Raw genomic sequence first — 132,690 nt, 5'->3', positions numbered from 1 at the left:
AACACTTACTTACTTACTTAACGAGGAACGCCAAATTGGATTTCCCTTGTGGCTTGGCCCTTAGGGGCTTCCCTGGTGGCTTAGAGGGTAAAGTGTCTGCCTGCAATGCGGGAGACTGGGGTTCGATCCCTGGGTCGGGAAGATCCCCTGGAGAAGGAAATGGCAACCCACTCCAGTACTCTTGCCTAGAAAATCCCATGGATGGAGGAGCCTGGTTGGCTACAGTCCATGGGGTCACAAAGAGTTGGACATGACTGAGCGATGACACACGTGGCTCAGCAGGACTTCCCTGATAGCTCAGTTGGTAAAGAATCCACCTGCAATGCAGGAGACCCCGGTTCAATCCTTGGGTTGGGAAAATCCCCTGGAGAAGGGAATAGCTACTCAGTATTCTGACCTGGAGAACTCCATGGACATATAGTCCATGGGGTTGCAAAGAGTCAGACATGACTGAGCGACTTTCACTTCACTTCACTTCAATTAGGAATATAATCTGGAGAAGAGAATGGCAACCCACTCCAGGATTCTTGCCTAGGAAATCCCGTGGACAGAGGAGCCTGGCAGGCTACAGTCCATGGGGTCACAAAGAGTCAGACGGGACTGAGTGGCTAACACTCAATTAGGAATAAACTGCCAGGGGGCTCTAGTGGTAAAGAACCCACCTGCCAGGTTAGATGTAAGGCACACCAGTTCGATCCCTGGGTCAGAAATATCCCCTGGAGAAGGGAATAGCTATTCACTCCAGTATTCTTGCCTGGAAGATCCCATGGACAGAGGAGCCTGGTGGGCTACAGTCATAGGGTCACACAGAGTCAGACATAACTGAAGCGACTTAGCACACAGCGATTACTAGAGTTTTAGATTTGGAGATGATTTGCTGAAGACCTGTGTCTCCCTACAGATCTACAGGGATAGTATGGCTTGCAGTAGATGGCCAGTGACGAGTCCTTATTTCTATCAAGAGCACTATGTGTGTCCTCCAAAGCTACATGTTTTGTTGGAAAGTATACTTTGTCAAAGGCCTTCCCAGGTGGCTCAGTAGTAAAGAACCTGTCTGCCAATGCAAGAGATGCGAGTTTGATCCCTGGGTCAGGAAGATCTCCTGGAGAAGGAAATGGCAACACACTCCAGTATTCTTGCCTGGAAAATCCCATGGACAGAGGAGCCTGGCAGGCTACAGTCCACAGGGTCACAAAAGAGTCGGACACAACTGAGCACAACACTCGTGCATACTTTGTCAAAATAAAAAGAGCCATTCTTCCCTGGAGAATCCCATGTAGACTCCCAGAATTGAGATCCAAATATATTTGTTATAATACCTGCCATATTTGTAATACTCCCTTAATATATAAAAATTTTCAGGGCTTCCCTGGAGGTCCAGTGGTTAAGAATCCGTGCTTCCAATGAACTGGGTGAGAGTTCAATCCATGGTCAGGGAACTAAGACCTCACATAGCACACAGCCAAAAATTTTTTTAAATGATAATTAAAATTTTTTAAAATAGCATATATATACATATATAAATTTTAAAATCCTCAAATGAAATGAATCTCTGCTATAGAAAGTAGACATTATGGCGTCATTAGATCCTGTGCTCCTCTGTATGGAAACCCTTTGAACACATCAAGAGAATGGTGAATCTAGTCATAGTAAGGTAGGATGAAAACACCTTCTACTAACTGATTTCAGTCAAGAAGAAATCACACTTGGGTAAATGCAGAGAGTATAAGGCTAAGAACAAGTTAAGGTTGTGACAAACATTTTAAATAGGGAAGGCTTTTAATGGATGGGTGATAATAAGCATGCTAGTTAATCATGTGAGATATCTGGAGTTGGAAAATTTGAGTGGAATTCCTTCCTTCAACTCTTTCCAGCTATGTGAACTTAAGCATTAAGTTAGTTAACCTAAGTCTCAATTTTCTCACTTATAAACTCATTAGATTTTTCCTCTTGAATACTCCAGTGGCATCTTGCACTGCTTTCATCTTAGAATTGATCACACTGTGTTTTAATTACCTAGTGACTTGTTTGCATTCCTCACTTTTACACAGTGGCATCCCCTGTCTATAATCTAGAGATTATATGTACACTCCTCCAATTCTAATCACTGAGTCTTAAGGAGTGCTAACCTCTAGAGGTGTAATTGCTGAGTCTTAGGGAATGCTTATCAGGAGTTTCTGAATGACTCTCTAAAGTAGTTGAACCAATTTACACTCCCACAGAAGTGTGTGAGTTCCTACTTCCCAACATTGTCAACACACTTGATGTTATCAGACTTTGATTTCTTTCAATGATAACTGTAAAATGAGCAATTGTTTTAATATGCATTTACCTGATTGCTAGCAAGGTTGAATAGTTTTATTATGTTTCTTGTCCAGTTGGGTTCTTCTTCTATGAAGTACCAAATTACATCCTTGGATCATTTTTCTATTGGACTGTATGTCATGTTGATTTGTTGCCACTCTTTTTTAAAATTAATTAATTAATTAATTTGGCTGTGCTGGATCTTAGATGCAGCACACAGGATCTTCAATCTTTGTTGTGGCATATGGAACTTTTTTTTTAGTTGTTGCATGCAGGATCTCTAGTCACAGCATGCAAAATCTCTAGTTGTGGCATGTGGGATCTAATTCCTGAAAAAGAGTTGAATCCGGGTCCCTTGCATCGGGAGCTTGAAGTCTTAGCCCCTGGACCACCAGGGAACTCCCCTGTTGTCAACCTTTATATATTCTGTGAATAACCTTATTCTGTGATTTTAGAAACCTTTAATATCTCTGTGTGTGTCTTGCCTTTTAACTTTTTATGATGTCTTTTAAATCATTTACATCAAATGGCATTTATTAAATCAGTATTCTACTTGAACATTGATGCACAAGCATTTGAAACAAATCATAACAGGTTTAAATGACGGTTACAAGGAATTAATTTGGCTTCCCAGGTGGCTCAGTGGTAAAGAATCCACCTGCCAATGCAGGAGATACAGGAGACACGAGTTCGATCCCTGGGTCAAGAAGATCCCTTGGAGGAAGAAATGGCAACCCACTCCAGTATTCTTGCCTGGAAAATTCCATGGACAGAGGAGTCTGGCGGGCTGCAGTCCATGGAATCGCGAAGAGTCGGACGCAACTGAGCGATTGAGCACACACAAGGAATTAATTAAAGGTTAGTAGCACTAGGAGAATTCTTATCTTTACCTCCTTGGGTGTTGGGAGACTGAGAATAACTTCAAAGCAAAAATTCAATTATCCTGAGGAATTTCCTTGACCTTCAAAATCTAGTGAGCAAATGCTTATTTTAAAAAATTAAAAAGACAATACCAAATGCTTGCAAGTATATGAAACAACAATAACTCTCATTTATTGCTGCTAGGAATGCAAAGTGGTACAGCCACTTTGGAAGACAGTTTGGTGGTTTCTTACAAAACTAAACATACTCTTACCATATGATCCAGTAATCATGTTTTTGGTATTTACCCAAATGAGTTGAAAACTTACGTCCACACGAGAACCTACACATGGATATTTATATCAGCTTTATTCATAATTGCCAAAATTATGAAGCAACCATGAGGCATTTCAATAAAAGAATGGATAAACAAATTCCATATATGGAAAATTATTCAGTGATAAAAACAAATGAGCTATCAAGTTGTTAAAAATATGGAGGAATCTTAAACAGATATTTCTGAGTTTAAAAGGCCAGTCTGTAAATTTACATGCTGTGTAATTACAAGTACATGACTTTTTGAAAAAAGACAAACTATAAAGACAGTAAAAAGAACAATGGTTGTCTGGAATTCATAGGGAATGAGGAGAAATTAATAAATGGAGTACAAGGACTTTTAGGACTGTAAATCTATTCTGTGTGATACTGTAATTGTGGATAATGACGTTAGGCTTTTGCCAAAACCAACAGAGATTTACAATGTGAAGAGTCAACCTGAATGGATGCAAATTTTAAAAATCACTTATAGGGATTTCCCTGGTGGTCCAGTGGTTAGGACTGTGCACTTCCAATGCAGGGTGCATTCAATCCCTGTTCAGAGAATGAGATCCTGCATCCTGCAACTAAGACCTGTCACAGCCAAATAAATAAAAATAAAAATCACTTATAAATTCCGTAAATGCCCCAAAGAATGAAGACTGTGACAAGAGAATCTAACTCTATTACAAGTGTATGAAATAACTTCTCTGTGGGGGAGGGGGTGGGAGAAGAGGTGCTAACCTAAATAACTTTGAAACTTAATGGTGTCTGTAAGACTGTTACCGCCAAAATCTTAACTTTGCCTGCTCACTGAAGCCGAATAAAAAAATACAGAGACAGTGTTTGGAGGAAATAGAAAGATGGCTTTAAACTTCAGCTGGCTGATGCGAGAACACAGCAGGATAGTGGCTCAAGAACTGTGCCCCTCTTCATAGGGGAACCAAGAGACTTCATATGGCCTGGATATTGAGGTCTTAGGGTAAATGATAAGGCTGAAAGTAATGAAGGTCTTGCATTCTTCTTCTTGCTTTGTTTCGAAACAGTCATAGCTGGCATCACATAGCCCAGTAATTGAGTCCATTTGTCTCTGTTTTTTGTACTGTGGCCTTCTTTCTGAAATACAAAGTATATGAAGGGTGGTCTGCAAAGGGAGCACAGTGAAGGTACAGGATGTAATTATCATAGAGTTAAAGGGTAACAGGTGCAGGATGTAACTCATGCAGTTAGAGGGCGATAGATGCAGGATGTAATTTACATAGTGTTAGAGGGTGATAGGTTGCCTTCTAGTTATAGACACTACAGATTAGTAACAGTTAAAGTAAAACTAGGAGCTATCAGGCCTGTTAAATGTTTTCTTCTTCTTCTTTGTTCTCAGGAAAGGGAAAGAAAAGAAAGAAAAACTCATTCCTTAAAGAAAAACTCATTCCTCTTTTTTTCCTTTCACTTGCAACAAGATTAAAGGCAAAATGGACTGCACATATGTTCTGCACTGTAGAAAATAAGTTTTTTCCTATCAAGAATGGGTTAACAATTCTGAAAGTGATATACATGTATCTGAAAATGAACAGTTAAGTGAATAGATGGCAAATGGTGGGAACCAGATTTCTCACTATTGGAGTGAAAATTTACAGATAATCAGGTGGAGTATTTTAGAATGACCTATGTCATATGATAATGGAATTAGAGCTGGCAACATCAATAATAATTTCTGTTTAATATAAATACAGATGGTTACATATAAATGTATTTATAGATATTGTATGTGCTATTATAAAGCCTTGTCATGTAAGAATCATCAGTGGATGCTAAATTTAGGGGTGGGTACTTTTCAAGACAAACAAGACATATGCATGGTCTTTTTTTTTTTTAGTTCTACCACTTTATTGCTACCAACCCATCTCCCTCCACCCTCATGCACACATGCTCAGTCATGTAACCCCATGGACTGCAGCCCGCCAGGCTCCTCTGTCCATGGACTTTTCCAGGCAAAGAATACTGGAGTGGGTTGCCATTTCCTTCTCCCATATGCATGGTCTTAAAGGATTTCTCTGCAGAATGTTTATCAGTTGCAAGGGAAGAACCACTTGTGTGGAAATCAGACAGCAGTTAAACCAGTTGATCATAATTAACATCACCACTGAGTGTCAGATGAACATTGTGTTCCTCTAGATGCAATACTCTGAACACATGTAGTATTCACTTATGTAGTATTTCAGCAAAGTATGCATAACTTGAACTCAATTAGGAGAAAATATCTGATAAACCCCAAATAAAGAATGTTTTATTTCTAAAAAGTGAGGAGGGAGAGATCATATTCCAAAACAATTCAATGTCACACAAAAAAAGAAAGAAAAATGAGAATGTTCCAGGCTGAAAGAGTCTAGAGACATGACAAAGAAATACACCACCTGATCCTAGACTAGATATTGTATGGGAGGGAAATTATGGTTACAAAGATAAAAAAACATCATTGTGTTAATTTACAGAATTGAAATTCAGATGGTAGATTAGATGTTGCATTGATATTAATTTTTTTAAAGTTGATAACTGTACTGTGATTATGTCAGATAATATTCCTGTTTTGGGGAAATACACTCTGAAGTATTTGAATGTAAAGAGTCATGATGAATGCAATTTTCATATAATTGAGAGGAGAAAGTCATATATGCCTTATTTTCTGGCAAAAAATATTTCACACTCATCTTGTATATGGCCTGCTCAAACCCTGAAATCAGCCATTTTCCCAAAGATCCCTGGTTACCTGTAATGGGAAAATTTATTGGAGACAAAGATGAGGCTGTTAGGTCTGCTCTTTGCAACTGGTGTGCCTTTGCTTCTAAATTCTTTCAGTGTTTAGTAGTAGGAAATATTAATATGCATATACACAGATACATATATATGCACATATGCATAGATGTGCATTTTTTTCTTCTTTCTTGGCTGTACCAAGAGACAGGTGGGATCTTAGTTCCCTGACCAGGGACTGAATCCTCACCCCTGCATTGGAAGTGTAGAGTCTTAACCACTGAACCTCTGGGGAAGTCCCGTAGATCTATTTTAGAAATCATGACTACATGCTAACACCTTCAATTCCACTACATCCCCACAGGGTTCTTTTTTCTTGCCTAACTCATTCCACATTTGTAATGTCCCTTCTTTCTCAGTGAGAAACCTGGCTCCATATAACATCAACAATATTATAATTAGAGCAGAAATCAGTGAAATTGCAAACAGGAAATCCAAAGAGAAAGTCAATGAAACTAACAACTGGTCCTTTGAAAAGATCAATAAAATCAATAAGCCTCAAGCAAACCTAAATAAGAAAAAAAGAAAGAGGACGCCCTTGTAGGAGAAGAACAAGTTACTAAGCATGACAGTCCCTCATGGACATTAAAAGGATAATAAAGGAATACTAAGAATAACCCTATGCTCAAAATTGGATAATCTAGATGAAATGAACCAATTCCTTGAAAACCACAATTTGCCAAAATTCACATAAGAAGGAATAGATGATCTGAATAAGCCTATAGCTTATAAAGAAATTGAATCAATAATTAATAAGTTTCCAAAACAGCACCAGGCCCAGATAGTTCACTGGTGAATTCTGCCAAACATTTAGGGAAGAAACTATACCAGTTTTGAACAATCTCTTTCAGAGGATAGAAGCAAAGGGACTACTTTGTAACTCATTGTATGAGGCCAGCATTACTTTAATATCAAAACCAGGCAAAGATATTATAAGAAAAGGATATTATAGACCAATATCTCTCATGAACATAGATGCAAAAATCCTCAAGAAAATATTAGCAAATCAAATCCAACAATATATAAAAAGAATTATATACCACAACCAAGTGGCATTTATTCCAGGTATGCAAGGCTGGCTCAAAATCAATTAATATAAATCCATCACTTTAATAGGCTAAAAAACCATTTGATCATATCAATAGATGCAGGAAAAGCATCTGACAACATCCATTATCCATCCTCTTTTAAAAATTTATTTATTTGACTGTGCCAGGTCTTAATTGCAGCACTCGAGATCTTCAATCTTTGTTGCAGCATGTGGGATCTTTAGTTGTGGCATGTGAACTCTTAGTTGCAGCATGTGGGACCTAGTTCCCTGACCAGGGATCAAACCTGGGCCCCCTGCACTGGGAGCATGAAGTCTTAGCCGTTGGACCACCAGAAAAGTCTCCTGTTACCCATTCTTGATAAAAAAACTCTTAGTAAATTCAGAATAAGGGGAACTTCCTCAACTTGATAAAGAATGTCTTGTGGACACAGCTATTATCATACTTAATGGAGAGAAATTTGAACCTTTGCCACTAAGATCAAATAAAAGGCAAAGGTGAGATGTCCCATCTCACCACTCCTTTTCAACATTGTACTGGGGGTTCTAGCTAATGCAATAAAACAAGAGAAGAAAATAAAAGGTAAACAGATTGGGGAAGGAAATAAACTGTCTTTTTTTCATAGATGACATGATCATGTATGTAGAAAATTCCAAAGAATCGGCCACCACCACAATAACAAAACACACAAAGAAACCCCACAGACCTCTGAAACTAATAAGCAATTATAGCAAAGTTGCAGAATATGAGATTGATGTACAAAAGTCAAATGCTTTCCTATATAACAGCAATGAACAAGATGAATTTGAAAGTGAAAAACAATACCATTTACATCGTTGTTTGGCAACCCACTCCAATATTCTTGCCTGAAGAATCCCATGGACAGAGGAGTCTGGAGGGTCACAGAGAGTAAGACACAACTGAGCAGGTGATTCTGATTCTGTTGTTGTTTCGTGGTAAGTCATGTCTGACTCTTTGTGACCCCATGGACTACAGCCCACAAGGCTCCTCTGTCCATGGGATTTCCCAGGCAAGAATACTGGAGTGGACTGCCATTTCCTTCTCCAGGGGATCTTCCTGATTCAAGGATTGAACCTATGTCTCCTGCCTCTTCTGCACTGCAGGCAGACTCTTGACCACTGAGACACCAGGGAAGCCCCACCATTTACATTGTTGTTGTTCAGTCACTAAGTCGTGTCTGACTCTTTGCAACCCTATGGACTGCAGCACACCAGGTTTCCCTGTCCTTCACTATCTCCCTGAGTTTGTTCAAATTCATGTCCATTGAGTTGGTGATGCTATCTAACCATCTCTCATCCTCTGCTGCCCTCTTCTCCTTTTGCCTTCAATCTTTCCCAGCATCAGGGTCTTTTCCAGTGAGTCGGCTCTTTGCATCAGGTGGCCAAAGTATTGGAGCTTCAGTTTTAGCATCAGTCCTTTCAGTGAATATTCAGGGTTGATTTCCTTTAGGATTGATTAGTTTGATCTACTTGCAGTCCAAGGCTTCCTTGGTAGCTCAGCTGGTAAAGAATCCGCCTGCAATGCAGGAGACCCTGGTTCGATTCCTGGGTTGGGAAGTTCCCCTGGAGAAGGGATAGGCTACCCACTCCAGTATTCTTGGGCTTCCCTGGTGGCTCAGATGGCAAAGAATCCACCTGCAATGCAGGAGACCTGGGTTCCATCCCTGGGTTGGAAAGATCCCCTGGAGAAGGGCATGACAACCCACTCTAGTATTCTTGCCTGGAGAATTCCATGGACAGAGGAGCCTGGCAGGCTACAGTCCATGGGGTCGCAAAGAGTCGGACATGACTGAGCGACTAAGCACAGTACAACACTTCCAGTCCAAGGGGCTCTTTGTGACCCCATGGACTGTGGTCCACCAGGCTCCTCTGTTCATGGAATTCTCCAGGCAAGAATACTGGAGTGGGTTGCCATTCCCTTCTCCAGGGGATCTTTCTGACCCAGGGATTGAACCCAAGTCTCCTGCATTGCAGGCAGATTTTTACTGCCTGAGCCACCAGAGAAGATCGCCATTTACATTAGCATCCCTTAAAGAGAAATACTTAGTCTTACCAGTCTAACAAAATATGTATAAGATCTATATGAAGAAAGCTACAAAACTCTGATGAATGAATCAAAGAAGCACAAAATAAATGAAGAGATATGCCATGATCAGTCTTTCAAGATTCAATATTGTCAAGATGTCAGTTCTTTCCAACTTGATTTGTAGATTCAATGCAATATCAATCAAAACTGCAATGTTATATTGTGGATATCAACAAATTGATTCTAAAGTTCATATTCAGAGACAAAAGACCCAGACTATTTGAAAGTATATTGAAGGAGAACAAAATAGGAGGACTAACACTACCTGACTTCTAGACTTAGTATTAAAGGTACAGTATGGAGAAGGGCATGGCAACCCACTCAAGTACCCTTGCTTGGAAAATCCCATGGATGGAAGAGCCTGGTGGGCTGCAGTCCATGGGGTCTCTAAGAGTCAGACATGACTGAGCGACTTCCCTTTCACTTTCACTTTCATGCATTGGAGAAGGAAATGGTAACCCACTCCAGTGTTCTTGCCTGGAGAATCTCAGGGACGGGGGAGCCTGGTGGGCTGCCATCTATGGGGTCACACAGAGTCGGACACAACTTTCTTAAGTGACTTAGCAGCAGCAGCAGCAATCTAGAAACTGTGGTATTTGTGAGAGAACAGAAAAATATATAACTGGAAAAAAACAGAGAACCCAGAAATAGACCTACATAACTATAGTCAACTGATCTTTGAGAAAAGAGCAAAAGTAATACAATGGAGCAAAAACAGTTTTTTCAACAAAAAGTGCTGAAACAACTGGACATCAATACGCAAAGAAAATGAAAATCTTACATCCTTCACAAAAATTGACACAAAATACATCATAGACTTACATGCAAAACAAATGATAAGACATCTGTAAGATAACATAGGAGAATACCTATATAACCTTGGGTATTGAAGTAAAATTTTAGATATAACACCAAAGGCATGACCCATGAAAGAAAAAAGTTAAACTGAATTAAAATTAAAGTTAAAAAACAAACAAAAAAAAGAAACAAAGGGAGAAGAACCAAATCAACAAAATTAGAAATGAAAATGGAGAGATCACAACAGACAACACTGAAATACAAAGGATCATAAGAGATTACTACCAGCAGCTCTATGCCAATAAAATGGACAACTTGGAAGAAGTGGACAAATTCTTAGAAAAGTATAACTTTCCAAAACTGAACCAGGAAGAAATAGAAGATCTTAACAGACCCATCACAAGCACAGAAGTCGAAACTGTAATCAGAAATCTTCCAGACAAAAGCCCAGGACCAGAAGGCTTCACAGCTGAATTCTACCAAAAATTTAGCAAAGAGCTAACACCTATCTTACTCAAACTCTTCCAGAAAATTGCAGAAGGTAAACTTCCAAACTCATTCTATGAGGCCACCATCACCCTAATACCAAAACCAGACAAAGATGCCACAAAAAAAGAAAACTACAGGTCAATATCACTGATGAACATAGATGCAAAAATCCTTAACAAAATTCTAGCAAACAGAATCCAAAAACATATTAAAAAGATCATACATCATGACCAAGTGGGCTTTATCCCAGGAATGCAAGGATTCTTTAATATCCACAAATCAATCAATGTAATATACCACATTAACAAATTGAAAGATAAAAACCATATGATTATTTCAAAAAGTTTTTTTAAATAAATAAATAAAAGGAATTCTCTTATGAGTTCAGTTGAATACATCTTAGTATGTTTAAGTGACATTTTCATCTCTTTTTAGAAATGTCTTTTGTAACAATTTTTATAGAATTTCTGGTCTTCTATTTCTATATTTAAAAATTCTTCATATATTTGGAATATTAACCCTTTATCTGATATACATTTTGTATCAATCTTCTCCAAGATTGTCTTTTTTTAAGTTTTAGAACCTTTTCTCATTATAGAAGCAGTACATATGCATTGCAGTAAAATTAGAAAATATAAAAAAACAAAAATTTAAAAATTAAATTGCATTTTCTCATCATCTAGAGATTACCACAGTTAATGTGAGTAGATTCCTTGATTATCTCAAATTTCTTGTGTAAGTCCTTCTGGGTCATGATGTAATGGTTCTGAATACATTCCTGGATTCATTTCATTAATCTTTTATTTATGATATATCTATTATCATTGGTAAAAATGCTCTATTGCCAAGGTTCTTTTTTTTCAGGTGCAGGATTGAATTTATTATTGTATTTACATAGTTTTGAGAAAATACTGATTCACACAGAAAAATATCTATAAAATTAAGGTGATTTAAAAATATGTGTGAAAATTATTTCACATTTTTACCATTTGAGAGGCAGGGTCTATATATATCCCCATTCCCCTTTCCTTAAAGCTGTGTTTAGTGACCCACTAATGTAAAACAGCTTATTCTGAAATAGGCTTAAACTCTTCATTTAAACTGATAGGAAAGGAAGCTTTATTCAAAGATCTTTCCAAAAATGAGCTAACCTGGCAGCAGAATTTAATAAAAATCAGAGTCTCTAACACTTTTGGCATTTGATACATATAACTTTATCTGGAACTTTTATTAAGCTTTTAAAATAAACTTTGTAAAAGTTAAGTTAAATAAAATGTTATGAACTGATGCACCTCCACTACAGTGGAGGTGCTCAGGTTGCCATAACAAAATACCACAGACCTGGTGGCTTAAACAGACATTTATTTTCTCACAGTTCTGGAGGCTAGAAGTCCAAGATCAAGGTGCTATCGGGATTGGTTTCTGGTGAGAACTCTCTACCTCATCTGTAGATGACCCCATTCTCACTATGTACTCACATGGCCTTTCATCTGTGTACATTCTTGGAGGGAAGGAAGGAGAGAAGGAGAGGGAGAGAAAGAGAGAGAGACCTAGTATCTCTTCTTATATGGATACCACTTCTGTTGAATTAAGGCCCCACCTTTATTACTTCATTCAACCTTTATAGGCACTATCACCAAATACAGTCACATGGAGGATTAGGACTTCAACAAATAGATTTGGCAAGGGGACACAATTTAGTCCACAATGATACCCTAGAGTTCCCTGAAATATGTTGGAGGGAAAAAACTAATCTAACCCATTCAGGCTGCTTTCTTTACCTATGAGGAAGTAGGCCCAGAAAAGTATTATGGCATTTCGGAGTTCATATGGCTGGACCATAACTCATGTCTCTCAACTATTTAGAGGTTCTTTCTGCTACAACAAAAGGATGTTTTTCTTCCCTTTGTTCTTATCCATTTGGGTCTAAAAGCTTCCTCTCATTTCCCATAGGACTCATTGCCTAGGGACCATTTTTAACTGAACTGTTTGAAAACATCTATTTCTCCCAAGCAGTTGGCAGAGAACCAAGGTCCAAATCCTAGCTCAGTCTGGACTCAGCTAAACCCTGGCACTCTTCACTCCATAACACACAGCTAACTCTGGCAACTTACTGTGTTCTGGGCCTCAACCCCACTGGTAAAGTTGACTATACTTTATCTACCAAATGGCTGGGCTGGTCCAGTGAAGCCACAAGAGCCTACAGCTCTAGGATTCACAGAGAACTGGCTAGAATCTACAGTTCTGACAGGATATACTTCCCCTTTCCTTAGTGACACCTTTACCTTTTATCACAAGTAATGATTGTGGTGGTGGTGCTCAGTCACGTCTGACTCTTTGAGACCCCATGGACAGTTAGCGCACCAGGCTCCTCTGTCCATGGAATTCTCCAGGCAAGAATACTGGAGTGGGTTGCCATTTCCTACTCTAGGCAATCTTCCCGACTCAGGGATCGAACTGATGTCTCTTGTGTCTCCTGCTTGGCAGGCAGATTCTTTCCCACTGCATCACCTGGGAAGGTTAAGTAATGATTAATAGAAATACTTTTTAGAAGTTATTGGTTCTTCCCTGAGCCAGAATCTTTTTCCAATCTTGGGATGGCGAAGTAGTAGTGGAGGAAATTAGCATTATGGTGGCAAAGTCAGTCACAAGAAGGTCCTGGTATCTGAAGTTGTATTTTTACTTAGGGCATTCCAAGAAATCCTGCTCTTCTTGAGGGTTCTGCCCATGTAATCATTATTATTATTATTTTGTTGATTGAGATATAATTTACATACCATCACTACAATTTTAGAACATTTTCTTTAACCCCCAAAGAAACCCCATGCCAATTAGCATTTCCCTCCCCATTCCCTTTTCCATGTCCCAGCTCTAAACAACCACTAACCTGCTTTCTGTCTCTATATATTTTCCTATTATGAACATTTTATATAAGTGGAATCATAAAATATGTGGTCTTTTGTTTTAGCTTCTTTCACTTAGTGTATTATTTTCAAGGTTTATCGTTGTTATCACATATATCAGAACTTCATTTCTTTTTAATAGCTGGAAAATATTCCATTGTATAACTGTAATATATTTTGTTTATTCACTTATTAGTGGATGGACATTTAGGTTGTTTCCACTTTGGGCTCTTATGAATAATACTGTTATGAACATTCAAGCACAAGTTTTTGTATGGACAAAATGTTTTATTTCTCTTGGGTATATATATACCTATGATTGGAATTGCTGGATGATATGGTATACTTGATGTAACATTTTTTAAATTTAACTTTCTTTTATTTCTTTAACCATAGTTTCCTTTAGTTACTGAAATACATTTAAACTAAAATCTTTGTCTAGGAAATCCAATGCCTGGACTTTTATTAACTGCTTTTCACTCTATGTATGAGCCATACAGGCTTTCCTGGTGGTTCAGCAATAAAGAATCCACCTGCAATTCAGGAGATGCAGGAGACGTGGGTTCGATCTCTGGGTCAGGAAGATCCCCTGGAGGAGGGCATGGCAACCCACTCCAGTATTCCTGCCTGGAGAATCCCATGGACAGAGGAGCCTAGCAGGCTACAGTCCATGGGGTCACAAAGAGTCAGACATGACTGAAGCAACTGAGCATGCACTCACGCATGAACCATACATTTTTTGTATGCCTCATTTTTTGTGTGTTGAAAACTAGACATATGAAATAATATAATACGGCTACTCTGAAAATCAGATCCTTCCCTCCACAGGACTTGCTTGTTTAGTGACTTTTCTGAGCTAATTTTGTAAAATCTGTATTCTTTGTTGTGTGTGGCCAGTGAAGTCCCTGCTCAGTTTAGTGGTCAGTTAGTGATTGGTGAATGATTTCCTTAAATGCTTGGAAACAGTGAGTCTCAGCCTTTGCCATGGAGCTGTGTGCATGTTGGGGCATACTTTTGGCACCCAGCCAGGCAGGGAACAACCAGGTCTTGGGCTTCATTTCCTGCTTATGCAGAGCCTCAGTGTCAGCCAGAGGAGAGAACTTACAGCCTTCTGAGATCTTTCATGGGAAATGCACAGCCCTGGACATGTATAAAGCCCTATACATGTGCATGACTTTTTAGATTTCCAGGAATATGTAGACAGTCTTTAAAGCTCCCTGGTACATCTTTTTCCAACTTTTCTCAATTTTTGAATAGTTTGTTGTGTTGCAACTGCTGTCACTGCCTCAGGCAACTGTGATGTTAAACAATCACTACTGATTGCTTTTGACAAATGCTCCCAGGGAAAAGGCTTTTCATAGTGGATGAGATCAGAATCTGGTCAAGTAAAGAGAAGCCTTTTGATTGCTTATTGCATATGAATACATGCGATACGGGGCAAATAATGACAGTTATCTGGACATGGAGGTTTATAGGAGTTTCGACCTTATTTGCCTCCTCCAGCTGGCCACTAGGCTGTTGAGTTTTCATTGAGATAGTGAGGCCTTCCTTTTCAAGGCTACCATGGTAATGAGGAAAGGGAGCTGGCAGTGGGGCAGGATAACACGAGTCACTGTTCTTAATGAAATTCGTCCATTTTTCATAAATAAATGCTCCCTAGATTATTTCAAGCCTTTGACTAATTTCCAGAGTTATAAGAGTTTTATCTTAAAAAAAGAATTTTATCTTGACCATTTTTTATAGCATTCTCATTGGTTTTATGGAAGAGAGAATTTTCAGAGGTCCTTACTTGCCATTCCCACTCAGGTCACCATTCAGTTACTTTTATAATCACAACTTAGCAGCAAGCCCACAGCTGGTATGGCAGATAGTGCAAGTTGAGCTGCAGCAACTGGTAATTGTTTAAACTCACTATATTTACATTATGTAAGCTGGCAGTTGAAACTATCTGATTATAAAGATTGGTTTACAACTAAAATGTATTATCATTTAAATAATTATTCTTAAAAAAAATAATTATTCTTATAAATTGGTTCATGTAAAACTCATAAAGTATTGTAGAATTATATAGAGCTACTATTTCCATTTAAATTTTCTGAGTAAATTTTAAGAATGTAATTATTTTCTAATACTTTAAAAAATCAACTTTAATATTTTGTGCTGTGATCCTCAATGTGAATATATTTTCTAAATTTTAAAAAAGATTTCAAGACTTAAGATAATAAAATAGAGAGGTAATTATATCTATATCTGTTTAAATAATTATGAAATGTAGGAAATGGTAACCCACTCCAGTATTCTTGCCTGGAAAATCCTGTGGACAGAGGAGCCTGGCAGGCTACACAGTTCATGGGGTCAAAAAGAGTTGGACACAACTGAGCAACTGAGCACAGGATGTGTTACTAAAGATACTTGGTTGAAAAAAAGTTGATTGAAAACTTGGTTTTCAAAAAAAGTTGGTTGAAAAAGTTGAAAGAAAAAGAATGAAAAGCTACCATACGAGTCCTGAGTGAATTCCATGTATTTTGCCTAAATATAAACTACATCAGCTTTTCTAAAGCTCAAAGTGAAACAATAAATAACTGATATATTTACACTCTCTCAATTCTATATTTTAATGACAGTAATGCTTTTAAATTTTATTTTTATACATTAAATAACATTATAATTTAAGTATTGGAGTAACTACATACAGTATATTGTATTGAGGTTAATAAAATAACATTACATATGAAAGAAAAAAACATAGTAAATCAGGAGAAATTGAAAAGATTTCTTAAAAGACTAAGAAAAATAATACTATATTTCCCAATTCTGTTCACTCTTTAATGTCTTTGTTTCTTTCATACCATTTTCTTCTTATGAAATCTTTAGTACCTCCTCCCGCATTCTCACTCCCAGCTAGTGAACTTGCTTTTTATTTCATTAATGAAACAGAAACATTAAGAAGAGAGCTGCTAGTTAAAAGAGCATTTATGAACTTCCCTAGTGGTACAGTGGATAAGAATCTGCCTGCCAATGCAGGGAACATGGGCTTGATCCCTGGTCCAGGAAGATTCCACATGCTACAGGTAACTAAGCCTGTGTGCCTAGAGCCTGTGCTCTGCAAAAAGAGAAGCCACTGCAATGAGAAGCCCATGCACCACAGCTAGAGAGTAGCCCCTGCTTGCCACAACCAGAGAAAGCCCGTGTATACAGCAAGAAAGACCAGGCACAGCCAAAAATAAAATTTTAAAAAAGAGCATTTATGAAGCTAACACTCATTAATGACCACTCTGTACATGAAATAAAGCACCTTGATAACCCTTGATAACCCTGACTCCCTCACTTCTCCTGACTCCAAGGCCCCTCTGATGCCATTCCTCCACCTATCCTAGCGATAACCCCTATTCTATTGTGATCATTATTTCGTTGCTTTTTTATATGTTTATCTTACATATAAGCATTCCTAAACAACACAGTTTTGTTTTGTAGATGTTTGAATTTTATATACTTGCAAGTTGTCTGTATTATTTTGCAACTATCTTTTTTACTCTACATTGTGAGATTCATCCATATTGTTGCAGACAGCTGCAGTTGGTTCACTTTTATTGTTGTATATATCATCATATGACTTTGTCACAATTTGTCCATTCTAATTTGATGGACATTCTGGCTGTTTGTAGTATCTGACTGTCACAAAACAGTGCTACCATGAATATTCTTATACGTGTCTCCTGGTACACTTAAGCACCTGAGTTCTGCCTGATTGATTACAGAACTGGTAAAGCAATAGTTCCCTGGGGCCAATGTAACTGTGGGTTTTAGTTGGTATATAGAAGGTGAGATAGTGAGTTTTCCATCTGACGTTAGGGATGGGTGGGCAGTGAGAACAACATTGGAGAAGGGCGAGATGAAGCTGCTATGACTCTTCCTTTCCCTCTACTCTGACCTACTTTTCACCACAGCACAGTCTTGACATGCTAAGAACCTTCTCAATGAATGGGAAGTAATATGCATACTGGATAAGAGGGTGGACTGGCTGGAATTAGAAAACTTGAATACAGTTTTGTCTTCCAACTTATTCCAGAACTGTGTGTGACTTTGAGCACAACTTAGTTACCTTTAGGTCTCAGTTTTCTCATCTGTAAAATGGGAATAACATTAATCATTTAAAGTGAGTTGCTGTGGGGTTAGATGCATTAGAACCTGTAATGTGCCCAGCACAGCCCTTGATTAATGTGCTATTTTTACCTCTGACTTGGACTAAATGACTTCCCTGATGGCTCAGACAGTAAAGCGTCTGCCTACAATGCAGGAGACCCGGGTTCAATCCCTGGGTCGGGAAGATCTCCTGGAGAAGGAAAATGGCAACCCACTCCAGTATTCTTGCCTGGAAAATCCCATGGACGGAGGAACCTGGTAGGCTACAGTCCACGGGGTCGCAAAGAGTCGGACACGACTGAGCAACTTCACTTTCTTTCACTTTCTGGACTAAACAGAATGTAATGAACTCATCAAAAAGTATTTTCGAGATCTTAACTTTCAAGAACTTGTCTTTGATTACTTTGAACAGCAGAGATTGACTGAAAAGTCATTTTGTTTCATCTCTGGACTAATTGGAAATGATTCCCCCTTTTTTCAAGGCTTGTCTGGCTTGCTGTGATAAAAATGGGTGGACTTGTACCTATAGGCCATAGCTTGTAGGAGTCAGAGTAATGTTCACTTGGTTGAATATGGATTCTTTGCACTATTGTTTCAGTTGTCAATTGGTACATAATAAACAACCTCAAAATGTGTCAGAATGGCCATTTATTTGCTCACCTCGTTGAGGCTCTGAAATTCAGGCAGGGCTCAGAAGGTAGCTGCCCCTACTCCACATGCTGTCAGCTATTGCAGCTCAACTGAGGCTAGAGGATACAAGATGGCCCCTTTCCACATGCCAGGGATCTTGGTTCTGGTTCTTTGGTGGCATGTCTTGGTGTTCTTTCATGTAGCTTCTCTTTCCAGTAGGATAGCTTCCCAAAGGGCAACGATGGAAATTATTAAGGCCTTTCTAGGCCTAATCTCAGAAATTGTAGGCTTCCCAGGTGGCTCAGTGATAAAGAATCTGCCTGCAGTGCAGGAGACATGGGTTCAATTCCTGGGTCTGGAAGATCCCCTGGAGGAGGGAATGGCAACCCACTCCAGTATTCTTGCCTGGAGAATCCCATGGACAGAGGAGCCTGGTGGGCTACAGTCCATGGGTCACAAAGAGTCAGACACAACTGAACAACTAAACCATCACAACTCTCATCAAACACGAGTCTGTTTTCTTTGTGCTTGAATCTAGGCTGGCTCTGTGACTGGATTTGACAGGTAGAATGTGGCAGAAGTGATGCTGTACAATTTCTGAGTGTGTGTGTGTGTGTCAGTCGTGCCTGACACACACACACACCTTGAGGGGCTACCCTTGGACTTGGTGAGAGCACCAGCTAGCCACAGAGATTGTGTAGGTTTGATATTATTTAGACATCATGGAAGATTCTAAATTGCTCTCCTTACCATCAAAGTTCAAGTGATCATTTTAAGGACACCTGGTCCATTTTGCCAGCCCCCGTTTAGTTCCACCACCCTCAGCTGCATGGACCTTTTCACACACAAGAGAATAATCTTCCCTGCTTCTACTTCTGGAAAGGTTACTTGGTCCCAGGTACCTTGCCAAGTTATTTTATATATATATCACCTCATTTTATTCTCACAGTAACCAAATAATTGGAGCCATAAACACCTTGCTCTACTGTTTCACTGCTTAACACAACACAATTGGCCTTCCTGCCTTTTGGTTTGTAAAACACTTTCCTATGCACTACTTTAAGCTGATTTTGAGTCTAGCAATAACAGTGCAAAGTACCAAAGCTTGGCATTGTCATTCCCATTTTGCAGCTGAGACTCATATAGGTTAAGGAACTTTCTGAAGATTGAACAACTAATAAATATAAGCTACATCCTAATCCTCCATCTATATACTCCAGTTCCAGTCACTGTGTCTATTTATACCTTTGTTTATTTAGCATACGTTTATGCTCCCTACCCATTTCCAGAGACTGTACCAGGTACTATGAAAACAAAAACTGAATAAAACGCAGTTTTTTTTTTGGTTTTTTTTGTTTTTTTTTTTTAATTTTTCTTAGTTGGAAGCTAATTACTTTACATCATTACAGTAGTTTTTATTATACATTGAAATGAATTAGCCCTGGATTTACATGGATTCCCCATCCCAGTCCCCCCTCCCACCTCCCTCTCCACCCGATCCCTCTGGGTCTTCCCAGTGCACCAGGCCCGAGCACTTGTCTCATGTACCCAACCTGAGCTGGTTATCCGTAAAACGCAGTTTTGATTTCAAAATAGCTGGCATTCTAGAGGGGAAGAAAAACCAGCAGAGGGATATATCATGATATCAGATGCCAGATCCTGGGATAGATACTTGGACAAACTGGGTAGAATAACTGGTTCTACTCCGGGAGCCAGCATCAAAAGGAGGCCATGTGTCACAGACAACTCAAAGGCCATGCTTTGTCCATGCTTCTGGAATATCTGCTTTGTGTGTTCAGCAGCTGATAGGCTAGTTGGCCTTTGAAAAAGTGTAAAGTCAGTCACATTCATCTTTTTCTAAACCAATGCAATATCAATTCATCAATTATATAGGAACCAATAAGATTCCTGTTTATTACAAATAGCTAAATTATTATAGGTGAGAAACTACATAATCAAATGTGCCCCCTCAAATTGCTTATGTAGTTTTCTAGCTATTTTAGAAAGTGAGTTGAAAAGTGAAAGTGTTAGTCGCTCAGTCGTGTCTGACTCTGCGACCCCATGGACTGTAGCCTCCACCAGGCTCCTCTGTCCATGGAATTTTCCAGGCAAGAATACTGGAGTGGGTTGCCATTTCCTTCTCCAGGGGATCTTCCCGACCCAGGGATTGAACCTGGGTCTCCTCTACTGCAGGCAGATTCTTTACCATCTGAGCCACCAGGGAAACCCAGAAAGTGAGTTACAGATGAGAAAATTCTGAATTAAACAAGATCAAATGTAACCTTTTGCATAGGGGTCTTATGGGTTTTTGTTTTTTACTTTTAATTATTACATGCCTTTTAATATTCTCTATCTCGCTATTTCTCTCTTTGTATCTGTCTTCTGTCTTTTATTATGGAAATTTTCAAACATACCCAGGAATAGAGAGAATAATATAACCCATACCCATCATCTAGTTTCAACAGTTATCAACATTTCACTGATCCTGTTTCATCTATTTTTTTCAAAGAGCCAAACTTCTTTTTCTGGAGTGTTTTAAAGCAACTGTGGTCTTATTTTTGAGAAGGGTTTGAAGAGGTGTGAAATTAGAATGAGAAAATATATGTCCTTCCAAACCTCATGGGTCTTTAGCCCTAATTAAATTGCCAGCGTGATTTTTTTAAAAAACTCTTCCAGTTTTAGTGAAATCTCTTTTATAGCCTTAGCTCAGCTAGCAATGCACAGCTCAAGTGGACAAGGTGTCTTTTGGCCCTCCTCCTTTGGAAGGGTTCTGCCAGAGCAAACACAATGAAACAGCTTTTTTTTTTTGACTGAACACTTCAAATAAGAACAAAGCACAACACAAAAATAGATACATAGGAGTTTGGGCTGGATATAAAGGATACCATTGTTGTCACTGTTAGGGAATTTCAATATATTTGGGTGTTAAGATAACACATTTGTCCTTTCTGTCATTGGAACTATGATTTCATTTATTTCCTTGTTCCCTATTTTCAGGACAGCTGCCTCTTAGCTGATGGCCTTAAGATATCCTGAAAGTCTCTATGATGATTACAAGGTGAAAAGTTCCAAGTACCTTACTGGAGAGTAGCTATTAAGCAACACCTTCATCAGCACTAGAAATGGGCAACAGCTTCAAATTCAGACATGAATAATATTAAAGACATAAGCTTAAATGTTAAATAGCAATGTTGTCAAATGTCAAAAAGGTGAATAGCAAAGTAGATCAGAGTACATCTATATAAATGGAATCTTATGGAAGTATGGTTTGTTGGAAATGCTTATTTTATCACATTACATGATAAAAGCAATATATGAAATTAAATGTTCACAGAAGCAAACCAAAAAAATAATATTAAGAGTTCATAGAAACAAAACTGGAAGGTAATATGCCAAAAGATTAACAGTGGTTGCCTCTGGGTGGTAGGGTTATGAATGATTCTTGTTTCTTTTTATACTTCTCTGTCTTTTTCAAATTTTCTACAGTGAGCATGTAATTACTTGTATAATCAGAAAAACATTTTTCTAAATAAAAGGGACAAGCAAGTCTCAAAAGCTCAGTGCCTAGAAGCAGATCAGCAATCTGTTTTGAAAGTTTCCAAGGCAGTGAACCAGGCAAAAGTAAGGAGGATGATTTCAGAGTCCCTAGGGGAGACTTGTGTAGTTAGTTCCTTGGAAACCAGAAGTTTTTGCCACTCAAAACACATGTAAGTGTTTTTGGTGTGAATCAAAACCTTCCATTAGACATAATTGCAACAGCAGCTGTTACACAACCTGTATAAACTATTTTTGGTGTGAACCAAAATTCTAACAACATAGAAACTCTGTTAACTCATTCATGGTCACCTAGGTGTAAACCTCATCCACTATTGGCCAGGTTTAGCTGCCCTAATAGAGGGGAAATTCCTGATACTGTGATGGAGCATGCAGGAAAGGCTTAGCTAAAAATTAAGACAACTCTTCTGAATACTTCTTTCTTCTTCTTCATATTATTCTCTTAAAAGATAACAAGGCGTGGACTTTCCTGGTGGTCCAGTGGTTAAGAATCTACCTGCCAATGCAGTGACATGGGCTCAATCCCTGCTGGGAAAATTCCACATGCTGCAAGGCAACTAAGCCGGTGCACTGCAACTACTGAGCCTGTGCTCTATAGCCCAGAAGCTGCAACTGCTGAAGCCCACACATTCTAGAGCCCATGCTCCACAACAAGAGAAATCACTGCAATGAGAAGCCTGAGCACAACTACTAGAGAAAACCCACACACAGCAATGAAGACCCAGTGCAGCCAACAATAAATTTAAAAATTGCTAAATAAAATAAAAGGACTGAGTAGAATTTTTTTAGAAAAAGATAACAAGGCAATTTGAAAATGGCTTTAACATTTAGTGGATTTCTTAAACGGTTATAAGTAGCTAATGCCCATTGTAATAAGAATAACAAAAGTATATAAAGAGAGACATAATTTGCTTATTTAGGTTGCATCCACTTGGAAGAACCAACATTATTCTGAAGTATATTCATATACACTTTTCTATATGCTCAAATAGTATGTTGTTGTTGTTGTTTAGTCACTGCATTGCAACTCTTTGCAACTTTATGCCAACTCTTTGCAACCCAATGAACTGTAGCCAGCCAGGCTCCTTTGTCCATGGGATTCTCCAGGCAAGATTACTGGAGCGGGTTGCCATTTCCTTCTCCAGGGGATCTTCCCAACCAGGGATTGAACCCATGTTTCCTGCATTGGCAGACAGATTCTTTATCACTGAACCACCTGGGACACACACACACTTACTTGCCCACTTATTTTCTTTTCTTAGGTTGGTATTTTACATCCAAATGAATCTGCCCATAGACTCACTCTGAGAGTTTGTCTTTAAAGTACAGATTCCTGGGCCCCACTCTAAACTTATTGAATCTGAACTTTCAAAGAAGTTTAATGAGTTTTGTAATCAGAGGATCTGATAAATGCTGCAGCTTGCTTTTATCTCTTGACAGTATACTACGAGCCTTTCAGGTTCATGCCTATACCTCAAAGTCATTATCTCTTGGTTGGAGTATGGACAGATTAACCAATTCAGTTCCAAAACAAAATTAAATTATTTGGTTTGCAAATGACACTGTAAGCAAAGTTAAGAGGCAAAAGACAGACTAGGAGAAAAAAATCTGCAACACATATAACAAAGCATTAATATTCTTAATAGACAAGAAGGCTTACAAATTGAGAAGCTAAAAAAAAGAGCGAGAGAAATAAAGAAGTTTAAAAAGATGGGGGTACTGTTGTGGTAGGAGGTGGACTCTGAGATAGTGTTAGTATACATCATGTTAATTAAGTAACCTTTGGATCAATACCTATGAAAGGGAGTCAAAGGAAACAGGAGTGAGTAGAGGGAGTAGAGCTGTGTTGTAGGCCCAAAGATAGTCTCAACTAGAATGGCCCTTTGCAGTTATCCCTCATCACTTTCTTTCATGGCCATCATGAATGGGGCTGCAATGTGGTTGTCCATTCATTTTCAGTTTACACCCATGTACCATAGCAATCCATCCATGAACCAAGCTCAGGCTTTTTCCTTTTTCATCAATTAGTCTCAAGGAATACTCCCAGATGCCGGCATGTAAGTGTGAATGTAGAAAGTGATGCTCGTGAAATAGTGGTGGATGACATGGGAGTCTGGGCCACCCACTCATATAGCTACTTGACTCCTCTGGCCCTACTTGTACTGGATTTACTACTTCTGTATAAGAGCTTACTATTAGGCCCATTTAACCTTAGAATTTAGTGGGTCAGAAAGAACCCAGTTCATGATGAGAAGCTGTGGCCACATACTCACCCAGTGTCCCATGATTAGCTTGTTCTGTGTCTACTAGGACCCAGCAGCACACTGGGAGTTGCTTTTCAAAGGCATACAATTCTCTGAAGGTAGCATAGCCCTTCTCCAAAAGCTCAGGAGTTTGCACTGTGATTATCCCACGAGATTTGCCATAAATCCTACATAGCAGCTTTTTCCTACCTTTATTTTTTTTCATTTTAAAAGTCTATTGAATTTGGTTTTTTTTTTCATTTATTTTTATTAGTTGGAGGCTAATTACTTTACAGTATTGTAGTGGGTTTTGCCATACATTGACATGAATCAGCCATGGATTTACATGTGCTCCCCATCCTGATCCCCCTCCTGCCTCCCTCCCCATCCCATCCCTCTGGGCCTTCCCAGTGCACCAGCCCTGAGCACTTGTCTCATGCATCCAACCTGGGCTGGTGATCTGTTTCACCCTTGATAGTATACTTGTTTCAATGCTATTCTCTCAGAACATCCCACCCTCGCCTTCTCCCATAGAGTCCAAAAGTCTGTTCTGTACATTTGTGTCTCTTTTTCTGTTTTGCATATAGGGTTATCGTTACCATCTTTAAAAATTCTATATACATGTGTTAGTATACTGTATTGGTGTTTATCTTTCTGGCTTACTTCACTCTGTATAATGGGCTCCAGTTTCATCCATCTCATTAGAACTGATTCAAGTGAATTCTTTTTAATGGCTGAGTAATATTCCATTGTGTATATGTACCATAGCTTTCTTATCCATTTGTCTGCTGATGGGCATCTAGGTTGCTTCCATGTCCTGGCTATTATAAACATTTTTCCTACCTTTAATACCATAGAGTACTCTGGTCACAGGGCTCAAGTAAAGGCAACTTGTACTGTAGTGTAGACTGCTACTGAGCACTTCCTGCTCTGACCTCCACTCAAGTCATCAGTCTTAACATCATCTAACATATGGGTCAGAGCTGTATTCCCAAGTGAGGAATATACTGCCTCTGGAGCCTGAAGAGGCCAACCAGATGGTGCATTTTTCTTCCTTGTGGTGAGAGATGCAAAGTGTCATGATTTGTCCTTTACCTTTGATGGGATTACACAGCACGCCCCTAACCTTAGTAGATACCTAAGAAATGTATTGATGTGCCAAGCCCTTGAATCATCATAGGATTTGTCTCCCATGTTGTCTATCACCAAGGCCATCAATGTACGAGCCACTTTTTGCTCATCCAGACTTATCTGCATAATTTCTCCATGGATCAATGTGATGTTCTGTGGGGTACCCAGATCCCTTGAGACTATATTACAACAAAGGGCAAGAGAGTTAACATAGCATGGTAACAAAATCACAAATGTGTATGGTTGTCTGTCCCACATGAATCTGAACACTTTCTGATCCTCTTTTCTGAAGAGTGTAGAAAAGAACACATTCAGAAAATTAATGGCAGTACACTATGTGCCTGAGGGTATGCTGATCTGCTCTAGCAAATATACTACATCTAGCACAGTGGCAGAGGTTAGGACCACTACTTGGTTGAGCTTACGATAGCCTGTCATTTTCCAAGATCTATCTTTTTCCCTGTGGGTCAGATTGGTGAATCACATATAGATGTGACAGAGTCTAACACCCCTGCATACTTAAGTCTTTAAGAATGACACTAACTTTCACACTCTCATGCCAAATACAGCATTATTTTTCCCACTATTCCATTATGGAAAATATTTCAAACTTATAAAAGTTTAAAGTATGATGCAGTGAACCCTCATGTAGACACCAACTAGATTCTAAACTTGGCATTGTATTATATTTGCTTTGTCATGTATTTATCCGTTCCATTCTTCTATCCATGTATCAAGCCATTTAATTCTTGGATGCATTTCAAAGTAATCTGTAAACACCAGGACATGTCTGTTGAAACAATTTAATATGCATCTCATTAGAGATCAATGTTTGTTTGCAGTTCTTATTTTAGGTAAAATTTTCATAGGGTGAAATGTACAAATTTAAACTGTACCATTTGATGACTTTGACAAATGCCTATAACACTGTGTTTCATACCATTTAAGTACTTCCCATACACAACACATACACATATGTGGGACAAGCCCCACCTGGCTGAGCTAACAAGCTACTTATCTAGTCAAATGCACATAGGTTAGACAAGGGCCTCCCTCCCCCTGAACCCCATGGACCCAGGGACCACATCTCCTTGATTCACAGTTGACTGACGACTGACACAGTGGCCAGCTGGCACCATGAGCTCTCCCGGCAGAGCCAGCTTCAAGTGAGTTAATGGCACACACCTGCCTGGTCTGGAGAGCCCGCCCCCCACCATAGGTGTCCCCTCCCATAGCTGCAGCTACTCTCTCCTTCCCCCTGAGATGCTCTGGGATTCTTGTCAGGTAGGAACCAGGAGGTAGGCACCCAGGTTTGTTATGACGGGAAATCAGAAACCATGATCACAGAACACACGTGCTCTGTGCTGACCAAGGCTCCAGTCTCAGGGTAGGTCCACTCAGGCCTCAGAGAAGACCCTGGGAAGAGAAAAAAGGAGCAAGAGTTCACTTATAAGCCAACCAAGCCTTTCTGCAGGAAGGGCTTATGCCTGGCATGAGCTGGAGGAAAGCGGCCATGTTCCCCACACCTGGGAAAAGGGATGGAGCGACCACAGACCTGATTGGGCAAGGGAGAGGTCTGGGGGCCCTGGGAGGGAGAACAGAAGGCCCATTTGGTGTTCTTTGATTTCTGGCTGAGGCATATGGGATCTTAGTTCCCCGACCAAGGATTGAACCTGTGCCCCCTGCAGTGGAAGTGAGAGTCTTAACCAGGGAAGTTCCTCATTTAGCATTTTGTTCCTGCCATCATCCTCAGACTGGCAGGTACATGGTGGGGAGGGGATAGTGCCGACTCTACTCCCAGCAAGACTTTGTGGAGCCATCACACTGGCTGGAAAGTCCTATTAGTCGCCCATGCCCCTGGCCCGTAGGTCTGAGCCCCTGGCCCTGATTTGCCCTCTAAGCTTCTGCCTCAGAGCCCCCTACTACTCCTCGTCCCTGGTCTCTCCTATCCAGGCCCTCAGCCAGCCCTGCTGTCCTCCAGCCTCTCCTTCCCCGGTGAGGACTCCATAGCTTAATTACACTCCAGCACTGCATTCCCCTATTCCCCTTGCTATAAAACTGCCTGACTAATTTAACTCTCTAGATCTATTTAGATCTCTAATTGACCTGACAATTGGAGGGTATATCTCCCCCACCTCTGCCCTTTTTTTCTTTATTTTCTGAAATCTGTTTGCCTTTCCCTAGTCTTCACAATTGAAATTAGAACTGTAAAGCACACCATGTCAGTGGCTGCAATGAAACTAAATATCTGTTCAAAAATGCTTATTCATATTGTATTCCAAACGTTTTATTTCATGTGTCAAAGCTTTTATCACTAGCAACAAGCCACTGGAGAAATACGTACTAAATGTAAATCAAGTTAGACCAGCCATGGGTCCTCTTGAAGTGACTTGTCAGAACAAAGTCAAAGAGTAAAGTGGAAAGGGAGTTCCTTTTAATTAAGAAACAGGGTTTTATATATCCTCTCAATCAATATATTTTTGTCTTCCTTTTTATCTTCCGTGTAGTAGGGAAGAAAGAAGTAGCCAGAAAATGGGGCGGTTGAAAAAGCAAACAAATTAGTTTGTAAAGTCGAGGCCAATGGTTCTCAAAGTTGAACCTGAATCAAAGTCACCTATGGCTCTGGGGCAGGGCCTGAGAATTTTCATGTTAGCATGTTCCCAGGTGGAACTAATGCTATTGGTCTGGGGACCACACTTCTGAGAACCACTGCTTTAGGGGTTGTGCTGAGTGAGCCTGAAGGTCAGGAGTCTCTGGTCCTGGGAAAACTTGATCAGTGTGTGAACCAGAGGCAGTTCTATCTCAATGAGGCAGGGCCTTGGGCAAAGCTCAGCAACCCACTCCTGGGGCTCCTACAGTGGCCAAAGAGCACAGGTTAGAGCCAGGACCTCCTGTCAAAGGTCTGGTCTCTTCTGGAGTTGTCTAACTCTCGTCCTCATGCCTCCCTCTTTCTGGATGGTAGAGGGACCTGAGACACCAAGAAACCCAAGGAAACGTGGCCTAAGATGAGTTCCCTGCTGCTGAGCAGGAGTGGTTCTTAGACTGAGCATGCATCAGAATCCCCTGGGGCAGGGGTGGTTGGAAAACCCCAGATTTCTGGGCCCACCCCCCACCACCAACCCCAAACTTTGGGATGGTAGGTCTAGGGTGGTGGTGGCTGAGAATGTCAGTTTCCAGCAAGTTCCCAGGTAATGCTGACCAATGCCTCTTGGCCAAGAGAATAAAAAGGCTTCTGTATTCTTATGACTGAGGCAGAGAGGCTGCTGAGAAAGATGTAGGCCAGGAAAGCCTGAGCAGAGACTGGGAATTTACTTGGTACCAGACTAAAAATTCTGACTGACTGGATTTTTGTAGAGTTAAGGATTACTGAGAAAAGCACCAAATTATATACAGTATTTACTCATTCTAAGTATATTTGGAACTAATATATATGGGTGATGTTATTTACATTCAGCTATTTCAACAAAGGGAAGGGGCTTGCAGTAGGGCCTTTACATGTTACTTCATTTGCTTCTCACAACAAACAAATGGAAGAAGACATCCATTTTTCAAAAAGTCTTCATTTTTTTCAGATGAGCCTCAAAGAGCTCATGACCTGCCTAAGGTCACACAGCTGATAAGAGCTGGACCTGAGTTGAGGTCTGGCTCCAAAGCCCTTTCCACTATGCCCTGCTCATGACTGCATCCTTACTCTGAAAGAGCAGAGGAAACAAGGGAGAGTGTTTTCAGGGAAATCATGATAGAAACAAAATATCTGCCATGGAGAGTAAGTAATGAGGAGGGAGGCTGAAGGGATAGGTTGGGACTAGATTGTGAAGGGCCTTGAGAGTCACCCAAGGCATTTTCACTTTATCACAGTCAAGGATCACCACAAACTGTGTGGATCACCACAAATTGTGGAAAATTCTTAGAGGTGGGAATACCAGACCACCTGACCTACCTCATGAGAAATCTGTATGCAGGTCAAGAAGCAACAGTTAGAACTGGACATGGAAATGGAGAAAAGACAATCTCTTTAACAAGTGGTGCTGGAATAAATGCTGGAGAGGGTGTGGAGAAAAGGGAACCCTCTTACACTGTTGGTGGGAATGCAAATTAGTACAGCCACTATGGAAAACAGTGTGGAGATTTCTTAAAAAGCTGGAAATAGAACTGCCATATGACCCAGCAATCCCACTGCTGGGCATACACACCGAGGAAACCAGAATTGAAAGAGACACGTGCACCCCAGTGTTCATTGCAGCACTGTTTATAATAGCCAGGACATGGAAGCAACCTAGATGCCCATCAGCAGACGAATGGATGAGGAAGCTGTGGTACATATACACCATGGAATATTACTCAGCCATTAAAAAGAATTCATTTGAATCAGTTCTAATGAGATGGATGAAACTGGAGCCCATTATACAGACTGAAGTAAGCCAGAAAGATAAAGACCAATACAGTATACTAACACATATATATGGAATTTAGAAAGATGATAATGATAACCCTATATGCAAAACAGAAAAAGAGACACAGATGTATAGAACAGACTTTTGGACTCTGTGGGAGAAGGCGAGGGTGGGATGTTTCAAGAGAACAGCATCAAAACATGTATATTATCTAGGATGAAACAGATCACCAGCCCAGGTTGGGTGCATGAGACAAGTGCTCGGGCCTGGTGCACTGGGAAGACCCAGAGGGATCGGGTGGAGAGGGAGGTGGGGGGGAGGACCGGGATGGGGAATACATGTAAATCCTTGGCTAATTCATTTCAATGTATGACAAAAACCACTGCAATGATGTAAAGTAATTAGCCTCCAACTAATAAAAAAAAAATTAACAACAAAAAAATAAAATAAAATAAAATAAATATATGCATAAAAAAAAAAAAAACAAGTGGTGCTGGGAAAACTGGTCAACCACTTGTAAAAGAATGAAACTAGAACACTTTCTAACACCATACACAAAAATAAACTCAAAATGGATTAAAGATCTAAACATAAGACCAGAAACTATAAAACTCACTCTCTGACATGTATCACAGCAGGGTCCTCTATGACCCACCTCCCAGAGTAATGGAAATAAAAGCAAAAATAAATAAATGGGACCTAATTAAACTTAAAAGCTTTTGCACAACAAAGGAAACTATAAGCAAGGTGACAAAGACAGCCTTCAGAATGGGAGAAAATAATAGCAAATGAAGCAACTGACAAAGAATTAATCTCAAAAATATACAAGCAACTCCTGCAGCTCAATTCCAGAAAAATAAATGACCCAATCAAAAAATGGGCCAAAGAACTAAACAGACATTTCTCCAAAGAAGACATACAGATGGCTAACAAACACATGAAAAGATGCTCAACATCACTCATTATCAGAGAAATGCAAATCAAAACCACAGTGAGGTACCATTTCACACCAGTCAGAATGGCTGCTATCAAAAGTCTACAAACAATGCTGGAGAGGGTGTGGAGAAAAGAGAACCCTCTTACACTATTGGTGGGAATGCAAACTAGTACAGCCACTATGGAGAACAGTGTGGAGATTTCTTAAAAAACTGGAAATAGAACTGCCATATGACCCAGCAATCCCACTCCTGGGCATACACACTGAAGAAACCAGAATTGAAAGAGACACGTGTACCCCAATGTTCATCGCAGCCAGGACATGGAAGCAACCTAGATGTCCATCAGCAGATGAATGGATAAGAAAGCTGTGGTACATATACACAATGGAATATTACTCAGCCATTAAAAAGAACACATTTGAATCAGTTCTAATGAGATGGGTGCCTATTATACAGAGTGAAGTAAGTCAGAAAGAAAAACACCAATACAGTATACTAACACATATATATGGAATTTAGAAAGATGGTAACGATAACCCTATATGCGAGACAGCAAAAGAGACACAGATGTATAAAACAGTCTTTTGGACTCTGTGGGAGAAGGCAAGGGTGGGATGATCTGAGAGAATAGCATTGAAACATGTATATTATCATATGTGAAACAGATTGCCAGTCCAGGTTCAATGCATGAGACAGGGTGCTCAGGGCTGGTGCACTGGGATGACCCAGAGGGATGGGATGGGGAGGGAGGTGGGAGGGGGGATCAGGATGGGGAACACATGTACACCCATGGCTGATTCATGTCAATGTATGGCAAAAACCACTACAATATTGTAAAGCAATTAGCCTCCAATTAAAATAAATTTAAAAAAAAGAACTGGACATGGAACAACAGACTGGTTCCAAATCAGGAAAGGAGTACGTCAAGGCTGTATATTGTCACCCTGCTTATTTAACTTATATGCAGAGTACATCATGAGAAATGCTGGGCTGGATGAAGCACAAGCTGGAATCAAGATTGCTGGGAGAAATATCAATAACCTCAGATACGCAGATGACACCACCCTTATGGCAGAAAGTGAAGAACTAAAGAGCCTCTTGATGAAAGTGAAAGAGAAGAGTGAAAAAGTTGGCTTAAAACTCAACATTCAGAAAACTAAGATCATGGCATCAGGTCCCATCACTTCATGGCAAATAGATGGGGAAACAGTGGAAACAGTGAGAGACTTTATTTTTTGGGGCTCCAAAATCACTGCAGATGGTGATTGCAGCCATGAAATTAAAAGACGCTTACTCCTTGGAAGAAAAGTTATGACCAACCTAGACAGCATATTAAAAAGCAGAGACATAAAAAAAATTAAAATAAAAACAATACTGATTCACAATTAAAATAAGTTGCAAAACTAAAAAAAAAATTAAAATAAAATAAAAAGCAGAGACATTACTTTGCCAGCAAAGGTCTAGTCAAGGCTATGGTTTTTCCAGTAGTCATATGTGGATGTGAGAGTTGGACTATAAAGAAAGCTGAGCACCAAAGAATTGATGCTTTTGAACTGTGGTGTTGGAGAAGACTCTTGAGAGTCCCTTGGACTGCAAGGAGATCCAACCAGTCCATCCTAAAGGAAATCAGTCCTGAATATTCATTGGAAGGACTGATGCTGAAGCTGAAACTCCAATACTTTGGCCACCTGATGGGAAGAACTGACTCATTGGAAAAGACCCTGATGCTGGGAAAGATTGAAGGCAGGAGGAGAAGAGGGATGACAGAGAATGAGATAGTTGGATGGCATCACTAACTCAATGGACGGGTTTCAGTAAACTCTGGGAGTAGGTGATGGACAGGGAGGCCTGGTTTGCTGCAGTCCATGGGGTCGCAAAGAGTTAGACACGATTGAGTGACTGAACTGAACTGAACTGACAGTCAAGGAGGAGGTGCTGCAGACATTGTAGAAGGGTTGGGATGTTAAATTGGGTGTAGCCCAAGAGAAAGGGAGGTGTTAGTAAGAGCAGAGAGGGTGGGTTGATGGAATCACAGAGCCCTGGGGCTGGAATCAGACATTTGTGAAAACTGGGGCCCAGAGAAAGGAAGTAACTTGCTGGAAGGATGCTGTGGGGCATTGCCCAGCTCTGCACCATCCCCTCCCCCTTCAATGCTGGAGCCCTCAGCCTGTTGGTGATTGACAGCACATGGCTGGGCCCCTCTCAGAGAACGACCTTCAGCTGAAAGTAGCCACCATTCCCAAGGCTGTGCACCAGTCCCAGGTGGCAGCCTGCATCTAGTGACTGGTCAATGCGGGGACATAATGCCCTGGCTCCTTTACCACCATTTAGGACAATTCTGAGGGGCCACACTGGCTCCAGAGCTGCCCATGTTATGGCTGCATCACAGTTCAACTTCCTCCTCTGACTGATCCTGCTTTCTTCACTCCTCGCAAGTGTTGATTCTGACAGTGCTCCCCAAGAAACCTCCTGCCCACAAAGCTCTGTGTCACATCGTTTTCCTGAGAATGCAGCCCATGATGTTTCCCTAAGATCACAGGCCAATTCAGTGGAGTCAGGACAGGAACCCATGTCTTCTGACCCTGGACCTTTCTATCACACCTGGCGGACTTCCCACACTGATTGATTCCTCTTAGGCTCTTTCTCTGTAACATCCATCCAGGGATTTGGGACAAGTGACCTTAGAGACTGGGTTAAAGGTTGCTAGGAGAAATGTCCCTCCTGCCCTAGGTGCACCCTGCAGGGCAATGAGTTTGTGCCTGTGGAACAATTAGTGCTGTCACAGGTTCTTCCGCAGGGAGGAAATGGGAGGTGACTTCCTGGCTCCCTAGGGGGCTCCTCCACTTGCTTGGGTTTGTGGCTAAGGAAGTCAACCTGGAGAAGGCTGAAATAAAAAAGATCATGTAGGTGACTCAGGGCTTGGAATCCAAGGCCCTGGACCAGGTAGGGCTAGCCTTGAGAACTAAGTTCTGCCCCAAGACAGAGAGGTGTGCCAGGGGTTTTCAGAGGCACACCACACCCTGCTGAAGTAATTCCCTGCTCCTCATTTTGCAACAAGACCCAGGGGCTCCCAACTGGCACCCATGCTGTGCCCACCTACAGGATCCGCTCACTGTTTGGTGGTGAAGTATATGGAACCTCCTTTACAGCCCTGTGGAGCCACAGTGATAGAATTTGTATGGATTTCTTTGCTGCTTTTGTTTATTGCTGTGCAGAGGCAGTGAGACCCAAAGGAGGCCAAACCTAGACTTTCAGCAGCTCCCCCGGCCTCTCAGGATCAATCTTCTGTTTGGGGGAGCTGGAGAGGGGCTGAGAGGAGGCCTCTGACCCCAGCTGACAATCAGGAAGCCAAGTACTTAGGGAGTCACAAAGCTTTTGTTTAAACAACAAATCCCTCAAGTAGTAAACACACCAATACTTAGTGTAGCATTCACAAAGCCCCACAGCAAGCAAGACGTGTGGACCACACACCTTAGAAGAAGGCAGTAAATGGGCATTTTTAGAAGTTCCAAGATGTGATTCAAATAAGAGTGAGGGCCAAACAAGGCTTTCAAAAGTGTTGTGCTGGGCTGAAAGGAGGAAATGTCTAGTGGTCACCCTGTGGGGAAGATTACGAATGCTCAGTCCAGACAGAAGGGCGCTGGTTAAAACCTCACCAAAATGGATAGTTATTGTCCCTGCTCATTTATCCTTCCCCTAGGATGCCACGTTCTATTTATCATTTACATCACTTCACTTTGGGCTCCTCAGGCTTCCCCATTAACCTTGCACTCATTATGAATTGCACCCACCTATCTTTTGAAGGTTACACTCAGCGTCAGGGTGTCTGTCTTTTCAGAGCCCTACAATGCCCACTGCTTTAGTGAGCCTACTGTAATGGTCTCTCCTCCAGACAGGCCTAACCTACAGAGGAGATCCACCACTGCGTTTCTTAGCAGTGCCAGTAGGTACCACAGCATGTACCTCAGGGCTGTGGTAAATGGTGTATTCTGTGTCTTTCTATTGGAGTTTTCCAGTCTTTTTCAGTATGTTTTAGTCTCTCAGTCATGTCTGACTCTTTGTGACCCCATAGACTGTAGCCTGCCAGGCTCCTCTGTCCATGGGATTCTCCAGGCAAGAATACTGGAGTAGGTTGCCATTTCCTTCTCCAGGGGATCTTCCCAACCCAGGGATCAAACCCAGGTCTCCTGCATTGCAAGCAGATTCTTTATTGTCTGAGCCACAAGGGACACCCCCTTTTTCAGTATATCCACTCCAATATGTCCACTTCTAAATCTTTTGATCCCGTATTCCATTATTGCCATAGAAATGCTGGCATTTTGACCTCATTTAGTGTGGGTCATCATGTTTTGTATACTTCTAGAAGCTGTCTTAGTGAGTCTGCACTAACTCTTGTGATCCTTGCCAGGGTATTAAATCCTATTTTCCAGGGTTGTGTTCTCACATTGATAAACTCTCCTTTTTCCAACCTTATAGTCTAGCTCCCTTGATCAAGCACTCACAGAATCAGTTTCATGTGCACTCTTCCAGCTCATGCCAATCTGTACAAGCTAGGCTGTGCAGCTACTTGGAGCATTGTTAGTTTCCTTCTTTATCAAGCCTACCATGTTCATGCTGTGCCTTAACTGTTGTTATAGGCTTAGTGGCTAGAGGGGAAGTAAATGCATGTTTTGCCTCCTGGGGGAGAAGTTCTGCATTATCTCCAAGTAAGAGGTGTGGGGACTATTAAAGGTAGGAAAATCAGTGCTCACTTCGGCAGCACATATACTAAAATTGGAACGATACAGAGAAGATTAGCATGGCCCCTGCGCAAGGATGACACGCAAATTCGTGAAGCGTTCCATATTTAAAAAAAAAAAAAGGTAGGAAAATCAGGCCAAATTCTACGGGCTCAGAGGGTTCAGGGAAATCTGGGTATTCAAGATTTTGATGGTATCCCTCTAGATATCCCCAAACTGTATGTCAGGGTCCTATTCTTTCCCCAGGAAGCATCCTGATTTTGATGCAGTAAACCTGTCTCCATTAGTAGTTAATCTTTGGAGCTCAGTAACCACTGAAATCTATTGGTCTCATAGCTACTATTTCACCCTATTTCTCAAATACGTGATATAGCACAGCAGATCATATGTTCCCTTCTACCAGTATACCATCGCAATTCACCACCTGGTAAAAGTCTACAATGACAGGAGTGTCACCTCGTGGCGGAGAGGTATCTATTCTCTACCTACCCCTCTGCAGTGTGGACCTCCTTGCCAACTGGCCAGTGAGTATCTAGCTCCCAAATCCCATCAAAGTGCTGGCTTTCGTGAGTTACACTCAGTCTCAAGTGTCATAATTTGTGTTCCCCAGGAAGCCAACTCTAAGACAGAATGTAGCACGCCAGATGCTTATTAAGAGATGTCTTTTGGATTAACACCTGTGAAAGGAGCAGGCCTAAACAGAGAGTGGGGGTGGGGGCTGGAGTTGAGCTGCACTACAGGACCAATAACAGCCTCAGTCAACCCCACAGAGAGATCTAAAGTTAGAATGACCCTTCAGAATTATCCCAACTGAGCTGAGATGGTTAAGCCTTTGTAGTCCTCTTTGGGCTGCCCCTAGAAAGCTCTGTGACCTTGAGTGAGGCAACTCCATATCTGAGGCAATCCCTGAAGGAGCTAACAGCTGGAGGAAGCTTTCCAACAGTGCTCTCAGCGGCTCATCCAAAAAGTCCTTTATTGAAATGGGAGATAGGCTGTCACATCACAGGATGCAACACAGGAACCAACTCTTTACTCTTGTCTGCTTGCTAAGTCGCTTTAGTTGTATCTGACTCTTTGTGACCCCACTGACTGTAGCCAATGTCCATGGGATTCTGTCCGTGGGATTCTCCAGGCAAGAATACTGGAGTGGGTTGCTGTGCCCTCCTCCAGGGGATCTTCCCCACCCAGGGATCAAACCTGCATCTCTTACATCTTCTGCATTGGCAGACGAGTTCTTTACCACTAGAGCCACTTAGGAAGACCACTTTACTCTAAAAATGGACAATTAAAAGTAAAAAATTAAGCATTTGTCCAGTCTTTCCTATATGAATTGTATTTCAGAGCAGCCAAACAGCCAATGGGTGATGAGGATAAATTCTATACAGAGGGATCCAGTTAATAAATTATAAGAAATGATGAGATTAGTTTATTTTTGTTTTTCAACCCTAATAAATATTTTTTTCAGATAATAAACACCAATTAATGAAACTACAAAGTGAAAGATTGATGGGAAACTTTATAGGGGAACATTCAGGCTGCCTCTACTTGAACCCGCTGATTAATCTGAACATCACTGAGTGTTAGACAGTATATACTTTCTGATGTGTTGCAACAGGAAGAATACAGCACCATCTCTGAGCACTTCTGCTTTAAAAACTTTGTACTAGAATCTAATGAAAACTTTAGAGCCAACTTATGGTTTATAGTTATGTTAAATTTATTCCTCTAATGAAAGGAGCAACCTAAGTAACAACAAAAATAAGCAAAGAGACAAATGAGAATGTAGGACTTTCAACAATAAAAGTGACTTGATTTCTTCAACAGCTCAATAGAAGGAAGAAAAAAAAGAGAGACTGTTTTAGATTAAAGACACATAACCAAGTACAATGTGTGCGTCTTGTTTGGATCTAGATTTAAACAAACCAAATGTAAAAAGACATTTTTTTGAGATAATTGAAGAAATCAGACTATGGGCTGGGTATTAGAGAACATCAAAGAACTGTTATGAATTTTGTTTCAGTGAAAGTGGCATTGTGGCTATATCTTTTGGAAAATATCCATATTTTCAGAGAAGAATGAATTACATAGGATAAAATGACATGCTGTTTGAAATTTGTTCTAAAATATACAAATAGAAGAAGAAAAGAATATATAAAGCAGGTATAGAAAGGTTTTAATTTTTAAAAATTTTATTGAAATATAGTTGATTTACAATGTTGTGTTAGCTTCAGGTGTATAGCAAAGTGATTCAATTTTTGAATGTGACTAATTAGTATCTGGGAATTCATATCATTCTATTTTTGTGTATTTAAAAAAATTTTAAGATACCAAAAAAAAAAAAATGCAAAGGACCCAGTAGGGGAAATAATGTTCAAAGGACATAAATATACAATAAACATTTGTGAAGATAGTTTTACTGAAAGGAAAACACAAATTAAAACATTGAGATAGTAATTTTTATTCAAAACATTGGAAAAAGGTTAAAAGGTCAAAACCACTTGGTGCTATGAATGTAACAAAATAGCTAACTTTCTGGGAGGCAAATTGTCCCCATCTTACAGTATTTATTAAGAGTAAACCACACACATGCTTTTAGACACAACAGTATTCTGTAGAAATAATTATACCAGAAATTCATGAGGATGTACAGATCATGGCAAGAAAAAAAATTCAAACAACATGAAATATCACAGAGGAATGGTCAAATAATGGTTCATCTGTATCAGGGATCATTATATTTTAAAAAATAAAAATGTTTTTTCTATAATCAAATGGTGTATGTTTGTTTAACAGTACAAAAAAAGTAAAACTGCAAGTAAGGAAAAACAGAAAAACTCATAATTCCGGACCTGGAGATAACATCTTGAAATATATCATTTCAGGTGTTTCTCATTGTGCAGTGTGTGTGTGTGTGTAACTATATGCATATTTATATATATATGTATGTACTTGTTTTTCCAATAAAAATAGGTATCACATTACACAATATTCGGTGACCTCCTGTTTCCTTAATTCCCTCATAAATATTTTCCACATGAATAAATTTTCATCTGCAAACAGGGTCCTTAAGAACTCCATAGTTTTGTGCATACTGCATACTGCATAAACTAACCCCATCTCCTACTTGCGGTATGTAAGTGCATTCCAATTTCTTCTTTCATAAACAGCCTCCCTGCATGCTTGCAAAGATTTGAAGATGATTTGCCAATTGCCTTCTGGAAAGTTCCGGCTGCTTCTGGAGGCATTTGAGGCAAAATAGTCTGAATGCTTTCCCATCACGCGAGCCTGCCTGCTATCTCCCCAGATAGCAAAACTGTAGTTTTCAGAACTTCTAAGACTTGTCTTATCCTGCCCGTTAGTCATGCCTCCGAACTGGGAACTCTGTTCCAGAAATCCCTACACCCTCTCCCTCCCCTAGCCTCATTCCCGCCCCTCCCCACGCGCCCGCCCCCTCCCCCGCTCTTTCCCGCTCGGCGTCCTGGCCTATGGCAAACGCCAAGAATTAATTAGGGGCGGGGATCAAGGAGCGGCTGTCAGGAGGTCGCCATATTTCAGTACGGCCCCGCTGCCGGCCCGGCAGTCTGCTGGTTGGGAGAGGTGCTGACAGGGCGGGGCCGCTGCGCGGCTCTGCCGGCCTCACCCCCTCCCGCCCCGGACAGGTGGCTGGAGCGCGCCCCGCCCCCGCCAGCTGCGGGTGGGAGCAAGCGAGAGCCAGTCCCGGACGGCCGGGCGAGGAGTCCGGCAGCGGCAAAAGAGTATCGTGGCGGCCAAAAAAATGCTCCTGTACCGAGGGGCCCCTGCGGGCCCTGGCGCGCCGGGTAGCGCGCTGGCCAGGCCGGGCGGCGGCCCGCAGGCCTTTGGGATCCGTTTGAGCACGGTAGGTCGGGGGCCCGAGGGGGCGGACGCACGCGCGCGGGCCCCGGGACTGCGGGGGGCGCGCTGGGAGGGCCCGGCGGGCCGAGGCCTCACGCGGGACGGGACCTTCTCTCGCCCCCAGATGAGCCCTCGCTACCTACAGAGCAACTCCAGCAGCCACACGCGACCCTTCAGTGCCATCGCGGAGCTGCTAGGTGAGTGGCGAGGGCGGGCCTGGCCGTGAAAGCCCGAGGCAGAGGTGCCAACGTGGTGCCGGGGACGCGAGAAGAAAGTGCGGAGCCGCGCGGGGAGGGCCGGGGCAGGGGTGGGAGCGTCGGGACCGGCCTTGGCTCCGCAGACGGCGGAGGGAGTCGGCTCCGTCGCCAGGGACGAAGTTCCGCAGATAAAGCTGAGGAAACAAGATGTGACCCAAGAGTTAGTCCCGTGTGGTTTTTCTCTCTGGCCCGTGACGTTCCAGGCGCTTTAGGGTAGCTTAGTTAGTAATCAAAAGGAGATGCACACAAATTTCGGGCCCCGAGGCAGCTGGGCTCCACGGGGGCCAGCGACAGACGGAGGGCGCCAGGCTAGCAAAGGGGCATGAAGAAAAGTCTGGAAAACGGAGTTTTTTAACTTTTGGGACCAGAGAGTCTGGGAATGATGGGACATCTCTTAAGAGATGACACGAGTGCATTTGGCTCCCTGCGGCTGTGGAGCGCTGGGTCCGCGATCCAAGAGCGCCCTCACACCGCTGGAATGAATAACTGAGCACTTAACCTCTCGCTCCACCGATGTTTGCTTTTAAAGCGTTTTCAGTTGATCCCTTGAAGCCAAGTACACCAGCTTTTGCAGTAGTGTGCTAAATACTGTGTGGAGAGCAAAGAAGAAAAACATTCCTGGACAAAATGCAGCAGCATACCGAGCACATTGCAACTGTTTGAAAAATTAAAGTTATGGAAAGGTATTTCTGGGGCAAGGTAGCACAGAACAGAATATTGAAAATGGTTTCAAAGCTCCCCCAAATGAGCCCCAGACTCCACTTAAGCAATCGCTGTGGCCCTGCAACGTGAATTGTCTTGAGCGAGAAGTCAGTGGGCATCAGGAGAGTTACTTGCAAGGGTGATGGGGAACTAGGGTGATTATTTTCGCCGTAACGCAGAATGCTTACAATATGTATGACTGTTCGTTAGAAGGTGAAGGCGAAAAACTGACATTGACCCGTTTTGAATCCTAGAGAACAGGGACTGTATTTTTCAGATTTTGCACCATGCCTTGAGGGAAATTCACAGTGGAGTGAGATCTAGGTGCATGTGACTTACAAAAGAGAAAAAGAGGGGAAAGCCACCAGTTTACTTAGTGAGAAATGAGAGACAGAATCTTGTTCCCTCACAGTAGCACCGTGCAGAACCATGTGTACCTATGCTATACTGTGTATTGAACTTTATGGATGATTTTTAAAGTGTTTCATTTGTAGTTTTGAATATATATGATTCTTGCCTTAAGCATTAACTTAAAGAACCTAATTCTGGTCTAAGCCGACCCATACGAGTACAAGTATACAGGTGTATTATATACAGACACACACATGCCTGCACACATATATACCAACACAAATCACAACTATCTGTCATATTAATAATAGAGAAAAGGGAGAGCAACGTGTTAACTGGTAATCTGAAGCTTTCAGTTTAGATTTTCCTTCAGTAGTTTTCTTCACTTATGCATTAATTTTCTGGTGAACCATTCATTTGATAAATATTTATTGAGCATTCACTGTGGTGGATACAAAAATGAATACAACATAGGTTCATCTTCGAGTAGGGGAGAGAAAACATGTACAGAAGGTTTATTCTTTGTATAACTGCAAAATAGAAAGTGATATATTGGCGAAGATGGACACATTTTGTACTGTGGGAGTCCAAAGGAAGGAGGGGTGACATTCAGCTTACCAGGAAAAGGAGAGTTAGGAAAGACTTTGGAGAGGAGGTGACATTTGAGCTGAGATTTGAAGGATTGGGACATGTGGGCATGGGTGTGGGTAGGGGAGGGCATTCCAGGCAAAAGGAACAACTGCATTAACCAAGTCATGAAGAATACCGAGTAACTGAGTTTAGTTGGAACATGGATATCATGAAGAGTTAAAACTATACGTCTTTAGAGAGTTTACATGGAGCTTTCACAAATATATTTTTAACTATACTTTTTGGGGTAAACAGCAGCATTATCACCATTGTCATCATTATTCTCATCTTGTAGATAAGGATACATAGGCTCAGAGAATTTAGTTGACTTTTCCACAATTATGTGTTTAGTAAGTGGCAGACCCAGGACTCAAATGCAGGTCTTTTTACCCTAAGTACTAAGTAGGGTATGAGGTTAGAATGGTGAGCTGTGACCAAAATGAGACTGGGAGGCTCGAGTACTTGGACTTTTAATCTGAAGTTTTCTAATGAAGGGAGTATTGTGGTCAGAGCTGTGCTTCAGGAAAGTTAATCTTGCAGCATTGTATAAGATGAATTGGAGCAAAGAGGGACAAGGCTTTGAAGGACTAGGTAGGAGGTTATCACAACAATGCAGATAAGAGGGAATAGACTCTGTAAACTAAGAAAGTGACAATGGAAATAGAAATACGAAGATATAAGAGAGACTAGGGGTGTATAGGGTAAGAAAGAGGGAGGGACAAAAAATGACTTTCGTATTTCAAACTTGTCATTTGAATACTGACACTGTGTGTGTGTGTTTGTGTGTACGAGAGAGGAGAGAGGAAAAATAAGCTTGTGTCAGAAGATGATGACCTTAATTTTAGATGAGAGCAGTTTTAGGTACTTAACTGGATGTCTGGGAGGGCCACAGCTTGGCCCTGACAACCTTGCAGGAATCGTCATAGGCCATTCGCCTGGAACAGGAGGGGATGGGGGGAAGAGCTATAACAAAACCAGCTATCTCCCACTTGCCATCCTGTCTCTCCAGGGATGCTGTCCTGGGACACTTCCTTATTGCCTCCCAGGTTAGAATGAGCTATGAAGGTTCAGTTATGATGTTTTTTTAGACCCCAGGTCACATGGTTAGGGGATAACATAAAGTCCCCGAGACTTGGTTTCTCATGCTGTTAACTAAGTGGTGGCTGAGAGGAGTTAGAGTCCTCCCACTGAGGGTACCATGAGCTAGGTTAAGAGAGATAAGATTACTTAGGTCTGAGAGCACAGGAGACTGTGTGAGCCAAGTGAGGGGATAAGGACTTCCCAGGATTTGGTGGTGAAGCTATCACCTAAGTGGTGGGCCAAGGGAGTTGAATAGGATTTTTCTCTGCCCTGCCTGGTCATAGATTAGGTGGGCTGGGCTATGGGAGAAGATAGATTCTGTAGCATTTGATAGCATGTGCTATGTGTTGAAAACATTTGAAGGGTTAAACAAAAATTGAAACCAGCTGCCAGATTGGTGCCTTTTTTATTGTAAGTTCATTTATTGAGGCCAACCTGTTATTACAACTTTATTTGTTGAGGCCAAGTGGAAGACCACTTAAAACCAAAAGTAAGTGCAAAGCTGTGCTTACTGCTGCTGGTCTGTCTGCTGATCTCTTCCCCTGCTGCCCCAGCTGACCCTGGCCTCTGCTGTGCCCTCTCCCCCCTGTATTCTACCCGCTTCCAGCCAAGGAGGTAAAATTTCTAGCTGCTCCTGGTAGTTACCTTAAAACTCTTTGGTAGGTTTCTGTTTTAAAAAAAGCACCTAGTAAAGTTTTGGCGAAATTGACAATAAAATGGGGGAAAAAATGATTTTTGTGAGAGGCCTGCAAGCTGGTTCATTGACTGTACAGTTATATAAATGTGGAATTGGAATTGATATGCATCATATGTTTGAATTGTCAATGTTCATTAAGTGTTAGGGGAAAAAATCCTTCTATGCCCAAAGTTTTCAAAGTAGAAATGATGTCCTGTTGGTTGACAAGGTAAGGGCATCGGTCTCAATGGCCTTGGCTGCCAGCAGCCATGATTGATAGGTTCTAAAACAATTCAGGGCCTACTTGCCAAGTAGTTTTTTGAAACGCTGTAGGTGCCTTCACAATGCTGAATCCTTCTGTCAGTTAAAAAAATCTGCTGCCTCTTATTACAAAGTAAAATGCTGTCTTTCTGATAAAGGCACTATTGCACGTCAGACTTAACAATTCCTGCCAAAAGTTGGTCCACATAACACAAGGCGTGACCCCACCTTGTCCTTAAAGATTGACTCTATCAGACCTTTTAATCCCCTTCTGGGGCTATCCGTGATGCCTTAATGCTGTTAAGATTTTCTGGGTTACAGTCAGTGACAGTTTTATCAGTAATTCTGGCAACACCATTGTGGCCCTTGAAATTAATCTGTCCTGTTTCATTTGATGGACATTCCACACATTTAAGTGGTTGTAACTGATACTGTTTTTTTTTTTTTTGATACTGTTAATTGTGTTACAAAAACTGGTATTTTGAATATGTGCAACACTTCTCTTGATTTTAAGTGATGTTCCCCACAAAGAACTGCCATTGATAGTGGGATGAGTATACAACCAGAACCCCACCCAAATCTTCCAGCCCAGCCACATGGAATCAATGTAGGATCCCAGGGAAAGGGAAGTGGGTGGGAGGAAAGGCCTTTGTCTTGTTTAAAGAGCCAGTAGACAGGAGTGCTTGAGACACCAATCTAACAGATTGCACAAACTGCCCTCCCACTCCAGCCAGTGAGCCCTAATGAGACTCTTGTATCACGTGTGTCAATGACTGGCAACTATGTCAACTGGCACCTGTGGCAAAAAGATGTGACTGTTCAGCCAATGTCATCCCCTGGGGTTGCAGACATGGCACATATATTAGAATATGGCTATATCTGATGTCTTTGGATTCTTGGATAAATAACTCATTGTGAAGACCTAACCCAGAAAGAATTGTAAAACTTTCTATATATTTTTCCCTACTTTAATTCTATGTTCTCCATTTAATGAGAATTAGACAGTCTCACTTTCAAGACTATTACAGAATACCTAAGCAGAGTCACTCTTCTAAGCATACTTGGTACATTGTTTGGGTCTAGGCAGGCAGTTAGTGTTTTGGTTTTAACCTCTTAACTCTTTCAGTGCCTCTCATGCTATAAATGGGGATGGTGATAATATCTGTGTTCTTTAATGGAGGAGGTGATGTAAAAGAAAAGTAGAAAATAAAATCTTTGCAATAAACTCTAATGTGTGTAGTATGTATCTATTTGTAACAAAGTTGCAGATTCAACTCTTCTCCATAACCACCCTTTACTGTATATGTCTGTGAGCAGTAAAGTGGCTAAAAGATAAGAAGTAATAAGACAAAAATTGAGCAAAATGCCTTGTACGTGGAGGACTTAATTTTCCCATAATCCTTGAAGTTTGAAGAGAAAAAGGGCAGATTGCACATGTCATTATGTGAAATCTAGAAATCAGCTTCAGAAACCCATCTGCTATCATTCCTTTCTTCCCCCTACATTAATGCTCCCTGCTCACCTTCTGGGACATTCGCATGAAGGGAATAAAGGACAGTTTCTATGTCTTAGGGGCACTGAACTAGAGATTTTAATAGAATATTAGAAAAAGAGATCTAATATCACAGATTTCTACCTTTTGCAGATAATGCTGTAGATCCAGATGTATCCGCCAGGACGGTCTTTATAGATGTTGAGGAGGTCAAGAATAAAACTTGTTTGACCTTTACTGATGATGGATGTGGGATGACACCTCATAAACTCCACCGAATGCTCAGGTAAAGATATCTTCATTCTTTTTCTCTTGTCTTGAGCTCATGAACTCTATTTAAGGCTTAATAATTTTCTTTTACCATTTTCCTTCCTCTTTATTCATTCAGCAAATGTTTATTGAGCAGCTGTTATGTACAAGGACACAGGTTATAAAATAGACACTCTTCTTGACCTTGTGGGACTTAAGAGTCTAGCTGGCAATTCAGACAGTCAAGTAGTAATCATAACAAAAAATCATAGGTATGATGATAGAAAAGTATAGGATGCAATGAGATAACTCATCAGGGGAGCCCTATCTGATCCGGAAGGTCAGGCAAAGCCTCTTAGATGAGATGATGTTTAGGCTGAGATCTAAGGGGTGATTAGTAGAATTTAACGAGGTAAAGGTACAAGGGGCAAGGGTGAGAGTCTAGACAAAAAGAACAGCAAGGTTAAAGACCTGGAGGTCTTCACTGATCTGAGACCTTCTCCAACTTATATTAACTTAAATTCACTCTTAGAGCAGAAGTATTGGCTTCTCCAACTTATATTAACTTAAATTCACTCTTAGAGCAGAAGTATTGGCATTTTAACAGTTTATAGATTAGAACCATGAACATTCCCGGGTATAATCAAGCACCACGAAAGATACAGAAGATGTCATACACATAATATTTGAAAGTTTTGCAGGAGAATTACAGTTAGGAAATTCTCTTTTCTAACTGCTGAAGCTGGTAATATAGATTTCTGTTGCCACTGTCAGTTCATTTAATTACTTTAAAAGGTTTGTAATTAAGAATGTAAATTTGTACTTTATTATCTTCACATATCACTCAGTGAAAGATGAGTGCTTCCTCAACTCTTTCCTTCTCTCTTCCTTTTTGAGCAAATGAGATTTATTACTCTCCATGTGGCTTCCTCGGAGAAGGCAACGGCACCCCACTCCAGTACTCTTGCCTGGAAAATCCCATGGATGGAGGAGCCTGGTAGGGCTGCAGTCCACGGGGTCGCTAAGAGTTGGACACGACTGAGCGACTTCACTTTCACACATTGGAGAAGGAAATGGCAACCCACTCCAGTGTTCTTGCCTGGAGAATCCCAGGGACAGGGGAGCCTGGTGGGCTGTCGTCTGTGGGGTCGCACAGAGTCGGACATGACTGAAGCGACTTAGCAGCAGCAGCAAGTGGCTTCCTGCACTAGTGTGTGAAGCATGAGTACCAGTGGAGGAGGGAAGGGCTCTGAGCTATAAAAATGGAAGAGATTTATTTGGTTATAGTTCTCTTTGAAGGTATTCTAATTCTCTAACCCTGTTTCTAGGGAAATCATTTTGAGTCGTCAAAGAAGTGAAATTTGGGCATAACCAATTATAAAGTTGGTTATGTTTTACCAGTCAGCAATCTGGTACCATATGTGTACAGTATGTCTCAGATCCTCATAATTAGAAGAATATCTGGGGAAAGCTTCTAGAAGTGAGATAAGAACATGGCCAGTATGTTGGTGAAGGTATGGAGTGGCCTTGTTTTTGAACGTACAGCCTCACTTTTATCTCCTAAAGTTAATATTTTATATTGTGAAAAATAGGATTTTAGGTGGGGTGGAACCAAAATATTTATGTGTCTAAATTTGTATGCACTAGTTTTTTTCCTAAAATCATATATCTTCTTATTGATTCCTTTCCACCACACGTTATCTCAGTGACATGGGTGTCAAATAGTGGGCTCAACAAATCTTACCACCTTCTATTTGTTTGTGGAGCTAGATATGTGAGAGTTGGTGCTTACAATTATAAGGCAGGAGGAAGGAAGAGGGTGGCTTCAAAATAATTGTAACAGTAATTGCAACAACTTTTGTTCTGGGCTTCCCTGGTAGCTCAGATGGTAAAGAATCTGCCTGTAATGCAGGAGACCTGGGTTCAATCCCTGATTGGGAAGATCCCCTGGAGAAGGAATGGCAACCCACTCCAGTATTCTTGCCTGGAGAATGCCATGGACAGAGGAGCCTGGTGGGCTACAGTCCATGGGATCGCAAAGAGTCAGACATAACTGAGCGACTAACACTGTCTCTTTTGTTCTAGATTCTTTCACCAAATTTTTACTGAACACCTACCTATGTGAGAGTCACTGGAGATAAAGGGGTGAACCAGACAGATATGATTCTTGTTGTCAAGGGTCTGACAGTTTAGTGAAAAAGATACAAAATAATTGACTAGTAGTACAACTACATAGGTTATTCTACTAGTGGTAAGTGCTGTGAAGGAAAAGTAGTTTCTATGAGAGTATATAGCAGAGGGATCTAATCTAGTCTATGGAATCAAAAAAGACGACCATGTAGAAATGACATTTGAGTTCAGGTATAAACGATGAGTATCATTCATTCAAAAGTTTGCTTCCTTCACAAGGAACAAAACAGGCAGAAACTATAGTAACCATAGGATTTTTTTGACATTATCATGCCAAAAATGTTTCCCACTAATTTGAGCTAGGCAGTTGTTCCTCATATTTAAAAATTAATTTTAGAGAATTTTAAAAATTTTTATTGAAGTGTAGTTGATTTATAATGTGTTAATTTCTGCTATACAGCAAAGTGACTCAGTTATACATATATATATTTTTTCATATTCTTTCCCATTATGGTTTATCACAGGATATTGAATATAGTTCCCTGTGCTATACAGTAGGACTTGTCCATCCATTTTATATATATCAGTTTGCATCTGCTGATTCCCAAATCCCAATACCTCCCTCCTCCTCTCCTTGGAAACCACAAGTCTGTTTAATTTTAGAGAATTTAAAAAATGAGTCCTGGATTATGTATAGTTATATGTATTAGACTTTATTCCTAATCGTATCTTGAAACAAACTTGAATCAGTTAGAAGGTCCCATTTATTTAAAAGAGATTATTTAATCCAACTCTTAACTTCTAGCCAGGGATTCCATGTACCACAATTTGTTCTAAAATAGTTGAATTTTAGAGGTAGCATTGAAAACTTTTATCAAGTATACTAATTTTTCTGTTTGGGGTCATATTACTTTTGTATTTGGAAAAAATAACAGATAATCATGCAAAATTATTAAGCCTACAGAAATTCTATTTGACCTATAACATTTGTTATAATCTTATTCACATTTTCCAACTTTTTATGCTACTCTTATATTTTCAGGCTAATAAAATAGTTATGTAAGTAAGCAACAGTTTCTCCCATAAATACAAAATCCCATGAAAATTAAGGTAAAAAGAAAAATTCTATCATTAAATTCCTTTAAGGTTCACAATTAGTTCTGTTTAGCTTATGGGGATAGTATGTGAACCAACTAGTCTATATATTCAGCCGCCTTTGTTGGAAAACCTCTTTTAAAGGTCAAGGATTAAAAGCAGCCACAGATTCATAAATCGAAGGTCTTTGCTCCCTTTGATAAGAAGTGTATTTCCTAGTAGGTCTGTTCTTCTACAACAACAGCCAGAGAATAACAGTATGCTTAGTATCCTTTCCTTATTTTATGCTACATATTATATCACCAGTACATTTAGAGAACAGCAGTACTTTCCCTTTTATGTCCATTAATTTGCTAAGGTTTTTTTTTTAATTGATCAGAGTCCCAGTTTAAATTTACCTCTCTAGATTCTAGAGTTGACTTTTTTAAGGAACTTGGAAAGAAGCTGCTATTTTCCTGGATTCCACTCATAGAACCCCCTTGGTGTGTAAATACTGTTGTCTATTTCATTAAGGAGATAGAATAGGACTTACTTAGTGAAGAGAAACCACCTAAGACAAAATATATATGGAAAATTAAAGAATCTGCTTGTAATACAGGAGACCTAGTTTCAATCCCTGGGTCAGGAAGATCCCCTGAAGAAGAGAATGGCTACCTACTCTAGTAACGTAGCTCAGAGAATTCTATGGACACAGGAGCCTGGTGGGCTATACAGTCCATGAGGTCTCAAAGACTTGGACACTGAGTGACTAACACACATACCAAACTATGTAAGATTCATTCCTACAATTCTGTTATTTAATGTGAATACTTTTATGTTAGGCAGCTATTTGATTCATATCTGGCATGTATTCTGAAATTTTTCAGTTAAATAGAATACCTAATATGGGAATGCAAGTGGCATAAAAGAACACAGAGGAAGAGTTAAGGGTAACATAACAACAAAAACAAACTGAGCATCCAGCTCCTCTCATCGCATTCTCATCCTTTGGCATTTCTGGTTCTTGCCCTGCCCCACTACCTATCTTTTCAGCCTTATGTAGTCTTAGTCGGTAAAGAATATGCCTGCAATGCAGGAGACCCAGGTTCAATCCCTGGGTCGAGAAGATCCCCCTAGAGGATGAAATGGCAACCCACTCCAGTATTTTTGCCTGGGAAATTCCATGGACAGAGGAGCCTGGCAAGCTATGGTCCATGGGGTCAAAGAGTCGGACATGACTTAGCAACTTCACCACTACCACCATATAAGCTATAATACAATGAAAGTTTATAGTTATGAAAGGGAAAAGATAATAGATGGCAGAACAAGCAGAAATGGTAAGGAAATTAAAGAAGCAATATAATCTCCCTATTTTCACGACTTTCCCTTGACCACCTAATTGAAGCTTAGGTAGCATTCAGTTCAGTTGCTCAGTCGTGTCTGACTCTTTGCGACCCCATGGACTGCAGCACACCAGGCTTCCCTGTCCATCACCAACTCCTGGAGCTTGCTCAAACTCATGTCCATCGAGTCAGTGATGCCATCCAACCATCTCATCCTCTGTCATCCCCTTCTCCTCCTGCCTTCAGTCTTTCCCAGCATCAGGGTCTTTTCCAATGAGTCAGTTCTTCACATCAGGTGGCCAAGTATTGGAGTTTCAGCTTCAGCATCAGTCCTTCCAATGAATATTCAGGGCTGATTTCTTTTAGGATTAACTGGTTTGATCTCCTTGCTGTCCAAGGGACTCTCAAGAGTCTTCTCCAACACCACAGTTCAAAAGCATCAGTTCTTCAGCACTTCAGCTTTCTTTATGGTCCAACTCTCACATCCATACATGACTACTGGAAAAACCATAGCTTTGACTAGACGGACCTTTGTCGGCAAAGTGATGTCTGCTTTTTAATATGCTGTCTAGGTTTGTCATAGCTTTTCTTCCAAGGAGCAAGCATCTTTTAATTTCATGGCTGCAGTCACCATCTGATTTTGGAGAAATAAAGCATTATTTTCTTGGTAGCATTAGAGAAGGTTAAAGTCCAAATAACTCTAGATCCATTTCACATGGTAGGTAAGTTTACTGTTGATAGAGTCCTGAGTTTTAGATATGACATTATATCACCACTTTAGAAGTAGAAGTAGAGGATAGCATATGACCATTCTGAATGACTTCTAGAGTTTAGAATTGAAGTTTGAATACTACTTTGTAAGTTGTAATATATTATACACATAGTGTAACATTTAATCCTCAATTCTATCACAGGAGGAAAAGGAATGCTTGAATCTTAACCAACTTCTTTAAGTTTACTTTCTGGATTGCTAAGGCCCATAGACTGCATAAGCTCAATGCTCTTTTGGTATTTTCAAAGGAACTTCTGCCCTAGAAATTACCTTTTTATGTGATTGGATTTATTTGCTGGATACACAAAGGTCTTTTAAAGTGTCTCATCTCGAGGGACACAATGGTATCCTGTAACACTTGAAAATTAAAAGGTGATCCTCCTTCCTTAGCAAGTAAACACAAACCCCCACCTCCAGGAAGTAGAAATCAGGTGTGTGTATGTGTGTGACTCAGTCGTGTCCTACTGTGACCCCATAGACTGTAGCCGTCCAGGCTCCTCTGTCCATGGAGTTTTCCAGGCAAGAATACTGGAGTGGGTGGCCATTCCTTTCTCCAGGGGATCTTCCCAACCCAGGGATCATACTTCAACCCAATTAAAAGAGAGCCAAGGCCAAACTGCTCAGCCATGGCAGGTAGAGCATCTATTTTATCGATGTTGGAAAAACATCTGATCTGTAACATATGAAATCCATCCTTACACTGTAAACCATGAGGGCAAGAATCATGTCTCTTATTATGAACAATTGTGTCTCCACTGCTTGGCATGCTGCACAGCACATAGTAGGTACTCAGTAAATATTTATGGAATGGATGGTAGTGTACAATATTGGAAACTTAGTTCATCTGGAGAGAACTCATCTTTAAAAAATTAGTTTTATTTGTCATGAGAGAAGATATATGAAGGTAATACTTATTTTCTAGCTTTCCATGTCTTTAATTTTTGTTTGGTTTGGTAATTTTGTTGTGTGTTTGAATGGAAATAGAAGCAAGGGGAAGGATCTAGCTCCCAGATTTAAGCTGATCCTAAGGGGCCGCAGAGATTGTTGAGGTGGCTTTGTGAAAGGCCCTTGGTAAAACAAGAGAGACTTTATACTGCAGCTGTTTGCTGATATTCAGAGGCAGAACTACCTATTTTTATCCCTTGGCCACATTCCAATGAACTGTCCCAGCAGATGGAGCAGAGGGTAAGAATTGGAAGTGTTATCCTTTGAGTGAATAATTGAAATTTGCAAGATACATAACCTCTGACTTTCCAATTTCTAGAGAGTGATAATAACCAGGTTAGGGATGCCTACTCTCTGCCTCGTACCTCTGACTAGTGTCAGTATCTGGTACTCTTGTTACCCTCTCTCAGGTGTACTCTGAGATAACTACCCTGTTCGTCTTCCCCTAACTTTACTATTAGCAAACGGAGCTCTTTTATCTAAACAAGAAAGGCAGCTGTGCCATAGCCTTTGTTAGTGAAAAGAGGCTACCTTTACCTTTATAATATGTGACTCTAATGCAGTGAAAGTGTTTATGTACACACAAACCACACAGGAAAATCAGTGCCATTACCCCATGGTTATTTCCTATGTTTTCACTTAATGGTTTAGCCCAGAAATACCAAAAGGAAGAACTTTTTACAAGTGTTCTTCATTTGTAAGCCAAACATTCAGCCTACCTATCTTAGGATGCTCTTTTACCTTTCTGATTTCTTCTGATTTCTTTTTTCTTGTGTAATTGCAGCTTTGGCTTTACAGATAAAGTCATAAAGAAGAGCCAGTGTCCCATTGGAGTCTTTGGTAATGGTTTCAAGTCAGGCTCCATGCGGCTAGGAAAGGATGCTCTTGTCTTCAGCAAGAATGGGGGCACTCTCACTGTTGGACTCCTATCACAGACGTACCTGGAATGTGTCCAGGCCCAAGCAGTTATTATACCAATTGTTCCATTCAACCAGCAAAACAATATCCTTTCTGGAAATGGGAAATATTAGTTAAAAATTAGCCTAACCTGACAATTTTGATAGAAACCTCTTTCTTCAGGTCAAATGCAGCTATCAAAAGTTTCCATATTTAAAGAGGTATTCAGATGTCTTAAATTTAACTAGAATTTCACCCTATTAAATATTATTAAAATAAATAGATCATTGGAAGAAACTGAGAAATGTTTTTGTTATTTTGCAATTTTCATTGTTACATGATTTGATCTATATACTGTCTCCACCCCCTCACCACTCCTACGGTACAGTTCCCTGGGGCCTTCTCTCTTTTTTCCCCATAAAAGTAGTTATATTTGTGTCACCCTCCTAGAAACTTACTGTTCATTAGCTTATCTGACAGCTGAACAGCTCATTTTTCTGTACCTGGGCAAGCTATTATTTCAGTTAGATACCAGGTTGTCTTTACGCAGACAGTATAGCAATAAAGTTTGAACTCATTGCTTCCAATGAGTCTAAAAATTCAGACTTTGATCTGTTTCTTAAGTATAGGACTGTCTTAATTTATGTGGAATGTTTGAAGCAATATTCTGCAAGGGTAACTGATTTTGGTATTTGTCTCTATAATCTTTCTGCATCACCCCCCCCCCCCCCCCCGCTTACCTTTCTTCTGAAGCAGTAATGCCCATGCTTTGTATGTTTATGTCTATATTTTGTCTAAACATGCAACCCAAAAGGCAGATCTTCCTGTGATAGCATCCTCTGAAGATAATTTTTCTTTGACTATACTTGGTTTTACAAAAAATGATTATTACTGAGGATTCTTTGCCCAGCCTAGAAGCCATCTTGAACTATTCAATTTTCAACAGTGAAAATGACCTGCTGTCCCAGTTTGATGCCATCCCAGGCAAAAAAGGCACTCGTGTTCTCATTTGGAACATCCGCAGGTATAGTATCCAAGAGTGATAGATTCTAATAAACAGAAGCAGTACGATGAAGCATATTTTAATAAATCTCTTCTCTAGAGAAGCAGAGTAGATAAATTTTGATACATGTTTGTATCTCATTGCATACTTTTCCTTAACTTTCTTAGAACCACAGCTCTGTTTGAGATAGTGCTTCTTAGTGGTAAAATGTGCAGCTTGATAATGTGGAGACTTGTATACATATCCTGAGGCTGTTACCTTCAAGATAGTTCAATATTATTCTAAAATCTTCCAAATCCATTATAAATATCTATTGTATATTCACAGACACTGTTTAGAGATAGGTCAGTGATAGTTATTTCACCTATATGACAGTGAAAATGAAGTATAAGGAAGAAAATTTAGGGTAACAAAGCACAACACAATCTTAAAATAATAAGGACGTGTATTTGTGCTTTCAGAGTAGTTGGATCAAAAGTAGAAAAATCTTTGAAGCAGATAAATTTGAACTATAATGAAGCTGACTTCAGGTCATATATTTAGAGCTACCTAGAAATAGTTTAGGATATGTCATTTGTCTCATCTTGTCATGTTAAATGAAATAGTGTCCATTGAAACCAAAAAATCTTCAATATAAAATAGAAGTGGAAAAAAAATAGAAGTGGTACTCTTATGTTTAATAGAACACAGTATCAGATACATTCATTCTTCTTTTTCTCCATAGGTCAAGTATTTTGCCTCATTTCTTAGTTGGGTAAAACTTAGTTAAAAAACTGTGGTGGTCTGTATAGAAAGTGCTTTGAATTAAAAAGAAAATAAAAGTAAGGTAATTTACATCCTCTTGTGTCCTACTAGGAAAACCTCAAGTAATATAATTTATATTATAAAGGATCATTTTCATGAGGTATTTCCAGTGATTTAAACACATTCTCAGCAGACTTTTCTCTTTGTGTATTGTTTCTCAGTTTTATGGTACTAGGTATTACATAAATAAGATTCCATGGTCAAATAACTTTGGGAAAAGCTGGCTTAAACAGAGCTTACCACATAACTTTATTATAGCACTTCTGAGAGGCTGTAGTATGCTAAAACATTATTTCAACATACAGTGAAAATATTTAAGAGAGCGATATATTATGCAGTTTGCAAATTTCAAAAACCTGTCTCTCCAGACCTCTTTTCCTTGGACAGTGAATGGTGAGGGCCATGGGGGACAGGAATCTCCTCAGAGTACATTTGTTGGAGTGGGATGGGTAGCAGGAATCAGGATTATCCTGGAAAATATAAAATATACTGTTATAATGACCTGAGCTTTATACAGGGTATGTATGATAGTTGCTCTGGTTCAGCCCTGAAAAAGGAGCTACATTTTCAACACAGCAACTCTGAGCCTCTGAAGCCTCAAGTATGAGGGAGGTGTCCCTAGAGCTAGAGGTGGCTCTGGAAATCAGGAACTGATTTTATTTGATTATACAGACTTTATATCTTTATTTCATATTTAAGAGTATCTTGGGGCACTGTCATTACACAGAACAAATTTGGGGGACCGTTATTCTGATATATGTTTTCTCTCTGTAACCCATCATTTGTTTGGAGTTTTTTCTGGTAACAAAGATGAGTCTTGTCTTTTTTCTCCTGGCAGTTGTGAGTGATGTAGCCCAGGGTCTTGGAATAGACCATATTTAAATGACCTGAAGGGATTATGAGAAGAAATGTCCTTGGGAAAGGAATATGAGTACTATTATATTTAAATGACAATTACATAAATGATCTCCTAGAAGACTAACAAGGATATGTTATTTCTATCACAACCTTTTTTTTTCCTTCTAAGAAATAGAATTGGATCTGGGGAAATCTTATTAGTCCTTATACTATTACTGAAGTTAGAAAGAGTAGATTTTGATTCATCTGTTTATTCAGTTGGGGGAAATTATGTTGAATGACCTGCCTAACAATTCTATATTAAGATCCTGCCTCGAGGATAGCTGATGTATCCATTTGATTTATCAGATTACAGACATCCCCACCTTCCTTTTTTTCTTTCCTTTGCTACTTGGTATCACACCTCTATGAAACATATTAGAATTGTTTAGACTGGAAATACCCTTAAATATTGTGTGACCTTCAAAGCAAATAACACATAGTTCCTTTGAACTGGTAGTCAGGGAAAGAAATAGGTATCTGAGTTTTGGCTCATGTTATTTCTTTTCTCTTGGGTTCCTAGTGCATTTTTGTCCTTTGGAGCCAGTTTTTGTTAGATTGGTACTTGTCTCTTTTACCCAGAAATAAAGATGGAAAGTCTGAGTTGGACTTTGATACAGATCAGTATGATATCCTGGTAACAGACTTTGGCACAGATGAAAAAGAGACTGGTGGCGTTTCCTCTGAGCTGCCAGAAACAGAGTACTCATTACGGGTGAGTAAGAGTGGTTTTTCTTCAACAATGAGAGGTAAGATGTCCTGTAACATGAAAATACTACAGAACAAAATCTCACTTTAGTTATATAAAGATGACAACCTTTTAACCCTATACTCGTATTCCTTTTTACTGTCTGCACTCAGTGTAGCTAATGTAGTCAGCAGTACTTAGTATGGTAGTTGATGTAGAATAACAAAGTATACAAACTGAGCCAAATCTTTGCCCAGATGAGATCTCAGATGCTAGCAGCGTTTTGTGGGGATGTCAGTAGAATTGTCAATATTGTGTAATAACTTTCCCTTCACTGTTCCATAGGCATTTTGTGGCATTCTATACATGAAGCCACGAGTGAAAATTTTTCTGCGTCAAAAGAAGGTGACTACCCAGATGATTGCCAAGAGCCTGGCCAATGTAGGATATGATATATATAAACCTACCTTCACAGTATCCTTTCAACTACATGAAACTGACCTCTTTGTTTCAGGATTAGATTTCCAGGTTGGCACAGAAAAACAGAAATCTTTCCTTTTCCAATTAAAAAATGTGTGTTATAGTACAAGCCCTATTTTACTAAGGAGGTATTTCTGAAACCAACCTATGCACCAGTTTTATCAGAGATCACCTGGAAATTATTAAAATAATACAACATCCTGAGTCTTTAGAGATTCTGGTTCAGTAGATGCTAAAATCTCTTTTTTTAAAAAAAATACATATTTTTTAATTTAAAAATCCTCCACAGATCATAATGAATAACCAAGTTTGAGAATCTCTACTATAAGGAATGATCCACACTGTTAGGTTTGTACAGGAATTTTGTTATGTATTAATTGATTGAAGTAAGCAAAATGTTGACTTAAATTTGTTAATCTTTTGGATAGGCTATGAGTTTTGCTGTAAGAAGTCCAGGCTTATGTTGATAGAAGTTAGGAGATGGGAAACCTAGGGTGAGAGAAATCTTCAACAGATTTTACATGGATTTCTTTGTACTTCTCATAATTGTAGCCATTCAGAGAAGTTAATTACTCACTTTCACGTCTGTCCCCTGATTGCACTGGGAATGGATTTCAAACACTTGAGGAATCTTAAGGCAAACTGTGGAAATTAGGTCCATCTTTGTTTAAGAATTTGGGGGTCAAACAAGTGTTTGAAAGGATGAGAATTCATAAGTACTTTTGAAGAATTGCTCTTGTCATTTACTTTCTAGCAATAAGCTCAGCTCTTGGCCCAAGAAACCTGTTCACACACTGTTTACTTTATCAGAGGCATTATCTAGCTTAATTCTTCCCTTGACCAAAAATTAGAAAATGCTGTTCCCTTTTAAAATAGCCATATTGTTGTTACTCATAAGCAGATTGATTTTCTCCTTTTGGAGAACACAATCCTTGTCTAGTATGAAAGTTAAAAAAAAAAAAAAACCCTAAATACACCCAGCTTAGCAAAGCCAAAGCTAACATCATTAGCATCTGTAGGTAAATTAGTTGTAATATCACTGTATGGAGCTGGGATCTTAGTGCCTTAAGTTTAACAGAGCCAGTCTAAAGAAGTGCTTTTCAACTACTGTGTCAGGATATACCATATTTCTGCCTTCAGCTTCTTTCTCTTATGGGTTTCTATCAGGATACCTTCTAAGTGTTCAGCCTCCCTTCCCATTAAACTAGTTACCTTCCCCTGTTAGAATTTGGGCTAAATGAATTCACTATAGGTATGAGTAAAATGTAATTTCTAATAAAATTTCTCCAAAGGTCACTGAGGGAAAAGATACTGATGCTAGCTTATTTATTCCTCAGTTATCAAAGGCTTCTCCCCTCTTGTCCTTTCCCCTCTTAATAATTTGGGAACCTCCTACTCCAGTGTACTCCCACATCATAATTTAGAGTTTAAAAGTGTACAACAGAAACAGTTTGACAGTCTTTAATCTTTAAAGTGTTAATTCTGTGGTGTAGAATTTTGGTTTTTTGTTTTGGGCAGTTTTACCCTATTTTGTTTTTGCATTGGAATGGGGTCTTACTTGTGGTTTGATTTGGGCTTCTGGAGACCAGAACATAAGATGTTGTGAGCCAAATATTACTGTGTTATGCATCACTTATGTCATGTCTTCATATCATACCTGGTCCATTTGTCACATGGATTTGATGCAAGTAGCTTGTTACTTAGAGATGATAATGGAGATCAGTTTTTGAAAAAGTAAGAAAAGTAAATTTTAACTCATTTAGACATGAAGATTTCTTTTTTTCTTTAATTTAATTTAATTTTATTTAAAAAAATTTTTTTTCCATTTATTTTTATTAGTTGGAGGCTAATTACTTTACATCATTACAGTAGTTTTTGTCATACATTGAAATGAATTAGCCATGGATTTACATGTATTCCCCATCCTGGTCCCCCCTCCCACCTCCCTCTCCACCCGATCCCTCTGGGTCTTCCCAGTGCACCAGGCCCGAGCACTTGTCTCATGCACCCAACGTGGGCTGGTGATCTGTTTCACCCTAGATAATATACATGTTTCAATGCTGTTCTCTTGAAACATCCCACCCTCGCCTTCTCCCAGAGTCCACAAGTCTGTTCTATACATCTGAGTCTCTTTTTCTGTTTTGCATATAGGGTTATTGTTACCATCTTTCTAAATTCCATATATATGTGTTAGTATACTGTAATGGTCTTTATCTTTCTGGCTTACTTCGCTCTGTATAATGGGCTCCAGTTTCATCCATCTCATTAGAACTGATTCAACTGAATTCTTTTTAATGGCTGAGTAATATTCCATGGTGTATATGTACCACAGCTTCCTCATCCATTCTTCTGCTGATGGGCATCTAGGTTGCTTCCATGTCCTGGCTATTATAAACAGTGCTGCGATGAACATTGGGGTGCACGTGTCTCTTTCAGATCTGGTTTCCTTGGTGTGTATGCCCAGAAGTGGGATTGCTGGGTCATATGGCAGTTCTATTTCCAGCTTTTTAAGAAATCTCCACACTGTTTTCCATAGTGGCTGTACTAATTTGCATTCCTACCAACAGTGTAAGAGGGTTCCCTTTTCTCCACACCCTCTCCAGCATTTATTGCTTGTAGACTTTTGGATAGCAGCCATCCTGACTGGCATATGACGGTACCTCATTGTGGTTTTGATTTGCATTTCTCTGATAATGAGTGATGTTGAGCATCTTTTCATGTGTTTGTTAGCCATCTGTATGTCTTCCTTGGAGAAATGTCTGTTGAGTTCTTTTGGCCCATTTTTTGATTGGGTCCTTTATTTTTCTGGAGTTGAGCTGGAGGAGTTGCTTGTATATTTTTGAGATTAATCCTTTGTCTGTTGCTTCGTTTGCTATTATTTTCTCCCAATCTGAGGGCTGTCTTTTCACCTTGCTTATAGTTTCCTTTGTTGTGCAAAAGCTTTTAAGTTTCATTAGGTCCCATTTGTTTTATTTTTGCTTTTATTTCTAAAATTCTGGGATGTGGGTCATAGAGGATCCTGCTGTGATTTATGTCAGAGAGTGTTTTGCCTATGTTCTCCTCTAGGGGTTTTATAGTTTCTGGTCTTACATTTAGGTCTTTAATCCATTTTGAGTTTATTTTTGTGTATGGTGTTAGAAAGTGTTCTAGTTTCATTCTTTTACAGGTGGTTGACCAGTTTTCCCAGCACCACTTGTTAAAGAGGTTATCTTTTTTCCATTGTATATCCTTGCCTCCTTTGTCGAAGATAAGGTGACCATAGGTTCGTGGATTTATCTCTGGGCTTTCTATTCTGTTCCATTGATCTATATTTCTGTCTTTGTGCCAGTACCATACTGTCTTGATGACTGTGGCTTTGTAGTAGAGTCTGAAGTCAGGCAGATTGATTCCTCCAGTTCCATTCTTCTTTCTCAGGATTACTTTGGCTATTCGAGGTTTTTTGTATTTCCATACAAATTGTGAAATTATTTGTTCTAGTTCTGTGAAAAATACTGTTGGTAGTTTGATAGGGATTACGTTGAATCTATAGATTGCTTTGGGTAGTATAGCCATTTTGACAATATTGATTCTTCCAATCCATGAACACGGTATATTTCTCCATCTGTTTGTGTCCCCTTTGATTTCTTTCATCAGTGTTTTATAGTTTTCTGTGTATAGGTCTTTTGTTTCTTTAGGTAGATATACTCCTAAGTATTTTATTCTTTTTGTTGCAATGGTGAATGGTATTGTTTCCTTAATTTCTCTTTCTGTTTTCTCATTGTTAGTGTATAAGAATGCAAGAGATTTCTGTGTGTTAATTTTATATCCTGCAACTTGACTGTATTCATTGATTAGCTCTAGTAATTTTCTGGTAGAGTCTTTAGGGTTTTCTATGTAGAGGATCATGTCATCTGCAAACAGAGAGAGTTTCACTTCTTCTTTTCCTATCTGGATTCCTTTTACTTCTTTTTCTGCCCTGATTGCTGTGGCCAACACTTCCAAAACTATGTTGAATAGTAGTGGTGAGAGTGGGCACCCTTGTCTTGTTCCTGATTTCAGGGGAAATGCTTTCAATTTTTCACCATTGAGGGTGATGCTTGCTGTGGGTTTGTCATATATAGCTTTTATTATGTTGAGGTATGTTCCTTCTATTCCTGCTTTCTGGAGAGTTTTAATCATAAATGGATGTTGAATTTTGTCAAAGGCTTTTTCTGCATCTATTGAGATAATCATAAGGTTTTTATCTTTCAGTTTGTTAATGTGGTGTATTACATTGATTGACTTGCGGATATTAAAGAATCCTTGCATTCCTGGGATAAAGCCCACTTGGTCATGATGTATGATTTTTTTAATATGTTGTTGGATTCTGTTTGCTAGAACCTTACATTGATTTTTAAATCAAATAGGACTTGCTAAAAATTCATAATTATTCATGTTCATGTATAATTAGTTCTCTTTGTTTCATTTATTCAAGCTTGTTAACTTCTTCCCATGAAATAGATTACAACAGGATTAGTGTGCATTGGTATAGTGGTGAGCATAGCTGCCTTCCAGCAGAATTATTGTCCTTTATTTTTGAAAGTGATTTTGTTCCTTGTGCTTTTGCTTTCATTGTGTTTTGTATGATTAGTTGGACATACCTTATTGCTTATAACTGTGTTGTGCCATGTATTTATCTAGTAGTAAATTAGGCAAGTTAGCAAAGGTTAGGTAATGTTTTGTGTTTTATGAATTTTTAGATCACTGATGATACTTTGATATGTTTTCTTATAGTCTTTATGCATATATTTATAGTATGTATTTTTCAGTGATACTTATTATTATATTCTGAACATTTCCTAATATTCCCAAATATTTTTCAAGGGCATAATTTTCTTTGTGGCAGAGTAATGTCTTTGCCTTTTATTTTTATTTATTTATTTATTTTTTAATTATTTTTTTCCATTTTTATTAGTTGGAGGCTAATTACTTTACAATATTGTAGTGGTTTTTAGCCATACATTGACATGAATCAGCCATGGATTTACATGTATTCCCCATCCCAATCCCCCCTCCCACCTCCCTCTCCACCCGATCCCTCTGGGTCTTCCCAGTGCACCAGCCCCAAGCACTTGTCTCATGCATCCAGCCTGGGCTGGTGATCTGTTTCACCCTTGATAATATACATGTTTCGATGTTGTTCTCTCGAAACATCCCACCCTCGCCTTCTCCCATAGAGTCCAAAAGTCTGTTCTGTACATCTGTGTCTCTTTTTCTGTTTTGTATATAAGGTTATTGTTACCATCTTTCTAAATTCCATATTCAAGGGCATAATTTTAAGAACTGTGTAACAGACCATGTGGCTACACTAACATTTAGTCATTCCCTTATTGTCAAACATAAATTATTTGCTTTATAAGCCATTATAAATCATTGATAAATCTCTGTAACTCATAAACCATTATGGTCTTCTCTCACTATTTCTGTAGTATAAATTCCTTAAATAGAATTACTTGGTCAAAGGTTAAGAATATTTTTAAAGTTGTTGATACAGATTTTTTAAATGCTTTGTAAAAAGTTTGTACCAGTTTATATACACTGGTGTTTGATGTTTTTTTTTTTTGCTATAATATAATGCAAAATTTATTTTGTGTGCTAAAGCCCCTGGTGTTTGTCTCCTTAATGATTTTCTTCTCAGAATAAGCAGGTGAAAATAACTTTTGGGTTCTCTTGCAAGAATAATAACCAGTTTGGAGTAATGATGTATCATAACAACCGCCTCATAAAGTCTTTTGAGAAGGTGGGGTGCCAGGTGAAGGTGAGTAGTTAATGTTTCTTTGTCATAGAAGGCTGAACAGAGTAGGAAGAGGATTTAAGTTTTGCAAAAGCGATATACCAATGAATGGCTTTTTACTGCCATCTTGAGATGGTTGTTGAATCTGATCCTGGAATTCTGTGTTATCAGTGAGCTGTCTTACATTCAGAAGCTCTTTCTATTTCTCATTCTTCATAAATGTTAACCCAGGAGCTTTACTGGATGCATTTTTTTAGGTCACTGTTAACAAGAGGTAGAATGAGAGCACCAGCAACTCTGCCATGTGTATAAGTTTACTGATATTTGAGGTAGCGCTTTCCATTTTCTTGTGGAGACAGTAAGGCAAAGTGGAAGATGCATAAAATTTAGTGTTTGATAACCAGGATTTGAGTCCCAGGTTTTTCAGCTAAAAGCTATGTAACCTTGGCTACGTCGTTTAATTTCTCTGCGGCTCAGTTTTCTTACCTGTAAAATGGAAACAATAGTAGTTTTACTTGCTCTACCTACCTTAAAGTTTAGAGGGCTGAGAGATTTAAATGGAATAGATCATGCAAAAGTGCTTTTATAACTGAAGTATAGAAATATTACCATCATCTTCAGGTTTTAATAACAACTTAAAGTGGTAATATCCACAAGTATCCCATTCATCCCTATTTTATAGATAAGATTACTAAAGCACAAAGGATGATAAGCTGCTTTATATTACACAGTAGGACAAAGTTTTACATATGACCCAGGAGAGCTAGTTTGCAGCCTGTATTTCTTTTCATTGTTGTATCATCTTTATACAACTTGTTTGTGTTCCAGTCTAATTACACTTTGACTCAGTTCCTTCCCTTAAAGAATACAAAAATGATTTTAAGTCCAAAAATCTTTTGTATCAACTTGTAATTAATCACTACAGGTGTGACTCTTTTACAGTTGTTTGGTGGCCTTACATATATAAAAATTGTTTTAATAGTGTGATGATTACATAGCACCCTTAATTTTTTCAGATGGAGTTTGGTTTTAGTTCCTTAGAACAGGAGTATATAACCTTAATTTTTTTTAGTATTATCATTCTTTGTTCAAATGAAATCTTATGGCAATCCCTTAATATAAACAGATGAAAGTGCCTTGAGGTAGCATGGGTGAAATAGAGTTTTCCTGGAAAATCCTAGGGAATCTATGGATCACAGTTTGAAAATCTCTGCCCTAAAATTTGGCAGAGGTTCCAATTCATTGTAATACTTGCAGTCTATTGGAGTAAATTCCCAGTGTTTCTCTAGATATTACTGGCCTTTCCTTGCTTGTGAATATTGTATAACCTTTCTGTTATTGTTTGGAATCAAAAGGAAGTGCCTCTAGGCAGTCAACATTAATTTAAGTGTTAAAATTACTATTTTTTTTCTAAGCCAACCCATGGAGAAGGTGTGGGAGTAATTGGAGTCATTGAGTGCAATTTCTTAAAACCTGCCTACAATAAACAAGACTTTGAATACACCAAGGAGTACCGGTGAGTCACTCCCAACCTGAGTTGTTTCTAATAGTTTGTTCAGATATGATTCTATTCTCTGAAAACTCTAAAATCATCTCTTAAAACCAGCCAGATAAGTTAACAGAGAATTCCTTCAAATCTGTTTTCCTTCAAATCTGTTTCCTAAGGTTATAAATAAAATGATTTGATATTTAAATTAAACCTCACTGATCGATGATGTTTGGAGCCCAGTTGAAATAAACTTTGAAAATTATGGAAAGAGCATAGGGGCTATTTAGTAAAATACTTATGGTGAAACAGTTTTTTTAAAACTTTTTATTTTGTATTGGGGAATAGCTGATTAACAAAAAATGTTGTGATAGTTTTAGGTGAACAGGAAAGGGACTCAGCCATACATATACATGTATCCATTCTCCCCCAAACCCTCCTCCCATCCAGGCTGCCACATAACATTGAGCAGAGTTCCATGTGCTATACAGTAGGTCCTTGTTGGTTATCCATTTTAAATATAGTAATGTGTACATGCCCATCTAAAACTCAGTAATTTATCTCTTCCCCCCATCCTTCCCCCCAGCAACCATAAGTCTGTGAGTCTGTTTCTGTTTTGTAAGTTCATTTGTATTATTTCTTTTTAGATTCCACATATAAGGGATATCATGATATTTCTTCTCTGTCTGACTTCACTCAGTATGACACTCTCTAGGTCCAACCATGTTGCTGCAAATAGCATTATATATTTCATTAATTTATTTTCAGGAGACAAAGGAGTTGTTAAAGCCAGAGTATAATAGTTTGTTTTAAAACTTGTAGGGAGGGATAGATCATACATTCCTTCTTTCATCAAGTATTATGAGATATCCCCTCTGCCATTACGGACATAAGAATGAAAGTTAAGAATCCTAGATGCCTATGAACAAATGGGATGAGATGTATGTAAATGCTGTGTGTGTGTTAAGTCACACACACAGCATTTAGTCGTGTCTGACTCTTTGTGACCCCATGGGCTGTAGCCCTCCAGGCTTCTCTGTCCATGGGATTTTCCAGGCAAGAATACTGGAGTGGGTTGCCATTTCCTCCTCCAGGGGATCTTCCCAACCCAGGGATTGAACCAGCGTCTCTTAGTGTCTCCTGCATTGGCAGGTGGGTTCTTTAGCACTGGCACCACCTGGGAAGCCCCTATATGTAAATAAGAAAGTTAAATACCTATAAAATTGTATTAATGAGGGCTGTATGCCAAATGGGAAGCAGCTTTAAATAAAGCCTAAAGGAGTCAGGGAAGGCTTCACAAAGCAGAATACATTTGAACTGAAACTTCAAGGAAAACTTGGAGTTTGCTAGGTGAACGAAGTGGGGGAAGGACATTCTAAGTGGAGGAAAGTATGTAAAAGGGCAAAGGGTGTTCTGGGAGTATAGAGAAAGAAGGTGTGAGGACTTACGGTGTTGTTTTCCTTGAAATCTCAGTAGCAAATCTTTTGTTAGAGTAGGGGGAAAGTAATTCCCCAAATCTTTTTTTGTTTTGTGTCCAAAACTGTAATAAAATTAGTTAAAGGTTGTGCCTTAATTTATACTGATAACTATTTGGATGACAACCTCAGATTAATTTCAGGGTAATTGGTTCTTGGTCCCTAGGGCTACTCAGTGATTGTGATAACTGCCTGCCATTAGTTTAAGTAAAATAGTCTTTTAAACATGAGTCTGGCCCATAATGGAGATCTTTGATTAGGACTTGACTCACAAGAATGAAAGTTTAGGAATGACATCAGTTTGGCAAAAGTCCAGAGCCGAGTCATTCTATTTCTCTTGAGTGAAAGGAGTAGTGAATTTCTGGTGATTAACCAAATAGTTGGAGAAGGCAATGGCACCCCACTCAAGTACTCTTGCCTGGAAAATCCCATGGATGGAGGAGCCTGGTAGGCTGCAGTTCATGGGGTCGCGAAGAGTCAGACATGACTGAGCGACTTCACTTTCACTTTTCACTTTCATGCATTGGAGAAGGAAATGGCAACCCACTCCAGTGTTCTTGCCTGGAGAATCCCAGGGATGGGGTCGCACAGAGTCGGACACGACTGAAGTGACTTAGCAGTAGCAGTAGCAACCAAATAGTTGAGATATGTGAAATCCAAATGTTAGATACTAAAACTATGTAACATTCTCTTATGCCATCTCTGCCACTCCTGCCTCTACCTTTTAAATTTTAGAGGTATTAGACCCTTGGTTTGTGGTGTTTCATTTTAGTATGATGAGTTTTAGGTGATGGCAGGGGAATCCAAGTGGAGGTATTACATAGAGAGTAGGTTTATTCAGTTAAACATATGGGACTTCTGGCTTAAGTAGCTTAATATCTGCTGCACATTTTATTAAAAACAGAAAACTAGTATGCTAGCCTGCATACACAATCTTTTGAGGATGAGAAATTTGTGTAACTCACCCCAATTCTGTCATCATTTCCCTTTTCACTCTGTTTTATATTCACTGAAAAAAGTGTTTTGTTAAAATATGAGGGAATTTGAGAGGGTGATTAGAGAAGATTGTTTGCCATCACAAACTCATCCTAAGAGTATTTATTATAGATTTCAAAACTGCTAAAAGGGGTTTCAGCCATCACACTGCTGCAATGTCTACAAATAAATTACTTGTAATATCACTTTTAATAGTTGTGGATATCCAATTTCAGCTGCAACTACCAGGACTCAAACTTACAACATTTTTAGAGTGAATTTCAGCTTAAGAAACGCAATCAACACATACTAACTGAGCACCTCACAGGTGCATGGCACAGTGGCTAGGTTTTGTGGAATTTTCCAGAGATATTCGAGACACAGTTGCTGTCTTTGAGGAGCTCACAGTCTAATTGTAATGACAGATTATCACCAACATGAAACAGAGCAATAAACTATTTGATCATTTGGAACTAAGTGGTATGATACAGGAAACATTTGCTGATAAAACAGATAGGGAAGGTTTTAGGTAAACAGTGTGACTTAAGATTTGCCTTAAAGATACAGGGTTTAGAAAAGGGAGGGAGGGGAATTCCAGGGTGAAATTATAGCAGAACCTAAATAAGGCAATGACAGAAACTCAGAATGGGAAGAATATGGGGAGTTGGGGATAAGTGGATGTAACTAGAGCAAAGGGAAAGAGTCAGATGGATAGCATAGGGCCCTATTCTAAGGCAGGGGTTGGCAAATCTTTCTGTGAAGGGCCAGGAAGTGAATAGTTTTAGCTTCATAGGCTGTGTGGTCTCTGTCACTACTACTCAGTTGTGCTGTAGTATGAAAGTACTCAGTTCTGCTATAGTATGAACGCAACCAAAGACATAAGTAAAGGAATGAACATGTCTGTGTTCAATACAGTTTTGTTTATGAAAACAGCCTGGATTTGGCCCACAGGTTGTAGTTTGTTGACCCCTTAAAGCCCCACTTCCCAAAGTGTGTACCAAGCTGCACATAATGAAGTCACAGGGGAGCCACGGGATATTTAAAATTTTTGAGGGGAGTACAGTGGTACTTGACTCTTGCCTGGAAGCAGTAGAAATTGTTTTCTGTTGCTGTCGTAACAAATTACCACAAACAGTGCCTTAAGACAACACTGATTGGCTTAGAGTTCTGTAGGTTAGAAGTCCATCTCAGATTTCACTGGGCTAAAATCAAGGTGTTGGCAAAACTGCATTTATTTCTTGAGGTTCTAGGGGTGAATCTATTTTGTTGGCTTTTCCAGCTTTTAGAGTCTGCCAGCATTCCTTGGCCCATGGTCCTCTTCCTCCATCCATATTCAAAGCCATCAACGATGGGTCAGGTCCTCATATCATATCACTCTGATGACCTTGCTTCTGTCATTACATCTTATTTGATTCTGACTCTTCTGCCTCACTCTTCCACTTTTAAGGACACTTATGCTGTGTTGGTAATTCAAGATAATCTATCTTAAGGTCAGCTGATGAGTAACCTTAATGCCACCTGCAATTTGATTTCCCCTTGACGTGTAACCTGATATATTCACAGGTTTCAGGGATTAGAACATAGACATCTTTGGAGGACCATTATTCTGCTACAACAGTCTGCTCTCTGGCCTCCTAAGATTCACTTACATCACACATGCAAAATGCATCTATACCATCCCAGCATCCCCCAAAGTCTCAACTCTTAGAGCAACTTAGTCTAAGTTTTTAATGTCCTCAACTCACAATTCCCAAATCTCCTCTAAATCAAATATGAATGATACTGAGTCTGATGCATCTTGGGGTAAAATTCCTCTCCATCTGCAGATGTGTGTCTTTTAATTTTTTTTTGTATTTTGCTCCTAAAATACAATGGTGGGACAGGCATAGGGTACCAGTTATAAATGTTCCAGTTCAAACAGGGAGAAAATTTGAATGAAAAAGGAATCCAGGCAAGCTAACTTCATTAAATTTCAAGGCCTGGAAATACTCTTCTGGAGCTTTCAGCTCCACCCTTTGGACTTAAGGCTCTATTCTGTCCTCATGGCTCTAGCCTCAGACTTGACTTTCCTTTTTCTTGAAGGATAGCATGTATTTATGTGTGTTTCCCAGGTGGCTCAGTGATGAAGAATCCACCTGCCAATGCAGGAGACATGGATTCGATTCCTGGGTTGGGAAGGTTCCCTGGAGGAGGAAATGGCAATCCACTCCAGTATTCTTGCCTGGAGAATCCCCGTGGACAGAGGGACTTGATGGACTATAGTCCATGGCGTCACAAAAGAGTTGGATGCAACTGAACACAAAAACACACGCAAGTGTCTATTTGTAGCTGAGTAGTTTCACCTCGTTTCAACTTGTTTCTTGACTGTAGAGTTTTGGGGGTCCAACAACCTCCTTTCACACTCTCTCTGTCCCTTTCAGGCCAATCTAGCAGGGTTTTTTTTATTTTTAATTGGAGGCTAATTTATTTATTTTATTTATTTAATTTATTTTATTTGGAGGCTAATTCCTTTACGATGTTGTAGTGGTTTTTGCCATACATTGACATGAATGTCTTAGCATTAATGTACTATTCTCAAGAACTTTGTGGGTCTCAGGTATAGATCATGGATACTCACTTATTCAGACAAGAGATTCTGGACAGATCTTTCTTAGATAGTCCTATTTCTATTCTTCTGCTGAGATGGTGGTGGAGATCTAATTCATATGTTCAGTCTTTTCAGAGAACTTTTTGTATGACTGAGTACTTTGACCTTTTGATCTTCCTAAGATATTAGCAAAAGGTTGTCCAGCCACTACCTTGGCTTTACATTTTAGCATCTTTTGCAATCTGAATAAGCTGAGACTTTCCAAAATCATTAAGTCCTGATTCGTTTTTTATTGAACAGTTCTTCCCTCAGTTTATTTCTTTCTTCTCACATTTTATGTAAGCAAGCAGCCACTAGACCACACTTTCAGCACCTTGCTTGGAAATTTCAACTAAATGTCCAGTTTTGTCATTTAGGAGTTCTGCTTTCCACCTTGTATTGGATCCAATTCTGCTAAGCTTTCTGCCACTACATAACAAGGAATACCTTCCCTCAAGTTTTCTAATAACGTGTTGCTAATTTCCTTCTGAGCCTTTACCAGCAACAATTTTAACATCCATAATTCTGCTAACAGTCTGTTCCCAGTGACTTAGATATACTCTGAGGAAGTTTGTGTTTTTTTCTACCATGATGTACACTTCTGAGTACTCACCAGTGGGGTGTTTAACATCCATATTTCTACAGTCTATTCAAGGCAATCCAGGCAATTTGTGTAATGTTCTTCAAATTCTTCCAGCCTCTGCCCCACTGCCCAATCCCAAACCACTTCCACATTTTTAGGTATTTGTTATGCTAACACCACACTTCTAGGTATAAAAATGTTTAATTACTTTTGATTACATCGTATCTTTGTGAATCTAGGGTTTTTTGTGATTACAGTGATAAAAAGCAAGTAATACACAAAAAATCAGTGTTGAATAAGAAATTAGGGACGTTGTGTCCAATTTGATTCCAAAGTTTGAGCAATTTTTCAATATCCAACAGGCATACCCATTCCATTATAAGTAATTGTGGCTATTTAAGATTGAAATAGAAATATTTTAGTATATATATTTTCAGATGGACACTACATTTTAGTCCATACTTATTGTTGTACATAACTGTTTAATAGTAAGTGGAACTAGTACATATTTCTTTAGACCTAAGGGTGCCATGCAAAACTTGAGATACTACAGGTACCATGAACCAAGTTTGAGAACTTCTGTCTTAGAGGGATATTGGCTAGAGTAGTTGATACTTTGGGCAATGAGAATTCATTGTTTATTCTTGAATAAAGGGGTGACTTGAAATAATTCTGTCTTAAGAATATAATATTTATATACTGCTCTATGGCTTATAAAGTGCTTTACATGAATTATATCAGTTGATAAACCTGGAAACAGGGTGCAGGATAGGTTAAAAAGAACTATATACTATTTGAGTAATCTAGGTGTGAGGTGAAGGTCTGAAATAAGACTGCTGTGAAAAAGGAAATATATAACAGATACTATGAAAAAAAGATTTAAAAATTTGGTGATATATTAATAATGGGATAAGGAAAATAAAGGAGAGGAAGACTCAAAGGTCACTTTAAAGTCTCAAATTTAGTAGACTGGGATACTGGCAGTATCCCAATACTGAGATTGGGAAAAGGAACAATTTCGTGTAATGGCAGTGGTTAGATTGTAGGGGATTAAGACAGGAGTATGAAGAGAAGATAGTGGATATAGACCACATATACCAGGATTGGGGAAGTGCAAGGAAAGAGATTAATAGAACAGTGAAATTAAATCAGGTTTTTGCAAGAAGGAATGGAGTTTCAAAATTCATGATAATGGTATCTTGATTGAGGTGGTATTAATATTTACATGACTGTGTGCATTTGTTAAAACTTACAGAACTACACATTAAAAAGATAAATTTTACTCTGTAAATTTCACCTCAATATTTTTTGCCCAAGTATATGAGAACAGAGGTTTATTGTTTGATTGAGATATAATCCGTATACCATAAATGTCACCATTTAAAAATGACTACTTTGTTGGTTTTGGTATATTCACAAAGTATGTACAACCATCACCACTATCTAATTCTAAAGCATTTTCATCATCTCAAAAAGAAACATCTTGTCCATTAGCAATCACTCCTCATTTCCTCTCCTCTCCAACCCCTGATGACCACATAATCTTATTTCCTTTTTTTCCTTTTTTTAATTGTGGTAAAATACACATAACATTACCATCTTAACCATTGTTAAATGTGCAGTTTGGCGGTATTAAGTACATTCATATTGTTATGCAACCATCACCATGAAGGAAAGTTACATGGCTCAAAATAGCCTGGAGTTAAAACTCCCCTCTGGGTCCTCCCCACCATTCTATGCAAAACAAAGAACTCTCTCACCGAAGGAAAAAAATGGACATTAAGGTTGATTATGTCCATCTCCAGAATTCCTTGCCCCAGCCATTTAAGAGATAACTACTCTGAACAACCTTGGAGAACAGGCCCCCTTAAGACAGTAGATTTCCACATATATGCCTATATATACTTTCTTCTTGGGTTAGTGCAGCAGCTCACTAATCTGACTGCTGCCCCTTCTCGCCTCATTAAAGGTGATCTGTTCCTGTAAAGTGCTGGTCTCATTCTTTTTCTGAACCTCGCCTTCTCTAACTCCCTTACCCTACAACCACCATCATCTGCAGAACTATTTTCATCTAGCAAAACTGAAATTCTCTACCTATTAAACAATAACTCCTCCATTCTGCTTTGAATTTGACTATGCTAAGTACCTCATGTAAGTGAAATCACACAGTATTTGTCTTTTTGTGACTTATTTCACTTAGCATAATGTCCTCAAGTTGCATCTATGTTGTACATATGTCAGAATTTACTTTTTTTTTTTTAAAAGAATCTCTATTGACATTTTGCAGAACAGAACAGATTGGACCTATCTTCTTTCAGTTTTTTTTTATTTTATTTTTTTATTTTTTTTCAAAGCCTACTTTTTTCCATTTATTTTTATTAGTTGGAGGCTAATTACAGTATTGTAGTGGTTTTTTCTATACGTTGACATGAATCAGCACAATTTACTTTTTTAAGGCTGTTTCCTTTTTTAATATTCTTTTGTTTATATGTACCATACTTTGCTTATCCATTCATTTATTAGTGGACACAGGTTGCTTCAGTGTTTTAGCTCTTACGATTTATAGTCTATTTTGTCTGATACTTCTATTAAATAACTACCCTTGCTCTCTTTTGGTTATTATTTACAGGGAATATCCTTTTCTATCCTTTCATTTTCACTGTGTGTCTTTGTATGTAAAATTAGTCTCACATAGACAGCATATATTTTGGCCTTTTTATTAAAACCCATTTTGACCATCTCTCTGTCTTTTGATGGAGAGTTTGATCCTTTTAAATTTAAAGTAATTACCAATAAGAAAGAATGTCATTTTGCTGTTTGTTTTCTATATGTCTTATATTTTGTCCTTCATTTCCTGTATTACTGTCATCTTTTAATGTTTAGTTGATTTTTTTGTAGTGAAGCATTTAAATTCTTCTCATTTCCTTTTGTGTATATTTATAGCTATTTTCTTTGGGGTTACCGTGGGGTTACATGATACTGTGAGCAGAAGCAGCAAACAGAAATCAGAGCACAGATCCCCAATATTTGGAGGGAGAGGTCCTTTTTGCCTGCCCTGGTTCCTGTAAGCTACTCTTGAGATGTGTGCATAGCCATCTGACATGGGGCTGGGGTAGGAGATGGGTAACTACTACTGTGCTAAGAGCTGAGATTTCCCAATTTGTCATCCAAGCATTCCCCTGGAAATTACAAGCATTCGATAGACTCCAGAATTCCAAATGGTTCTGCCAGTTCTGCCAGTGTAAATGTTGTCTTTATGGGAAGGCAGATTCTTGCTTCCTACTCCACCAGCTTTCCAGAATCCCATGGAATCTTTTTTATTTATTTAACTATTTTTTAATTTTGGCCATGCTTGATCTTCATTGCCTCGTGGGTCTTCTCCAGTTGCAGTGAGCAGGGGCTACGCTTCATTTGCCATTGCAGTGCACAGGCCTCTCATTGCAGTGGCTTCTCTTGTTGGGAGCATGGGCTCTAGGCATGTGGGCTTCAGTAGTTGCAGCATATGGGCTCAGTAGTTGTGGTGCATGGGCTTAGTTGCTCCTCAGCATGTGGGATCTTCCCAGACCAGGGATCGAACTGGTGTCCTCTGCATTGGCAGGTGGATTCTTAACCACCTGGGAAGCCCCTATAATCTTTTTTAAAAAGTAGATTTTAAATAAAACTTTAATAGAAGGCAATAAATAATTCTTCATCTGTGACTTCAGTAAAGAATATAAACATAGAGGTCCGTACATTGGTAGGTCAGAGGGGGGAATAAGAGTTTATAAGAAAGTTCATTTAATCTTCTCTGTGTAGTCAGAATCTAATACGAGCAAGGCAGAGTTAAGGAAGAATTTCTCTTAAGGAAAGGTCTACAAAATCTTTGGGGAGTTATCTGGGGAGTTGAGATTTTTTAAAAAATACTAAATTTGTAATATTTCAAGTATGTATGCACAGCTGTACATTAAGTTGTAATCCTGAATTGTAGAATTAAACAGAAATTAGTCACTAGAAATTGCCAGTTTTTCAAAGTAAAATTCAGATTTGCTGCACATCATACTGTTTGACCCTGCGTCTGCTGTTGTTCATTTAAGAAGAGAGATAAAGGAAAAAGGGCAAGAGCCATAATTGGGGCATAGCCTCTACTAACAGCTGTGTCATAGAAGGCTGAAGGGGACTTTGTTACCTATTGTTGCTGTAACTGCTATGATCAGCATTTGGATAAAGAAGAACCATATAGACATGTTTTAAGTTACTGTTTGATTGATTTGTAATAGGTAGGGTGCAGTATTTGATCCTCTGACTTTGAACTTGGTCCTGAATTGTTTACGTGTAGTGATCTGACAGCTGAATAATTCCCCAACTACTTATCTGCAGTGTAGTCTTCTGTCGTTGTCTCTAATGTCATTTTCCCTCACTGTGATTCTAAAATGCGGAGAACACAGCATTTTTTAGGACCATCTTAACCTTTTCAACCAAAGTGACTATTCAACATTATGAACTTTGTCATTTTGATACTTAATTTACAAAGGCAGTAGATTCCCATCCTAGTTGCTTGAAGTGTAGATGTTCAAACCTATGCTGAATATTCTAAATGGCTGGTTTCCGTTAAGTGGGAGCATCTTAAAGATTACAAAATTATTCAACAAATTCTTAACATTGACATGCTGCTTTTTTTTCTTTCAGGTTGACAGTAAATGCCCTTGCCCAGAAGCTCAATGCTTATTGGAAGGAAAAGACCTCCCAAGAGAATTTGGAGACCTCAGCCATAGTCAGTCCAATACCGTGAGTAGTAAATTTAGAAAATAAAAGTGTCAGGGGTAACATCTTACAGGGCAAATGGAAGGAATAGGAAAGATGATGCTTTTCACATAAGGAAGTTTAATTAACTAAAAACAGGAAATCACAGGTACTAATTTCATCATTCTCTAAACCTCTTCATTCTGGTTTAATACTTGTGTGGTTTGGATCATAAATATGATGAGTTTAGTATTGTCAGTTTATCCTGTTGTCAGTGTAATGTAATGGAAGATGATGACCATTTGAATCAGCTACTCCTTGGTTGAAAATTTAGATCTACTTCTTTTTTAAAATTTTACTGTATATTATCTAATGTATTAAAATTGTTTTCAGGTCATAAGATCTATAAATGTTATGAATATTACTTCAAAGCCTAAAAAAATTATTGTTGTATTCTCTATTTCCAAATAATTAGGCAAAAGTCATGAAATTAAATCGTGGATAAAAGTCTACTAGTTTTTCTGTTTCACCCTAGATAATATACATGTTTCAACATGAGACAAGTGCTCGGGCCTGGTGCACTGGGAAGACCCAGAGGGATTGGGTGGAGAGGGAGGTGGGAGGGGGGACTGGGATGGGGAATACATGTAAATCCATGGCTAATTCATTTCAATGTATGACAAAAACTACTGTAATGATGTAAAGTAATTAGCCTCCAACTAATAAAAATAAATGGAAAAAAAAAAAGTCTTACTAGTTTTTGGTTTGTTTTTGGATTTTATTGAAGTATAATTGATTTACAATGTTATATTAATTTCTTCTATACAGCAAAGTGACTCAGTTATACATATGTATATTCTTTTTCATATTCTTTTCTATTCTTTTTCATATTCTTTTCTATTATGGTTTATCACAGGATATTGAATATAGTTCCCTGTGCTATACAGTAGGACCTGGTTGTTTATCTGTCCTATGTATAATAGTTTGCCTCTGCTAATCCCAAACTCTCATTCCTTCCCTCCCCTACCCACCCCCCCACCCCCAACCTTGGCAACCACAAGTCTTCTCTATTAAATCTGATTCATTTTTTTTTTTATTAGTTGGAGGCTAATTACTTTACATCATTACAGTAGTTTTTGTCATACATTGAAATGAATTAGCCATGGATTTACATGTATTCCCCATCCCGGTCCCCCCTCCCACCTCCCTCTCCACCCAATTCCTCTGGGTCTTCCCAGTGCACCAGGCCCGAGCACTTGTCTCATGCACCCAACCTGGGCTGGTGATCTGTTTCACCCTAGATAATATACATGTTTCAATGCTGTTCTCTTGAAACATCCCACCCTCGCCTTCTCCCACAGAGTCCACAAGTCTGTTCTATACATCTGAGTCTCTTTTTCTGTTTTGCATATAGGGTTATCATTACCATCTTTCTAAATTCCATATATATGTGTTAGTATACTGTAATGGTCTTTATCTTTCTGGCTTACTTCGCTCTGTATAATGGGCTCCAGTTTCATCCATCTCATTAGAACTGATTCAACTGAATTCTTTTTAATGGCTGAGTAATATTCCATGGTGTATATGTACCACAGCTTCCTCATCCATTCTGCTGATGGGCATCTAGGTTGCTTCCATGTCCTAGCTATGATAAACAGTGCTGCGATGAACATTGGGGTGCACGTGTCTCTTTCAGATCTGGTTTCCTTGGTGTGTATGCCCAGAAGTGGTATTGCTGGGTCATATGGCAGTTCTATTTCCAGCTTTTTAAGAAATCTCCACACTGTTTTCCATAGTGGCTGTACTAATTTGCATTCCCACCAACAGTGTAAGAGGGTTCCCTTTTCTCCACACCCTCTCCAGCATTTATTGCTTGTAGACTTTTGGATAGCAGCCATCCTGACTGGCGTGTAATGGTACCTCATTGTGGTTTTGATTTGCATTTCTCTGATAATGAGTGATGTTGAGCATCTTTTCATGTGTTTGTTAGCCATCTGTATGTCTTCCTTGGAGAAATGTCTGTTGAGTTCTTTGGCCCATTTTTTGATTGGGTCATTTATTTTTCTGGAGTTGAGCTGGAGGAGTTGCTTGTATATTTTTGAGATTAATCCTTTGTTGCTTCATTTGCTATTATTTTCTCCCAATCTGAGGGCTGTCTTTTCACCTTGCTTATAGTTTCCTTTGTTGTGCAAAAGCTTTTAAGTTTCATTAGGTCCCATTTGTTTATTTTTGCTTTTATTTCTAAAATTCTGGGATGTGGGTCATAGAGGATCCTGCTGTGATTTATGTCAGAGAGTGTTTTGCCTATGTTCTCCTCTAGGAGTTTTATAGTTTCTGGTCTTACATTTAGATCTTTAATCCATTTTGAGTTTATTTTTGTGTATGGTGTTAGAAAGTGTTCTAGTTTCATTCTTTTACAGGTGGTTGACCAGTTTTCCCAGCACCACTTGTTAAAGAGGTTGTCTTTTTGCCATTGTATATCCTTGCCTCCTTTGTCAAAGATAAGGTGACCATAGGTTCGTGGATTTATCTCTGGGCTTTCTATTCTGTTCCATTGATCTATATTTCTGTCTTTGTGCCAGTACCATACTGTCTTGATGACTGTGGCTTTGTAGTAGAGTCTGAAGTCAGGCAGATGGATTCCTCCAGTTCCATTCTTCTTTCTCAGGATTACTTTGGCTATTCGAGGTTTTTTGTATTTCCATACAAATTGTGAAATTATTTGTTCTAGTTCTGTGAAAAATACCGTTGGTAGTTTGATAGGGATTGCATTGAATCTATAGATTGCTTTGAGTAGTATAGCCATTTTGACAATATTGATTCTTCCAATCCATGAACACGGTATATTTCTCCATCTGTTTGTGTCCTCTTTGATTTCTTTCATCAGTGTTTTATAGTTTTCTATGCATAGGTCTTTTGTTTCTTTAGGTAGATATACTCCTAAGTATTTTATTCTTTTTGTTGCAATGGTGAATGGTATTGTTTCCTTAATTTCTCTTTCTGTTTTCGCCTTGTTAGTGTATAGGAATGCAAGAGATTTCTCTGTGTTAATTTTATATCCTGCAACTTGACTGTATTCATTGATTAGCTCTAGTAATTTTCTGGTAGAGTCTTTAGGGTTTTCTATGTAGAGGATCATGTCATCTGCAAACAGAGAGAGTTTCACTTCTTCTTTTCCTATCTGGATTCCTTTTACTTCTTTTTCTGCCCTGATTGCTGTGGCCAACACTTCCAAAACTATGTTGAATAGTAGTGGTGAGAGTGGGCACCCTTGTCTTGTTCCTGATTTCAGGGGAAATGCTTTCAGTTTTTCACCATTGAGGGTGATGCTTGCTGTGGGTTTGTCATATATAGCTTTTATTATGTTGAGGTATGTTCCTTCTATTCCTGCTTTCTGGAGAGTTTTAATCATAAATGGATGTTGAATTTTGTCAAAGGCTTTTTCTGCATCTATTGAGATAATCATATGGTTTTTATCTTTCAGTTTGTTAATGTGGTGTATTACATTGATTGACTTGCGGATATTAAAGAATCCTTGCATTCCTGGGATAAAGCCCACTTGGTCATGATGTATGATTTTTTTAATATGTTGTTGGATTCTGTTTGCTAGAATTTTGTTAAGGATTTTTGCATCTATGTTCATCAGTGATATTGGCCTGTAGTTTTCTTTTTTTGTGGCATCTTTGTCTGGTTTTGGAATTAGGGTGATGGTGGCCTCATAGAATGAGTTTGGAAGTTTACCTTCTTTTGCAATTTTCTGGAAGAGTTTGAGTAAGATAGGTATTAGCTCTTCTCCAAATTTTTGGTAGAATTCAGCTGTGAAGCCATCTGGTCCTGGGCTTTTGTCTGCTGGAAGATTTCTGATTACAGTTTCGATTTCCTTGCTTGTGATTGTTTTGTTAAGATCTTCTATTTCTTCCTAGTTCAGTTTTGGAAAGTTATACTTCTCTAAGAACTTGTCCATTTCTTCCAAGTTGTCCATTTTATTGGCATAGAGCTGCTGGTAGTAGTCTCTTATGATCCTTTGTATTTCAGTGTTGTCTGTTGTGATCTCTCCATTTTCATTTCTAATTTTGTTAATTTGGTTCTTCTCCCTTTGTTTCTTAATGAGTCTTGCTAATGGTTTGTCAATTTTGTTTATTTTTTCAAAAAACCAGCTTTTAACTTTGTTAATTTTTGCTATGATCTCTTTAGTTTCTTTTGCATTTATTTCTGCCCTAATTTTTAAGATTTCTTTCCTTCTACTAACCCTGGGGTTCTCCATTTCTTCTTCCTCTAGTTGCTTTAGGTGTAGAGTTAGGTTATTTATTTGACTTTTTTCTTGTTTCTTGAGGTAGGCCTGTAATGCTATGAATCTTCCCCTTAGCACTGCTTTTACAGTGTCCCATAGGTTTTGGGTTGTTGTGTTTTCATTTTCATTCATTTCTATGCATATTTTGATTTCTTTTTTGATTTCTTCTATGATTTGTTGGTTATTCAGAAGCGTGTTGTTTAGCCTCCATATGTTTGAATTTTTAATAATTTTTTTCCTGTAATTGAGATCTAATCTTACTGCACTGTGGTCAGAAAAGATGACTGGAATGATTTCAATCTTTTTGAATTTACCAAGACTAGATTTATGGCCCAGGATGTGATCTATTCTGGAGGAGGTTCCGTGTGCACTTGAGAAAAAGGTGAAGTTGATTGTTTTGGGGTGAAACGTCCTATAGATGTCAATTAGGTCTAGCTGGTCCATTGTGTCCATTAAAGTTTGTGTTTCCTTGTTCATTTTCTGTTTAGTTGATCTATCCATAGTTGTGAGTGGGGTATTAAAGTCTCCTACTATTATTGTGTTACTATTAATTTCCTCTTTCATACTCGTTAGCGTTTGCCTTACATATTGCGGTGCTCCTATGTTGGGTGCATATATATTTATAATTGTTATATCTTCTTGGATTGATCCTTTGATCATTATGTAGTGTCCATCTTTGTCTCTTTTCACAGCCTTTATTTGAAAGTCTATTTTATCTGATATGAGTATTGCGACTCCTGCTTTCTTTTGGTCTCCGTTTGCATGAAATATTTTTTTCCAGCCCTTCACTTTTAGTCTGTATGTGTCTCTTGTTTTGAGGTGGGTCTCTTGTAGACAGCATATATAGGGGTCTTGTTTTTGTATCCATTCAGCCAGCCTTTGTCTTTTGGTTGGGGCATTCAACCCATTTACATTTAAGGTAATTATTGATAGGTATGGTCCCATTGCCATTTACTTTGTTGTTTGGGGTTCACGTTTATACAACCTTTCTGTGTTTCCTGTCTAGAGAAGATACTTTAGTATTTGTTGAAGAGCTGGTTTGGTGGTGCTGAATTCTCTCAGCTTTTGCTTGTCTGTAAAGCTTTTGAGTTCTCCTTCATATCTGAATGAGATCCTTGCTGGGTAGAGTAATCTAGGTTGTAGGTTATTCTCTTTGATTACTTTTAGTATGTCCTGCCATTCCCTTCTGGCCTGAAGGGTTTCTATTGATAGATCAGCTGTTATCCTTATGGGAATCCCTTTGTGTGTTATTTGTTGTTTCTCCCTTGCTGCTTTTAATATTTGTTCTTTGTGTTTGATCTTTGTTAATTTGATTAATGTGTGTCTTGGGGTGTTTCGCCTTGGGTTTATCCTGTTTGGACTCTCTGGGTTTCTTGGACTTGGTTGGCTATTTCCTTCCCCATTTTAGGGAAGTTTTCAGCTATTATCTCCTCGAGTATCTTCTCATGGCCTTTCTTTTTGTCTTCTTCTGGGACTCCTATGATTCGAATGTTGGGGCATTTCACATTGTCCCAGAGGTCCCTGAGGTTGTCCTCATTTGATTCTTTTTTCTTTTTTCCTCTCTGCTTCATTTATTTCCACCATTTTATCTTCTAACTCACTTATCCTATCTTCTGTCTCTGTTATTCTACTCATGGTTCCCTCCAGAGTGTTTTTGATCTCATTTATTTCATTATTAATTTTTAATTGACTTTTTTTAATTTCTTCTAGGTCCTTGTTAAACCTTTCTTGCATCTTCTCAATCTTTGTCTCCAGGCTATTTATTTGTAACTCCATTTTGTTTTCAAGATTTTGGATCATTTTTATTATCATTATTCTAAATTCTTTTTCAGGTAGATTCCCTATTTCCTCCTCTTTTGTTTGACTTGGTGGGCTTTTTTCATGTTCCTTTAGCTGTTGGGTATTTCTCTGCCTTTTCATCTTGTTTAGATTGCTGTGTCTGGAGTGGGCTTTCTGTATTCTTGTGGTCTGAGGTTCCTTTTTATTGTGGAGGTTTCACCCAGTGGGTGGGGTTGGACGATTGGTTTGTCAAGGTTTCCTGGTTAGGGAAGCTTGTGTCAGCGTTCTGGTGCATGTAATTGGATTTCTTCTCTCTGGAGTGCAATGGAGTGTCCAGTAATGAGTTTTGCAATGGGTCTCTGTGTTATGTGTGACTTTGGAGAGCCTGTATGTTGACACTCAGGTCTATGTTCCTGCGTTGCTAAAGAATTTGCGTGGTATGTCTTGTACTGGAGCTTATTGGCTCTTGGCTGGTGGTTGGTTTTGGTGTAGGTATGGAAGCTTTTGGATGGTCTCTTATTCCTTAATGTTCCGTGTAGTCAGGAGTTTTCTGGTTTTCTCAGGATTTGGGCTCAAGTCTCCTGCCTCTGGATTTCAGTTTTATTCTTCCAATAGTCTCAAGACTTCTCCAACTATACAGCACTGATAATAAAACTTCTAGGTTAATGGTGAAAAGATTCTCCACCGTGAGAGACAACCAGAGAGGTTCACAGAGTTACATGAAGAATAGGAGAGGGAGGAAGGAGATAGAGGTGAGCAGGAGGAGAAAAAGGGGACTCAAGAGGAGAGAGACAGATCTACACAGTTATCTGTTCCCAAAGTGTTCTCCGTAGCCCAGACACCCACAAAGATTCACAGAGTTGGATTGGGAAGAGAAGGGGAATGGAGGAAATAGAGGTGTTCTGAGGTAGAAAACAGAGAGTCAAAAGTGGGAGAGTATCACCATACTCCTGAATAGAAATGGGAACTGAATATTGGATTCTTAAATGACCAAAATTTATATCACATACTACTGAAAAACAAAGATTGAAAATCTAGTGTAGAGGTTAGACTCTTTGAAATACAATATTTAAAAACAAAAACAAAAAAAATTTAGAAATGTATATGAAGTTCGGTTTAAAAATAGGGTTTCTCTCTCTCTCTCTCTCTCTTTTTTTTTTTTTTTGGCAAGGTTATAGTGAAATGAAAATGAAAATTAAGGAATAATAGAGGAGTATTAGAGGACTTTAAAAGGAAATAGGAGAGAAAAACAAGAAAAAGAAAAAAAAAAAAAAAAAAAAAAAATTTTTTTCCCTAATTATAAAAAATCATAAAAATATATGAAAATGAAAGTTGAGGAGTAATGGGGGAGTAATAGGGAATTTTAAAAGAAAATAAAAGAGAAAAAATAAAAAAAGGAAAGAAAAAAAATTTTTTTTTAAATTAAAAAAATATATATACACATATATATCTAGGAATTTCTCTGGAGTTGTTGCGGTCAGCGTAGGTTCAGTTCAATTTCAGATAGCTCCTCTTTCCAGCTTACACTTCTCGATATCTGTAGGCCCCTTCCCGTGTAGTCGGTGTTACCTTCAGGGATTTTAATCTGTTGCACCGGTCCTTTCTGAAGCGGTTCCCTTTGTTTATTTGGCTTCTGTTTGCCGTCTCTTCGGTGTCTAATTTCTGCCCTGACACAGGCGGGTGGAGGTGATCTCTTATTTAGGTTCTCTAGTTCAGTTCAGTCCTGCTACGGGGAGGGCGGGGCGCTGCAGACAGATACCGCTCTGTGTGGATAGCACTCACCATGTTCCGGTCACACTGGGTTTGCCCCACTCACGGGTGTCAGTGCTTTCGCCGTCTACACTGCTCAGGCTCCCGGCTGCTCTATATGGAGCGGGCCCTGCGTTGAGTGCGGTTCCAGTTTTCGGGTACTCCACAAAAGCGCAGATTCGGTTGCGCCTGCGTTTTGTGCCTTCCCCGGCCTGAGCGGTTCAGGCAGCCAGAGGCTTGGGCGCACTCTCCCCGGGTACGGCGCGCTTTTTCCCTCCGCGGCCCCAGCGCGCGCCGCCAGTCGGGTCTCAGGAAGTCTTTAGATAGGAACCGGGGGCCTGTTTGCAGTGTGGGAGGGGGTGGCTTCTCAGGGGCTGAGTTTGCCCTTTTCCCCTCCCCCCTGCCTCCTACCTCCAGCGGGGATGGGCCGGCTCTTCTCTGGAGATTCTCAGTCCCTTTGTTTTGCGAACCACCGGCAGTGTGTTCGGGCCAGTTAATTTTGTCCCTTGCTATCCCACAGTTTAAAAAAGCTCCCTCCGATTGCTCTTAGGGTCTTCGGGCCGGTCCTTACCCTAAGCAATGCCTCCCACTCCTCTCCGTTCCGCCCCTGCTTGTTGCTGGCGGGTGCGGGCGTCTGGGGTACTTTTCTGCTGGGAGTTGCTTTTAGGCACGTAATCTGTAGGCCCTGTTTAATTTTTCCTCCCAGTTAGATTGCCGAAAACTTCCCCCAATCCCGCCAGTGAGAGGGTTTCCTGGTGATTGGAAACTTCCTCTATTAAGACTCCCTTCCCGGGACGGGTCTCCGTCCGTAGCTCTTTTGACTCCCTTTTTATCGTTTATATTTTGTCCTACCTCCCTTCGAAGACAATGGGCTGCTTTTCTGGGCGCCTGATGTCCTCTGCTAGCGATCAGAAGTTGTTTTGTGAAATTTGCTCAGCGTTCAAATGTTCTTTCGATGAATTTGTAGGAGAGAAAGTGGTCTCCCCGTCCTATTCCTCCGCCATCTTGGCTCCTCCCCCCTAAATCTGATTCTTAATAGTTGAATGAGCTTAGGTAAGTAAGTCACTTCATCTCTCTGAGTATATTAACTCATTATTGACCAGAGACGTATTAATGTCTTTTGTTACGTGAATGTTATTTTTTTTTAATTTTTTAATTGGAGGATAATTACTTTACATTTGACTGGAGACATATCAGTATTCGCTTACATAACAAATCACCAGCCACAGGTGTTAGTTTCTGCAAAAATCCCCAGCCAATAATGTGTTAAGTTAGATGGCCTAACACAGTACCTGGCATATAGTAGGCATTCAGAAATATTAGCAAACTTCCCTTCTTTTTATTCTAATGAACATTGTTGGAACCATATCAAGAAACTTGAGAATAGAAATAGAGAACCCAACGAATCAAGAAAAAATATAGAATTTACTGACTCTAAGACACGAAATTACATACAGAATGGTGGATAAAAAAAAAAAAAGAATGGTGTCAGGCTGAAATGCTTCAGGAGGCCAGGAAAGAAGCATAATACAGAGGGCAGAATGTGTGACAACATGTACACAGTCAATTATACCATCAAAACAAAGATTAGAGTGTTGAAAGTTCATTTGGGGGTAGGCACTGTGTTTCTTTTAAATGGAAATCATCAAATGTTTGATATAAAATTTTGTTTTCCCAGGTTCGATGCATGAGACAGGGTGCTCAGGGCTGGTGCACTAGGATGACCCTGAGGGATGGGATGGGGAGGGAGGTGGGAGGGGGTTCAGGATGGGGAACGCATGTACACCCATGGCTGATTCATGTCAATGTATGGCAAAAACCACTACAATATTGTAAAGTAATGAGCCTTCAATTAAATTAATTTAAAACTTAAAAAGAAAAATAAAATTTTGTTTTCAATGCCACATAGTTGCTGTATGACTATCACTGTATCTGATTCTAAAGATTTCTATTCCTGTCCAACATTCATGGTTTTCAAAGAAATGCAAATTAAGATGAGATAATCTTTTTGCCTTTTAAATAAACAGCGATTAATGCAATGGAACAGATGTTCATATATTGCTGGAGTGTGTGTATATATGTTATACAGCCTTTTCTGGAAGTTTAATGATTATTTAGTACTTACTGTCAGACACTGGTTTAAGGTCTTTACATGTATATTTAACCATCACAACAATCCTGTGAGACAGGCAGATGATATTATTACTTTTTTATAAATGTAGACACTTATACACTGAGAGCGTAAGTAACTTGTTCAAGATTAGATAAATAGAAAGTGGTAGATCCAGTTTTCAAATAAAGGCAGTCTGACCCCCAAACCCAAGTTCTTAACCACGACACTCTTCTGGAAGGATGCAATGAGAAAAATACAGCATAGCCCCTTCAGCTGCCTATTTCGGCTTGCGCACAAAAAGCCTCTTCTGTCTGCCTGGTTGGGAGGATCTACCATGGTCTGCATGTAACCTGAGGTAGAGAATTACTGTTTCTAATGCTTGTTCCCGAGAGAGTAATATTGACGTGCTTTTGCAAAAGACTCTTGTGTGTGTGCTTGTAAAACCAAAGCTAATACGACCTTTTCTGTCCCCTTGCACTACTGCTAAAACTGCTTTCTCTGGCTCTAAATAAAACAGTGTGTTAGTTGTTCAGTCATGCCCAACTCTTTGTGACTCCATGGACTGCAGCCCACCAGGCTCCTCTGTCTATGGGATTTTCCAGGCAAGGATACTGGAGTGGGTTGCCATTTCCTTCTCCAGGAGATCTTCCTGACCCAGGGATTGAACCCCAGGTCTCCTGCACTGCAAGCAGATTCTTTACCAACTGAGCTATGAGGGAAGCCTCAAATAAAACAGTGGCTGTACAGAAATATATAGACACCAGAGGTCAGGCCTGAGCTTGGAGTTGAGAGTTGCAAGGCTGGAGCAGCCTGTAGCTAGGAGATAGGAAGCTGTATATCCAAGAATGTGTATGGATTCTCTTCATTAAAACAGTTTTAAACAAGACATTGTATTTGAGTAGTAGACTTACTGGTACATTTTCTTTTTCTTTTTGTATTTTATAGTTTTTTTTAATAGTTTTTTAATATGGATGGGCTTATATTGCTTTTATAACTAGAAAAAAAGCACCATTTAAAAAGATACAAAAATATCGAACTAAGACATAAAAGAATCATATCACTATTGAAATGTCTAGCATAAGAGCAGTATAAATGTAATATACACAGAATCTTTCCTAGGCTTAATTACATGTTTTTCAAATTGGCCCTAGGTGCCCCTCTACCCTCTCTCTGTCTTTTCTCTAGCCTTCCCCCTTCCCAGTCTGGTCTGCCTTTCACATGTTAGATGCACATATATATGGATCATTTCCTCTTAGAGGGAAACAAATTTACCCCAAGGTGTATATGACTGGGTTACACTTCCTGAAGGAGATGGGAATGAGTATGTGTATTAAGAGTAGAGCTCTGGGGACTTCCCTGGCAGTCCAGTGGTTAAGACTTTTTCTTCCAATGCAGGGGACACAGGTTCAATTCCTGGTCAGGGAACTAAGAACTGACATGATGCAGGGTGCAGCCAAAAATTTTTTAAAAGAGTAGAATTCTGGAAGAATTCTCTGTTAATAACCCAGTTGTTGGACTGGAGCCACTTTTTCTAGTTAAAAAATTTAATAAAATTTATGCTACTTTTTAAGATTAACTTTGGGAATATCTATCTAATAAAATTTTGATTTAAGTATAAACAAAGACTTTTTGAAAGGGGAAAAAAGGACTAGGGAGCCTGTGCGGAAATAGAGGAGACATTGTAATGACATTGCTTCAACGACTCTCACAGATGCATTTCAAATCTATCATGAGTTTGGATAGAAGCAAATAAAGTGTTTCTGTGGGTTTTATTTTTTAGTAATATTGTAATATATATAAAATTTTTGCTGACTAATAAATTTTAGAGTTAAAGTTATCCTTTTGTTAAACTCAAGAAATAAGGTTCCAGGATAAGTACTGTTGAGCTCTATAATTTGGTGGCTTACCACATTAATACTTATTACAGTTTTCATATCCATGTCTGGTCTAGTTCTATCATTGTTTTATCTGTGAAGTTTAAGATTATACATTTTAGACACCTGGACTATAACATTTCTAACACATTTCATGTTTAATTCTTTCTTTCTTTCAGTTCTTTCAATTTTAGGGTATGCCTTTTAATGTAAGAGTATAGAGCTAGAATATAGCCTTTCTAATGTAAGAAAGAGTATAGAGCTAGAATATAGACAGTCCTATTTTTGTTTTCTTCCATTCAGGAAGATTCCTGACCAGACATGGGTACAGTGTGATGAGTGTCTGAAATGGAGGAGGCTTCCTGGCAAGGTTGATCCATCCACAGTACCTGCAAGATGGTTTTGCTACTATAATTCCCACCCAAAGTACAGGTAAGGTTAAGACTCAGTATTATGCCAGAGATAAGTCCTGATTTGTCTCTGTTCTAAAACACTTTGCATCTCTAGTCTACACTCTTCAACCTGGCATTCAAGCCCCTGTGCTAACTGGTCTTTACCTATTCATTGTATGTTAACACAGGCCTTCTGCTTTAGCAGGCCTGTGGCTTCACTCTTCCCTACACATGCTGCATGTATTCCCTTCTCCATGACTTGATACTGTCATTCCACTTGCTTAGAGTGACTTTCTATATTCCATCTGATCATATCCTCTGGGAAGCAGAAGTATTTTGTGTGATACTTCTCCTGTAGACAATAGTTTACAATGATTTTACTCTGGCTGTCTGTAGTATTTAATTCTTCACATTTGTTCACGTACTGTTTGAATTTGGGGGATGTTTTTCATATGTATACATTTGGGCTCTTCAAGAGATTGTAAGCTATTTGAGAACAAGGGATTTATATTTCAGGTTGAATTGACAGTTTTCTTCATATGCTTCCTATACTTGAATCTGTTGAAGTACCTATTATACATTCAATTTAGATTGTTTACATGTCTGTTTTTCTAATATTCCATCGCTCAGACGGTAAAGAATCCGCCTGCAGTGCAAGAGACCTGGGTTTGATTCCTTGGTTTGGGAAGATCCCCTGGAGAAGGAAATGGCAACCCACACCAGTATTCTTGCTTGGAGAATTCCATGCACAGAGGAGCCTGGTGGGCTATAGTCCACGAGATCGAAAAGAATTAGACACGGCTGAGTGATGAACACTTTCACTTTCATCTGTTCCTTGAAACAGCTAACATCTAGATTTGTTGTTGTTCAGTCGCTCAGTCATGTCTGATTCTTTGCGACCCCATGGACTGCAGCATGCCAGGCTTCCCTGTCCTTCACCATCTCCCGGAGCTTGCTCAAACTCATGTCCATTGAGTCGGTGATGCCATCCAACCATCTTGTCCTCTGTTGTCCCCTTCTCCTCCTGCCTTCTATCTTTCCCAGCATCAAGGTCTTTTTCCAATGAGTTGGCTCTTCGCATCAGGTGACCAAAGTATTGGAGTTTCCGCTTCAGCATCAGTCCTTCCAATGAATAGTCAGAGTTGATTTCCTTTAGGATTGACTGGTTTGATCCATCCTTGCAGTCCAAGGGACTCTCAAGAGTTTTCTCTAGCACCACAGTTCAAAAGCATCAATTCTTTGGCGCTCAGTCTTCTTTATGGTCCAAACTTTCACATCATGGACATCACTTCAATTTAACAAATATTTGTATATGACTCAGTAACATAGGTTCATAATAATAATTCAGTTTGTTTCAATTCACCTGTGGCTCTTAACTTTTTTCTGCGGTATAAATGCTGATAGAGAAACAGGTACTAAACCAGAGTATGCTTTTTAAGGGAAAAAAACGTTGAAAATGGAGGAAATAAAAAGCAATGAAGTCCAGTTCTGTAATAAGCAAGGATTCCCCCATAGACTAAAGGTGTGCCTAAGTACCTCTTAGGGTGGTGTGATTGAAATGTGAGATTGAGTACTTAGAAGTCTCATTTTCGAATTCTCTATATGCTGTCAGTTTATATTTAGTCCAGGAGACATAACCTTCCAGGACACTTTGTCCCCTAATAAAATGGATATAACATGGGCTTTCCAGTTATTATTAGTTTCTGTTTATTTCTAGGATTGCCTTTGTTCACTGAATACATTTTCTAGTACTTCTTTCAGCTTATACTCCTGAAATCCTCTACTTTATGCTTTACATATAGCAAACATCTTTTGATTTATAGAATCCTCTTTTTCTCTTCTTTGCTAGCCTCTGTTCTGTCTCTTTTACAATGTCAGCTCCTCATCCCTTTGTGCTGCTCTCTATCATAGCCTCTGATTTTCCTCTTCAGGGATCATCACAGTCTATGGGTGCTCCTGCTTATTTGGACCTTGGGGATTTCTGTCTTAGTACATGAGAGGCAGGAGACCTAGGTTCTAGTCTCAGTGATATTCTCCTTCTATAGAAGCCCAAGCAAGTCTCTCTTGTGCTTGAATTTCACTGTGTAAAAATAGAGATTATGCTTCATGCTCTCTACCATCATACGAATTTTATAGCTGTCAAGTACTTTGAGTATCTTGGGAGAAGGGTGTTATACGCACCAAAAATAATGATATGGTATGCATTGAAAAAAAGAATTGCTACCTAGTAACCTGCCCACAGATTTTGTACTGTGGGTGGGATCTGAACTCTATAATGTTAGATGGTGGTTAATCTGCCTTGTCATACTTGTAAGGAAAATGAAGGGTGAAAGTCAAGGGCACATTTTCTTTCTTTTTTTTTCAGTGCAAAATGAATGTCTGCTACAATTTTATTTTTTTAATTTTTTTTCATTTATTTTTATTAGTTGGAGGCTAATTACTTTACAGTGTTGCAGTGGTTTTTGCCATACATTGACATGAATCAGTCATGGATTTACATGTGTTCCCCATCCCGATCCCCCATCCGATCCCTCTGGGTCTTCCCAGTGCACCAGCCCTGAGCACTTGTCTCATGCATCCAACCTGGGCTGGTGATCTGTTTCACCCTTGATAGTATACTTGTTTCAATGCTATTCTTTCAGAACATCCCACCCTCGCCTTCTCCCACAGAGTCCCAAAGTCCGTTCTGTACATCTGTGCCTCTTTTTCTGTTTTATTGTTACCATCTTTTTAAATTCCATATATATGCATTAGTATACTGTATTGGTCTTTATCTTTCTGGCTTACTTCAGGCTCTACTACAAAGCCACAGTCATCAAGACAGTATGGTACTGGCACAAAGACATTTTCTTTCCAAAAGATAACTTCTTCTATGTACTGCAGGAGGTGCTCTGTTCCAGAGGAACAAGAACTCATTGATGAAGACCTGTACTTGAGCAGAGCTAAGAAACAGTTGAGTATACCTTACCCAAGATGGCAGTCTATATCCTTTAATAGAGAAGCCTGACCCTTCCAAATGGGATGGGAATTTTGAGAAGAGAGATGATTTTTTAATGATTTTCCTATTCACCTCTCTGCTCTTGGAGTTCTTTATTCTTTGTAATCATCTCCTGAATGTCTCAACTAGAGATTGGCTCTAGTTTCTCTCCCTCTCTCCCACCCCAACCCTCTTTTGATAGGGCATTTGAAATCTCTCTTTAGTAGCACAGTCCAGGAAGGAACTCTTAAGTACTCAGCAAGGCTCACACTGTTTCTAGTTTAGAAGGAACGTTATAACCTAAATCTGTAGTTCATGAGTGAACTAAATAGCACTTTTATATTCTCCTAGAGATCAAACTGTTGAGAAGAAGAAGGTACCAACAGAAAACGAGAGCCACCAGGTGAGAGATGGTCTACCCTCTTCTTTTCCTCACACAGAATTTCCCCCAACAGAAGACATAGGTTGAAGAAAGCACTCTTGAAAGCTGCATAGAAATAACAAGCCATTTGTTCTGGTGGTCTTTTTTTTTTTACTGGATCTTTTTATTTTTGCTTTGATCTGCTGTTAGTGATGTTCAGATCACCATAAAAATAGAAGAGCCAAATCATGTATTGCCCAGATTTGGATTCAGTACTGATTCTGGGTAGTGTGAATGTCACATTCGGTGTCACAGAGTACACAGGGTTACATTGCATCCTCATACAGGCTGCTCCTGTTGAGTGTCTGGTTTTCCTCAGTCTCCTTCCTTCCAGGATTCACGGGTGACTCCTTTCTGCTTTCCTCTTGGGAAGAAGGGATGGTTCTTTTGTGCCCTCCCCCCGCCCCCCACCGCTTTCAGGCTGGCTGGCTTTATAAAGACTCTGCTGTTTTGAATTTTCAGGAGCACTGTCTCTCGGACATGGTTGCCCAACTCCGGACGCTGAAGGGTGCAATAAGGTTGGCCGTCCTTTCAGGGACACTCCTTTCCTGACAGCCACCATAGCACCCATTTATCTCCCCCACCCAACCTTGCCTTTCTGCATGATTTTCCTCTTGACCCTCTTTCCCAGAGATATCTGCTAGCAGCATGTTAGATTCACCTTCCACCCACTCAGTCAGGGTAGGTCAGGCTGGTGAGGATAGAGGCAATTAAATACTAATTCTTCTTCTGACACTCTACCAAGACCCAGGTGTATTAATAAACAGGTTGCAAACCCTCCTATCTTGGCTTTATAGTCTGATCTAGAGATTGGGAAATTTCCTGGGACTGCCTTGTCCTCATTCAGTTTACCTCCCCTTTATATTCCTTCACCTTCATCATTCATGCTATCTTCATAAGCTGGCTCTCCCAGAAGATCCCAGATGCATGTTTCTGTGTGTGCAGTATATGTTAGTCTCTCGCATGCATTTCTCCAAGACCAGCACAGACATTTGCTGCAGTGCTTATTCCCTCCATTACTTCCCTCATCACAGATCTCAGAGGAGTGAAAACCCAGTCTTACACTGGATCCAAAGAGAGAATAAGAAAGTGATTTGGGGGCCTGGGTTTGTGTTGTTGATGGGATGATTCCAGGAACCAATAAGTGACTTGGGGAGGTCTGTTGGTATCCAGCTGATAAGGTTATAACTGAACATGCCTGGGGTCAGTGTTCTAGTGTACATTACTGTGCGCTGTTTGTTTTGTGTAGGAAACAGTTTATTTTTATTTGGCCAAGTGTTTTTTCCTAGCATCAGAAGGATTGACTCATCCTTTGGTATTTGGTTTGAAATTAGGATTTTTATGAATTCTTGCTTTCTTTGCTAGGTATTCATTAATCCGCTGAAGATCCCTTCTATTCAAGATATGGATGACTTGAATAATAAGACGACTGGGTATGAGGGAATTGATAGCCCCAGCCAGCTTTCATCTGTTGGAGAAGAAAGCAGAACAACTTCTCTTCAACTTAAGCCTCTGGATTCCAGCATTTTTCAGTTTTCCAGGTGTGTAAAAAAATATAGAATCTCTTCAGTAATGAGCCTCAGGTTTGCTTTCCTGTAAACTAAATTGGTATGGTTATCATGTTTGCATTTCTCCTAAAGCCTAGCATGGAATTCAGGAGAAATACCATTTGGGGATTGATAGATTTGCATGTTGCATGTACCTCCCATTTTTGAACATTGAAACTGTCATGTCAAGTCTATCTATCTTTTTGGTTTTACTTTTTTGAGGTGATCATCCGACGAATGTTCTTTTATGGATTATGTATTCCCATTATGTTGGAAATTGTGTAAGTGAAGTAATGGACATGAAAACTCTTTGCAAAGCATAATGTACTATGCAAATGTAAGGTAATGTTACCTGGATAAGCATTGTTTCTTTCTATAAGTTTAGGAATATTGAAATTCTGCAGGGCCCCATAGGCCTAACACATGTTGGCCACATATAAAAATAAGTATTAGAAGTTTGTGCCATTAAGTAAGCTTTGTAGTCCACTGTTTCCTATGGTAAATTTTTCGTGTAAGTTTAGGCTTAGAATTTACTTGTTTGTTGTCTAGCACCACAGCAATATTATTTTGTTATTCCCTGGTGGCTTAGACCTGCCACCAGTGGTAAATAATCCACCTGCAATGTGGGAGACCTGGGTTCGATCCCTGAGTTGGGAAGATCCCCTGGAGAAGGGCATGGCAACCCACTCCAGTATTCTTGCCTGGAGAATCCCCATGGACAGAGGAGCCTGGCAGGCTACAGTCCATAGGGTCGCAAAGAGTTGGATATGACTGAGCAACTAAGCACACACAGCAATCTTTATTACAGAAATTTTCTTAAATATCAGGAATATTTGAAGCACTAAAAGGTACGACTGCCTGTGTGCCATCTTGATACTAGAACTCAGGACTGCTAATTATGACTTGCTTTCTCCTCGCTACTGTGTTTCTCAATTCTGGCAGAGCCAAGCCGTAGTGAAGGTACAGAGTTGCTCTCTAGTGGTAGAAACTTCTAGAGTCCACAATAATATGACTGTTATATAGTAGATTATGAAGTTTTTATGAACCCTTTTCAGTTTGGATATCTTCTTAACATACTGTAGGAAAAAAGCAATGGGATATATAATAGGGGGAAATTACTTCTGCCCCCGCCTCCACCAGTGTTATTGATTTCTTTCCCTCTTTGTTGCTTCTTAAGTGGGTCTTGTCAGCTTTCACCCAGACAAACATCTCTTTATGTGTGCAAGTCCCTTAGTCTTCCACAATTAAGCCCCCTAGATAGTGAAAGAACCTCACATCCCCCTGAGCATGAACAGAGTCTCAAGAGGAAGTAGGCTATTAGGAGAAAAAGTAATAGAACTCTAAAGGAAGTAAATGAGAATCTATACAAAAGCATCAAGAATAGTTGGAAGAGAATAGCTATGCAGAAACTGATAGTTGAATTCAGTCATATTGAAGGAGCTATTTCTAAGATAGAACCATGCAGCAAGGGATTAAGGAACATAGCCTAGTTGGTCTCAGGGATTTGGTCTAATTCATCTACAGTTATCCAACTCCCATTTTAGGTTGGGAGGGGTATAGAGAAAAGTGTTGTGCATGTTGTTAGCTCTCTACATTGATCTCCTTGAGATGGTCATGCATCAGAATTGCCAGTGGAGTATCAAGATGTCACTGCTCTTGAAAGCTGTCCTTTCTCTGCTGTGACCACCTTTGCTTTCTCTTCAGTGTTTCTATTGATACTGTCCAGTGGATTTTGGTAACCTGAAGGAGATAACAAATACTAACCTCTGTATGTGTGTATTTTATGAGTGCAGTATGACAGTACATCCATTGGGTGGCATACTTCATCAGTCTTAATTAGGATTTCTGTATGAGTCATTGTGGAACTGCGCTATCCAGAGTTGGGTTTTAGCTCTAGAGTTCAAGTAAAATACTTTTGACTATGTGTAATTCTAATTTGAGAATAATATTCTTTCAAGATATATGTGGTAATTGATACTGCTAATGTCATTTTTTATGTAAGGTCAGTAAATGATGATCCTGTCATTTCAAGCTATATGTATAGGGGGATTCAGATTGATTGGAAATGGTCTGCCTTTTTATAGAGGAAAATTAAATGCTTGAGAGTTTAATAAAATATGCAAGGTTTTCTTATAAAATTGTGTTAAGGGAATAATAGGTTTGGTCAAGAGTAAAGATCTCCCTTGCTATCAAAACCTAAAGCTGATAAGGGTCCTTGGGTCATGTAGTACAGCTCTTTAATTCTAGATAAAATAAAGCCTACACTATCCAAGAGTGTTTTAAAATTTTCTAATGGAGTAGGTTATAAGACCTACAAGGTGTTGCAGAGGTGTCATTGGAAACAGCTTGAGTCTTCACGAATCTAGCAAAGATAGGGGAAGACCTACAATAAAGTAAGTTCAGCTAGGATATATAAACAAGCATAACCTTTTAAGGCAAGACAGCTTAAAGGAAATAGTCCCCTTTCTGTTCATTCATTCTACATATATTTGAGTCCTTACTATATGAAAGCAGTATTCTAAGGCAGTGATGGAATCTAAGATGAAGGAGTTTATGGTACTCAAAGTTACATATATAAGCACCCCTGATACATGGTAGGTTTCATATGAGTGGTATAAACGAAGGTCTAAAGTAGCCATAAGCATATAGACAAAGGTGAGAATTACAGCCTGTAATTTATTTAGATATTTAGAGAACCTCTGAGTAAGCAATATTGCGTGGTAAGTTGCTTCAGCCGTGTCTGACTCTTTGCAAACCCATAGACTGTAGCCCATCAGACTCCTCTGTCTATGGGATTTTCCAGGCAAGAATACTGGAGTGAGTTGCCATTTCCTTCTCCAGGGGATCTTCCTGACCCAGGGATCAAACCCTTATCTCTTATCTCCTGCATTGGCAGGCAGGTTATTTACCACTAACACCACCTCGATTACTCTGAGTAAACTATATATCTAAGGTTAATTATTTCATATATTAAAAGGATAGCCAGAAAAAAACTCAAATTACATTGTAATGGTGAAAAGAGAGGAGGAAAGATATCCTAATATATATAAAGGAATATTTGAAACAACAGACACAAGGTAGAAATAGAAAAAGTTTTGCAAATGAATAAGATTGATTCAAGGGTCAGTATTAACATTTTAAAATACGATCTTTGAGAAAGAGTTCCAGAATGGCAAAATGAGTAGTGTGATGAACTCTTTTACCAACAAGTAACCATTTAACTGGAAAAAATTATTAAACAAAGCAAAGCAATCATTCTTAATTCCTGGAAATTGTCCTAGGGGCATACAGCAAGTACAGAAACATTCAAGAAAATCGATTAAATCTCAGAAAGTACAGCAAAAGTCGGGCATTTAACCTGCTCTCATCTCCCTCTAAGCTTTGTTTTATGATAACTACTCAAGGAGCTCTAATACAGGGTGGGTGTGGTCAAGAAACTGGGGACTCCCTGTCTCCCTAGCTCCTAGTCTAGAGCTATGGTTCACCTGGGAGGTGCAGGCCTCTGACATTTCATATATCCTCCAGGTCTGTCTTGCTCTCTTCCAAGCAGACTCAAGGGGACTGGGCCTCTTTTCGCCCACTCAGCTTTCTCTTCCCCCATCCACAGGTAGCAGCACTCACCTAGGGACAGCATGCTGACAAGCCTAGACTCCTATTGCTCCACCCCCAGCTTACTTATAGGGCAGAGGTTCACGCCAGAAGGAGCAAGCCAAAAATCATCCCAGCATCCATTTGTAAAGAAAAGGTTTCACTCTTAGAGAGTGGGCCACTGTCCCTGCTGTCAACCCTGCACAGTGGCACAAAGGTTCTGCTTAGGGAGAGAGGAAGGCCTGACAGATGAAGAACTCCTTAGTACTACCCAAAGGAACTGACTTTGTATGGAACATATCTTGGAGAATTCCATTCCTAAGGGCATTGTCAGACAATGGAAATCTTAGTGGAGAACAATTAAGAACAATTGTATCATAGCTCCATGATACAAGTTACAACAAGCGAGATGACTGAAATCATAAGTTTGGTAATAGAGAAAAGCAAGCAAAAAGACGTCCAGGCACTCCTGGGATCATAGTCAACCCTGGGGGTTAGGAAGGCTGTGTGTAAACATGAGACTACACTCATTCAGGACACAAGGTGAACTTGCAAGCAGTCCCCAAGCCTCACACAGATCAAACAACAGAGCAGAAGTTTCACTGGTACTAGATACTTAAGCACAGCCTCTAATCAAGCAGTGACTGAACAAAAAGCTACTCTGACCCAGGGGCCACTCCTTGGAAGCCAGGCTTAAAAGTAAAATCACAAATATCCCTGTTAGTCTGGGAAACTGAACATGCTGAAGGCTGTGCCTCCTCAGAAATGATTGGAGAGGGACAATCTAAGCTGCTACTACCTGGCTGAATGGGGGAAGAAACGTGAATTCTTTGATCTGTGATAGTAGCCTTCAAGCCACATATACATTCAGTGGTAAAGAGTAAAACTCAAACTGGCTAAGGGGGCATAATTACACTGACTCAGGGTAACTTCTAGATTGTTAGGTAAAAGATAAAAATCAAGTAGAAATCTGAGCAAGAATATTAGAGGTTGTATATTACAGGGGAAACAATTTTCATGGAGTCACTTCAGCCAAATAACTGGAAAAAAAAATAACCCAACAAACAATAGCAACAACCATTCAGGGAGGTGGAAATTGCTTGCTATACTATATTATCTAAAATATCGATTGTCAACAAAAAAATTATGACACATGGCAAAGAAAAAATATGTGACCTGTACATGAGATGGGAGGGAAGCAGGTAATAGAAACTGCCCCTAAATAGATCCAGATGTTGAATTTAGCAAACAGAGACTTCAAAGCATCTATTATAAATATGTTCAAAGAACTAAAGGAGACCATGTTTCATCAACTGCAGAATATTAGTAAAAGGGACAGAAATTATGTTTAAAAAGAACCAAATGGAAATTCTTGAGGTAAAATGGACAGTAACTAATGTGAATATTTCACTAAAGGGACTTAACAGTACATTACAATTGGCGGGAGAATCAGCAAACTTGAAAATATACCAATGACAGATTTTACAGATTATGCTTTCTGAAGAACAGAGAGAAAAAAGAATGAAGGAAAATGCCTCAGAGCCTCAGAGAAATTTAGAACACCATTAAGTGTACCAACATATACAAAGTTGGAGAACATGAAAGAGGAGAGGGAGGAAAAGAGGTAGAAAAAATACTCAAAGAAATAGTGGCTGACAACTTTCCAAGTTTGATGAAAAACATTAATTTATACATTTAAGAAGCTCAAGTAACTAAAAAGAGGATAAATGCAAAGAGATTTACAGCCATACAGTGAAAATATTGAAAGCCAAAGGCAAAGAGAATTATCTTAAAAGCAGGAAGAGAAAAATATTTGTCATGTAAAAGAGAACCCCAATAAGATTAACATCTGGCTTCTCATCAAAAACAGTGGAAACCAGGAGCAGTGGGATGACATATTCATAGTACTTAAAGAAACACTTTCAACCAGAAGTCATAAATCCAATAAAACTATTTTTAGAAAATGAAGGTAAAATAAGTACATTCTTATATAAATGAAAGCTGATGGAATGTTTTTAGAAAAACTGCCATATAGGAAATACTAAAGAGAGTTCTTCAGCTTGGAAGCAAATGACACCAAATAGTAATTCAAATTTGCATGAAAAAACAGTACTGGCAATGATAACTATAATTAATTATAAAAAGATAATCAGTTCAGTTCAGTCACTCAGTCATGTTTGACTCTTTGCAACCCCATGGACTGCAGTGTGCCAGGTCTCCCTGTCCATCACCAACTCCCAGAGTTTACTCAAACTCATGTCCACTGAGTCAGTGATGCCATCCAACCACCTCATCCTCTGTCGTCCCCTTCTCCCGCCTTCAATCTTTCCCAGCATCAGGGTCTTTTCAAATGAGTCAGTTCTTCCCATCAGGTGGCCAAAGTATTGGAGTTTCAGCTTCAGCATCAGTCCTTCCAATGAATATTCAGGACTGATTTACTTTAGGATTGACTGGTTGGATCTCCTTGCAGTACAAGGGACTCTAAAGAGTCTTCTCCAACACCACAGTTCAGAAGCATCAATTCTTTGGTGTTCAGCTTTCCTTATAGTTCAACTCTCACATCCAAATACAGTGGCATGTTTCTTCCTCTTTCTGTTCTTAACTGATTAAAAGAATAATTGCATAAACTATATATATATTTGTATATAATTTCATAGATATATATAATTTTATTGTTGGGATCATCTACAGATGTAAAATATTTGCCAATAACAGCATAAAAGAAGTGGGTGGGAGCAAAGCTGTATTGGAGTGAGGAAATATTACCAGATGGTAACTCACATCCATAGTAAGAAATTAAAATTTAAAATGGAAAGATAAGGTTAATTTAACAAACTATAAATATGTCCTTGCTCTACTTTCTTCTCTTAGCTTCCTCAAAACACATAACATTACATAAAGTAATAATTATAGTAATATATTGTTAGATTTGTAAATGTTAAACTAGAAAATACCCACATAACACGAAAAGAGAACAGTCAAGGAAGAAGGAAACCATGACATATATAGAGAGCAGAAAACCAAATAATGGACATCAATTCTAACATATCAATAACATTAAATGTGATAAGATTAAACAATCCAGTCAAAAGCTGGAGATTATCCAATTGGATTTTTTCACATATACAAATATAATGCCTATATGTTTTATGTTCAGAGATACAAACAGGTTGAAAGTTAAAAGATGAAAAGAGACATACCGTATAAATAGCAACTATAGAGAACAAGAATGTCTATACTAATATCAGACAAACTAATAGACTTTAAACAGAAAATGTTACCAGATATAAAGAGGGACATTTCATATTGATAATGTCCATTAGGAAGATAACAAAAATTATACCCATATACGGACCTAACAACAAAGCCCCAAAAATGCATGAAGCAAAAGTAGACAGAATTGAAGGGAGAAATAGGCAGTTTAACAATAACAGTTGGAAACTTCAGTATGCCACTTTCAATAATGGGTAAAAGATCAAAATAGAAGGGTTGAAGAATGCTATAAGCCAACTGGACCTGACAGATACATGCAGAACAATTCACCCCCAAACAGCATAGTAAATATTATTCTCAAGTGCCCATGGAATATTCTCCAGAATAGACCAGATGTTAGACCATAAAACAAGCCTCAACAAATTTAAAAGGGTTGACATCATATAAAGGATATTCTCCAACCATAGCAATTAAATTAGAAATCAGCAACAGAAGGAAATTTGGGAAATTCACAAATATGTAGAAATTAAATACCATGCTCCAAAATTTTAAAAATGAGTAAAAGAAGTCACAAGGAAAATTAGAAATACCTTAAGATAAAAATAAAATATACAAAAAATTACAACTTGAGGCTGAAGAGGTATTCAGAGGGGAAATTATATTTGTAAATGCTTATATTAAAATTGAAGAAGTATCTCAAATTGTTAACCTAAACTTCCACCTTGAGAAACTAAAAATATGAGAGCAAGCTTACCCCAAATCAAGCAGAAAGAAGGAAATATCAAAATGAAAATGAAATGAATAGAAAAATAATAGAAAAATCAGTGAAACCAAAGGTTGTCTCTTTGAAAGGAACAGCAAAAATTAAGAAAAACATTTAACAAACCAATTCCATTTATAGTTCAGTTTAGTCACTCAGTTGTGTCCGACTCTTTTGCGACCCCATGGACTACAGCATGCCAGGCTTCCCTGTCCATCACCAATTCCCAGAGCTTACTCAAACTCATGTCCATCGAGTCGGTGATGCCATCCAACCATCTCATCCTCTGTCGTCCCCTTCTCCTCCCGCCTTCAGTCTTTCCCAGCATCAAGGTCTTTTCAAATGAGTCAGTTCTTTGCATCAGGTGGCCAAAATATTGGAGTTTCAGCTTCAACATCAGTCCTTCCAATGAACACTCAGGACTGATCTCCTTTAGGATGGACTGGTTTGATCTCCTTGCAGTCCAAGGGACTCTCAAGAGTCTTCTCCAACACCACAGTTCAAAAGCATCAATTCTTCGGCACTCAGCTTTCTTTATAGTCCAACTCTCACATCCACACATGACTACTGGAAAAACCATAGCCTTGACTAGACGGACCTTTGTTGGCAAAGTAATGTCTCTGCTTTTTAATATGCTGTCTAGGTTTGTCATAACTTTCCTTCCAAGGAGTGTCTTTTACATGAGAATAAGAAAGCCTAAAATGAAAACAAATTTCATATTTGTGGGTCAGCAGATTTAATGTTGTTAAGATAGCAGTACTCCCCAAACTGAGCTACAGATTCAGTGCAGTCCCTATCAAAATATCAGCTGGCTTCTCTGCAGGCAGCCAATGGAGAAATATGACAGAAAAAAATGAGAAGAAACTATGTAGTTGGAAAATAATTCCTGGTTTTTAAACCCTGAATTAATCTTTACTAAACCAGTGAATTCAGATCTAGAATAAGACTTGATTCCTAGTGGGAAGAATTAGTAGTTTTTACAGAGCCAATAAGTAAAACCGATTCACTGTCTCTTATTAACATCATAGTTCCTTTTGGATTGCCTCTTACTTGCAAAGTTTTATTCCCTCATCCCCATGTAGCACAGTTAGTTAAGCTACCTTCTGTTAAGGAGTTTATACTTTAGTGGGAAACCTGGAATACACATACACAGTAGGAAGCAAAATATATTTATTGTATTGTATTATATTATATTTATTATACTGAGAGTGCTAAAGTGCTATGGGAATTCAAAAGTGGCATTTGAATTGTCTTGTGTTGAGAAGTGTGTTCCAATCAAAAGAAGCAGTCTGAGAAATCATGGGGCATTCTGTTTGGCTGGTGTCTTTGAAGGGAAGTAGTGAGAGAGAAAGCTAGGGCCAAATTAAGTCCCAGTTCTGGCACTTAGTAGCTACATGACTTTCAGAAAGTTATTTAACCTCTCTAGGCCTGAGCATTGTCTTTTTAAAATGAAGATAAGTATCCCCTCATACACACTGACTCACCAAACTGACCTAGAGTAAGTGCTCAGTAAATGTTCCCTGTGTTTTGGAATGGAAAAGCTTGAATACCAAGCTAAGACATTTGAACTTTTATGTTGTGGGGAATAATACCTAAAGATTGCAATTAGGGAGGTGACATGATTAGATTAGATTAGCCTTTGGAAGATTAACTTGGCAGTGGGTAATCTGGAGGTATGACAAGGGGAGACTGGAGAAAGCCATTGCAATAGCCCAGGAAAGGTAATGAGAGCTTGAATTTGAGTGTTGATAGTGGTAGAACCATATAAAATTACTGAGAGTTTGTTGATGTCATAACACAAATAGGAAACTTAGTAGAGGGAGCAGGTTTGATGGTGAAAGTGAGAGGTCGGTTTTATACATACTGAGTGAGATACCAGTGAGACCTCCAGAAATAAAAAAAAGTGTGTAACAGGCAGTTAGAAATTCAGTACTGGAGATTCTGGACTGGGAATACCACCTGGAAGTTATCTTCCAGAAGTTAGAGCTAAAAGATTGTATGAGATTACCAAAGAAAAGTGTAGGGAGAAAAGAGGATAACTAAAGACAGAACTTTTAGAAGTGGGAAAATGAAAAGAATAATTTGACATTAATTGCCTTTCGTAAAACTTTGTGGTTGCTATCTGGTATTATATGTGCTTCCTTCATACCTGCAAACTTCTTGTTCTACTATCGTCCTCAGTACTGCCGCTAAATGGACCATCTACAGTGGCGCATGTTTAAAGATGAATGCATTTGTTCTTACATAGTCCCTAAAGCCTTTTGTTTTCCCCTTAAGGTTGATACAACAAGATCTTATTAAGATGACTGTAGCCCACCAGGCTCTTATGTCCATGGAATTCTCCAGTCAAGAATACTGGAGTGGGTAGCCATTCCTTTCTCCAGGGGATCTTCCCAACCCAGGGATTGAACCCGGGTCTTCTGCACTGCAGGTGGATTCTTTACCATCTGAGACACCAGGGAAGCCCTATTGAGATGACAGACCAGTTTTATTTCTGGGCAGACACAAGTTTTGAAGAACATTCAGGGCATTCTAAGAAGCTAAGGTTTGAGATGTTTTACAGATGTTCTCTGAAATTGGCAGAGAAACACGGGCAGCCTTGAGCTATGGTGGCCAATAACATGCCTGGCTTTCTCATTGAAAACTTGAAAGTTAATTTTTACCTTGAAATTTCTTGGTTTTCTGGAGAGAGAGAAGAATAGTTATAAGGATAAAAATTGGGGTCCCATCCTCCTGCTTGATATAAAATTGCCTATAGATTTTGGTGGCATCTGCTTTTGTTGTTGTTGTTGTTAGTTCCTTCAACCATTATTGTATATAGCAACCAGAAATGGAAGGTGATTTGAGTCACTGTCCTAAACTTCCCTGAAGAATTGAGGGAGTGCCTGTTTGCCCAGACAGAGGGGAATTCTTTAGCCCTAAGTGGGGAATGACTTGAACTAGCTGATTCGGTTTCTTTGTTTCTGACTAGGGTCCTGTATTTTAATTAACTTTTACAAGTGGTTGATGGGCAATAGCCACAATCCAGTTGGCTGGCAAAGGCACTGTGTGGTGTCCCATTGCAATATAAAAACATGCATAAGTCTTTGATACTGGAAGGTTTTTGTGACACTTTAAAATTAACAAGCTGGCTCAGTCTCCTCCACTGACTCCACTAGGCTTTTTATGACCTTTTTTCCATTCTCTTGTTAGGGGATTTTGCATGTGTACTTTTTTGTTTTTCTTCCTTCACTTGCCTTTTGGAAACTTCTAATTCAGGCTGGTTTCAATCTTATTTTCAGAAATCTTACCAAGGTCAGCCTAGTCCTGCTATTATCCAGATGCTGACTTTCTTCATACCTCTCAATTTCTCCGCTCTCTTAAGACACATCACTATCTCAGCAAATTGCATGAATGAAGGGGTTGGGGTTTGGGGGTAAAAATGTATTCCTAACATGAAATGATCTGTGAATAACAGCTAGAGTCAGTTGTAATATGGGAAATTTGAAGATGGATAAGAATATCTGTCTCCATAGGATAGGATATATCATATACTCCATAGAATAAGAATATACTTAGTCTGCATTGCGATGGCTTAAAATTGAATTTCCTCTTCTTCTTGCAGCAAGTACAAATGGATCCTAGGTGAGGAACCTGTGGAGAAACGAAGAAGGCTCCAGAACGAGATGACAACACCTCCTCTAGATCATTCCATGCCTGGCCCTTACAGGAGGGTGGAGGCAGCAGTTGCCTACCCAGAAGGGGAGAACAGCCATGAGAAGTCCAGTTCTGAGAGAAGCACACCACCTTACCTTTCCCCAGAATATCCAGAAGCAATCAAGAGTACCAGTCAGAGTAGGGAGGTCTCAGTTCTGTATTCAGGGGCCCAGGACCAACACCAGGGTTCCTTGCTCCCTGAAGAGTTAGATCAAATGCCACGATTGGTAGCAGAAGAGTCTAACAGAGGCAACACACGTGTAAACAAGGAAGAAGTGAGCAAGGGACCTTTTGTAGCTGTTGTCGGTGTTGCAAAAAGTATTAGAGATTCAGGAGCTCCCATTCAGCTGATCCCTTTTAACAGAGAGGAGCTTGCTGAGAGAAGAAAAGCAGCTGAATCCTTGAATCTGGTGCCTTATTCTTCTGTGGCCTCTGCTCCAACTCCTGCTGCAGCTGTTGCAGAGAAAGGAAGAGGCTACAAGGAGAACGGCGGTCGTAATGTACCAAAGATGAAGAACCAAAGAGAGCTAGAAGAGCTGAAGAGAACCGCAGAAAAATTGGAACGTGTTTTGGCAGAAAGGAATATGTTCCAGCAAAAGGTTAGGGTAACGTCTTAACACTGGGAAAGAGAGGCCATTGTAACCAAGGGACCAGAGAGACGGAACTGATGATCTCATGTTTAAACACAATAAGCCATTGAATGATTCTGTGGTACATCTCACATCAAGTGAACCCTAATGGGCTTCCCTCCCATATTTGGGATTTGATAAGGTCCATAAACAGAAGAATACGTTTAGGGTAATCAGGGTGAATACATTCAGGAAAACTGGGGGCACTCTTTCTTTTAGTGTTTGGTGAAATGTGGGGTCATTGAATTTCTGTTTCTTGGACTGCAGGTGGAAGAGCTGGAACAGGAGAGGAATCATTGGCATTCCAAATTCAAGAAAGTCCAACATGAATTGGTGACCTATAGTACCCAGGAGACGGAAGGCTTGTATTGGAGCAAGAAACACATGGGCTATCGCCAAGCTGAATTCCAGATTTTGAAAGCTGAGCTGGAGAGAACCAAAGAGGAGAAGCAGGAACTAAAAGAGAAACTGAAAGAGATAGAGAGACACCTGGAAGTGCTGCAGAAGACTCAGGTCTCCTACCGGACCCCAGAGGGAGATGACCTAGAAAGGTTAATTACTAGGGTTTAGTTATCAGCTTGTGAGTGCTAATGGGAAGCCTCTCTTAGGACCCCCAGTTACTGATCATAGATAAGAGAAGAAGCCTTAATTAATTTCTAGGCCACCAAGGATTGAGGAGTCACTTAGAGAGCTGCAGTCAATCTCCCGGTGCTTGGTGGCATTGTGCTTTCTTCTTCCTTTCTAGCTAATGGAAACGTAATTGTTGAGAAATGTAGGCCCATTTTGAAGGAGCTTCATTTTGTTCTGTTGGCTAATGACCTCATGTCATCTCTTCTGTCCCTCACTCCATCATACAGGGCTTTGGCAAAGCTTACGCGACTGCGTATCCACGTCAGCTATCTCCTTACTTCTGTCCTCCCTCACTTGGAGCTTCGTGAGATCGGGTTTGACTCAGAACAAGTGGATGGGATCCTGTATACAGTGCTGGAGGCAAATCACATACTGGATTGAGCACCAGATACTCTATATCCCCTTCTCTACCCTCTCCTTTCCTCCCTCCCTCTCACACACTTCTCTCCCTCCCTCCCTCTCTTGCTTGCTCTCTCTCTCTCATCTTATCCCTTACAAGGAGAATCTTTGAGTAATCCTGGTTCTTAATCAGTCTGCTTTTTACACAGTCTTGGTGTAGAAAAAGAGGCTTAATAGACTTGAAGAGTTCCAGGAACAGAAAAGCAGTCGTCACCAAACCAGGTGACCAGAGAGCTTTAACTTTAATGACTCAGATACTTGGCCTGTTTCATATTCTTTCTGATATGATTTGTATTCATTTAACTTAAATCAGTCAGCAAATATTGGGTCCAATGTACCAGGTGTTTGGGGATGAGTGAAGAAGTATAACTCATAATTTCAGCCTTCAAGGACCTAACATTCTAGTTGGAAACACAAGACCCACACCAAGTTAACTGACTTGTACAAATGAGTGGAACAAACATGATAGAGAAGTTCTGGAGAAGACAGGGCAAGGAAGGCATCATATCAGGTATGGGACCTTAGCTAAGGTTTGTTTAAAGAATAGGCATGACAGCAATGTTAACAGTGGTTGTTCTTTACATGGTAGGACTGTGGTTGACATTTTTTTCTTCTTCCTGTCTTCCTACCTTTTTCAAATTTTCTATTATAAACCTGTTATTATTCTTAAATTGGAAAAAATAAATCATTTTTAAATGAATAGGCTTGGATTTAGATATCAAGTGAGAGACTGTGTGAAAATATAAGGTAATTTTTATACTTATAATTTATGTTGTATTTAGCATTACCTCTGGAAGAATAACATGAAAGAAAGCATGGAAAAAGCTGGAATGTAAAAAAATGTGTCTTGTAGGAGTGATGGGTTATAGGGAAATAAGGTTAAATCCCTTGTGGCTCAGCTGGTAAAGAATCCGCCCGCAATGCGGGAGACCTGGGTTTGACCCCTGGGTTGGACAGATCCCCTGGAGAAGGGAAAGGCTGCTCACTCCAGTATTCTGGCCTGGAGAATTCCACGAACTGTATAGTCCATGGGGTTGCAAAGAGTTGGACACGACTGAGCGACTTTCAAGGTTAAATCATGACCCATCTACCCACCCTCCTCTGTGGCGTTTGCATTTTAATAAGGAGTTCTTGAAATCTTCAAGGCTTCAAATTTTTAAAACGCGTATCACCACGACTGTGGGCTCTAAGGTTAAGTGGGGAGGCATTTTAGAGCAGTAACGTCTATTTGATATCCCTCAGAATACACCTCCTACCTACTCTTCAGGCTAGTGCTGAGTGAAGGATAGATCTCATATTATCAGAAATAGTAAAACACATACTCCTGTAAAGTGGACATTTTATTTATTCTTTTCTTTATTGTATTGGTATAATGCTTACTCTCCAAAGAGTTGAAGGTCGTCTTCAAAAGACATTAACCAATGAACACATAAAAATATACAAACAGTGAAAAATAGGAAGTAACGAAATTATAGAGAGAGGTGGGATCAAGCATTGCAAAGGATTAGCTAGTCCTGAAGGATGTTTTGGATGTTCATTTTATTTCTCCTCTGCGGTTACTTCAGAAGACTCTCCCAAACTTATTTTTAACTTTGTTGAAATTCAGGAGAGCCATGATGGATACTCCAGTGGGACTGCAAGGAAGTAAGGGGAGGCTAGAGGTGCACTTCACCCATAGAATGGGTGCTTAAAAAAAAAAGAATGGGTGCTTAATGATAGCCCTGCCCTCTTCCCTCACCTCACTACTGCTCTTGCTGCCAAATGATGAATTCTCGTGTCAGACTATGATATGAAAGGCCCTGGTTGTCTAGTGTACTGAGGGAAGGCAGGTGGTACTTTGAACCACTCTCTCAGGGATACTTGCTCTTCAAATGAGGCCTGTGAAACAGTGGGACTTTGCACAGAGAGGGACAGTATGAGGGGAGAGTGATACAGGGGAAGATTCAGAGCATTGAAGATTCAGCCTGAGAGAGAATGTGGTGTGCATGCGTGTATGTGTGTGTGTTGGGTCAGTAGTGGGGCAGAGTATGAAAAAGTACAGGCAATTGGGCTTTAGAATGAAAAGGGTGGAAACATTAAACTGTACTTTTGCTTACTCTCAGACCATCTCCTTATCTGTGGTCTCAACCCCAAACTGCTCCTTCCAACAACAGTTACCTCTGTGAGTCCAGTCTCTACAATACTGGAGCTACCCCTCTGGTACCCGTTTACAATGAAACCATACCAGCACGAAGTCCCTTTAACCAAAGTTAAATGAGGCAGTGGAGATCTTGAAAAGTGTCACCCAGCCTTACCAGATATTATGATGTACTGTGGAGGCAAAAAAAAAAAAAAAAAGTGGTTGCCTTCTCCTGGCTATCCTGTTAGGTTAATATAATTCTTTCAAAAATCTCTTACATTTGCCCTTTAATTTTTCATTTCCACAGTCAACAATTAGGTCCTTACTACTTCATGCCTTCCTAATTCAACTAGATTCATATCTGGCCTCCCTTGTCACCTCTCCTCATTCATTCATTCACACCAGTCTACTCCCTGTCACTAAATTGCTTTTAATGCCCTCATCAAGTTAGGCCTCTGCTCAACAACTTGTTGAGTGAGTGCTTTCAGCTACGCACCGAGTGCAATACAAATTCCCTCCTGACTTCAACCATGCTCAATAGATTCTTCTTACATTCCAAACAGAAACCATGTTCCATCCAAGCTGAACTCTTTCAGTTTCTGAATCTGCCTTGAAATTTTTCTTCTTTTCCATCTTTGCCATTCTATTCTTTTTACCTGGATTATTTTCCTTCATCATCTTTCTTTTGGCTCTAATATCACCTTCTTTCCTGGAAATTCCTGATTAACCTAGCCAGATAAGAATTTCCTTTGAACATATAAGTTTGTTGTCACTTAGGCTCTTATCACAAGTGACCTTGTCCTAGGTTTCCCGTTAGAAAGCTCCACATTCGATAAATTCAACTGCCTACTTGACATTTGCACTTCCAGGTCTCATAGACATTTCAAATAAAACCTGTTAAACAGTAACACACGCTCTGGGACTGTTCCTTCCCCCAATTTTGGTCATTTTAGAAAATGGCACCTCTACCCAATCAGTTGCTTAAGCTAGAAACCTGGAAGTTATCCTTAATTTTCCTCCTCTAGTCCCACACATCCAGTTTGCAGAAAGTCTGTCAATTCTGTCTTCAAAGTATATCTTGACTCCACTCATATTTACTACATCTACCTTAGTCCAAACTACCATCATCTTCCATGTGCTATTCTGCTTAGTCACTTCAGTCGTGTCCAACTCTGCAATCCTATGGACTATAGCCCACCAGGCTCCTCTGTCCATGGGATTCTTTAAGCAAGTGGGTTGCCATGCCCTCCTCCAGGGGATCTTCCCGACCCAGGGATCGAACCCATGTCTCTTACATCTCCTGCATTAGCAGGCAGGTTCTTTACCACTAGCACCTGCAACTCCTAACTGGTTCTTTGCTTCCATTTTTGTTTCCACAATTGTCTTACACTGCAACCAGAATGATTAAAAAATACAAGTCAGAGTGCATGGCTCCCCCGTTTAAAGCCCTTCCTCATTGCACTTAGAGTAAAATCCTCACTCCTTACAATGTCCTATGAAGACCCCTGCCTGCTGCTTTTACTTAGTCTCTTCCAACTCTTCATCCTATCTCACTTTTCCTCTTGCTTACGGTGGTCTTCCCCCAGAAATAGTTCAGGCTGTTGCTTCAGTAGAGCCTTTCCCCAGACTGTTTCCTCTCTGAATGCTTGTATCTCCAGTCTTGGCATGACTATTTCTCATCCTTCAGGCCTGAATGTAAATGTCAGCTTTCTCAGACAGGCTTTCCCCTGCAGCCATTTTTCTCTGTCTACCCAGTTCTATCATGTGTCTGGTTTTGTCTAATCCATAACACTTCTTCAATTTGCTGTTATAGATTTGGCTGTTTAATTTCATTTATTTAACAAATATTTATTGGGTACAAATATTATTGGGTGCTACCCAATAATGTGTGATATGTGATATACAGTGGAGAACACAACACAATTTCTGTCTGAAGTGAAGTCACTCAATCGTGTCTGACTCTTTGCAACCCCGTGGACTGTAGCTGACAAGGCTCCTCTGTCCATGGAATTTTCCAGGTAAGAGTACTGGAGTGGGTTCCATTTCCTTCTCCAGTTTCTGTCTGCCTCTCACTAATAAATTCCACGAGGGGAGGGACCACGCCTGTTTTTGCCAATCATTGTATACCAGAGCTTAATCATGGTACCTGCTATAGAGGAGATAACCAATAGTTGTTCATGAATGAGTTAATGATGGAATGTGTGTTTTGCTCCTATCTCCATCTCCTTCAAGAACCTGAAACAGTGCCTTGTTTATAGGAGGGGGTAGAAAAATACAATATGGGTGAGGTAGATAATCCTGGGCCTTAAACTCTGAAAATGAAAGACTTAAGTAACTTCTGCAGGTTATGGGAGGCAAACACTGTGAGCTGGAGTGGCCTAGTGTTTCTCTTTAGCTGATCTTAGAATAATTAGAAAGGCTATCAAGGAGAAAGGGAATACGGGTGTTCTTTATAACAAATATTAGAATATTATCACAAGGAGGCTCCCTAGATTTTGATTTTAAAATACTGAGACTTATAGAATATAATCACAAGAAGTTTATAGAGACCAGATCTTGAGAATGAGTATTCAAAAGGAAAAAAAAAGTCTGAGAACTTTTCTCACTTTTTCCAAGAGCAGTGATAGTTTATTTCAAGGGAAGAGGGGCTATCCTTTTTCAAAGAACAGACAACACACCTCAAGGAAATGCAGTCATACCTCATTTTATTGCACCCTGCAGATATTGTGTGGGTTTTTTGTTTGTGTTTTGGTTTGTTCTGTTTTGGGGTTTTTTTTTTTTAACAAATTGAAGGTTTGTGGCAATCCTGTGTGGGCAAGTCTATCAGTGCCATTTTTCCAACAGCATTTGCTCACATCATGTCTCTGTGTCTCATTTTTGCAATTCTCATGATATTTCAAACTTTTTCATTATTATATTTGTTATGGTGATCTGTGATCAGTAATCTTTGATGTTACTCACTGAAGGCTCAGATGATGGTTAGCATTTCTTATCAATAAAGTATTTTTAATTAAGGCATGTACATGGTTTTGTTAGATATAATGCTATTGTACATAAATATGCTACAATATAGTGTAAACATAACTTCAACATGCCCTTGGAAACCAAAAAATCCCTGTGACTCTACTGAGATATTTGCTTTATTGTAGTGATCTAGAATCAAGCGTGAAATATCTCTGAGGTATGCTGGTAAGTTTCCAGAACATGTTAGAAAGTCAGTGCAAGTACAATTGGCCAACCAAATCCTGAGTTCTGCATCCACAAATTCAACCAACCACAGATGGAAAAAGAAACTTTTTTAATCCAGCAAGTTCCAAAAAGCAAAACTTGAATCTGCCTCATTTAGGTATATAGTATTTACATTGTATTTACAACTGTTGGCATAGCATTTACATTGTATTAGGTATAAGTAACCTAGAGATGATTTAAAATGTAGGGGACACTGTGTATAGTTTTTATGCAAATTAAACACCATTTTATATAAGGAACTTGAGCATCCTCAGATTTTGGTGTCTGATGGGGATCCTGGAACCAATCCCCAACAGATACAAAGAGACAATTGTGTGTACATGCTTGTTGGATGAACAAATGGGGACCTTCCAGAGGACCAGGTCAGAGACTTTGTGGCCCCAGGGAGGAAGATTTTGCTTGCCCAAGTCCGCTGATTGCAAATAATCCGGGGTAACAATTTAGAGACAGAGGCTTAATTGGTAGACTCCTGGTTCCTACAGGTAATCTCCAGGTAGAATATGTTTCAGAGTTCTGTACTATGTATTAAAACTTCTTTCTGTAGTACTGTGTTATGAGTGAAGCATGGCAGTATGCTCAGGAAAGCTAGGGGTGAGCTCAAGCTAAATCAAGTGTAATTTCCCCAAAAGAGTAACTTGTACTTGATGACAAAGTATTAGTCATTCAGTCGTGTCCAACTCTTTGTGGCCCTGTGGGACTGTAGCCCACCAGGTTCCTCTCTCCATGGGATTTCCCAGGCAAGAATACTGGAGTGGGTAGTCATTCCCTTCTCTAGGGGATCTTTCTGACCCAGGGATTGAACCTGCATCTCCTTGCACTGCAGACAGATTCTTTACTGTCTGAACCACCAGGGAAGCCCACTAGGTGACAAGGATATCCCTGATTCATAAGTTGTCTTAGAGAGGAAATTCAGGAACCATACTTTCTGATTCCAGAGTCAGGGTACGTGGTTGGATAATAAACTACATAATTGGAATGGAGTTAGATACTCTTGGTTATGTTACAGCTTTAGTCATTAAATGAGACATAAATAGCATTCATTTTCTAATGGAAAATAAAATCTGTAAGAGACATGTGTTTTGTTACTTGCCTCTATACCTATACCCAGAGTTTTGATGTGAATCATCAGAGATCCCTAACCCACTTTTAGATAATTCTTCAAATGTTTGGGTGCCAAACACATTCCATACATTTGGCCATTGAGTCCTCAGGGACAGGCAAGATGTCTTTAGGCAGAGGCTCAGGAAAGTGTTCCCAAAGGCCTGATTTTCCAGATGGGATGTGGAAACCTGAGAGGGTTGGGACAGTGGAGGTGTGTAGGGAGGGTTTTCCAAGTGTAGGGAATGGTATAAGCAAAATCACAAGACCGGATGTGGGGTAAGTTAGGGAACACACAAGAGGGTTTGAGGAATATTGAATTATCAGTTTGGGGCATAAGGAACAGAATGGACCAAGGGCTTGAAATGCCAACAAGAAGGGGGCTATGCTAAATTTCTTTAACAATGGAGCCTTCATCTGATATGAATTAGGAAAGTGGCTAACGAAGTCTCCCCAGTTGTCATTGAGCTTGGGAAATTCCCTTGGACTAAGCTTTTCTCTAACAATGGGACCTGATAGATCATGATTCAATTCGACCTCACATTTTCTTAAATCTGGATGAAGGTCAAAGAGCTATCACCACCTCTTTCTTCTCCAGCTTCTCAAGTCTGTTTTGCTCCTGGCTTCTGTTAATGGAATCTGATGTGCCTGTGTGCCAAGTTGCTTCAGTCGTGTCTGACTCTGCGACCCCATGGACTGTAGCCTGCCAGGCTCCTCTGTCCATGGATTCTCCAGGCAAGAATACTGGAGTGGGTTGCCATGCCCTCCTCCAGGAGATCTTCCCAACCCAGGGATCAAACCCACATCTCTTATGTCTCCTGCATTGGCAGGCATGTTCTTTACCACTAGCGCCACCTGGGAAGCCCAGAATTTGATGAGTAGATGCCTATTCAAAGTCTTCAAGGTATTAATTCAGACTTTTGGGAAGAATCTTGAGAAGTTTTGGCCTGGAAAAAGAATATCCCCCTGTTAATGTAGATTCTGATCTGTGGTAGAAAATGTACTTTGTCTGTCTCCATTCCCCAAAGACACATGACACATTTTAGTGAACTTTGGAATGATTTTTAGGTCACCAATATGCTTAGAATTGATGCTTTTGAACTGTGGTATTGGAGAAGACTTTTGAGAGTCCCTTGGACTGCAAGGAGATCCAACCAGTCCATCCTAAAGGAAATCAGTCCTGAATATTCATTGGAAGGACTAATGTTAAAGCTGAAACTCCAATACTTTGGCCACCTGATGTGAAGAGCTGACTCATTTGAAAAGACCCTGATGCTGGGAAAGATTGAAGGTGGGAGGAGAAGGGGATGACAGGATGAGATGGTTGGATGGTATCACCAACTCAATGGACATGAGTTTTGAGTAAACTCCAGGAGTTGGTGATGGACAGGGAGGCCTGGCGTGCTGCAGTCCATGGGGTCACAAAGAGTCGGACACGACTGAGCAACTGAACTGAACTGACGCTTAAAATACAGTTAACCACTTATTTAGGTCTTACTATATGCCATGACCACACTGAGAGGCAGATATAATCCCCATTTTACAGATGAGGAAACTAAAGTGCAAAGAATTCAAAGTGACTGGTGGCTCAGATGGTAAAGAATCTGCCTACAATGCAGGAGACCCAGGTTCAATCCCTGGGTTGGGAAGATCCCTTGGAGAAGGGAATGGCAACCCACTCCAGTATTCTTGCCTGGAAAATTCCATGGCAGAGGAACCTGGCAGTCTACCATCCATGAGGTCACAAAGTCAGACATGACTGATCGACTTTCACTCACTCCCGAAGGCTACACAGCTAAGAGTGCAGCTGAAGAGCTCCCAAAGTCCAGGCTATTTTCCCACTATCCCCTACTATCTAGAAAACTATTGGTCTCGTCTTCCTCTTGATAAGAAAATGCTACCGCCAGCCCACACTAATAGTAATGTCCAAGGAAGAAAGTTCCATAATCCCACACAATGTTTAACTGCCCTCATGATCAGGAAATCGTTCACTTATGTAACGAATATGCCTCCAAACAATGTGGAGATTCATTTCCTCTTGACTGGGTTTTTACTCGGAGCCATTCCTTGGCAGCTTTCCTGATACCAAAACAGCCACCAAGATCCTATTCTTAACACTCCAGGAGGTCTTGGAATTGTTGGCCTCTGCTTTTGAGTGTTCCCACTGGCTCCTTTGCACCACCCCCTCTATAGACAGTGCTGAGTTGAGCAAGTCTCTTGGGGAGTGAGAAAGTAACACTTGAGAACATACTGGTTTATTATTACACACAGAAGAGTAAAATTAACCACAGGAGATATATCTGGAATTACTGAGGGGAAGATGGCTCTGCTTTTCTCACCTTGTCTTTCTTTTTTTTTTAATTCCTATCTCATCTCCACTTTTAAAGCTGTTGAATCATTTAGTTGAAGGGTGTGTGTGTGTGTTACCCAGAGACGTCCCCTGGCCCCCCAAATTCTTGTCCATAGTCTCTGAATTAATATTTTTTAAACTCATTGGCCTCATCTTATTTTGGCTTTTTTAAGGGTTAAACTGAGAAACTAGTGCAAATTATGGTGTTAATGGTTAATCTATGACTGAATGTATGTTTCTTCCCAGAAAAAACACTTGCTTTTAATCAGGGCCTTCAGTGCCTTTAAAACCAGGGAAACAGAGTCCTCACAATATCCTCAGATATCCTTTGTGGGGTTGCTGATACATCCTTTTGCATCCCATTGTATAATTCCAGAAATCAAGTCAAAAGCATCTCTTCTTTGTACTTTTGATGTGACTGGCCTTTCTCCTGAGCAACCCACACAGAATTCTGTCAAATATCACAGACTCTGAAAGCACTGGACTTCCCTGGTGGCTCAGTGGTAAAGAAGTCCACCTGCCAATGCAGGAGATGCAAGTTCAATCCCTGGGTCAGGAAGATCCCTGGAGAAGGAAATGGCAACCCTCTCCAGGATTCTTGCCTGGGAAATCCCATGGACAGAGGAGCCTGGCCAGCTACAGTCCAGAGGATAGCAAGAGAGTTGGACATGACTTAACGACTAAACAACAACAACTGAAAGCACTGTTGGAGAAAAGGAATTAACCACTGAAATGCTGGGTTGCCTGCCACACTACTCACACTCATTTGGCATCTAATTTCACATCCAAATTTCACTCCCTAATGTCTATTTGAAAGCCTGTGAGTTTTCTCAAGGTTTTCTCCACAAGGCCTTATTTATGAAGAGAAAGTTCTTCAAGGCCTTCCTAAGAAGTGACTTATAAGGTGGTGAGGGTGATGTAGTGGAGGAATGGGATTTCAGGATGACAGGAAAGCAGCACCTCCTGGTTTGCCCTTGTATGGTGACTTCCTGCTTTGTCAAGCCCTAAGAGCCTCCTGCTTGTCTTGCAGAGAAATGAGGCCTAGAGCAGGGAATTGTAGGCAAGTTTTAACTAGGAATTCGTGAGCTGCAATTCTCAGGAAGGTGGTGGGTCGTATGAGGTGGAGGGGGTGGTCAGATTATAGTTTTTGTATAGCTGTCCCTGATAACAGCCTGTTAATATTTTTTCCATTTATTTTTATTAGTTGGAGGCTAATTACTTTATAATATTGTAGTGGTTTTTGTCATACATTGACATGAATCAGCCATGGATTTACATGTATTCCCCATCCTGATCCCCCCTCCCACCTCCCTCTCCACCCGATTGTTAATATTCTATCAGTGATCGCATCACAGCATGTAGGGAGCCACGTTTTAGGGCAAGAGAGAGAGATAACCTGCTGGACTTCCTGTTTGAAGTTCGCCTCCCACCTTCCCATTGAGATAACAGAAATTATCATCAAAGCTGAGAGCCGCTCGCTGGGGCCACGAGACCAGACTTGGCAAAGGCTGGTCTTCAGCCTGCTGAAGAGAAGCACATGGAATTTCCAGCCTGGGGTCTGCATATCCCAGAGCGGGCAGCTGCAGGCATGAAAGAATCCCACATCCGTGAGCGTAGGGCTGAGTGGTTGACCCTGCAAGGCCTCATTTGGCTTCCTTTAGCACTGGGGCCCTCCTCTCTCCCTTCTCCCGTGTACAGACATGTTTCTCCTCTGGTCGAGAGCCCAAAGGCCTCAGGTTACCTGGATGGACACTGAATCTGCTGCTTCCAGCAGTTTGCGGAGCCCTGCCCAGGAGAAGGAGATGAGGGGGGCGAGGCTGAGCCCCAGTGTCTCTCTCTCCATTAGAGCCGCTTAGGGTTCTGTGAGGCAAACTCAAGGAGCTCGCAGGTTAGCTGTGTGGCATATCCCTGTTTCTTCCTTAGTATAGCCCTCTCCCCTACTTCTCTATCCCTATGGTCCTTCAGCTGGAGGAAGCAGTTTTCTTTGTTTGATCATCCCCCAGAAGCTCAAGTAGTGCCAGACCCTCCTTTCCTATGGATTGGGATTTTAGGGTATTTTCAAACTGTTTTTAACTAGCCCCTGATATACCCCTATCTTGTGGCACTTTTCCTTATCTCTCACAAGACCATTTTATATCTTGTAGTACAGGTGGGTGTGCATGTCTTATCTCTCATAGATCAAGTTATCACCTGCTACTAGGCACAGACGTTACCTTGTTCACCCTTGTTACCGTCAAAAGCTTCAGCACATTGCCTACCATCAGGTAAGAGGGCAGTTGGTAGCTCGCCAGCTGGAGAGCTGGCTGGATGGCTGTTTGACTGGCTGAATGAAGGTCTTTCAGAAAGTTGGAGTTCGTCTTTCCACCAAGAAGCCAGTTTTGGCCTCCTCCTCCCCTGTTAATAATCACATAGCCATGGGTCAGTAGGGCCTCCAGGGGGAAAAACATGAGTCACACCATTATCAGAGGAATGAGGGAAGGCAGAAACATCTCTCCTTGTGCAAGGGTCAGAACTGTGAGGCCAGGGAATAGACGCAATGGCCTTCACTGTTCCCTGAGTCTGTGGCTAATCTAAATTACTTTATTATGGAAGGCAATGGGGTGACCTGAAAGCTGTTCAACTTGGACCCAGACTCAAAGAGAGTTCTGGGAAAGTAGCTAGAGCAAGGCTTTTCTTGCTCAACTACCCAAAAGGATCACTTGCTCTTTATCACGCCTGTCCCAGTTTTTCTAGTTGGTGATGAATGTCTAACTCCTTCCATAGAATCTTCCCAAATTAAAAGAAAGGAGGAGCTCTCAGACAAGCCTCAATCTAACATGACGGGAAGCTCTGTGCCCTATTTTCCTCAAAAGCCCTTATACTGTAGTGAAAGACAGGAGCAGGAAGGTGGCAGGAATCTGAAGAGTCACAGGCTGCCCCCCCCTCCCCGACTTACACCTTCTGAGACAGAATCCCAGACCCATGTTTGGTGTGGGATGGGTTTCCAAGCTTATGTTCAGATTCTGACACTGTGACTTTAAGGAATTTACTCACCTCTCTGGGCCTCCCTTTTGTCTCCTGTAAAAGACCTGCTCCATTGGGGGTATTTTGAGGAAGCAGTGAAATTATGGATCTGAAAGGGCTTTGGCTACCAGGTAGTAGGTCATCAGAGCCCATATCAGGTTGCAACCCACTGGCTCAGACAGTAAAGAATCTACCTACAATGCAGGAGATGAGGCAGGAGCCACAGTTTCGACCCCTAGGCCAGAAAGATTCCCTGGAGGAGGAAATGGCAACCCACTCCGGTATTCTTGTCTGGGAAATCCCATGGGCAGAGGAGCCTGGCGGGCTACAGTCCATGGGGTCACAAAGAGTTGGACACGACTGAGTGACTAAGCACACACAGCCCAGCAGAGTCAGCAAGGCTAATCCATTTACCAAACTCCAGCAGCCCCCAGTCAAGGGCTCTGGGGTTCTTGGTACCAGGCCAGAGATATGATCTTTTATTAAACATGTGTTCAGAGAGACCTCTCCCCACTGCCCTAACTCCTGCCTGCCACTATTCCCTCTAAATGGGATTGGATGGTAGGGTCCTAGCTTCTGCAACAAAGAAGGCTCACCTCAGGAATGCAAGGGTAGCGTGTCTTATAACAGGCTCCTGTGTGCTGAGGCCCACCAGGTCTAGGGACTGGGGAGGCTGAGTCTTGTAGGGCTCCATTCTTGTCAGGGTTGCCACACTCAACATGTTTACACATCAAACTTGGTTAATTCCCAATGAGGTTAGAACAGTGCTAAATCATTGGCTTTCCAAACTCCCACACCTCCAGAGGTAGAGGAATTGGAGTTGAGGTGTCATGTCTTATTTAAATGTAAGCTTGGTATTCCCCCTAATGGGCCAGTTAGCTGGACCCAGGCTGGCCAACTGGCCAGCATGGCAGGACAGGCAGTTCCAAGTGGTTCACTCAGTGAATTGATCCTGCTCGCCCAAATTTCTGTCATGGGAGACCAGCAGACCCTATATGGCCTTACTGGCCACGCGTTGTTTTCCTCAGACAACTTGCAACCTCTGGCAGGCTTTCGGTACTGGCTGTTAATATTGTTTTATTGGCAGAGTCCTGTTTTGGGAGTCAGGAAACTCAGGCACCTATACAAGCTGGGTGGCCCTGCAAAAATCTCTTTACTGATATGTGCCTTAGTTTCTCCATCTGCCAAATGGAGATTTGTTGGTCTATTTCACCTTCCTCATAATGGTGGTTCAGAGATGAGTGGAATAAATATGTAAGCATTTAGCAAATAACTTAAAGGAAATAACTTGTAAGAAGGGAGGGTCCCTGAACATTATGAAAAGGTTAAAGTTTCCCTAAGAAGGGGCAAGAGCATCCTGCTTTCTTAATGTCTCCAGTAAGGTCTAGAATTTTCTATTCACCTGGTGGAGAGAAAGACCAATTTTCATTCTACCCTCCCCTTCGCCCAGTTCCCTCAGTCACACCTGCCCTGTCTGAATTAATTAGAATTAATAAAACAGTTGTTCAATCAACAAGTGTTTATTGATCACTTACTATGTGCTCAGCACTCTTACAGATAGTCTGAAAAATATACACATGGCTAAGATATGGACCCTTCCCTTCAAGAGTTTACAATGTACTTGTGAAATTGGTTACATACACATGGAAAGATAATTATCCATCAAAAATTGTGAATAATAAGCATCAAAGAGTGATTTTTTACATTGAGGGTTGGAGGATGGAGGGGTAGGAGAGGGACGGAGTGGTCAGAGGAGGCTCGGTGAAGGAGGCGGTGCCAAGCGACTTCTCCAAGCATGAGGAAGACTTGGCTAAGGGGAGAGGGCCTTCCCGCTTAGGAGAGGAGCTTAAATACAAGCAAGAACTGTAAAAGACATGTTACAGACAATGACTGGACCCCTCCTGCTGGCGCTGAGGTGTGGGGCAGTGTATTGGAGTTTGTCAGAAGCTAGTCATGCTCAAGCCTTTGGTTTGTTTGTGACTGTCACCCCCACCTCCACCCCCAGGGGAAAGGGGGCATTTTGAAATCTTGGAGCTGAGCTGAAAGTGTCTGCCTGGGAATTCTCTACTCATCCATCTCAACCAAAATCCCAGGCAGCATTTCAGCTGTCACTCAGGTGAGAACCATGGCACCTGGGTCAGGATGACTCCATGCTGGAGCCCTTTGATGCCTTCTAGCAATTCCACCATGTCTGGTAAAGGATGGTCAGGAGAACATGAAGGTGACTGACAGGGAGCCCATCTGGGGCTGTGGTCTTTCAGAGGTGCTACTGTGCTCTGTGGGCAGACCCTGGGGGCCTGATCTCAGCCTTCAGGCTGGTTCTCCATTAATCCTGAAGACTCTCCTGGGGGCTGCCTCTCTCTGGCCCAATAAAAACACTCATTGTAGTTCCCACCCGTGTCCACCCATGCTCCCATGCTATCACCCCCAGCCAAGGGCCATCTCCAAACCAAACCAGTTTCCTTTTCCTACAGAAACCATTGTGCAGGCCCTTTTGCCTGTTGCTAGCAGGACACCAGGTCAGAGGGAGACAGGGGCTTCAGTGCAAGTTGGAGCTGTAGCTTTTGAGGGAGCTCCTTGGTACAGTCAAGAGTCTACTGCCCCCTTGAGTGCTCTGTCATATGTTCTTTCCTTGTGCTTTCCTCTCTCTGGAAGCTAGGTCCCTGGGCCATGATTCTGGCCTTTTTTTTTTTTTTTTTTTTTGGTCCTCAGCTTTGGTCCTTGCCCTCTCATCCTCCACCCCATTGCTGTCTGTTCCCGCAGTACAGTGGGGTGGCTTTATTTCAGTTCATACACATTCAGTTAGACACATTCAGTCTAGACATGTGGAGTCATAAGAGTGGGATGGAGGAGGCTCCAGGGCCCATTACTGGCCAATCAGTTTGTTTGGAGGGAGGCTTGCAAAGGAGATTGGTGCCATGCCCATAGGAGCCAACACCCCTTCGCACCCACCCCCACCCCCCAGCAATGAGCTAAGAGCCAACCTCAGCAAGAGGAAGGGTCTTTGATCACAGAGAGGGTCAGTCAGTGGGACACACTTAGTGGGCTTTTGGATGGACTCCCAGGTAAATCAAAGGGTAAAGGGGAGATGCTGGGGCCTGGCTTCTGGTAGAGGGTGGTTGGAGTTGAGGGTTGGGTATCCCAGGGCTAGGGGGGGTGGAAGGTGCCAAAATGAAGGAAACAGAAAGTCTGGCTTAGCAAGAGTCTTGATAGTTTAACCTGCATGCTGTCACACCAGCTCCTGTTTCTGCCTTTGTTTGATCCAGTGGCCAACGTCAGTCTATCTTCAGCAGCACCTTCTGACATGATCCAGTGCCAATATCCCTCACCTGTGGGCCTGGGGGAGGGGGGCTGTCCACTGGTGTTCACAGACCCAGCCACCACCCCCAGCTCTGGCCCCTGGTTCTTCACACATACCCTGTCAGGCTGTAGGAGTTAAACTCACTCTTGCCTTTGGGCGCTTGACCAGGCCTTGGAGAGCTCCTAGTGGCCAGGGGCTGGGCCTGGTAGGCATCGTAGTAGTTGGAGCGATTTCCCTGGGGTGAGCAGGAAAAGCAGAGGAAGATTCCAGCTACCAGGGAGAACAGGGAGGAAATAATGCCCAGGTAAAGAGCCTCTCCGATCTCAAATTTCATGCTGTCAGGCACCAGCGGGGAGTAGAAGTCTCGCAAGATCCCGTGAAGATTCCAGGCAACAGGGATGAAGCCCAGGAGGCCTCCAAGGATGAAGAAGACTCCGCCCACCACCGCCACTCTGTCTTTGGCTCGAGACTCCTGGAAGAAGACTGTGCATCTCATGCCCACCACAGAGACAATGCAGGCCAAGGAGGACATGGCGCTGGATGTCACCATCATGGCCTGGGCAGCTTGGATGTCAGCAGGCAGGCCTAGCATGGTGCTGTAGATATCACACTGGGTGATGCCTGTGCTGTGTGTTGCACACTCCATCCAGAGGCCCTTGGAGAAGCCAACCGCAGTCACAATGCTGGCACCAACATAGGAGCTTGTTCGCCAGCTGGGGAGCAGCATGGCAATCAGGGTGCCCAACAGCCCCAGAAGGCCCAGGATGTAGCCCACAAGCTGGAGGCCAATAGAGGCCATGGCAGACCTCTCAGCACACGCGGCTTCACGGCAGGCTCCCTTGTCTGCTGGCTGTAGCTTTGGCTCCTTGGATCCCGGCCTCTAATCCCTCATTTCACAGTGTCTCTGCCAGGCCGACTTCTCTCCTCCTTACAAGTGTCTGTGGGTGGCCACAAGCAGGCTCAAGAAGGCATCTAGAAGACCTTAAAAAATCCATAAACCAGATTAAATATTGACCAGAAGCTTATGAGAAACCAGAAAATGCTGGATGCCTTTTGACCTTTGTTATCTTTAGAAAAAACACATGAGAAAGAAAGAAAAAAAAAGACTTTGAAAGTGGAGCCAAAATGTCATCAGCTCCTGCGTAGGCACATGCTTTATACTGGCAGCCAGACAAAACCAGGAGCCAGACAGGTGGCTGCTTTCTGAGAAGGTGGCAATGGCAGGGTCGGTTGTGGTGACTATGTTAACTCCAGGTCACACTGTCAGCTGGCTCTGTCTCCAAGCCCTGCTGTTTAATGCATTGCCCAGCAGCGGTGCCACAGGGCCCCTCAATTGCACCTTGGGGCCAAATTCCAAGGCACAGGAGCAGAAGGAACAGACCCTAAGATATAACCTTGGACTCTAGGTTCTCAGAGGCCTCTTGACTCTACAGCAGCCTAGAGATCAGTGGTTATAGCCCTCGGTCACCCTGTCCAAGGTGAAAGTCGACTCCAGGGCAGGTTGGGGCAGACAATGGGGCATCTGTCCACACTCTCAGAGTTCAAGTCCTCCCAGCCCTGCCCGAATCCTCCTCCACAGGCTTACCTGAGGCCTCCCGCATGTATCACACACCCAGACATTTCCTGTCTGCTCTCCTAATGTTGTGCCACTATCCCCTGGGCCTCTCAGGAGATGTGGGAGGATTCAAGAGCGAAGGTTGTTCCAGGGCCTGGAGGGAGCCCTGACATTCCTGGGCTATCTGTTAGGGGCACTAAGGTATACAGAGGAAAAGGCAGCTGCTCCAGAATGGAGGACTTTGTAAGAGGCAGTCATCCAAGTCAATCCTTTAGAATCACAGTGCTGCTCAGGGTTTTCAAGTGTTCAAGGAGCATCCCACACAGGCGCCCCCAACTCTTACCAAGGTTCAAGACACTAAGGGTCAAGGGCACATCCTTGCTTCCATCCACCTCAAGACCCTCTGATCCACTTGTTTTTGAACCCACCAAAATCTGGCTGTTCAATTTAAGCCTTATTCAAGACTGCTCTTTCTGTAATCATCTCTTAAATGTGAGTATTCCTTGAAAGTCCATCCTTTCCTCAATCAACACTCTGTCCCTGAGCAAATGTATCCACCCCCATGATGTAACCTCCTACCTATCCCCTGGCACTCCCAAATCTGTGTTTCCAGCATAGACCTTTCTCCTGAGCTTCAAGACTTCCAGACCAATCACCATCCACTTGGAAATCTCCTGGGCAGCTCAAATTTGACACGTTCAAAAGAGGCCTCATCACACACACCCCCACTGCATCCTTCCCCAAACAGTTCTTCCATGGGTTCACTGAATGATACCTATGATATCTATCTCCTTGCACCAGACCCAAATCCTAGAAGTGATTCTTTTTTTAATTTTTTCCTTTATTTTTATTAGTTGGAGGCTAATTACTTTACAATATTGTAGTGGGTTTTGTCATACATTGACATGAATCAGCCATGGAGTTACATGTATTCCCCATCCCGATTCCCCCTCCCACCTCCCTCTCCACCCAATTCCTCTGGGTCTTCCCAGTGCACCAGGCCTGAGCACTTGTCTCATGAATCCAACCTGGGCTGGTGATGTGTTTCACTATAGATAATATACATGTTTCGATGCTGTTCTCTCGAAACATCCCACCCTCGCCTTCTCCCACAGAGTCCAAAAGTCTGTTCTGTACATCTGTGTCTCTTTTTTTTTCCTGTTTTGCATATAGGGTTATCATTACCATCTTTCTAAATTCCATATATATGTGTTAGTATGCTGTAATGTTCTTTATCTTTCTGGCTTACTTCACTCTGTATAATGGGCTCCAGTTTCATCCATCTCATTAGAACTGATTCAAATGAATTCATTTTAACGGCTGAGTCATATTCCATGGTGTATATGTACCACAGCTTCCTTATCCATTCATCTGCTGATGGTCATCTAGGTTGCTTCCATGTCCTGGCTATTGTAAACAGTGCTGTAGTGAACATTGGGGTGCACGTGTCTCTTTCAGATCTGGTTTCCTCAGTGTGTATGCCCAGAAGTGGTATTGCTGGGTCATATGGCAGTTCTATTTCCAGTTTTTAAAGAAATCTCCACACTGTTCTCCATAGTGGCTGTACTAGTTTGCATTCCCACCAACAGTGTAAGAGGGTTCCCTTTTCTCCACACTCTCTCCAGCATTTATTGCTTGTAGACTTTTGGATAGTAGCCAGTCCTGACTGGCGTGTAATGGTACCTCATTGTGGTTTTGATTTGCATTTCTCTGATAATGAGTGATGTTGAGCATCTTTTCATGTGTTTGTTAGCCATCTGTATGTCTTCTTTGGAGAAATGTCTGTTTAGTTCTTTGGCCCATTTTTTGATTGGGTCATTTATTTTTCTGGAATTGAGCTTCAGGAGTTGCTTGTATATTTTTGAGATTAATCCTTTTTCTGTTGCTTCGTTTGCTATTATTTTCTCCCAATCTGAGGGCTGTCTTTTCACCTTGCTTATAGTTTCCTTTGTTGTGCAAAAGCTTTCAAGTTTCATTAGGTCCCATTTGTTTATTTTTGCTTTTATTTCCAATATTCTGGGAGGTGGGTCATAGAGGATCCTGCTGTGATTCATGTCGGAGAGTGTTTTGCCTATGTTCTCCTCTAGGAGTTTTATAGTTTCTGTTCTTACATTTAGATCTTTAATCCATTTTGAGTTTATTTTTGTGTATGGTGTTAGAAAGTGTTTTAGTTTCATTCTTTTACAGGTGGTTGACCAGTTTTCCCAGCACCACTTCTTAAAGAGGTTGTCTTTTATCTATTGTATATCCTTGCCTCCTTTGTCGAAGATAAGGTGTCCATAGGTATCTCTGGGCTTTCTATTCTGTTCCACTGATCCATATTTCTGTCTTTGTGCCAGTACCATACTGTCTTGATGACTGTGGCTTTGTAGTAGAGTCTGAAGTCAGGCAGGTTGATTCCTCCAGTTCCATTCTTCTTTCTCAAGATTACTTTGGCTATTTGAGGTTTTTTGTATTTCTGTACAAATTGTGAAATTATTTGTTCTAGTTCTGTGAAAAATACCGTTGGTAGCTTGATAGGGATTGCATTGAATCTATAGATTGCTTTGGGTAGTATAGCCATTTTGACAATATTGATTCTTCCAATCCATGAACACAGTATGTTTCTCCATCTATTTGTGTCCTCTTTGATTTCTTTCATCAGTGTTTTATAGTTTTCTATGTATAGGTCTTTTGTTTCTTTAGGTAGATATACTCCTAAGTATTTTATTCTTTTTGTTGCAATGGTGAATGGCATTGTTTCCTTAATTTCTCTTTCTGTTTTCTCATTGTTAGTGTAGAGGAATGCAAGAGATTTCTGTGTGTTAATTTTATATCCTGCAGCTTTGCTATATTCGTTGATTAGCTCTAGTAATTTTCTGGTAGAGTCTTTAGGGTTTTCTATGTAGAGGATTATGTCATCTGCAAACAGCAAGAGTTTCACTCTAGAAGTGATTCTTGACACTTCTCTCACACATACCTGTCACCTTCTACTGTCACAGTCTCACCAATTCTTGTTGTTGTTGCTCAGTCACTAAGTCCTGTCTGACTCTTTGTGACCCCATGGACTGCAGCATGCCAGGCTTCCCTGTCCTTCATTATCTCCCAGAGTTTGCTCAAATTCATGTCCATTGAGTCGGTGATGCTATCTAACCATCTCATCCTCTGCTGCCCCCTCTTCTTTTTGACCTTCAGTCTTTCTGAGCATCAGGGTCTTTTCCAATGAGTTGGCTCTTCACATCAGGTGGCCAAAGTATTGGAGCTTCAGCTTCAGCAACAGTCCTTCCAATGAATATTTGGGGTTGATTTCTTTTAGGATTGACTGGTTTGATCTCCTTGAAGTCCAAGGGACTCTCAAGAGTCTTCTCCAGCACCACAGTTTGAAAGAGTCAATATTTCAGTGCTCAGTCTTCAACTTTCACATCCATACATAGCTACTGGAAAAATCATAGCTTTGACTACACAGACCTTTGTCAGAAAAGTAATATATCTTTTTTTAAATATGCTATCTAGGTTTGTCATGGGCTTCCCTTGTGGCTCAGCTGGTAAAGAATCCACCTACAATGTGGGAGACCTGGGTTCGATCCCTGGGTTGGGAAGATCCCCTGGGGAAGGGAAAGACTACCCACTGCAGTATTCTGGCCTAGAGAATTCCAAGGACTGAACAGTCCATGGGATCACAAAGAGTTGGGACACAAATGAGCGACTTTCACTTTCACTTTCAGGTTTGTCATAGTTTTCCTTCCAAAGAGCAAGTGTCTTTTAATTTCATGGCTATAGTCACCGTCCACAGTGATTCCATAGCACCCTTCTCTCCATCCCCACTGCTACTTCCACAGTCCAGGGCTTCATCATTCTCTCTCCCCTGGACTATAGCAATGACTTCCTAACTGGTCTTACTTCCAATCTTGCCTCCTCCAATTCATTCTCCGTGCCATTGCTAAGGTGATCTTTCAACATTAATCTGATCAAGTCTCTACTCTCCATACAACATTCCACTGTCTCCCCATCAACTAAAGGATAAAGTTCAAACATGTTTGGACTCTGTTTGGACTCTATGACTTGTCAAACTTCATCTCTTGCTATTGCCCTTCTAATGTTCTATGCTCTTGCTGAACTAAATTACTTTATGTTCCTCAGTCATGTCCTGTCTTTTGCTTCCAAGCCTGAGCTCAGGCTGTTCCTACAATGCAGAATGCCTGGCATTCTTTCTGTCTGGTTAGCACCTTCTCATCCTTTAAGGCTCAACTCAGACAACTTTAGTCAAGGTCAAGTTCCCCCTCTCTGTGTTCTTATGGTATCTTGTGTTTACTTACCTCCATCATAGTACAACTACTACTAATAATAATGATGGTAAAATAGCAGCACTCATATCGCATGCAACCATTATAAACAGTTTATGCATCTTAATTCACAACCATGTCTTGTGGTAGGTACTAATCCCTATTGTATACTTAAGGAAATATAGAAAGTACTCATTTCACTATATTGCAATCTCTTGTTTAAATCCTTATTCTTTCCCACGTGAGCTCCTTGAGGGCAAGGACCATGTCTTACTCATTTCTGTATCTCTAATGCCTTGCACCATGCATTACCCATCCATTTCACACTCAAAGCAGATGTTCAAAAATATCCTCTCAATGAATAAACAAAAGTGGTAAGGAGGTTTGAGGGACTATAAGATACAGACTTTTTTTTCCTATGAGGAGTTGTGTTTATTGATTTTTTTAAAAATTTAAATTATTTATTTATTTTACTTTACAACAGACTTTCTAAATGAACCAGTGACACTTATGTAAGGGACCAGAGCTGCTCAATGTTGGGAAAGAGGATTGAGAGAAAGAATCAGAGGAAGAATAAGGGAATGAAGAGGAGGTGGGGAACACAGGAGAGAGAGAGAGAGTTTCACCATTTGATTTTGTCATTCTTCAGTCACTAAGTTGTGCCCGACTCTCCGTGACCCCATGGACTGCAGCACGCCAGACTTCCCTGTCCTTCACTATCTCCTAAAGTTTGCTCAAACTCATATCCATTGAGTCAATGATGCCATCCAACCATCTCATCTTCTGTCGCCCCCTTCTCCTCCTGCCCTCAGTCTTCCCCAGCATCAGGGTCTTTCCAATGAGTCGGCTCTTTGCATCAAAGTATTGAAGCTTCAGCTTCAGCATCAGTCCTTCTGATGAATATTCAGGACTGATTTCCTTTAGGATTGACTGGTTTGATCTCCTTGCTGTCCAAGGGACTCTCAAGAGTCTTCTCCAACACCACAGTTCAAAAGCATCAGTTCTTCAGCACTCAGTCTTCTTTATGGTCCAACTCTCACATCTGTACATGACTACTGGAAAAACCATAGCTTTGACTATATGGACCTTTGTTGGCAAAGTGATGTCTCTGCTTTTTAATATACTGTCTAGGTTTGTCATAGCTTTCCTTCCAAGGAGCAAGCATCTTTTAATTTCACAGCTGCAGTCACCATCCACAGTGATTTTGGAGCCCAAGAAAATAAAATCTGTCACTGCTTCCACTTTTTCCCCTTCCATTTGCCATGAAGTGATGGGACCAGATGCCATGATCTTAGTTTTTTGAATGTTGAATTTTAAGCCAGCTTTTCATTCTCCTCTTTCACCCTCATCAAGAAGCTCTTTAGTTCCTCTTCACTTTCTGCCATTAGAGTGGTATCATCTGCATATCTGAGGTTGTTGATATTTCTCCTGGCAATCTTGATTCCAGCTTGTGATTCATCCAGCCTGGCATTTCACATGATGTACTCTGCATATAAGTTAAATAAGCAGGGTGACAATATACAGCCTTGTCATACTCCTTTCCCAATTTTGAACCAATCTGTTGTTCCATGTCTGGTTCTAACTGTTGCTTCTTGACCTGCATACAGGTTTCTCAGGAGGCAGGTAAGGTGGTCTGGTATTCCCATCTCTTGAAGAATTTTCCACAGTTTGTTGTGATCCACACAGTCAAAGGTTTTAGTGTAGTCAATGAAGCAGAAGTAGATGTTTTTCTGGAATTCCCTTGCTTTCTCTATGATCCAGTGAATATTGGCAGTTTGATCTCTGATTCCTCTGTCTTTTCTAAACCCAGGTTGTACTTCTCAGTTCACATACTGTTGAAGCCTAGTTTGAAGGATTTTGAGCATAACCTTGCTAGCATGTGAAATGAGTGCAATTGTACAGTAGTTTTGAACATTCTTTGGCATTGCCCTTCTTTGGGATTGGAATAAAAACTGACCTTTTCCAGTCCTGTGGCCACTGCTGAGTTTTCCAAATTTGCTGACATATTGAGTGCAACACTTTCACAGCATCATCTTTTAGGATTTGAAATAGCTCAGCTGGAATTCCATCACCTCCACTAGCTTTGTTCATAGTAATGCTTCCTAAGGCCCACTTGACTTCATACTCCAGGATGTCTGGCTCTAGGTGAGTGACCACACCATCATGGTTATCTGGGTCATTAAGACCTTTTTTGTATAGTTCTTCTGTGTATTCTTGCCACCTCTTCTTAATCTCTTCTGCTTTCATTAGGTCCTTTCTTGTCTGTCCTTTACTGTGCCCTTCCTTGCATGAAATGTTCCCTCGATATCTCCAATTTTCTTGAAGAGATTTCTCGTCACCATTTTATAAGTACATGCATTTGTTGACTATCTTGTCTCCTCAAACCAAATTCTAAACCATATATGAAACCTCTATTGTGCCTCTGCAGCATTGGACCCATGGTTGATAATCAATACTATTCATCAGTGATGGATATGACGATGCCAATGTGGATGCAAAGCACTGCAGAGCAGGGGCCAGAAAACATTCAATGGGAGGTGCAGAGGGAAATCTACTTTAATCTTGGCTCTGTCACCTTCTCAGCAGAGATGCTGTGCAAGTAACTCTTTTTCAGCCATTGGTTTTCTTATTGCTAAAATGGGCATAATTTTATCTGATCATGATTCTGTATTTCAGTGGTATCTTTAGAGCTGTTTGGAAGTCCTTCTACTTGTCCCTGGTGAACATCTCCTGGTGACCACTTCAAATACCACTTTCTGAGCTTTATACCCTACCTCTTTCCTACACAGCTATTACCTTCTCCTCATCATTTTCTTTGCAGCCAGAATTCTTAAATAAGCCATTTAATACCGGTGTCTCTACTTCTTCCCCCTCCCACTCACTGCTCAACTTTTGAAGGCTGGCCTCTGCCATTAGTCCTCCACTGAAAATGTTCTCACCAAGGTTACCAAACTTGTCCCCAAATCCCTCATATCTCTGTCATCTCACCTTGTCCTCCTCCTTCATAAAATTATCTACTCATTTGTTTTCTGTAGCATCACTCCCAGTTTTCCTTGCTCCTCAAAATGATTCTCCTAGGTCTCCTTTACAACTTCCTCCTCTTCTACCCACTCTATAAATCTGACTATTCCTCCACCCCCAGGGTTTCAGATAGACTTCTTTTTCTTTACATTCTCCATGAGTGACATCATCCACTCCATCTCTATGCCAGTGACTCCTAAATCCATATATCTGGCACAGATCTCTCTCTCTCTCTTGAACTCAAGATTTTTATATGCAACGTCATTTGGAATGACCCCATCTGGATGTTTTAATGGCACCTCAGACTCAACATTTTGCAAAGTTGAAATCATATTCACTATTCTCTTTCCACTGCCAAACTATTCTTCACACAGTGTTCCCTAGCTCAGTGAGACTATCATTCATTCAGCAACCCAAGTCAGTCATCCTTGGTTCCTCACCTCTTCTTGACATATAAGCAGTTGTGAAGTCCTATGAGATCTATCCTCAAAATATATCCTAAATGCATCCACTTTGTTCCATCTGCACTAGCTAGACTTTAGTTTAAACCTGATATTATCTCTTGTCCAGTTGCAAACCTCACAGGGATCTCAAATTGGTCCCTCTAATTCCACTTCTGCCCTGTCCCTGTGATCAATTATCTATCCAGTAGCTAAGGCTCTTTCTGAAATGGAAATCAAACAATTAGTATCACCCCATCTCTTGGCCACACTTAAAAAACTTCAGGACTTCTTCGTTGCTTTCATGATGAAGTTAAAACTCTCTAGCCCAGGAAGCCAGGAAACCCCTCCAATGTCTGACTCCTGCTCTTCATCCCTGGTTCATCTCTCACCAATAACCTACAACTTCATGCTTTATGTTTCTGTGTGCATGTGCACGCATGTGCGCGCGCACACACACACACACACACAATCTAATGCTACCTGAACATATATGTGTACTTCTCTGAAGTTGCCTTTCTATGTGTCTCCAAACCCTTAAGCATGCTATTCAACCACCCAACGTTTGCCTGGGTAATTTCTAGTTATCTTCAGGACTCATCCTCTCCTTGAAACCTTCCTTGTACCACTCTTCCCCCCAAGTTGGCTTTAACACTTTCCCCTTTGTACTTCCTATCCATATCTGAGCTTTCGGTTGGGATTGGTGAGCTATCTTGAGGATTCATGGGGAGAAGACTTCCTGCCTCCCAGAGGAGCAGCTACTGCTTCAGCTTTCCTGGGATGGTGGCAGAAGAGCCTGGTTTAAGTTTCCTATGAAAGTCAACAGTGTCCCCAAGAGGACAGCCCCTCCCCAGAGCCAGTCCTGACTCAGTAGAAGTAAGTGGGAAGTGGTTTGGGGAAAGAGTAGGCAGAATTTATATATGTATTTTAATTATAGAATAATTACTTTGCAATATTGTGTTGGTTTCTGCCATACATCAACATGAATTGGCCATAGGTATACATATGTTCCCTCCCTCTTGAATCCTCCCTCCCTCCTCATTCCACCCCTCTAGGTTGTCACAGATCTCTGGCTTGGGGTTCCCTGTGTCATATATCGAACTACCACTGGCTATCTGTTTTACATACAGTAATGTATATGTTTCAATGCTATTCTCTCAAATCATCCCACCCTTTCCATCACCAACTGTGTCCAAAATGTCTGTGTCTCCTTTTCTCCAACATTCAAATCATAGTTGTCCCAGAAGAAGACAAAAAGAAAGGACATGAGAAAATATTTAGGAGATAATAGTCAAAAACTTCCCTAAAATGGGGAAGGGAATAGCCATCCAAGTCCAGGAAGCCCAGAGTCCCATACAGTATAAATCCAAGAAGAAATATGCCAAGACACTTATTAATCAGACTAACAAAAATTGAACACAAAGAATAAATAGTAAAAGCAGCAAGGAAAAAGCAAGAAGAATTTTTTAAATGCCATCACTGAGGCTTGGAATCTCTAAAGAATCTGATATGGCAGAGCTGATCAGGAGGAAGAGCAAGTTGTTGGAGCTTATTCAACTGGGAGAAATGGCCCGATGGGGTCAATTTTTAGCCAGGCTCAGGAAGGCATGGGGTGGACAAAATAGCAAGTGGTTGAACAGTGAACCAATCTAGATTCTGCTCTGGTTTGTGTGATAAGCAGTAGAGGGTTTAGAGAACCAGTCCTAGCCTGAAAATCAAGACTAACTTCTCTCGGTTCTGCCGGGAACCTGTTGAGGAAGTTCCCTCACTTCTCCAGGCCCTAGTTTGGTGAGAAGTTTTGAGTCTCAACTAAGGCCATGGGGACAGGAAGCCACTTGGACAAACAGAGAAAGCTGAACAGCTGTCACTAGAAGCAGAAAACCGAACTGAACAGAAAACTAGAAAACTGAACAGCTGTCCCTTGAACGCAGCTCCTCTCTCTGAAGGGTCCTCCTAGAAGCCAAGCCCTGGTGGCTTTGGAGGGACAGAGAACTCTGGGTCTGGCCAGCTGAACTTGTCTTCTGGGCATGAGGCCAACACACTTCATTGTCCAGGGGCTGCGCAAGAAGGCTTCATTTAGGATTCTTACTTAATCTTCCTTAGGGGAGGGACTGGAACTGCAGGAGAGGATTAAGAGAGTCAAGACGGACAGCAGCTTCTGAATTAACCCTTTCTTGCCTAGGTCCTTGCCCTGCCATTCCCCACTTCTTGCTCTAAGAGTCTTGTGAGTGGTACCCTTTCTTTGAGGGTACTTTCATGAGACTCTGTGGGATAGGTGGAATCCACAGGTGCAAGGAAGGATATGGAGGAGATGGAGGCCACCACAGCTCTCTTCTGTCAGCCAGTCTCATTTCTCCAGCCCTTGATCTCACAGTCCCTCCCAGAAATCTGAGACACTTTTTCCACTCCACACCTCACCCCTAGCTCCCAAGCATTCTGGTAGGTGGCAAAGCCATTCTTTTGAAGCCCGATTTTCTGGAAAGCTTGTCCTTGGAGCAGTTCACAGCGAACTACAACTGGATGGAGGGATTTTCTAATTGCTTTAAAGAGAAGTTGCCCCTGGGGAAGGAAATGGCAACCCACTCCAATATTCTTGTCTGAGAAATCCCATGGACAGAGGAATCTGGCGGGCTACAGCCCATGGAGTCGCAAAAAGTCAGACACGACTTAGCAACTCAACAGCAACAACAAAATACTACAGTATACAGAATTGTGGGAAAGTAAATGAAAAGTGTCAGGAGAAAAACAATGTTTGAAGCATGATATTCCTTTACAACTCTCTCTGCACGTGGATACACCACTCTGTGTGTGCCCTCAGTGACATATATATTCAGATACAAGTTTTTGTTTGTTTGTTTCATAAAAGTAAAGTTATACTTTGTATACAAAAAAAAAGAAGTTGCTTTTTGTACTGATCATCAAAGTAAAGCACTCTCATGTTAAAATGCTGGAAAACACAGAAAGACAGAATTTTAAAAAACAGAGATCACCTACAACCTCCCCAGCTGTAAGTGCTGTTAATGTTTCCAGTTCCATTTTTTAAAGAGGCCACTTGGAGAGAATAACGTCTCAGTCCAAAAAAGAAATTTCATTTTTATTGAGATATAATGGGTCGAGAAGATCCCCTGAAGGAGGGCATGGCAACCCACTCCAGTATTCTTGCCTGGGAAATCCCATGGACAGAGCAGCCTGGTGAGCTACAGTACATGGGGTCACAAAAGTGTCATTAGTTATTCATTCTAGGTGTACAGCATAATCATTTGATATATTCATATATTGCAAACTGATGGCCACAATAAGGTTGGTTACCATCCATCACAGAGTTACACACTTTTTTTTTCTTTTTCTTCTTTTTTTTTTCTTCTTTTTCTTCTGATGAGAGCTTCTATCATCTTCTCTCTTAGCAACTTTCAAATCTAGAGCACGGTATTAACTATAGTTCACCATGCTGTATGTTACATCCCCAGGATTTATTAATCTTATAACTGGAAGCTTGTACCTTTTGACCCACTTCACCCATTTCACCCACCCATCCCCACCCCAACTTCTGATAACCATCCATCTGTTCTCTGTATCTATGTGCTCACTTTTTGTTTTCATGTTTTAGATTCCACATTAAGTGAGATCATACAGTATTTGTCTTTGTCTGACTTATTTCACTTAGCATAATGCCCTCAAGATCCATCCATGTTGTTGTCGCAAATAACAGGATTTTCTTCAAAGAAGGACTTTCTAATGAGACACTTGGAGACCAGTGGGAGAGAGTTATTTAAGGGCTTAAAGAGGAGACTTTAGGACTTCACTCAGAAATCCATCTTCTGCCTACTCCATGAGCCTTCATGGCAAGAAAGGCACTGGAACTGGTCATGAGGAAGCACCCTTCCAGTCCTCTTCAGTGCCTCATACCCACAGTTAAGCAGAAGGGTAAACTGTACCTCCTTTACTCCCACCCCTTGATCTCAGTCCTTTTGCCCTCAAAAACTCCATCCAGAAATTATCATCTGACTTGGAGAGTGCTTCTTCTGGCCCCGCAGTTTCAAAGACTGGAAACTTTGTGGTAGCCTTGAGGAAACAAATACTACAAGTCCAGGTGCCTCCTGAATTTTCCCTCCCATGCCCTCCCATCAGAAACCCAAAGTGGCCCATCCTGGCTTCACCATAGGCCAAACTGCTAACAACTAGAAATTTAAAAGGTAGCAAATAAATCAGAATTGAGACACTTACGAAGCAGTTCTTTTGCAGAGCCTTGGAAGAGATGTATAGCCCTGGAGAGGAAGGAAGGGATCCTGAGGGAGGGAAGGAAGGTGCAAGGGGCCCCAGGCTGAGATGATAAAGGATTTCTAATTGTTAGCTGCAGCTTTGCAAAATCCATCTGCAAATCTCAACCTTGAGTCAGAGACTTATTACAGATCAGAATTAAACCCCTGGAGGCTGTGAAAGATTGAGGTACTTAAAAAAAAACTTCGGTGAGTTTTGTGTTTTTCCTGTCAAAAACTCCAGCTGGGCTTTTGTGTGGTGACCTCTGTAAGCCCAGGAAAGATCTTGGGGGGAGAGGGGTTTGGCCCAAGAAGGAATTTGGAACATTTCAGCTTTGGGATGGGGAGAGGA

At 40.3% G+C, this 132,690-nt stretch overlaps 2 protein-coding genes and 1 non-coding gene across 6 annotated transcripts; 2 read left to right on the top strand and 1 right to left on the bottom strand.

Moving 5' to 3' along the window:
* Positions 1-35,410: 35,410 nt before the first annotated feature.
* On the top strand, positions 35,411-35,517 carry LOC139033296 (U6 spliceosomal RNA). The gene has a single exon (XR_011485910.1). It is a non-coding gene; the product is annotated as a U6 spliceosomal RNA (small nuclear RNA).
* Positions 35,518-38,953: 3,436 nt separating this feature from the next.
* On the top strand, positions 38,954-108,821 carry MORC4 (MORC family CW-type zinc finger 4). Of its 2 annotated transcripts, none has more exons than XM_020877936.2 (17): positions 38,954-39,283; positions 39,404-39,476; positions 44,882-45,014; positions 52,026-52,243; positions 53,015-53,162; positions 55,425-55,557; positions 55,876-56,004; positions 61,667-61,786; positions 63,178-63,278; positions 73,573-73,671; positions 85,736-85,864; positions 88,708-88,776; positions 89,153-89,204; positions 90,588-90,763; positions 101,935-102,625; positions 102,923-103,168; positions 103,513-108,821. In XM_020877936.2, exons 1-17 carry the CDS (start codon positions 39,182-39,184, stop codon positions 103,591-103,593), a joined length of 2,700 nt encoding a protein of 899 aa, XP_020733595.2. In that variant the 5' UTR covers positions 38,954-39,181; the 3' UTR covers positions 103,594-108,821. The 2 variants fall into 2 exon arrangements, with proteins under 2 accessions (XP_020733595.2, XP_020733594.2); XM_020877935.2 differs by having other exon boundaries at positions 102,923-103,206.
* Positions 96,293-132,401, bottom strand: CLDN2 (claudin 2). Of its 3 annotated transcripts, XM_070462190.1 has the most exons (5): positions 132,307-132,401; positions 118,921-119,785; positions 114,714-114,894; positions 101,885-101,963; positions 96,293-99,026 (listed from the first exon to the last, which is right to left on the bottom strand). In XM_070462190.1, exons 2-5 carry the CDS (start codon positions 119,601-119,603, stop codon positions 99,007-99,009), a joined length of 963 nt encoding a protein of 320 aa, XP_070318291.1. In that variant the 5' UTR covers positions 119,604-119,785; positions 132,307-132,401; the 3' UTR covers positions 96,293-99,006. The 3 variants fall into 3 exon arrangements, with proteins under 3 accessions (XP_070318291.1, XP_070318290.1, XP_070318292.1); XM_070462189.1 differs by lacking the exons at positions 96,293-99,026; positions 101,885-101,963; positions 132,307-132,401 and adding an exon at positions 113,676-114,080 and having other exon boundaries at positions 118,921-119,900; XM_070462191.1 differs by lacking the exons at positions 96,293-99,026; positions 101,885-101,963; positions 114,714-114,894 and having other exon boundaries at positions 117,005-119,785; positions 132,307-132,390.
* Between the last annotated feature and the right edge of the window lie 289 nt (positions 132,402-132,690).

The sequence above is a fragment of the Odocoileus virginianus genome, unplaced genomic scaffold (genome assembly GCF_023699985.2).
Source record: "Odocoileus virginianus isolate 20LAN1187 ecotype Illinois unplaced genomic scaffold, Ovbor_1.2 Unplaced_Scaffold_1, whole genome shotgun sequence".
Taxonomy (NCBI): domain Eukaryota; kingdom Metazoa; phylum Chordata; class Mammalia; order Artiodactyla; family Cervidae; genus Odocoileus; species Odocoileus virginianus.
Note: the sequence above shows the minus strand (reverse complement) of the source record. Positions and strands in the feature narration are given on the sequence as shown.

Bases quoted from the DNA above. Each gene is read 5' to 3' on its own strand.
- MORC4 (XM_020877935.2), top strand. From the start codon at position 39,182: ATGCTCCTGTACCGAGGGGCCCCTGCGGGCCCTGGCGCGCCGGGTAGC. The intron at 90,764-101,934 runs GTGTGTAAAAAA...TTCTTCTTGCAG, and splicing joins AGCATTTTTCAGTTTTCCAG to CAAGTACAAATGGATCCTAG. The intron at 103,207-103,512 runs GTTAATTACTAG...TCCATCATACAG, and splicing joins GAGGGAGATGACCTAGAAAG to GGCTTTGGCAAAGCTTACGC.
- CLDN2 (XM_070462189.1), bottom strand. From the start codon at position 119,603: ATGGCCTCTATTGGCCTCCAGCTTGTGGGCTACATCCTGGGCCTTCTG. The intron at 114,895-118,920 runs GTATGTGTGAAG...GATTATTAACAG, and splicing joins AACTCCTACAGCCTGACAGG to GGGAGGAGGAGGCCAAAACT. The intron at 114,081-114,713 runs GTAACGTCTGTG...TCATGCCTGCAG, and splicing joins CGGTAACAAGGGTGAACAAG to CTGCCCGCTCTGGGATATGC.